This window comes from Choristoneura fumiferana, chromosome 5 (assembly GCF_025370935.1).
Source record: "Choristoneura fumiferana chromosome 5, NRCan_CFum_1, whole genome shotgun sequence".
NCBI classification, from domain to species: domain Eukaryota; kingdom Metazoa; phylum Arthropoda; class Insecta; order Lepidoptera; family Tortricidae; genus Choristoneura; species Choristoneura fumiferana.
Genome location: NC_133476.1, coordinates 14,055,479 through 14,199,657, shown reverse-complemented (window position 1 = coordinate 14,199,657; position 144,179 = coordinate 14,055,479). Strand labels below are relative to the sequence as shown.

The 144,179-nt window shown below is 37.0% G+C and overlaps 6 protein-coding genes across 11 annotated transcripts in view; 3 read left to right on the top strand and 3 right to left on the bottom strand.

The window, feature by feature from the left end:
* Positions 1-6,686, bottom strand: part of ERp44 (Endoplasmic reticulum protein 44) — a 19,971-nt gene extending 13,285 nt beyond the window's left edge. The window contains exons 1-5 of one of the 2 annotated variants that reach the window (XM_074088090.1): positions 6,483-6,686; positions 6,101-6,399; positions 2,814-2,889; positions 2,370-2,612; positions 967-1,209 (exon numbers count right to left, since the gene is read on the bottom strand). In XM_074088090.1, the coding sequence (XP_073944191.1) occupies positions 967-1,209; positions 2,370-2,612; positions 2,814-2,889; positions 6,101-6,399; positions 6,483-6,540 (919 nt within the window). In that variant the 5' untranslated portion in view covers positions 6,541-6,686. Of the gene's footprint in view, positions 1-966; positions 1,210-2,369; positions 2,613-2,813; positions 2,890-3,021; positions 3,210-6,100; positions 6,400-6,482 lie in introns of those variants that run through there. The other variant, XM_074088089.1, reaches the window with a different exon arrangement.
* Positions 6,687-8,123: 1,437 nt separating this feature from the next.
* Positions 8,124-13,804, top strand: LOC141428235 (pleckstrin homology domain-containing family A member 3-like). The gene is made up of 5 exons (XM_074088091.1): positions 8,124-8,282; positions 8,383-8,499; positions 9,719-9,868; positions 10,834-10,958; positions 12,018-13,804. The coding sequence occupies exons 1-5, from the start codon at positions 8,243-8,245 to the stop codon at positions 12,243-12,245; spliced, it is 660 nt and encodes a 219-aa protein (XP_073944192.1). The 5' UTR covers positions 8,124-8,242; the 3' UTR covers positions 12,246-13,804.
* An 18-nt stretch (positions 13,805-13,822) lies between these two features.
* Positions 13,823-17,444, bottom strand: PolD1 (DNA polymerase delta 1, catalytic subunit). Of its 2 annotated transcripts, none has more exons than XM_074088087.1 (2): positions 17,362-17,444; positions 13,823-17,191 (listed from the first exon to the last, which is right to left on the bottom strand). In XM_074088087.1, exon 2 carries the CDS (start codon positions 17,153-17,155, stop codon positions 13,898-13,900), a length of 3,258 nt encoding a protein of 1,085 aa, XP_073944188.1. In that variant the 5' UTR covers positions 17,156-17,191; positions 17,362-17,444; the 3' UTR covers positions 13,823-13,897. The 2 variants fall into 2 exon arrangements, with proteins under 2 accessions (XP_073944188.1, XP_073944189.1); XM_074088088.1 differs by having other exon boundaries at positions 17,370-17,441.
* A 21,979-nt stretch (positions 17,445-39,423) lies between these two features.
* On the top strand, positions 39,424-99,402 carry cv-2 (crosveinless 2-secreting protein). Of its 3 annotated transcripts, none has more exons than XM_074088083.1 (8): positions 39,424-39,564; positions 68,628-68,799; positions 75,249-75,337; positions 88,339-88,609; positions 94,595-94,804; positions 95,595-95,839; positions 96,843-97,990; positions 98,257-99,402. In XM_074088083.1, exons 1-7 carry the CDS (start codon positions 39,526-39,528, stop codon positions 97,935-97,937), a joined length of 2,121 nt encoding a protein of 706 aa, XP_073944184.1. In that variant the 5' UTR covers positions 39,424-39,525; the 3' UTR covers positions 97,938-97,990; positions 98,257-99,402. The 3 variants fall into 3 exon arrangements, with proteins under 3 accessions (XP_073944184.1, XP_073944185.1, XP_073944186.1); XM_074088084.1 differs by lacking the exon at positions 39,424-39,564 and adding an exon at positions 42,916-43,314; XM_074088085.1 differs by lacking the exon at positions 39,424-39,564 and adding an exon at positions 51,107-51,177.
* A 1,891-nt stretch (positions 99,403-101,293) lies between these two features.
* LOC141428231 (troponin C-like) lies at positions 101,294-113,830 on the bottom strand. Its single transcript, XM_074088086.1, has 6 exons — positions 113,725-113,830; positions 111,215-111,245; positions 102,767-102,910; positions 102,325-102,444; positions 101,687-101,818; positions 101,294-101,579 (listed from the first exon to the last, which is right to left on the bottom strand). Exons 1-6 carry the CDS (start codon positions 113,737-113,739, stop codon positions 101,551-101,553), a joined length of 471 nt encoding a protein of 156 aa, XP_073944187.1. The 5' UTR covers positions 113,740-113,830; the 3' UTR covers positions 101,294-101,550.
* A 9,107-nt stretch (positions 113,831-122,937) lies between these two features.
* Positions 122,938-130,823, top strand: fu (STKc_STK36 domain-containing protein fused). Of its 2 annotated transcripts, XM_074088081.1 has the most exons (11): positions 122,938-123,200; positions 123,282-123,541; positions 124,098-124,266; positions 124,950-125,105; positions 125,207-125,394; positions 126,209-127,053; positions 127,134-127,240; positions 127,801-127,941; positions 128,192-128,283; positions 128,372-128,505; positions 129,025-130,823. In XM_074088081.1, the coding sequence occupies exons 1-11, from the start codon at positions 123,090-123,092 to the stop codon at positions 129,372-129,374; spliced, it is 2,553 nt and encodes an 850-aa protein (XP_073944182.1). In that variant the 5' UTR covers positions 122,938-123,089; the 3' UTR covers positions 129,375-130,823. The 2 variants fall into 2 exon arrangements, with proteins under 2 accessions (XP_073944182.1, XP_073944183.1); XM_074088082.1 differs by lacking the exon at positions 127,801-127,941.
* The last annotated feature ends 13,356 nt before the right edge of the window (positions 130,824-144,179 follow it).

Below are 144,179 nucleotides of genomic sequence, written 5' to 3'. Positions count from 1 at the left end.
AACCAATGAAAGTGGTCCGCTCCCGCAGCGTGTCAAAGAAAATGGTCGCTACGTTTGTCTCGAAAAAGGCATATTGCTACAATTCCTTTACAGGAACGCAAAACGGTTACCGCTGAGTGGTATATCACGGTTTCTTTGCTAGAAATGATAGCCGAACTCCGAAAAAATAACCCGAAACGTCGCATCATCTTACATCACGATAATGCGAGCTCCCATACGGCTCGGAAGACAAATGATTTTTCGAAGCAGGAAAACGTTGAGCTGATGAGCCATCCTCCGTACACAGTCCTGAACTGAGCCCAAACAATTTCTTTACATTCCCTAGAATGAAAGATTTATTATGCGGTCAACGGTTTGAAGACCCCGAAGTAGGTGCATTAAGTTGAACGAAGAGTACTTTGAAAAACAATAAAATACAATTTAGGTATACCATGCATGTGGTTTTTCTTATTCCCGATCATTTCAGTGTGCCCCTCGTAGTTCTTGAATGCAATGCAATAATAAAAAAAGTGATTATATTATGACCTAGACATGGATAGAAATTCTTTAAGCCAAGGTTTCCAAGTTGAAACCTCAACATTATTATGTATTTATATATAAGAGACTTTCCACCAAACATATCTAACTAATAAGGAAAAAGTTATTTGACACTGGGAAACCACATAAGGATAATACACAAATTAGGTTTCTAAAAAATTAACTAGTTTAGGATGGCATAGTTTATAAAAGTCAAATAGACAGAAAAAAAAACAGATAAAAAAGCACTTATTTCTCCTATCAATGTTCAATGACAACAGAACAATGTTTAAATTACAACAGGACATAACTTTCTGTTATTCATCAACTTTTCATATATTTACATAGTTTGAATAATTAAGATGTTAGCAAAATGAGACAATTTCATGAATGAAAGAATCGTCTTGACAAAAGATATGACTGATTTTACCAGTAATATAAATTACAAACCTGGTGGATGCATTTGCTGTGAAGCATCTCCAAAACCAACATGGAACAGGCACTCATCTTTAAGGCTTGCAGCTACTCTTCGCAGCACCTCATACTCAGGCTGATCCCTTCGGTCCATATAACCGATGATGTGTCTTTTATCCTCACTAAGCTCATGAAGCTCTTTTAGAGAACCAAAGGTGAGCACTGGGTCCGTTAACTGCTTTTTGATAAAATCAGAGAAAGCTTCCACTGAGCGCTGACCTGTAAAGTAATACTTTTAATGTGTAGATTTTTTTTGTCTACTTACAAGACAAGACAGATATACCAAATTTCACTCAGCCTCATGGAAAGCCACAGAAAAAAACGTGAAGATAAAATTCTATTTTGTGAATGATGAGGAGTGATAAGTTTTTCCTGAATCAATATTATTTTTCACTTCTCATGCTTGTAAAGTTCGTTTTTATGCTGTATCTAGGCGACATAAAATTACTTTTTATGCTCTAGTGCATAAAATAAAACCTTTGTCTAAGATCAAGGTAATCAGGTGTGAACAGCCACAAACAAAAAAGTTTCTACATATTAATTTAATAATTTTAAATTTATATAAAACTAAAAATCAATCAAATCAATCAAAATAAATCAATAAAATAAAAATAAAAAAAAAACAATTTTATAATAATGCATAAAAAATAAAAGTACATAGAAAGTGAATAATTGTTTCCACTGTTGCTATTTCATTTCCTCGCAATCTAAGTGAAAAGCAGAGTGTAAAACTCGAGCACTAAACCCATTTTCCCCTCTACATGTCTATCCACCCTCGCCATACCCGCTCAGGTGGCTATATGAATGTCTTGGGTAAAATGGCTCACCTTTCGAACAAGGCTATTGTATTCCATTGTGCCCTCAACCGCATAATCCTCAGTTTAAAATGAACGGAAATATAGGCTAAAGTTTATTGAAATAATGACTATATTGTCTAGATCAGAAAGTGTATTTTAAAAATGTGAGTAGGCTTAGCTTTCATTGAATATGTATGTTATATATAACTTAACTTTGTTTTGGTATGTAAAGGTGCTTCAGCTTCATTTAGTAATCTATTTAGTTTTATGTAGTATAATTGGAAGGTTTCAATATTTCCTTTAGGAAACTGTAAGTCTAGTTTTCATAAAAATGTTATTGTAATATATAAAGCTATAAGAGACTGGTTGTTTCTGAATAAATAAAATAAAATAAAATAATAAATTCATTCAGTCAATTTAATACAAGGTGCTAACAAATTAGGTAAAAAAAGTGATCAAAACTAGTAACAAAAATTTACTAATAATGAGTAGTTAGTTACGTGCCATTGTGGCACTTGGGGCTTGCACCAGATTAAAATCTTATTAGAAACAGTAAAATACCTTTGTTTTGCCACCACATACCTCTGTATTCTTTTTTAGCTGGCAGTCCATTGCGGAACAGTTTGAGCGTGGGGTATTTAGTGATATGAAATCTAGTGGCGACAGCTCCTTCTTTATCACAGTCTACCTTGCCCATCACAACCTTGCCAGTGTCATATCCTGCTTTGGCCACTTCATCAGCCGCATCATCAAATATAGGCATCAATATGTTACTAAATCTGCACCATTCAGCGTAGAAGTTAATGAATACAACCTCATTGGACGCTAAAACAAATCCAGGAAGGATTGAAAATAAAATGTTCACAGCCAAAAACACATGACATACTTTTCTTATGTAAGTAAATTACAGTAGTTTAGATGAGTGTAAATAAATTATTTACAATAAAATTGTGTACAAACAAATTGACATTTAAGTGCCACGGATTACTACAACAACTATGGTAGGTAAAAAAGGAAACAACTTACCTAAAACCATGTCCAAGTTGCTCTGCGTGATTTGAACCGCACCGCTATCGGTAGGATTGTAAAAACAGTGGCAAATCTGTAACACAACAACTCATTAATGTTATACCAATTACTTACTTAATTAAAGCTTAAAATTAACAATCGAGCCGCAACCAGCCGATCGAAATGACAGAAATTATTTTTTTTTTCTTGACAAATTATCACTTACCAAAACTAATAAGCAGCCAAAAAATCTATAATTAAATAAATTCACATTATGACTCCTCATTTTGGAGCTTTTCTCTAGAGTATACGTTTAATTTCTAGAAGAAATTCCTACTGAAGATTCTCTCATCAGTCAGCTCTAGCTAGCGTTGGCGGTGTCAAAACCCCTCCGCCCTCCGGTTGGTTGGCAGGCCGTACAAAACGTCACAATTTCCTTTTCTCTATGGCTTGACGTGTTCCATTTAGTACCTTACACGGCTTACACGGTTATTAAATGGTAGCGGTATTGAAGCGGTTCGTTCGTGCGAGTTTATAAGCATATGCCAGTTAGTACTATTATATATTCTGTGGCCAGACGTCGCGATTTCATTTGATTTGAATATTTTGAATTACTTCTCGCCACAGACTAATAAGAGATACTACGTACTTCTCGCTTTAGAATAAATACAATAGTACAATAATAATGAAAGTCGTCAAACATTTTATAAAATACTAGCGGACCCGGCAGACGTTGTCCTGACCCAGAAATCCGTTCAGCCGTTTAGGAAGAATTAGGTGACAAACACTCGTACAGAACATTTACGAAGAAAGCGCGTAGGTTAGGTATATAGTTAAGATTAAAAGATTTTAATATAGGTGTGTATTAAAAAAGACGACGCATTTTTTATGAATTAAGGTAGAAAATGAGCGAACGAGTCACCTAGATGATAAGTAAGCACCAATCACTACCTGCAATAAAAATAATTACGTTGCCAGCCGCAGAGGCACGTATCGATGGTATTAGGTAGTTACTCTAGGTGGTAGGACCTTGTGCAAGGTCCGCCCGAATTGCTACCACCATCTTGCTTGCTAATCCTGCCGTGAAGCAGCAGTGCTTGCACTTGCACTGATGTTTTTCGGCGTGGAGAGTAAGACAGCCGGTGAAATTACTGGCACTTGAGGTATCCCATCTTAGGCCTCTAGGTTGGCAACGCATCTGCAATACCCCTGGTGTTGCAGATTTTTATGGGCGGTGGTGATCTCTTACCATCAGGAGACCCACTTGCTCGTTTGCCATCCAGTCGAATAAAAAAAATTTGGAATTTAGGTACAAGGTACATAGTTGTCGATGAATGTACATGTACCTGCTACCTACTGCTCCTTGACGGCAGCATACGCAAGTAAGATTGTAGTGGCGATCCTTATTAACCTTACCACTCCTTCCTACCTCCAATAAAAGCTTACATTTATTATTAGATTCATTCAAAATTCCGATGCGGCCGCCAGTCACAACACGTGCAAAACAGCTACGTCTTTGCAGCACACGTATTTTCAGCCAGAAACTCACTCCTCTCCTTCCACATAAATCAATATTATCTGTGTCACATAGATCCAAATATCACTAACACCACACAAACAACGCAAATTCATAATTTCATTTTGAGTTCAATTTGCTGTGTGTTTACTAGTGTGATAAACTTATTTAGAAAATCATAATATTAATGTAATTAAGTTAAAACTAAAACTACTTGCCCTTGTGATATAGCACCTACATATATTTTGATTTACTGTTTAATAGGGAACACCTGGAATAAAAACAAAAGGAATGTTGTATGCGTGTTATTAAATTTAATTTTATTCCCTCAAAACTAGAAAATAAAAATGTCTACATATTCGAGGAAGGTATTTATTCCGAGACTGAACTGGAATATTTTACTTAACATAGGTAAAATTCATATTTTTCGCAATATGCTTTATCTTCCATTTCTAAGAAAGTGGAAATCAAACTGTTTAATTTTTTTTTGTGATGCATGTCTTGTTAGCTATTATTGTTTTAATAGTTTTTATAGGTACAAACTCATATCTATTCATTTCTGAACAAATCATTATTTTGACATAATATAAGATTGTGTTATGGTATCAATTATACATATTTGTAAAAAACTAACATCACTGACATTTAAAAAAAAATGTTCCTCTTTTAAGCCTTCTCTCCTTAACTTACAAAAAACTATAAAAAATAACTAAAATAGTGTAAAAATGTAAATACATATTTTTATACTAATATCTAAACTTTCAAAATTTATAAATAAGGTCACTTCATGAACAGAGATTCATCATTTACAAATAATTGTCAATATTACTGAACACTATTATTATGTAGATTTTGCTATAATGTATTTTCCATGTATTTCCTTATAGTTATATTTTCCAGTCATGTTAAATTAAATTTAACTCAAACATTAAAATAAAGATTCCATATGTAAAGTAAATATTTCAATGGTATCTATAAACTTGGACCTATTTTTAATTACTTCATTTGTTTGGTGAATTACAAACTAACAAGTCAACTTATAAGAATAATGTAAAATAGTAATATACATATAAAAATATCAACATTAAATAGATAGCTGCACTTAAAAATTGTTTTGGAATGAAGTTGGACGGATAATTGGTTGGTCTTATAAACATTTCAAACTGTCTTTAGCTTGTAACTATTAGCTTTAACATTACAAGCGCTCCTACAAGCAGGGGGTAGATGGGCTTGATGTTTTCACTTCCACTCTGTAACAAATAGAATATTTAAAAAATAAGAGACAATCATTTACTTTTCACACTGCACTCCTTAGCCAAGAAGTGTGACATTATAATTTTTTATCCATATTAGTGGTAATGTCACTAATAAGGATAAAAAATTATAACACACAAGCTAATAAAAAGAATCTTAACATGTCCAGCAGGCTCAAATAAACAAGAGCCGCAAATATTCTGGTTAAACAAAGTACTATCATGACTTTGCGGCACTTGGTATTGAGACAATGCAACCATGGTCAGAAAACACCAAAAAATCATTAAAGGTCCTGGTCTCAGGCAACCCCAGGGCTCGCACTTATCTCTGTCACAAACTAGTAATAGTAGTTCAAACTGGTAATGCACCCAACATATTGAGGTAGATTCCCCTGGCAGAAAATGTCAAGACCACATTTATACTTCCAAGTTTTAGTTTTGTTTGTGTTCAATTTTTGTATTTGTGTTTCATAATATCTTTAATGTGAGAAGAATGAGATAACTGATATAAAGACACATTTTGCTCTCATACTTACTATGATATAATAATTGCATCTATCTCCTTGACAGCAATCAGAACACTCCCAATCCTGGTACCAGATGTGGGTGCAAGTGGGCATGTACCGCTGTCTTGTAGCTGCACATTCAGTTTTGCTCGAACAAGCCTTTGATATGTAATATTGCTTCTTAGCGCCTTGGGACCAATAAGGTGGACTGCCCCATTTAATCTTAGTCAAACAGACATCTTGATAATCCTTGCAAGTCATAATGGTTTTAACACATTTCTCGTTATTGTCTTCTTGGTTGTCACACACGTAACATTCCAGTCCAAATACTGTAAAAATAAGAATTCAATTTTTACCATCTATCAAACATTACACGAGTCAATGCAAAGCATTGTTCAATACACAATCTTACCAATTACTACTGAAATAATCAGTAATGCAATGACTGCAAGGACATTACTTTTATTCATATTGATAATTATTAAACCTTGTTACATTTAGTTAACAATATTTTATTTTAAAACTTCTGCCACACCCGAGGTGAAGTTATAATAACAATTCGCACAAGCGTCTGTCTATCCAGTGATGCCTTGGTCGGTTGTTGTTTGACTGTGGTTTGACTTGACGTGAGAACGTGAGAGAGAGAGAGAAGAATTTTATGTTGACGTTCAGTCCAGCAGGACTACTACGAAATTCTAAAATCGAAGTTCGTGTCATTCGATCCCTCTGACACTTACACTATTCAACACGAGAGCGAAAGAGACGGTACGATACGAACTTCGATTTTAGAATTTTGGAATAGGCCCTCTGAAAGGGTTGTGTGTGACAAAAAAAGTCGATTCAAATTTACATAAATTTGAATAAGATTTGAATAGATTTTTTGCCATTTTTAATTAAATATGCTAGGGGTGTGTAATCGATTGTTTTAGTGACGGTTTATATTTTTAACTACTTTTTGCCTGAAGCTTCGCCCGCGTAGCAAGTATTTTTGGCTGTCTATTGGGATCTCACAAACCATGCGGTCTTTTTTTGGCACTATATCAAAACTAATAACGGTAAAAAATTACCAAAAACCTTAATAATAAAATTTAATAAAAAAGTCACAATTCAAAAACATTGAACAATACTGAAGTCTGCGTTCAACGATTTGTCAAGATTGTGGAATCGATTGGGAAACAATAATGTAAAACTCGGAATGAACGGGCTATAATGTACGACGTGATAATCCGGGGTATAGTTATTGTACGACCTGGACAATGCCCGACCGATTTTGTACGACCTGATAATTCAATCACATGTCACTTGGAACACGGGTCGAGCTTTATCACCCTGTACCGATAATGTTCAAGGTGCTATTGGACAACCTGATTTTGTACGACCTAATAATCGGAGCACACTTTTGACAGAAAGCATTCGCACGATTGATCATGTTTTTCGTGTACACCGAATATTAATAAATTTAGTAGAAAATAAATTAATTTGGTCCTGGCGCTTCGCCGGCCGCTGCCGCGGCACGCTCGCTACGCTCGCTCGGCTCGCGCATTGTGGTCACAATTGGACCTAACACAACCTAACACAAATCTATGGTCATTCGATTCGATTGGATTCCGATTATAACGACGTACAATAACAGGTCGAGCATTAACAGGCCGAGCAAAAATTTGGATACCCTAATAATGCACGACCTAATATTGTACGACTTGATAATTATAATCCAAAATGAGTTCGTATTATCAGGTCGTACAGTGATGGCTGAGCAGTATAGGGTCGAGCATTACTGCCCCCCCATAATCCGAAGCATTATTGCTCCCCACGCCCATAGAAACTCTTGTCAGTTTGACACCAGCACCAGCAGGGCTACTATGAAACCCAAAACTCGAATTTCGTGTAATGCGCGACACGAAATTCGAGTTTCAAGTTTCGTAGTAGCCCTGCAGATTGTATGGGCGTTTGGGCGTGTACACCTCACGAAATATGGGGTCGGTAATCGGTATTTATATGTCGGTATTATCCGTGCCGGTAAATAGTGTCACCCAGTGAGTGAGAGGTGAGGGAAATATTTTGACGTTTGCTGTAATTTGACCAGCCAGATTTTCCAGTGTTTTTTAATTTTTAATACTATTTGTTATATTCCAAGAAAATTCTAAATTCTATAGTCTTTTAAACACTCTCATGGAAGGAATTTTGTGGAAGTGGACAAATTATTGGAATGGTAATTAGTTGATCAGTATAATTAATTATTACAATAAGATTTTTTTTGCAAGCATATGTGTACAAATTGTAATTAAATTTATTCCCATACTGTTATGCAGGCTGGCAGACCAGATGGTTCGTCTTGGATAATGGTATTTTGTCGTACTATAAATCGCAAGAAGAAGTGAGCCAAGGGTGCAAAGGCTCAGTGAAAGTATCTGTGTGCCAAATAAACGGTGAGTTGGATGGACTAATAAAGTTTTGTAATTTTTATGGTTGCAAGTTTACGTTGTATACCTATGGTTCTTAACATATACCTAACATAGCTCAAAGTATTATATTTTTTTTTCTGTTTTCATCAATAGAAGTAATTATACAAAAATACCTACTGTTGTATAATGATGGTATTTGGAACTAGAATAAATCAAGTGTTTTTTATAACGTCAAAAATATAAAATACTTTTACTTTTCTTAATATATATACTCAGCGGCACAAAATTTGGCCCACTCTCTATACAAAATTACATATTACTGCATACATTTGAGGGCCAGATTTTTTGTCGCTCAGTATATATATATTTTTCTTAAACACTGTTTATTTTATTTCTTTTAATTTTATTATTGTGAATTTTTGAAATATGTTAATTTAATTTTATTTCCCCAACCTTAATACATTATACATATTATATTAGAGATGCGTTGAATATTCGTTTGGTATTCGGTATTCGGCATATTCGGCATCTTTTTCACTATTTGTATTTGGCCGAATTATTTGGTGTGAGTATTTCTATTTTCTTGGCTACATGATATGGTATAGAACTAAAAGGCAAAACTTCTTATGAAAGATTTATGTTATATTATATTCAAGTCAAAGAAATCCTATGAAGAATATGTTGAAGCTAACAAAATAAGTCAATCAATTAAATCAACATTTATTTTGAAACCTCAAGTCAAGTCAGCCTAGTCATCTCATCATATATAGTCGGCATTTAGTTTAAACCTTATATCAACATTTATTTTTAAACTTAAAAATGAAAAAAATTTAAACCTCAATGAAATCCACCTTCCACATACTCGTAGCGTACATGTTAGAACCTGTTTACCCGGCAAAACAATGCAGTGGTAAACCAAATAATTCTGCCGAATATCTGGTTTGGTAAAGGTTAAACCAAATAGTACTTATTCTGTATTCGATTATTCAGTGAAACAACTTTTCGGCGCATCACCAATACATATATATTACATATTTTTTTTACATAAAACTGACTGTGATTGACCTCTACAAAAACGAATTATAATGGCTAACTTAAGATCTTCACAGCCACTTATCGCAATGCATTACGCGCCGTAACTGGCATTGGATGTGTCAAAATCTATGGTTTCTCTATGTGCTTTCTTCAATTTGTACGAGAATTTAGTTAAAAATGTTCACTATTTTATTATTTTTATTTTCAGTAAACCACATTGATTCAACACGAATGGACCTTGTAATACCTGGGCAACAGCACATGTATCTTAGAGCACCATCACCACAAGACCGACAGAAATGGCTGGTGGCTTTAGGCAGTGCTAAAGCCTGTGTGGACTCTAAGGGTGATTTAAAAAGTAATTTTATTATTATAATTCGCTCACTATTGGCATTATTTTAAACTAAAAAACAAAACAGTTACCTTATCAATGAACTAAAAGAATTTCCTTGCTCACCCGCGACCTTACTAATCATATGCAAAATATGCATCTAACAACTGGTAGCATGGTGTATAGTTCTATTACTCTGAAGATGAGCTCTGTTTGAGTTCGAAACGCGTCAGTGTGGTGTGGTGGTGGTGATAGATGGGTTATGTGATTTGTCTGTGTTCTTACAGTGTGGAGGTGGAGGAACTGCATGAACACGCATATTTTGCATAAGCTTAGCTATCGTAAGGTCGCGGGTGAGCAAGGAAATTCTTTTAGTTGATTGATATGGACCTCCGCAAAGTAACGCCTGATTCAATAAATCAGTTACCTTATAACATGTAGAAGTAAAGCATAATAAGGAATATGCCAAAAACAAAGAATGTATGTTTTATATTGCCAGATATAAAACATACATTGATTAGACTATATCAGACATGAACTCTGAGGCCACTTAACAGGACAGCCCTAGATAGCCTGTTCTAAATTTAGTTTTCTAGAAAGAGATGAAATACAAACTTCATTTGCTTGTATGTTCATTTTTTTCCGAAAGATATCGATGATTGATGGCCCTATGCTGCCAACTTTGAATAATTATTAGAACAGATTGAATCCAAGTTAATAAAATCAAAAATTTATAGAATTTGCTCTTATTCTTTGAGTGAAAACCTACACATAGTAATTTTCATTGAATTTAATAGAACCTTTTCCTAAATCTCTGAAGTATTACACTTTCCTTTAGTGTAAAACTGTAATGATGCTCTAATCATCATAATAATGTAATCATTTTAATCCATACTTCCACTAATATTATAATATTAGTATCAATGTAATTGTTTTATGGGCATTTTCACTTGCTAAAATTTTATACTAACTAAAGAATGTGTACTTTTTAGGATTTGAAGATCCCAACTCCCTGAATCATAAAAGATCTGAACTGCGGTTGTACTGTGACCTGTTGATGCAGCAAGTACATGCCGTGAAGAGTGCAGCTACATCCGAAGAGGGCCCTGAATTGCAGGTATCTTATAATATGATTTAAGTATCCGAATATCTGTGTGATAAACTGATAAATATTTCATGGAATAGTTTGATTTTAGTAATTTTATAACAAAAAATTTAACAGACTACAAAAAACCATGAAAATAAATTTCTACCAGTCTGAAGTCTGTGCCTCAGCAAGAGCTAGCAGGAGTGGTTGAAACCCAATATTCTATAGAATGTAGGTGAGGTAGCCGATTATAGTTCCGCTCCTGCTGGTTCGTGCTGAGGCACCTACTTCTGCCTGGTAGAAATTCATTTTCATGGTTTTTTGAAGTCTGTTCAATTTTTTGTGATAATTTTTTTTTCCACGCTTTTTAGTGTAAATGATCTAAGATACAATAGGTTAATGTTGACTGCTTGTCACCTTTTATGAAAAATTGCTTTTTCCGATGCAGAGGTTCATTAATGAAGATTCCTGGTGCTTCATCACCCGTTTCATTCACCATATGCATTACGATGAGCCTAAATTGCTTAGCAACTGTGTTAAATTAATTGGAATTCAGCACATGAAGTACTTGTTATTGAGTAGTCGCTCCGTTGGTCAAATGTGGTCTTCATCATCAGTTCCACTTCACCAAATGATGATTTTCAAGAGCAAACGCACAAGCTACTACTAAATGGAAATTACCATGGGTGTCCCTATATCTGAAGAGTTCCCTCGATTTCCTTAGTATCCAATCACCAGATCCTGATTTGGTGCTTATAGGACTTAATTGACACCATTCCTAGATGAACGAAAAATATTTTTTTTTTAAATCGGTTCATAAATGAAGGAGTTCTGAGGTAACAAACATAAAAAAACCGAATTGATAACCTCCTCCTTTTTTTGAAGTCGGTTAAAAAATTGTAGAATTCTCTGATTGTGTGGAAATTGATTGCTTAGTTTTTTTTAATATTGCCCTGCCACGGCTATGTGTCTTGATTTTCTTAATATTATTATGAAAATTGTTGTTTAATTATCCAGTTTTGTTTGTATTTGTAACATGAATTACCTGAATTAATTAATTACTTTATTCATATGTTATTACTGTTCCAGACACTTGAAGATGCTGCAAGTCTTTTATCATCAACCTGTGACACTTTTATCAGAACACTAGAAGATATAATGAAATCTACTAGTGCTGCTGCTTCACCCTTGGTAGCACCTTATGAGATGCCTATTCCTAACATCACAATGCCGAAAAACGGCCCTAGCAAATCACAACCATCTGTTAAGACCCCTAGACAAAGTCTAACTAGATCTGTGTCTCAAGAAAACAGATGAAATGGCCTTCATATTGCAATATATTTTTAAAATAAGGAAAAATAAGTAACTAAGAATTGATGTTAACATGTTTATCTATCCCTATTTGAAAATTCAAATAGGTCTGAAATTTGTAAGTGTGGTAAGTTAAAAGACATGTTTATTGTGCACATTATAACTATATAAAAAATGTATTTTTGTAAATTGTGATGCCTTGCTTTAAAATTAGGTGAATATTTTCATTTCAAGCATTCCTTGTATAAAAAACTTATTATATGATTATTTAAATTTAAGCTTATGTAGCTCTCACTTAAATAAGACATTTTGTATGTACTTAAGAAATTAATTAAATAGATTTCATTTTTTGCAATTGGACGTAGTTTAGCAAAAAGGCTCCAAAGAACTGTCATGTTATTCTTAAAATTCGCTTTTATTCCTACTAAAAGTAGATCCTAAATTAAAAAAATAATTGTTGAGGGTTGGATCCTTTTTGCTAAACTACGTCCAATTGTTGTAAGAGGAAATTATAGCGGCCAAATAAAAGTAGGGTACCTAGTATATTTCCTAGAAGAAACTAGTCCAAATTATATTTGAAACAATTTATTTCTCCAAACTTTACCAATAAGGACTGTACAGCATCAATAATTTGTTGATTAAAATGTAGTCTAACATAATTACTAGTCTTAGTGAGAAGTATGTTGTATCTTTATACAATCAATTTGTTCGACTCTTATTCTGATTCAACTATGACTCAGAATTGTACAGTTCGTAATGGATAGGCATCAGGGGTCACCGTGATTCAGCTGTCTCGTGTGGGCACTGACATTGGACAGAGACTTGCTTTTTGTGTGGATGATATTATCTCATACTAGATGCCCGTCCCTGCTTCGCACGGTTTCTACCGGAGACGGAAATGAGGCAATCTATCCTGCAAGCATCTTGCCTCACTCACTTTTTGTTTTTGTATAGAGATTTCCCTTGCATACAATTTATCAAACATTTTTTTTGCACCAACCTGACAATTACAAACGCAACAAAAATAATTAACCAAATACGTGCAGCCGCCGTTCTGAAGTATCGCGCGAATATTAATTTTAATTATGATTATGTATGGCATATAGTTTATTCATATATGGTAGTGCTGTTGAAAATTGTTTTGTATCGATTTATTTGAATTACCCAGTTTTAGAATGCAGCAAAAGCTCTGAATATTATTTCAATTCATTTAACTTATATATATCGTCATCTAGATGCTTAGTTAAAATATATCTCAAGTGACAATTGTAACCATGCATGATAAACTGGTTATTTTGTAAAATATTTATTAACCACATCTATTATGTCTATTTGTCATAATTGAGGCAATAGTTCCTGTTTCTACTAATTAATTATATTTTTTATTCAGTCTCTGAGACAAAGACACTGTATCAACTTTTGTTCTTTAAAGTTCGAATTTGATGCAGTTTATTAGTACCTTAATTTTTCAAGAAAAGTAAAGATAGTGTAATTTTATTTATATTTTCAGTTTTGGACCTTAAAATGGTTATATAAATTCGCTTAAGTTCTTATTGAATTGTTGTAAAATAAAACAAAATAAATTAATTAATTGTTTTATTCTTAGAAGCAAGATCTGACATTATTTGAATCACAACATATAACATAATGCTCCAAAATCACCAACTAGGCAAACCAAATCTCAAAACATTTTTTTCTTGAGCATCCAACTCCATTCCAACTTTCTTTCTCATATAGAAAATAGTACAGTCTCTATTAGTACAAAGCACCTCTTCATGTAGACTTCCTTGACATCTTTGACATTCAGTCCAAAGTTTTGAGAACTTTTCTTGTAGTTGCCTTAATTTAAATATTTCAGATATATAAAGCTGTCCTTCTTTGTCTGCGCAATGATTACACAGTGCAGATTTAGAATCATTGGGCATGACAGCTTTACACCCTATGCATTTCTCTCTTTTCTTCGTGAATGCAGCTAAAGCGCCTACTTTGGAGGTCACCATAGCTTTAGTTCTGGTGTGCTCTCCCTTAAGAAGCAATGATTCTGCTTTTTCTCCTAAAATTGGCTCAAAAATCCTTAATAAAGGCTTTGATAACTGATTTTCCATGTAGTAGTTGGCATCGATAGGAACACTGTTCTCTAAAACATAAATAGGATCTTCAGCTTTCATATAAGCAGGTGTGTTTTTTGCTGCACAACAAAGCACATAGGGCACTCTATCACCAAGCTTTGGAGCAGTGCCAGGGTCACGCTTTTTCATCTTGTTGGCTAATTCCACATGAGCCTGTTTAGCTGCATAATCATTCTTTGTTAACTCCTTAGTAATCACAAGTTGGGAGATATCTATGCGATTACATAGTAGATCGGCGATAATTTGTTTGGCATAGTTAACTGCCCCATCTGGGTCCCTATCAATAAGTAACTTTTGGAGACATGTGCTCATCATATTTGATACAAGTGGGCAATTATCCCTTCTGACAGTTTCAATACCTTTACAGTCCATCTTGTCATACTTATCTGGTCTTGTGAAATAAAGACCTGCATATCGCTTTTTGTTTATAAGCAAGTATGGATAATAAACTTTTTCAAATTCAAGCTTGATGGGTTTAACAAACTGTGCTGTGACAAATTCAGCTGCCTCACTGCCCAATTTCATGCTTTCTTCAAGTGTTTTGACACCAAACTTCACCATGACTGAATCAGTGTCTCCATAAATAACTACAGCATCTTCTGGGTAACCATTGGCTTTTGTGTACTTTTTCTCTACTTCTGACTTGGTAAATTCAATCATAGTCCGTCCATATGCTGTTACACTTCCCGAGATCTCGAGGCAAGGTAGCTTACCAACTTGTGCACCTGTAAAACCATATACAGAATTAGCACTTATCTTCAGAGCTAATTGTCTTCCATCCAGTACAGACCTCTTAAAAGGGTCTGTTTCATTCTTCAAATCTGCCTTTGCTTTCTTTCTGGCTGCTAATAGAGATTCTAAAATCTCTGGCAACAACCCCTTTCTGACATTTGCCTTAACAAACATATTTTTGGAGGGTGTAGTTGTAATATCATCAGTGTTCAAGTTTAGTTCTCTTTGTGCAGTTGGGGGTAACAATGTAGTGTAACATAAGTTGTGGGCCATCATTATACTAGGATATAGAGATGCAAAATCCAAAGTAGAAATAGGATCAGCATAATATCCCTTTTTTGGTTCAATTACGGTTGCTCCTTCAAATTGATCATCAGAGCCTTGACTATGGTAAGCAGGCATAAGATATCCAGCATCTTTGGCTTTGCGTAATAGCTGACTGACTACTTTTATTTGCTGACCTCTTGTGAGCAAACATAATAAAGGAACACCTGTCACTCTAGCCATCTCCATATGATTTATAATGCACATCAATTTGTTGAGAAGCTTCAGTGGTAAATATGCATCTTTTAGGCAATACATTGCCAATCTCCTCCTTGTTTGTTCACTTTCATTTTGTAGATCACTGATAATGCTGTGATGAACATCTTCTTTTTGTTCTTGTAGGAAATGGTAACTTACTGCATTTAAAGTGTATGACCTTAATTTATAATCTCTTACAAGCACAAGCAGTAGATCAAATGGCACCCTTCCTTCAAAATTAATGCTTTTATTTTCTCTACGTCCCATTTGCTTGGATTGCAAGATCGAATCTTTAATCACTGATCTGACATTTTTGATCCTGCCTAAGAAGTCGAAGTTCTCAACTTTTAAATGTTTAGCCCGATTTATTAGGTATGGCCAATCAAAATTGCTGATATTGTATCCAGTAATAATGTCTGGGTCTAACTCCCTGAAGAAGTCAGACCATTTTGCAAGCATTTCAGCCTCAGATTGATAACTGAGAACTTGGGATCCGACAATGGGGGCACATGTATTTAGTGTAAAAACATTTCTCAGATATGGTTCTAGTTCACCTTGACGAATGACCATAGATGCAATCTGTATCACCGGATCATGATTGGGCTCTGGAAAAACTCCCTTTCTGCCTGCACACTCAATATCAAAGCTTAATATTCTAAATGGAGCTACTTTGGACCACTCTCCTTCAGGTTGGTGAGCAATAAAGGCATTCCAGGCCACATCTACTTCAATTTGACATCTGGATTCAGGTTTAAGTGTGGTCTTCTGTCCTCTCAGGGACCATTTTGTAGCTGGTAGTTCAATCCAACTGCAGCCCACCACAGAAGTATCCACCATGAAGCGAATGTCAAAATCAATGTTAGTTTCATAAAAGGCAGGATCCATCAATCCAAATGATGGTGGCTGTCTATCTAGTAAGCGTTTTGCTGCAGCAATGAGCTTTGGTAAGGCTACAGAAACTCTGGCAAATGTTATATCATTGTCTCCTTTGTAATGCATGATTGAACGGGCTTTTATGAGGCGAATTTCTAATACAGGCTCTTTAATATTATCTTTGTTTGAGCGTAAATCTTCTAAGAGAGCTTTGCTAAGATTGGTTTTCATACTGTGACATGATGATTCAGTAAAGTTTAATGGCACAGTTACATAAAAGTATGGTGTAAACCCATGCAGATGGCAACACACAGAGTTGCCTTCCATAGTGATGCCATACATTCTCATGATAGGAACGGGACCTAATTGAGATCCTGGCATGCCAGAGATTGGCTGTCCATTATAATGATCTATATCAAGTTGTTGAAACACTAACTTATCCATTTTTGGATTCATAGCTGGCGGAGGAGGTCGGGACCATTTAATATTGGTTGATTGGTTATCTGGCCCTTCACCTATGACTTGTTGGGACTCAAAGTCATGGCTGTCCATACCTGCCAGTTGCTCTTCGAAGCTGCAAGGAGGTTCGTTATCGTCATCGTCGTCATTAGATTTAAATCTTTTTATTGGCGGCTTACTAAACTGCTTCTTTTTATCCATTTTGTTCAGTTATTATCGTGTGCAGGCAATAATATTCTGAAAAAATACGATAAAATGTTGTAGTAATCAAATTCACAGTATATTTCCCTATTTAGAATTGTCTTAATAAAGATCACAAGATTTAGGAAGGTTACATCTTTATCGCAATGTAGCAAAGCAAATTTAGGTCGCTATAATATGACTACGAAATAATTAAAATTATTTACTTTACTACCAATTTTATTCGAGCGGGAAAACGAAGCAAGTTTGGAAGCAAGCAGCAAGTTGTTAGTATCCGTTTGAGTTTGAGTGATGTCAAAGTTGTCAAACTCACCTCAATCATGTGTCAATGTCAAATTTGAGATTGACCTTAATTAACTTTGAATTACCACGCGAAGTAATGAATAAAAACATAAATAAATTAACACTGAAGAAATATCTGTTGGTAATAGAGATGGTATTTAGTAAAATTGTTGAATTTTTGGGACCTACGTCTGGTTTCTTCGCGAATGTAAAGCAATATTATTATTTAATTCTTAACTTTATGTATGTATAAGAATAAGTATAATAGATACTTTATGATACCGATAATCCTTTTGTAATGTTACCTTTCACTATTTATCCAATACCTATCGATATCGATGTTAAGTTTTCCCCCGTTTCCGGGTAAACGGAAATTTTAAAAAAATGGCAGCATTCAGAATACGTTCCGCAGGGCTACTACGAAACTCGAAACTCGAAGTTCGTGTTGTACGGTTCCTCTGACACTTTATACTATTAATACAAGCGCGAAAGGGACGGTACGATACGAACTTAGAGTTTCGTAGTAACCCTGCTGAATGACGTTATAATAGGTTCAAGCCATGTAATAAACAGCTCATAATAATAAAATCATATATACAAGTCAGTAGCGCCAAATAAAAAATAAATGGATTGGCAACAAGCAACAAAAAAAAGGGACATTTTCACGAGTTGGTTTCTTTACCGGCCCGGACAATACCGAAATTGTTTTTCGTGTACACCGAATATTAATAAATTTAGTAGAAAATAACTTAATTTCGTCCTGGCAATGAGGGCTATCGTTTTTTGTCTTTCGCGATGGCGCCACTGTTGCGTGAGGTTTTGGTGAGATTTTAAGTGTGGCTGTCAAAGTCTGTTATTACGGGCGTGAAAACAAAGACAGTAATTATTGGATACCGATTATTATGCCGGTATATTATCAGGTCGGGAATGTTGTAGCGGTATTTATTCATACCGGGTAGATATTGCGTGGCCGGAATTTACCACGCTGTTATTTCGCTCGCCCGGTACTCGCACGCTTGCTCGGCGGGTAAAGTCCCCAACGTCAGAGGGGCTACATTTAAATCGGTCAGTATGGGCAAATGTAAAACTATAAGACGTAGGTACAAATTATGTAACATACCAGTGAACATACCTAATAAATTAATATAGACCGCCTACTGCCTACTAGGTAGATTAGTTAGATTGACGACATCACGGGAGTTGCGGGACTTGCGGGCAGCTAAGCTGGTGAACTCAAGTGGCGAGTTGTCGACTGTCATTCATTAGATTTCCTTTTTGTTTTTATTAAATGTTTTTATTGGCGGCTTAGTAAACTGCTGGGCTACTACGAAACTCAAAACTCGAAGTTTGTGTCGTGCGGTCCCTCTGACACTTATACTATTTAATACGAGAGCGAGAGGGACGGTACGATACGAACTTCGAGTTTCGTAGTAGCCCAGCTGCTCCTAAGGGGGAGGTCTTTGTTCAACAGTGGACGTCTTTCGGCTGATGATGATGAACAATGTAAACATATTGACTATTACCGATTAATCTTTTCAAGTATTTGATCATACACAAAAGCAGAGAATAGATAATAGTACAAGACAAAGGAAAGGTATGCGCTCGATCAATTTCAAAAACCGGCCAAGAGCGTGTCGGACACACCTAAAATAGGGTTCCGTAGACATTACGAAAAAAATAAGTAATATTTTTCAAAGGATTTCTTATTTTATACGGAATCTTCCAAGTTTAGGTATATTTTATACCTTAGGCTGCTATTTATACTCTTAAACTACTAACTTAGCCGTTATAGTTCTTCTTGAAAGTTTCATATACTTTACTATCATTCTGAATTTTTTCAAATTTTTCCACCCAACGGTTTAGATTTTAAAAGGGGGGGGGGGACGCTCGATTTAAATGAAAATTTACACTTTAAAGTTGAATATTTTGCAAACAAATCACTGAATTGAAAAATCGTTTCAGCAACTCCCTATGATTTTAAAAGACCTATCCAACGATACCCCATACTACAAGGTTGGAAGAAAAAAAAACACCCACACTTTACGTCTAAAAATCATTTTTGAAATTTTTATTCTACCATTTTGTCGGCATAGTTTACATACTATTCGTGCAAAGTTACAGCTTTCTAGCATTGATAGTCCCTGAGCAAAGCCGCGGACGGACAGACAGACAGAAAGACAGACAAATAGACAGACATGGCGAAACTATAAGAGTTCCGTTTTGGCCATTTTGGCTCCGGAACCCTAAAAATGGCCTCCTGTGTAAAAAGTGCCTAAAATATTTACCGTAGCAATCTTTACAACGGAGACCAACTCCCAAAAAAAAATGTAAAGGGTCAATAGCCACCAATATAAACCCAAGTAGAAGTAAGTAGTAAGTATGCACAAACAAGTTATGGTCTTGTTAAGTCTACGGCTTCTGTTTATTCTGGAGCAGGATAATAAAAGATTTGTTTCTTAAGCTTATTTTTATTGCGTATGACAAGCACGATGACGGAGTGTGGCCGGAGACTGGCGCCGGCCCGGCTGAGCGTGATTCACCGACTCCCGAACTAACCGACTTTAATCCTAATTGAGCTGTTCAGTTTAAAATTAAACAGTATCTATCTCAAATAGAGCCGGATCGGAAACGGTTTGCGTTCTTTACGGACACCGCAGACAGGTCAAAGAACGCTGCTGGCGCTTTGATGTGTCATTGTTTGTTTTTCTAATTCGGTATTGGGCGGGGTTTAGGAAAATTAGTTTTTCATCACACTTGCTCGTAAACAGTGTAGTAACACGCAGGTTACCTTGGTTGCAAGCCCCCAAATAAAACCCTCGACCTTAATGTGATTGTCATGAAACCCGTGGTCGGTAAATGAGTCTTTGCGCGTACAAATTTTCTTGTCATGAAGCCCAAGGTCGGTAAATGAGTCAATACTGATACTGCTGTGCCGTGCGCGGGAGGGGAAGGGCGGCGCTACCAAGAGCGCAGCCTAGTAAAGTATCGCCAATATTTGGAAGAATTATATTTTTGCTTTTAGAAATATAAAATTTTACTCGCAAATGTGATGAAAAACATTGTATGTCGCACGTACTAGAATTACGAACATCGACTCATTAAAGCCCTCAGTCTTCGACTTCGGACTTCTAATAGGCTCTCATTTGTAATTCCTTATTTACCGCCCTTAAGACACAATGTACTATTGTTACTTATTCATTCATTAAGTTGTTAGGAAGTTAGGAACATTTCTACTACAACTCTATTAAAATTAAAGTGTTTTTGTGCTTGTTTTCATATTTTCTAACGATAATAATAATGCTCTTCTGATAATAATAAAAACAAGCACGAGTAAGTTAGACTCGTGCGTCGTGCATCGAAGGTCAAGGTTAGGTACGGATATAGTAGGTACCTACCAATATATTATTTAAAAGAATCATTTTGCTTTTCATCATTAATTTTTGCTGCTGGAAGACTATCTATTCTATATTACAATAGGACAGCAAGTATTGGGCAGAGAAAGGACGGAGTAATAAAAATATGCCATATTTCATTACTACTTATTATTTAAATTTTTCAAACCCCGGCTCGCACCTCTGAGTTTTTCGAAATTCATGTGTGGAATTACATTTGAAATTTACCACGAGCTTTACAGTGAAGGAAAACATCGTGAGGAAACCTGCACAAACCTGCGAAGCAATTCAATGGTGTGTGTGAAGTTCTCAATCCGCACTGGGCCCGCGTGGGAACTACTGCCCAAGCCCTCTCATTCTGAGGGGAGGCCTGTGCCCTGCAGTGGGACGTATATAGGCTGGGATGGGATGGGGGGATTTCAATTTTTATAATTAAATATCTATAAAAATCTGTAAACTGAATTATCTACAATGGTTAAATTCAATTCTAGCTTAATAATCTGGTTAAATTCAATTGTTTTGGTCGCACTTTAACCTAACACGCTCCTCCTCGCTGCGCTCATCGTCGCGTCGCACCTAACTTTCCGATTGATTGAATCATACCTAGTTGTACCTAATCAAATTGCCCAAAGATCATGTAGCAATATTATAAATACCGTACATAATAATATAATTATCACTTTGCCCGGTATAGCTTGTCATTATTTATAATGCCCGCGGGCATTATAAATAAATAATGCCCTTATTAATCACTTGGTCCATAACAGATACATATAGGTGATTTTCGGATTTTTCCCTACAACTCACACTCTATGTATTTTGAAATGGTTATACCTATATCTTTTATTTTATCGCTTGTAAACTTCATTTTTTTACAACCTCACGAAATCGTAGCCCTTATCGTTAGCCTTTTATTTCATATTAGCTTTTTCCGGGATAAAAAGTAGTTGCCTAACGTTTCTAACGCTCGCGATCGCAATTAAATGACAGATTTCGCATACAAAAACAGTCATTTGATTGCGATCGCGAGCGTTAGAAACATAAGGCAATACGGCCTCAGAGGCCTCTGGTTCCGCAGCAGTAGTTTCTCACTGCAACTCTAAAAAGTGTGCGTCAATGGCTTTCCAGGAACGTGCGATGCCCGCCTCAATGAGTTTCCATTAGGATGATGAGTCCGTCATCTATTAATACCCGACGTGACGAATGCACCCGTGCGCCACATTAATTCATTCATAAACTGAATTATATTAGTAATACAGTTATAAATAGGTAAGGTTGATGTACACGGAAAATATGCAGTACAAAATAGTTTGTTACTGATAAAGGGCATATGTATAATTCCATCGGAAAAAGTCGGACCTCAATCAGAATATTTATTTATTTATTTTATATGACCATGACGGCACCCTAAGTGTTAATCAATTATTATGAAACTTTATTATTCTGTACCTATCAAAATGCCCTACTTATTACGTGAAGTAGAAAGACTGTAAAATGTTTTCACTTTAGTTTTTAGTGCAAAAGTTTAGTTTTCCACGCTATTATGCAGTTATAGGAATGTCTTGAGGTAAGAGTACCTACTAGTGTTTTACGTTTAATATCTAGGCTCTTGCATAAAACCAATTTTACGATTCGTAATAAAAAGGCTGTAAAATCTGGTAAGTACTGGATTTCGTTTGTTATTACCGTATCTATAGTATTTAATCTATAGAAGTTAATCTTAAGACAAAATACGGAGGAAAGCAAAAATCGCACCTGAGTTTTTGACATTTTATATGCGAAATTACGGTGATACGGTTACGGCTATAGTGATGGAAAACATCGTGAGCAAACAGAGTAGAGAACATGCAACCATTTTTTTTTTATTTCTTCACATATATATTCTTATAGTATGGCAAACCGATCTATGGGAGAATTTTTAAAATATCTATATTGAAATCAAATATAAGGAAGCTTTAAATTATCAATTAGACAGATTCGTCATAGATTATGAATTACGCCATAGACGACCACAGAAAGTCCAAATTTAATTTTTCTAGAAATAAATAGATGGGAAGCAAACTTCATTCGCTCATTTTTGCTTATTTTTCAACAGAAATTGATGATTTTTATCTCATTCGTTATTTTCACGCTAAATTATATGAGCGATGATTTGTGTTCCATACACAAAAATGAGTATGCTCGCATTGACATAAAATGTCAGCGTAAGTATAAAATAAAAATAAAATGTTGCCATGTACCTACGATACAAAGTAGTTTCTATTAAAGCTGTTAGTTTTGGGTTTCAGAGTCGGTTTCACACGATCATTTCGCTACAACTCTGCACGGTGCGGTACACACGAACGCCGAGTTCGAAATACTGCGTAACAACGGCTTTGCGCACAAGTATTCTAAGTATTACTAGCAACCTGCCCCGGCTTTACTCGGGTACAATTTTCAAAAAAAGGTATCATCAAACTTCACATTTTTCAGATTCATTTTTTAAAACTTTACCCGCGCGAAGCCGGGAAGCGTCGCTAGTACCTATATTATATTTAAACACTCCGTGAACAATGGTCTAATTGATATTTAAATTCATCGTTTCGTTTAACGATCTAAGCGCACAAACGGCGGGAAGTGACTTTATTCAACAACCTATTGATATCAACGTTTTTCAGCGACCAAAGAATATATATTAGCGTAAAAATGAAGAATATAGTCAGCCGAAATAAAAGCTCGTATGTCCCCAACGATAAATAAGAATGAGCGTGACAGGGGCAATTGGTTGGCGACGAAACCTAGCCAATTAGTTAATTCGATACTAAGTTGCCAGTCGCTTCTTCGCACATCTGTTCTGAATTATAATTAGATATTTCTTTAAAGAAAAGTTTAACTTACTCGTAAATTGTTCAATTATTTTTTGGATTCAGCACTGTAGATAGGCACTAGCATAAAGTAAAATTAGTAAGTATATACGTACATGCATACACATTTGGTATTTATTAACACGACGTAAATCAACCAAGTTCACATCTGCGACATTGGCTTTTAGGTATCGATAATTGAATAAACTCATTCATTATTACGGAGCAATAAAACTGGGCGCACAAGAGCTTTGGTTGTGTTGTTTAACGAGTTCAACCAGCTGCATAACTTGGCTATCTTTATTAGACTTGCATGTGACCCTGGGGTTTCAGCAAAGTCACTCGAAGATACCTACGTACGACAGCGTCGGAGCTCTAGACGATGTAACGACCTTTTAGAATGGCAATACTCATATTAGACTGATAAAAAGACAAAGTCTTAGTCTTCGATAAGAATAATTGCATGAAGGCGACAATTGTGGCAGAATAATAATTTGCCGCTGACAGGATGCTGGGAGGTAGTCGTTAGGGGTACGAGTATTAGGTGAGTGTGCGGATCGCAATGCGCCGAAGGCGGCCTTTATCTTATCTTATCTGGGGAATGTACCATCCCTTGCAGCGCGCAGTGGGTTGCCACTTAGCGCTAATTTACAAAGGACGAACGAACTTTTGTTATACAATATTAATACCACTTATCTCTCACTTCGAGGACATAACGGGTACTATACGTCAAGTAATAAAAAATGCTTTTGCCACAAACTTTGCATCGTAAATTTTTAGTAGCGCTCGGAGTTGTCCCACAAATTAAAATAGTATTATGGAACGAAAGATGAATTTATAGCTTGTGTTCGAAACATAATTTTTTGAACTAGCTAGCCTTTTATGTAAAATGTAATAATTTTGTATCTGGCGCCATTGTTTTTCAGTCTTCTGTACGAGTGGGCAGTAGATGCAATTTTTTACACCATCTCAAAACTTATTTCAAATACGACAGCAGGGCTACTCCGAAACTCGAAACTCGAAGTTCGTGTCGTGTGGTCCCTTTCGCTCTCGTATTAAATAGTATAAGTGTCAGAGGGACTCGAATCGTGCATGAATTTCGAGTTTCGAGTTTCGGAGTAGCTCTGCTGGTCCCATTATGCCATTGATACCTTTGTAGAAAAACTTAGTCATAAAAAATCCGATTTTGTAGATAATCAGAACTAGATAGGCAAGTCTTGAAAGCGACTTCAGGATAGGTACCTAAGTGGTCAATAGTTGTAGGCGATGTAACGACTTTTTTATTATTGTCAAAGCGAGGGGACACGCTTGGGGCGGGTGCGAATTCGGAGCGCGGTAGGTAGGTACGCCTTTTGCTAACCGGCAATGCGAATGTCAGCATCGATAACAGCTTTTGCCTACACCGTACGTACTCGCAGCTTAGCAAATCTCTTTTCAACTTTTCATGCTCATAAAGTTGGTATTTATGCTGGATTTAGGCGACACAAATTCCTTTTTATGCTCTAGTGCATAAAGTAAAGTCTTCGTCTAAGACCAAGGTAATTAGTTGACACCAGCCACAAACAAAAAAGTTTCTACATATATATATTTTTGATATTTTTTATTCTATGTAAAACTAAAAATCAATCAAAATAAATCAATAAAACTAAAAATTTATAATTATAATAGCAATAGCCGTTCCGGCTCAGGTGGCTATTCCTAATTATGAGCGTCTTGGGTAAAATGTGGGTAAAATGGCTCGTTTTATGCGGTTGTTGTACAATTTACTATTTTTACTTCTAATGCAACACATTGAACAAGCCTATACCTCCTCCTCGAAACCATATACACCAATAGTACAGCCGCTATAAGACTGGATTCAACAGGACCGTCCTTCCCTATACAAAGAGGGGTCAAACAAGGAGACCCGCTATCGCCCAAACTTTTTACCAGCACACTTGAAGAGGTCTTTCGGAAGCTAGCGCCGCGCTGGGAGGACAAGGGGCTGGTCGTCGGTGATAGAAGATTAACTAATCTTCGATTCGCTGACGATATAGTCCTCTTCTCTTCAACAGCTACCGACCTCCAAGTTATGCTTAGTGATCTAAGCAAAGCAAGCCTCGAGGTTGGACTAAGGATGAACATGTCGAAGACCAAGTTAATGACAAATAGCACCCAACGTAGGATTGAGATAAACGGTGAACAAATCGCATATGTCCATGAGTATATTTACTTGGGCCAATTAGTCTCCTTCCAGGCGAGGCAAGAAAAAGAAGTCGAAAGACGGACAGAAAACGCCTGGAGGAGCTATTGGTCAATGAAACACCTTATGAAGGGTAACTTCCCAATTTCCTTAAAAAGGAAACTCATGGATATGTGCGTACTACCAACTCTCACCTACGGTGCGCAAACTTGGTCCTTGACAGAAGCTCTAAAGTTCAAAATCGGGGTTTGCCAGCGAGCCATGGAGCGCAGCATGCTAGGTTTAAAACTCGTCGACCGGATCCGGAACACCGCCCTGCGCTCCATGACCCAAATCACTGATGTAGGTCGATCGGCGTCTAAGCTGAAGTGGGACTGGGCTGGCCATGTTTGCCGCATGCCAGACGAGCTTTGGGCCAAGATAACCACCGAGTGGATGCCCACCAACTCGAAAAGGCGACCTGGCAGACCTAGGCGGCGATGGCGGGATGAACTGGACTTCTTCTTGAAGGACTGGCCCTTGTATGCAGGGGACAGAGAGCAGTGGAAGTATTGGGGGGAGGCCTTTGCTCAGCAGTGGGACAAAATAGGCTAACAATAATAATAAAATAAACTTCTAATGCTCGTAAAGTTCGTGTTTATGGTGGGTCTAGGCGACATAATTGTTATTTATGCAACTCTGTATCGTAATAGGGGTCCTTGCCTCGTTTCATAATAGGGTCACATGAGTGTATTAGGGCCTAATTACGTACAGTTGCATACAATCTACATCCATATATTAAATTCTCTATCATGTGTTCAAGAACCATTAAGAATGACCCGTACCCTTAGTGTAAGTTTTCTGTTACAAAATACGTCTCGATCGCGTTCGCGTTAAAATCTCAATTTGTATGGAAACACGAACATCACAAACGTTCCGCTAGAGGCGCTGTTCGTATTTGTATCCAAATTGGGATTTTAACGCGAACGCGATCGAGACGTATTTCGTAACCGAAAACTTACACTAAGGGCACTGCATTAACGAAAACTAGGTAGGTATGTCTGCCCCACGAGCGGCACCCGCTGCGCGCGCGACGACCTGCTGCTGCTCGTGCGCGCGTCGCGGTGCGCCCCGGTGCTGTAACGATGTATAAAATCTCATTACGATACAGATACCTGTACCATTACGATACAGCCGTGTTCGTAATATAACCCAATGTCGTAATGCTGGTCGTTATCTATGGTTTTGGAACGCATTACCCAGACCAGACGACCAGATGGCCTAGTGGTTAGAGAACCTGACTACGAAGCTTGAGGTCCCGGGTTCGATTCCCGTGTCGGGGCAGATATTTGTATGAAAAATACGAATGTTTGTTCTCGGGTCTTGGGTGTTTAATATGTATTTAAGTATGTATCTATATCTATATAATTATATTTATCCGTTGCTTAGTACCCATAACACAAGCTTTGCTAAGCTTACTTTGGGACTAGGTCAATTGGTGTGAATTGTCCCGTGATATTTATTTATTTATTATGGAGGATTAACTATATGGGTGTAGATAAAATTACTTTTTAGGTATGCTTTAGTGCATAAGTGACATCCTCATCTAAGACCAAGGTAAGCAGGTGTCAACAGCCACAAACATAAGTTTCTACATATTTTTTTAATCATTTTTAATTTATATAAAAATAAAAAGCAATTAAAATCAATTAAAATAAATCAATAAAACTAAAAAATAATAACAATAGTAATGCATGGAAAATAAAAGGTACATAAATTGTTTCCACTGTTGCTGTTTCATTTCCTCGGCAATATATGACTTTGTGCAGCCAGTATTAGAAAATTTAGATAAGCGAAGTCAAGTGTGTGCCGTATTTATGGATATGACTAAAGCATTCGATTATGTAGATCATTCCATCCTTTTACGAAAGTTAAATGCATTCGGTATTCATGGCAATATTTTAGAGTTGTTAAAGTCCTACCTGAGCAATAGAGATCAATACACTGAACTTTCTCAAATATGTATACATACTAAATATGTAAAGGCTTACCGATCTAAAAAGAGGCAAATTATGTATGGAGTGCCGCAGGGGAGTGTACTTGGACCTTTACTATTTTTACTCTATATCAACGACCTACCCCGGCACGTCAAACACCCTATGGTATTATTTGTTGATGACAGCACTGTTATTATTAAGTGTAATGATATTAATGATTATGAAATGGAAATTAATAATACTATAAAGGACGTAATTGAATGGCTAAATAGCGTTGTTTAAAAAAGCCAATTACACTAGCGAACTCTAAAGTTTAGGGGGGATTTATGCTCAGCTCTTGCAAAAACTGCTTTGATGCGTAAGAGTGTATGTTCTCTTGCGATAAGGATTTACAACAAATTACCAATAGAATTTAAACTACTACCAATACCACTTCTGAGACGTAAATTATTAACCCTGCTTACGAATAAATGCTATTATTCTGTTCTCGAATATTTAAATGATACGTAAATTGTTTGTAATTCTATCTAATTTAATGTTCAAAACATAAATATAATAGGTTAATATCTGGCTTAATAGCCAATGTTTTTGTACGACAACTGGCAAAACATAGTGCAACACGAAAAAATGTAACATCTCTGTATTTATGCAGCCATCAACTATGTTTCACAAATAAAACATTTTTGACTTTGACTTTGACTGACTCGCAATCGAAGTGAAAAGCAGAGTGTAAAACTCTAGTATTAAACCCATTTTCCCCTCGACGTGTCTATCCACCCTCGCCGTGCCGGCGTGCGACAGAATGACTCGTTTTATGCTTTTGTTGTACAATCTACTATATGTACCCACTTCTCGCAAGTAATAAAAATATCTACAAAATTTGTAAATTTTTTCCCGACGCTAGTAACATTATTTCTTCCATTTCAGGTACTTACCTACCTTCTAATCAGGTAGCACTCAGAGGTAACCTCTTAAACTCCCGCCTGGAGAAGCATCTGAAAATAATAATGTATCTACTAGTTACACTTGTTAGAAGAATTACCTTTCTAACATTTACCTTTTTTTTTTCTTGAAAGTTAAAACGCTTTGGTTAAGGCGTCTGTTCAATTAAAAAAATTGCGTACACATTTTTTTTATTTTTCACACTGCATTTTTTATAAGTACACAAAAACGGTCTTATCGTACTTAAAGCAAATAAAATTGGATTAGAATTGTAATCCCAAACGAAATAATTGTGCTTTTAGCACAGTAAGTTACGTTAACTTCTAATCATAATCCTCAATGCTAAAAGCATTCGTTTGAGACTACAAGAAATTTATAACGAAAAATTGAACCGACTACAAAAAACCATGAAAATAATTTTCTACCAGTCTGAAGTCGGTGCCTTAGTTGTACTATTACTTATTCTGTGGCCTTAGCACGAGCCAGCAGGAGTGGACCTATAGTCGTCTACATCACCTACGCACTATATTTGGGCTTCAATCACTCCTGCTGGCTCGTGCTGAGGCACCGACTTCAGACAGGTAGAAAATTATTTTCATGGTTTTTTGTAGTTGGTTAAATTTTTAGTTATAAATTTTTTTTTCACGCTTTTTAGTGTAAGTTATCTAAGATATAATAGTTTAATGTCAACTACTTGTCACCTTTTACGAAAGATTGCTTTTTCCGAAGCAGAGACGTTAATTATTGAGGAGTCCTGGTGCTTCACCACCCGTTCCATTTTACCATATGCATTACAGGAGCATAAATTGCTTAGCAACTGTGTTAAAGTAATTGAAATTCAACCCGTGAAATACTTGTTATTGAGTAGTACTCGTAACTTAGATGGTGAACTGTGGTCTTCATCATCAGTTCCACTTCACCAATAAATGATGATTTTCAAAAGCAAATGCACGAGTTACTACTAAATATATCTAATTAACCATAAGGTGTCCCTACAATATTTAAAGAGTTCCCTCGGTTTCCTTAAGATCCAATCATCAGATCCAAATTTTGTGCTTATGGGACCTAATTGAAAGCATTCCTAGACGAACGATTTTTACTTGGACCAACTAGAATAAAATATTAATAATAGGAAATTATGCAAATACCTACATTTTTGATCTTCATAATATTATTTTATCTTTAACTCAGGCTTAGTCAAAATATCAGGGCTTAGTTTTTAGCGCACGAAATACAATCTGCAACAATGTATGTAAACGCAATAAAATAATTTTATCAATATGACTTTATAGGTATGAAGAACGACGACTCGCGTCGAGGGCATTGCACCGTATGACAATAAATCGATTAATGTTTTCACTTGAGATGCTTCGTTTGTTCAAAAACAGCTACTTATCGAGTGTTAATACAACTGATGTTTATTCTATTGTAATGCCTCCTTGTTCATTCATTACTTCACAACTACTTTTTTCAATGACAGCGTGCACCGTATTGGTTTAATCGAATAATGGAATAAAAAATGGCTTCATCACGAATGGGTATGATGTATGACGGATGCCAGTAAAATGATCATTAATTATTAATCATGTAGAGTAATTATCAAATATCTTTCGGTGCATTATTGTGACGGTTCTTAGAAGCCAGACAATTGCATTGCATCCCATCTCATCGTGGGAGTGAGAATGCCGAGATAAAATATTTTAAAAGTTCTTACAGAATTTAAGACAATAGCTCTGCTTGTGTAAAATATGTACGTACTTTAACATTTTTCTTGAATTAGTCAGTTGCGGTTCTAAACAAAAAGAGCGATTAAAATTGTGGTCAATTCATCGAGGAAAAATTAAATAAATAGAATGAAGTCGTTGCTATGAACACTCCTCATATTATTACTCGAACTGACTTTATTTCTCTAAGTAACAAATAACATAATAACATTAGCCCTATTTTAGTGTGGTTGTTTTGAAGTATAGACCGAAGTCGTGGCAAAGGTCTCGATAAGGCATAATTATGTTGGTTTGATAGTCTTCGACGATTCGCCGGATGTAATAACGTGCTTCCATACGTTGTGTGTGAATTGCTCTAATTCGCATTATCGGTATCAGTTGCAAACATGACTTTGTAATAAAATATGTCATGTATAATCTAGTTTGATGATCTGTCAAGACAAGCAAAGAACGGGTCTAAAAGAAATGAGATATTAAATGGACATTGAATTATTTCTTACCAAGTTATTGAGAGTTAACAAAAAAGTCAAAATATCTGATATGTGAAGTTATGCAAACTAAACTTATCTTCAAGTAGTGTTAGACTCGTTTAAAATGTGTCAAAGGCTTAAAGGCTTAACTACTGCATTATCGGTGAACTTATCTAAAAATAAAACCTGCGTGACGTTACATGCGATTAGAGAGATGTTACTGTGAAGAGGGCGTGGGCGGGGATTGCTACGGCTGTATTTACCCGATCGTGCGTCAATTTGCTTTACTATTGTCGTCACAAGCTTTTATAAAGACACGTATAATTGCAACGTTGTTTCACCCTTCTGTTTATCTTTACTTCATGTACCGACATAATCGGTGTGAGTTGTGGTGTATAGTATACTTTAAACAGAATGTTCCTTTGCGTAATAGATACACGCTATACGTACGTCATTCGTGACGCTATACCCTTACCTATGCTTTATCCGTCCTATCTAAGCTGTTAATAAGTATACCTATTGCAAACTGACTTTGTATTATGGTAATAAAGTGCAATGATCGTTTATTTACAATTTTTAGTCTCAGAATCAGTGAATTTTAATGTAAGCCTAACTGTTTTTAGTTTTTACTCTAGTACAGCCGCTGATAAAATGATAATAGCATTATTACATTATGTATGACGTCGATTACAGGCCTATTCGTGTTTTTCTCATACTCGGTTGGATAATCAAAATCAACCGCCCACGTAATCTGTGGATGGAAACATAAATCACGACTTCATCCTCTGAAGGGAAGCAAAGAAGGGAAGCGAGAGGCGACCTAGCCCCACACCCACACGCCCTGCATTTTATCCAGTTTCTCCCTCGTATACAACGATATCTTACAAGAAACTCATCAAACTGGCCAGTCTTAAGTGCCTCCACTAGATTTTTTTGTGTTAGGAAAAAAGAGGAAACCACTGTGTCACGATGAATACTATCAATGTTGGTGCTTTCGGCGTTTTATGAAAATAAAGTTTAGAGTAGTTCGGTCTCAGCGTTTTAAAACCTACTGATCTTAGTAGTGCTTTCGTGACTTGGCGTTTTTGGTGTTTGCTGAACAATAACGATACAAATTAACGTTTTATGAGCGAATGTCGTCTAGACATAAGTCTGGAAGAGTAGACAATTGTAATGGGACCACCGAACGCGCATCTTTTGTTGTCGTCACGGCTCACCGAGCCCAACGAAGCATATCCATTTAAAACACTTTAATAGGAATGGATATAACCCCGTCACATTTAGATTTATCGTTAAATTAGCAAAGTATTCCAGTTTGTCGCTCAATGACCTTATGACGTTTGACGAGACAAGTAAAATGATCTCGGTCAATTTAAATTTATCAAGGCTTCTGTTCCATTACGGTCGGAGTGACATAGATCTTAAGGTTAATAAGCTGTACATGGTCCAATCAGCCCTTTTGTTGTAGCTTTGGTGAAGTGTGCGCTGGTTGACACATTTCAATTAATTAAATTGCTATCGATTGCCGTAATTTGTTTTTGTACTTTTATTTACGGTTGCATGTTGAATGTTATTATATTAAAATTTTTGACTTAAAAACAAAATTTTCATCACAAGCGACAAGCTTATTGAATTATCAACGGAGCTCTATAGATACAATTACCAAATTTCTTATCAACTGGTCACAATAGTTAAAAATAGTCTAAAGACGAGTGTTTAAGTCGAGTTGCAAGATTTGTTTACATTGTTTATTATAACAAGTTCGACAAGTAAAGCTAAAGTTAAGAAATACAGATTGGTTAAAGTTGCGTACTCGCACTTATCCATAACGACAGCAATAATGCTAAATAAGAAATGGTCTGAAACGTTGCATGCGCTGGCAGAATTTGCTGTGAATATTACTCTCTGGTCACTTTTATATGCAAATATGGGTATTATATTTCACGCACCATAAAACAATGACGCATGGAGGCTTACGTTTCCAAGGCAATTCGGGCATAGCGCCAGTTCCCCACTTTTTGGATTCGCTTGCTGCTAGTAATAAATTAACTCGCTACGCTACAAATATAGCAAGAACTAAACAAAGAAATGTATGGTAGTTCTACTGTGGAATGTTTTTACCGAGCGATTATGTCGGCTTCCATAATTGCAGCGGCGACAGTGCGCCACTTATAATTGATAGGACACATTGTTTATCTATATCAGTGAAGGCATTAACATTCTAGATAGGAACGCGTGGGTTGAATGAAAATTATTCTGAAAAAGTTTGAGTCGCTCGCCGCCTAGCTCGGCGCCGCCGCCCGCTTCAGCCCTAAAAGGCTCTTGGGCAAAAACGCGCCGCCGCGAAGCCTCCGTCATTCAACAACTCACGCACACAACGAATGAATGAATCAGAGGGTCACCCACGCGAGTCTCGCACAATAAGACAAAAGCTCTTAATATGGTGTCAGCACATTGCACTACTTTGCTAATGGCGTCGCGTCTGGGAGCTGGAAAAAATAAAATGTATAAAATATAAACTAAGACTGCTGTTTTATACCTAGGAGATTGCAATGTTATGATCACTATAGTACGGCGATTTCCTGGTAGGGCGTTTAAATAATGTGCGTGATGTTGGCAAATGGTATTTATTATTAACTAGCTGTGCCCGCGACTTCGTTCCCGTTGACTTAGAATCATCTCAGCCAGTTTAGTTTAGTTTATTTATTCATTCACTACATCCATTACATTATAATTTAAAATTTAATTAAAATCGTAAATAAATAAATATCACGGGACAATTCACACCAATTGACCTAGTCCCAAAGTAAGCTTAGCAAAGCTTGTGTTATGGGTACTAAGCAACGGATAAATATAATTATATAGATATAGATACATACTTAAATTATACATGCTTTATGTTTTTGAAATAATCATGTATGTTAGGAAGAACATATGTGATTTTCCCACTAACGTCGATAAGCCAAAGGCTACTAGAAACACAGGGAAGCTTAAAGTTCCATCTTACAGACTGGCTAAAACCAAAAAGTCTTTTCTGGGAAATTGCATATGTTTTTATAATAAAATTCCAAAAAATATTATAAATGAAACGGATACAAAATTCAGATCTATTGTCAAGAAGACATTAATATCAAAGGCGTATTATAAAGTTAATGATTATATCATGGACAGGGATATTTGGAAATAATTCCGATCCGCATTAGCGATCCCTTCAAATAGCGAACCTACTGTGTTAAAAATAAAGTTGTGTTAAATACTTGTGATGTATACATATCATTTAATATTATTGTAAATCAGTTTTAAAAAAATATATATACCTCGTTGAGTTTCTTGCCGGATTCTTCTCAGCAGAGGTTTTTCCGAACCGGTGGTAGATTTTTTTGTTGACATTCATAAGTGCTTGTTGTAGCCTAAATTGAATAAAAATATTTTGACTTTGACTTTGACTTTGACTTTGAATACATATTAAACACCCAAGACCCGAGAGCAAACATTCGTATTTTTCATACAAATATCTGCCCCGACACGGGAATCGAACCCGGGACCTCAAGCTTCGTAGTCAGGTTCTCTAACCACTAGGCCATCTGGTCGTCTGGACTGAATAATAATCGTGGAGTTGACAGCGTGACCCAGGCGGCGCTAGCAAGTCTGCATTTTCTCCACGGTGCGTGCTTAATTAATTTCCAAATTTCATGGTGGCCTGTCAACCAGGCTGAGCGAGCTGGTCCCTTCTGTCCTTGGCGGACCCCACTAAATAGAGTATTTTCTAATTCATGATCCGTCCACAGGAGGTGCTAAGACACGGGCTGAAATGTGGTTGTTGTGGCTTCGTGTAGAAATGTTTCAAGGAGGCCTGGCGGCTGTGGAGCTGGTTGGCTTGCCCAGCGTGGTTTACTGTCGGTGGCGCTGGAACGTCGGGCACGAGACGGCGTCCTAGAGTGGCCCACAGTGGCCTGCAGCCAGGTTTGGCAGCTTCGGAGCCAAGATATAGGAGTTGTTAGATCATTTAGATAGTTAAGTAATAACAGATCACTGGCCAATTGCATTCACGACCCTTAGTTTGTCATAAGGGAGTAGGATTTAATTTATACACAGTGTATTGTATGGTTGAAGGGAGCGGGATAGTTGGGAATATCCTTAAAATAATAAATAATAATCATCTGGTTGCACCTAAACTTTGGTTTGATTTCTCACCTGCAGCGACCGCTACCCCGTGTGGAAATTTCATTACGATTGTTATTATTTAAAACAAATATTTATTGTTTTGACTGCTTAGCAGTTTACAAAAGATACCTGCCAAAAAAATTTACTTAACACTTATAGCGTGATTGGTAAAAATGACCTCGCGACGTGCTGAAAACGCATCCCTCTAGATTAAGCCGTTTCTGAGATTAGCGTATGCAAATAATGCAAACGCATAGACAAACCGAAAAACAGACAATAATTCTAAAAATCATTGTGTTGGATTCTATTGCGCTAATAGATATCCCTAGTAACAGTTTTTCCCAAATACCTGTTTTCAATGTACAGACACCGACTTACAGATTTATTATAATATAATATGTAACATATAGATACGCTGGCGGATTAAGATCTTAGTAGGTATAGTATTATCAAACCAAGATTACGAGTGGAATACGATTGAGCACAAATAATGGTCGTTTTTGAATTAATTCATGAATTGGTAGAGTATGCAGATAAATGAAAATAGTTATTTCAGTACGAAGAAGCTCAAACGCTTGCGAAAAAATCATAAATTATATTTCCTAACTTTTACTAAATTATGTAACCTGCTTAAGAGAAGTCTCTTCGTTCCATTCTCCATACAAACGTAGTCCCGGTCTCACTTGAAAACTAGGCAACAGACATAGATGAAATTTTGTAAGTATGAGTTAGACGTAATTATCTAAAATTCAGGATCGTAGTAAGTATATCAAAGTTTCAAGGAAAACTATAACGGCTAAGTTTGCTTGAGAATTATTAGTAGTTTATGAGTAAATAGCAGCCTAAGGTATAAAATATATCTAAACTTGGAAGATTCCGTATAAAATACGAAATCCTTAGAAAAATATTACTTAATGTTTTCGTAATGGCTACGGAACCCTATTTTGGGCGTCTCCGACACGCTCTTGGCCGGTTTTAATTAAAGAGGACTGTTGTGCTAACGGTGCTTTTAAATTATATTCTAATCTCGGTTTGATAATATACATAAACGTCTTTGATAACCAATACAAACCTACTTACAAGGGTTAATCTAGACTAGATAAATAAAAAATAAATTAAAAAAACCCGACTGCCTTAAAACATACCAAAAAAAAAAAGAAAACAAGTCTAGTGGGCTAGAAATTTCTTAAGTAGCTTACTTAAAGTTCAACAGTTGGGACCCATAGGTAAGAATTTTTGAGCGTCACGATTTAAATAGGTCCCGACTGTTGAACTTTAAGTTAGCTACTTAGCAAAGTTCTAGCCCACTAGGCTTGTTTTCTTCGTTTTAGTGTTTTTTAAGGCAGTCGGGTTTTTTGATTTTTTAAATTTATTGTTTTATAACCCGTATATATTTTGAATGGGACAATTATTAGCTTTCATTTGATACCCCACTCGATTAGTTTGAATAAAAATCAGTTTTTGAAACTTACAATTTTTCGCCAAAAATCCGCCATTTTGTTTTTTTAAGAATTTCGTGTACCCAGTGTCACTTGCGTCATTAAGACCAATCCAATGACGTATCATTTATCAAAATCGGTTCAGCCGTAGAGTAGTTACGAGAATACATAGGAATAGACATACATAATAAAATAATAATAAAAATAATTTTTTTATTTGTACATAAGCATGTTACAGTTCACTATACAATAATTAGGTTTGTACATGAGAGTCTTTATAGAGTATTCAGCAATTCTGTCCCCTAAACTATACTATATCCGTGCAAAATTACAGCTTTCTAGCATTGATAGTCCCTGAGCAAAGTCGCGGACGGACGGACAGACAAACAGACATGGCGAAACTATAAGGGTTCCGTTTTTGCCATTTTGGCTCCGGAACCCTAAAAAACGATGGAAAAGTAAACAAAGAAGTACACCCGTGCGTAACCGAAGATGATCGTCAAACAAGTGCATAGGTATTTCAGATATCCAGCAAGCTTAAAAAACTCAGATCGTGTATAATTAATGACATATTTCATTATTGCGGCAATGCGGCTAGATCGGTGGATGTGATAAAATATGCTGGAGCAGTACAAAATAATACGAGTAAATTGGTGGCAGCGATGAGTAATTATGTGCAATTAGAGGATTGTTAAAGCTGGGTTGCATACTTGCAATCGCGGGCGCAGTGTCGCGAACTGACACGTCGCCGGCGTCCGGTGCGCTCGCGCACGTCTTCCGCACGCGAAATGAATATATATTGATGGAAATGAAGTAAAAACAAGCGAAATTTTATTACTCAGTTAATCGATTTGTCAGAAATGCTGCGGGACAATCGCGATCAAAGTTGGACTGCGAATAATACGAAGGGGTGAAGACCGGAAGGCATGTGCGGAGTAATGCTGTTGGCTTAATGATAATTTAACCAGATTTTTTAGTTACAGTGACGAATATACGTTGGTTACTTAAGTATTAATGTAAACGCATGCTTCAAAGTAGCGGAAAATTTTAGTTATTGTGATGTTGAACGCTTGGCACAGGTACAAACATGTTTAATCACCAATGGGAGAGCAATTTCATGAAAATGTAGAGTTGCATAACAGCATTTTATCTTTACAAACCGTTTCAGTATTATAAAATACCTAGACATTTTACACAAGCGCAAAGAAGAAATAAGCTTACACTGTCTCGTATGTAGATAGGTACACAATTAATCCTAATATGTATGCCATTCATCTTACTTGATGTTGTTTGATTAGGCGATCTGTATGTTGGACACGCACTGAATTGCTTCACCCAAAATTTCGCAGACATTCCATTCAGATTTAAATCTTTAGTACCTACTTATACTTATCCAGTGGTAGGTAAGTACTTACGCACTTGGTTTTTTATTATCCTGTCTGATAAGTATTTGGATTTGCTATTTTGTGAAGTTTAGAGTTTATCGGTTACCTACCTATTATTTATCAATTGCCATTATGATATTGATTTATACCTAAGTATATATATTTTTAGTACGACAATAAAATATATGGTATACAGTCGAGTTGTCATGTAACATATATCTTTTTTTTTGATATATTTGAGGAAAAATATGTGAACAAGACTATTTTTATCGGCGTAGAAGAGTGTTCGGATATTTTTGATGGAGTTTTTGTCAAAAGGTTAAGAACTACCACATACATGCTTTCATATTTTTAAGATCTTCATCACAACATTTAACGCAATAAAGAGTTTGAGTTTGAATTTGACCGCGACTGTACGATGTCAACGCAATTAAAAATGTGCAAGGAACCGGAACATGTTAAGATCTATAAACCTGTTAACATAATCTTAAGATCTTTCTAAATTTTAAACAAAACGCTTGCGTCAAGATATCAAAAAAGTGAAAAAAGTTTGACAAGCGCTTTCTTGGAAAATGTAGCATTATCTCCTAGGAAATTCTATTTCGCTCTCCGCCTAACATACCTACAGAACCTTGTCCTATTTCTTAGAAGCGATGAGTTACAATCTCGTCATATCACAGTGATCTAAAGCTATGGACGCTACGCGCAAAAATTGGCTCCTAGATCCTCACTGATTGATTGGTCTGATAACTGCAATTAGAATTCATTCAATAATTTATAAGCCGTTATGTATGCGAAAAATGTTCTATGAAGTCGGTTGTTAGTTACTCGTACCTACTGATGAATTAGCATTTACGTCCTTTACAAGAGCCGCCGGGACTGGCGCCGCGTCGCGCCGATCACATTAGAACACGGGAAATTACATGGCTTGTTGAGATAACTATGAATATTATTATACTCTTTACTAGATAATTATGTAGCTGCAAGGGAAAAATCACGCAGTTCGTCAGCGTCGCTCTGGCAATGTTTCACCACAATTTCATCGGGATATCGCGTCGGTCTCTCACGACCCATTTTCATTAACTGAAGTATGTAGGTAGATAGATATTCTAATTATGAGCTTAGTCATATCACGATGGATTCGGGCCATTATAACATAGAAGTAAGACCTGATTAATGTGATGCAATAAATTTATTTGCTCGATTAAATATGCGATTTAATTTATATCAGTCATTGTTATTCGATTTCCAGGATTAATGTAATTTATCCGTGTGAAATAATTAACTGTAGCAATCCTTACGCATTAATGTAATGTAGCTTAGATGACTAAATAAATACGGCGATAACGATATAGATTACACGTTAGGACATGTTACGTGTATTTACTGTGGATATATACCTACCTATGGTGGTATTTAATCTGGGCTTGCAATGGGTTGGACATAAACGGTTCCAGACCACAGCGGGAGCGGGATAGGGTACTCGATTGCTGCTATTGAATATATATGTCAGCTGTTTTTGTTCTATATCTATAGTGTTTGGTGATAATATGAACAACAATCTAAATTAAATGAAAGTGGGTAAAGGAGTTTCTACAATGAATAGTCAGGCAAGTGTGACACAGCAACACAGACACACACACACACACACACACACACACACACACACACACACACACACATCCTTAACAACGTACGCACAAAACATACAATACTAGGAAAAATTACATTTTATATTCTTTTCCATATCCTGTTTATGTTTTTAATTTTGCATGCACATTTTGGCGCTGTTATAATTGTATCATAATAGCAGGGGGCCTACCACGCTCTCTTAATACGATTCAGTTTAGGCTCTAAACTGAACTGCATCGCTCTTTCGTACCACGGCGTTACTTTTGCGATTCAGTTCAAGCACGGTTCAGCGACAGCGATACAGACATTTTCATTCACTCACTTCAAGCGGTTTTCTTACCATGACACTTAACTTGAGTGGGAATTGAATCGCTTCAGTGTCAAATTTAGCGATTCAGTATAAGTTACTCATTCTGTCAATTATTTTGGACTTCTGATTTGTATTGTTTGTAGGTCATCGTTCATCCACCATTACCTCTCATATTTCGTTTTCTAGAATTTTTTTACCGTACAACGGCAAAAACTACTAGACACTGGCAAAATTGTCCTCCGATGGACAGAGCCATATTTTTTTAAAGAAACAACAACAAGTATTTTACTTGGAATATTTTTTAAACTTCAACAACTTTTTAACTTTTATTACAGTTTATAACTTTTCATTGATAAAACTAATTTTTCAGTGAGAAAAGAGACTCACGGATAAGTGACAGCGTAAACATTTATTTTGTAATCAACACAACGGTTGCTAAGAACACGGAATGACATAGTATTATGGTTTTCCAAAATAAAGAGGTTTTAGTATACAATATTTGGTTTGCATGTAGCGGCATCCCTTTCGCGACTTAGCGTTTCAGTTTCGGACCAGAGACAATTTCGGTTTTTCATTCACTTGTAAACCATTGAGACTCAGCTCTGAGAAATAAACGTCGTGGTACCAATTTCGACGACTCAGTTTAGGTGCCTAAATTGAACTGCTCTGCGTTTGGATCGTTTATGAAAAGATCATGGTACGCCCCCAGATAGCGTCCAGCATCCAGCTGTTTTTAGTACAAGTAACTTTGTTTTTTACAATTCGCTCTCGCAGACACCCAATTTACAGGCTCAGCCTAGTTTAGGGTCTGATGAATAATTCGTTTGTAAAAACTTCTTATTTAAATAAACATTTTTTTTTTATATTTATATTTTTTGGAGTAAGTAATTGGTGAGTTTGAAATCAGTTGCTGATTGAAATTTAGATTGAGGCAAAAGTAAGTTAATGTGGGAATGTGTTATGGTTAAGCCAGTGATTATCAGTCTGTATTGTCTAAGCTGTATTAAGGTAAACACCGCACGCGCCGACGCAGCGGGCGCCGCGTAAACAAAGATAATACTTAATACTGCGCCGCGAATGATCTATCTCGTGTCTATCTTGCGGTGGCCAGTTATTACAGTGCCATTATCACTTTAGTATAGTTAATCACACCGGTCGATAATATCAGATAATGATCTGCGACTTACAAGGTATACAAGTGATTGCTTCACTGCAACTTGAGAATCTTAAATAAATAACAGCACGGGTTTGATCTAATTTTATGATATCCGCTTGTTATTGTAACAATGTAGTGGCTAATTGTCACCTGACATAGCGATCTTTTCAATGAAACTATTAAATTAAGTTTAGTTTTCCAAATGAGTTCCAGCCAATGATTGAACTTTTTTCAAACAGGTCTAGGGAAAATAGGTACCTATAGTTTTTATCAGACCTTAAAAAGTTTGAAATTTGAGTGCTGCTGCTGAAATTTTATGCTAGCTCGCGCTGAGGCACCGACTTTAAACTGGTAGCAAACTATTTTCATGGTTTATTGTAGTCCATTCAATTTGTTTATTTAATTTAATCTGGTGAGACCTACTTTATAAAAAGGGATATTTTTATTTTACAGCACTGCATTTAATATAAGTATCCATAGGTTAAATATAAAATATGACGAAAAACAAGTAAATACCAGTATTTCGTTTCTACATACTTTCAAGAGTGCCTAAAGTTTGCATATTACTTTGGAAATATTTTAGTGTACTATTAAACTTAAACTTGATGGAGTGGAGCTTAACAGATGTTTCCATAATTAAGGCAATTATTTTGCATTTCATTACAAATACGCCAATACTAATTTAGTATGCGATATGGGCCGTTCAAAGGTACTTTGCCCTTTAGCTAGTATTGATAAACTTATTGCCATTTATCATGGCACTAACTAGGTGTCTACTTGTATGTTTTACACGGCAGTTTATCGAAGTTATTCATATTGCTGTTATCGCTCAGTGTGTCGTCGGCGTTGACTAATCCTGCAGTGTGCACCACGCCTTGCCCTGTATGGACATACATCGGTTGGAGCTGAATCAGGTAGTCGAGTCAAGCAAACTTGTTAACTTCATCAGGAAAAAGGCAATATTATACTAAGCTGTCATTTTGATCCATGTAAACAAGACTTAATCATGCATACTTTTTTCTCCAGTCATTTGAATTTCACGACGTAGCCATTAACACAAATAGGTAGTACTACCTACTAAACTTCGCACTTTGTTAGTTCTTCATGATATCATCATTTGGGAATTGTAATAAATATAAGTACAAACTACTGCCCTCATACACAAATTGCATCCACCGGTTTCCCTCAACTCACGATGACGTCAGTCCACCTGGTGGGAGGCCTGCCAACGCTTCGTCTTCCGGTTCGTGGTCGCCACTCGAGGACTTTTCTCCCCCAACGGTTATTTGTTCTTCGAGCGATGTGGTCTGCCCATTGCCACTTCAATTTGCATATTTTTCCAGCTATGTCAGTGACTTTAGTTCTTCGACGAATTTCCGTATCAGTGAACACTGTACGTCGTCCTAAATACCAACGTTTTAGACTACAAAATCTATTTCATACTAGCTGTTGCCCGCGACATCGTCTGTGTGGAATTCGTTTAGGTATGTCGCGCGCCAGTGGGAACTAAGTATGGATACGATTTTCTGGGATAAAATAAAAACTGTCATAATTGTGTCCGCCTCAAACTATTTCCATCCTACTATATTGTATTATGATCGGTTAAGTACTTTAAACGTGAAAGCATAAAAAACAGATACTTATACTCACTTTCTTTGCATTTATAGTATTAGTAAGGGTACAGATGAATAGGGGACAAATATACGTAATAGTTAAAGGAAAACTTTCGAACTTTCCACTTTGCCAAAAGTTCAGTCGAAGTGTCATAAGGAGGCGATAGGCGCGTAGGGTCGATTCCTGTCATTCAACTCTCGCCAGCGATGCCCGGGTCGGTGTTACGGAGATAGTGGTCGCTGGTGATGGCGGCCGGTGGTGGCGCGGGAGGCTGTCGGAACAGGTCCGGCGCACGCGCGGGGCAGAGTCGCGCGGCGGCCGGCACTCGCGCCACCGGCCATGGTCTGCCAGTGCTCGGGCCGCCTCGCCGCCGTGAGCCTGCGTGCGCGAGGCCCTCTGTGCGACCCAACGGTACTCCCGCTCACCCCACGTATCCCTACGCCGCTTACCGCAAACGCCATAAACAAAACTTTGACAGTTAGCGATACGAAATTCGCGAGCCACCGTCCCACACGTGAGCCCCCGTCCTTTTGGCTGTTTACATTTTTGTGCTAATTTTTGGTATTACTTAACTGCTCCTTGAATAGTGTTTCGCGAGTGAAGTTAATAAACTGAACGGTACAGGAAAACCGCGACCTGAATTTAAAGGTAAATTATATTTTTGTTACCATTTCCAGTTAATTATTATTTGTGTTCATGCAGGTTATGCATGCACTTAGGGGGTTCTATTACTGAACTGACAAAAAGGTTAACGTTAAAACATTTGTTTTAATTAGTTGAAGGGTACGTATGTTAGATGTTTAGAAAGTTAGTTGAGTAACTACAGAACAAGTTGAATTTTCTCGTACTTGTGAGTAAGTAGTAACTACGCAAGGTTCTCGAGTACCTATTAATGTAACCGCTCGTGCTGGGTCAAGATAAAAAAATATTTGTCCAACCTAGGCTTTAACCTTATTTACGCCTCGCACGTGCTTGTATGTCTCGCAATGTTGTTTATTAGTTGTTTATTCATTTCTACCTATTATGAAACCAATCAATTTACAATCGTATACTTGGCGATGCCAAAATTACCAATTTTTCTTTATTTGACCAATGTGTTCTACCAATATACCTACAGTAGGTAGGTCCGCCATAAGAAAATATTTCACAATGAACGTAAATTTTTAGTTATTTTTCTGGCTAGTGCCAACTTGGCGTTAGCGCGCAAACGTACAACTTGCATCGACTTAACTGTTAAGTCGATGCAAAAGACGTAAAGATGTAAGTTAGATGTTTGTGAGGTGTGCGTCACTATACAAACAAAAAATGAAAACAACCGCGTTAAAAAAAGATGTAAATGTAGCGTTAGTCCTTCGAATGGACTTGCTTCCTATGACCCTAAACCCCAAGGTGAAAGGTAATACATTACATTACATTACACACACACACACACACACACATACATTATACATTATGTACCTATTAATCTGTGCCCCAAGCTTTCAATTTGCAGACCTGAGTGTAAGTATTAAACATAAGAATTTTCTCATCTCATAATATCTCTTGGATTATTGCTAAATTTTATTCCATCAATAAAAATTATTGGACGATGGTAAAAATCGGCCAAATGCTTGTCAGGCAACGCACAGCGTATGTAGATATGCGACAAATATTCAATACTAGCAATTGCCAGTGACTTCGTCTGCGTAGAATTCGTTTATCGTGCGCCGGCGGGAACTAAATATGTTATTTCATCCTAAGTCCTTCTCAGTCTCAAACTATCTCTATACTAAATTGCATCATGATTGAAGCGTAATAAACAAAAAGATAAACGAACAAACTTACTCAAATTTGCATTTATAATATAAGATAGGATTTAATAAGTTTGATAAACTCGGTAGGCATAAGGTACTAGTTAACTTATAACTTACATAGCTATGATAATTTTCCTTGTAAATTCATCATATACAAGGTGTTTTAAATTATTTCGGAGTATTTTAGTAGATGGTTGGCTTGAGTTTACATTGCAATTTTTGATCCAAAGTGTAGTCACGCCTTTGAAAGCGTACCTTTGAATATTGACCATGTATGGTTTTTTTTTAAACGCAATTACGAAAAAGTTTACAGTTAAACAACCCAATCACCTACTAAAATATCAATTTCGGATAAATTTTTAAACAGCGTCCACACCATTGCTGAGATTTTTGCAGTCGTCAAATTATAGCTTTTAACACTTAACTAGGTAGGTAAGAGTTTCTGAGTTAAGCCGCGAATAGACGGACATAAGCCGAAACTAAAAGGATTCTAAAATATTGTTAAAAATTAATAACGTAGTCTATGAAATCAAATGTACTTAAAATTGCTTTACTTGTAGATACATACTAAAAGTATTTAAAAGCGATTCGGAGTGCTTTAAATTAGATGCGGATATTTTTAAAGTACGCAAAGAGCTACTGTAACTATTTCCTGTTTCATTATTTTATTTTCCATTTCAATCACAATAATAAATAAGCATTCAGTTCGTGAATGAAAAGGCAGGTAATTTTAAATAGGTGTGTTATGTATTTCATTATTATAGTAGTTCATCAATCAAAACATAATGAATCGCTTTCATCGTCTCAAAATAATAGGTTTATTTGTTACTTTATCGTACTACTGGAAGTTATACGTAATACGTAGTGATGTAGTGAATCAAACATACTTATGCGTAAGAGCAATAAAAACAGAGGCTACACAGCGGTAGATTGATAGGAGCATGTATTTAATTTTATAGCTCGTGATCGAGTCAGTTGCATTCATGTTCTAGTTTCTATACGTTATAGGTACTGTAATACAAAAATGACGTGGTTTTTTTAAACGAATTATTATATATAATACAGCAAAGTTTGTTTGCAAACAAAATTGCTGGTAGTCGTAGCTACTTAATCGCGTAGTCGTAGCATTGTCGTAGCAGTGTCGTAGCATGCCTACCGCCGGTATATCTACCTACGTACATTGTTCAGTTGTAGTTTCAGGACAAAAGAAATCCCATCGTAAGTTCCGTCCTTTGTTAATTATTTACTGATTGGTAATACTATACTGCAATAAAAAGGTAAACTTTGTATATGTGTGTTTTTAACCCCCGACGCAAAAAGAGGGGCGTTATTAGTTTGACCGCTATGTGTGTCAGTCTCTCTGTCTATGGCACCGTACTTAAACGGGTAGACCGATTTGAATGCGTTTTTTTCATTTGAAAGCAGGTTTTTTTAGCGATGGTTCTTAGACATGTTTAATCAAAATCGGTTTACCAGTTCAGGTTATTGTATGTAGGTGTTAGTCTCTGAAACTACTGAATTACTTAATTAAAAAAATATATTTCCCAGCACTCTTTACAAAGCGAACGTGGTCGAAAATATGGATCCGTCCTATTCTAAACCGACCACGGCACGGACGGATAAAAAGCTACACTACTCCAAATTGTTCTACGTATTTTTATATTTTTACTTTCCCATTTTCTGGTTATGTTACGACGATTTTTTTTTCTTTTCTTGTTTCGCTATCCCGGAAAAATGCAAAGATACCGCAGGACAGAGAATACTGCTCTAGTCAACACTTAATTAATACACTTGCTTAATTGTGTTTTGTTTCTTTTCTTTTGTACAATAAAGAGTTTACATACATACATACATACTTAATTAAGAAAATTACAGAATTATTACACAAAATGTACCTAACAAAAATGTATGAGAAAAAGAGTCTTGGCGAGGCTGTAATGTTGCTTTTAGGTACTCAACCTGATCAAAACTATGTATGTAGTATTAGGTACTTACTAACTAATTACTACTGTTGCTTATTACCTATTATTGGTAGTAGTTGAGTCGACATGATAAAGCACGTATGGTTTTAACTTGTCTAGACAAGCCCCGTGACGTCAGCGAGTGTTTCACCCGTTTTCAGCGAACAAGCCATGAGTCAGCCCTTTTCAGCCGTATATTCATAAACATATCTACGATTTTATTACAAAGTGTTTTTTTACTGTCGGCCACGTCACGCCTCTATTATCACTATTTTAATATGCCGTACGGTAGGTACGTACTTTTTAGGGTTCTGTACCTGCCCAAAGGGTGCCTATGAGATGGTGTCCAACTCGTAGCACTGTAGTTATCCTTGAAAACAATATTAATAGACAAACATCATTTTCACGTCACTAGGTATGAACATTGTTTTTAATAATTCACGGTTAATTATTTACATTAGATTTATTTTCTAAAGTGTGTTGTTAGAGGTAGATTTGACGACCGGATGGCCAAGTGATTAGAGAACCTGACTACGAAGCTTGAGGTCCCGGGTTCGATTCCCGGTCGGGGCAGATATTTGTATGAATAATACGAATGTTCGTTCTCGGGTCTTGGATGTTTAATATGTATTTATCTAAGTACATACATATTTTTATCCGTTGCCTAGTATCCCGTACAAGCTTTGCTTAGTTTGGGATGTGGTTTAGGACTACGTCAATTGGTGTCAAGTGTCCCATGATATATAAAAAAAAAGAATCCATCTGCAGAGATTACCAGTGATTATAATAAGGCGCTAGTAAATAAATAAGTCAAAATATTGAGTGCTCATTAAAGGAAATCGCGGTCTAACTGTCGTAGAAAATTATGTATATAACAAAGTTACAACAGCTTACGTCGATCTTATCTCGATATTGATCTTAATAATATCAATACGACTAAATAAAAATAATCCATAATTCCAAAAATACAGTCAATAGGGTTTTGGCACCCGAAACTAAATAGACGGAACCTTAAAAATTACTTAAATAATTAAAAAGAACTAGTTTTTTCAGTTTATTGATTCCTTCTATATTTTGTCTCCTTACTTTGTTTCAATTAAAATACCTACCTTGATGCGACTGGAGTTGCTCAAGTTGATATTTTTAATTAATTCTTCGAACACATTGATAACCTTTAAAACTAAAGATAAACGAGTGAGAGAGCTATGCTTTGCAGAAAGCGAGGGCGATTCTCACGGGCTCGCAGCTCGGTGTTGCCATTGCCAAGTCAACAAAAGGAGAATTTGCTCAGTATTCTTAAAAAGTGGCCAGTGATTATCTGGTAAATCTTGCTAAGCATTGTGTTATTCAAGTAAACACATGTCTTTAATATTATAATCAAACTATTTTTGTACCTTAGTATTCTATGAATACTTCTACATTCCGAGGGAAAACTTAGGATTTAAAAAATACTTTTTATTCCGTGATATAAAAAATAATATTAAGTATAGCAGAATTGTGCTTGGTAAAACGTTACAACTTGATTAGAAATAATTAGATAAGGTCGTCAAAAAGACGACTCTATGTTTTTCCCAACACAAGTAAATTCAAGTGTCAATAGGTACCTACTTTATCCGTTCCATTTTAAATATTTGACGATATATTAAACGATTAAAATGAGTGATAAGTCTGAGTTTGGCTTTGAAAAGCGTCCAAAAAGTAGCCAAGTTCGGCCACAACGTGGCCAAGCCGGCAGCACTAACGAAGGCTAATTAAATGTAGTGTTCAGCCCGGCTGTTCCCCAGTTCCCGTCGTCGCAATGCAATTAGCATCCGAGGGAAGATCGTATTTATGAGCCTTTTGTTTTGAGATGGAACGGCAACAGCATTCAAACTTCCTTTGAACATTGGCTGCAAAATCAGTAGTTGTATTCATAAATTATGTCCAAAACCTTTTAGGAAAGAGTGAGAATGCTGACACAAAATCGTAAATCAAACATACGTCGTTCATAAGTGAGGTTACTTGGGGTAATAGAAATAGGAAACAATATGGCAATGAGTCCATTCTGAATAATAGTTTAGTTTATTAAATGTTAACGTAGCAACTATGGGCAGATATGATTCATCATCATCACGTGTCCTAGCTGACAGATGCCCTTAAAATAGCAAAAAACATAAATGAAAGCTAAATAAAAATCTATCATTCAATGTCGTATGTAAACGAAAGTAGTACTAACTAAATGACTAATGACTGAATTATCAAGGAACTAAACTAAATAAACTACTATTACCTACTAAAACCTTGTAATATTGTACAGTGGCCCATTTCACAAAGCTACAAGTTACAAGTGGTAGTCTCTTTTCATTGCATACTGTTAAACAAAGACTACCGCTTGTAAATTGTAACTTGTAGCTTCGTAAAATAGAGGCATATAACTTTCTTTTATCATAAAGGCGATTAAGAATGGTATTTTATTTTCGAATTTCTTAATGGATAAGGAGTTCGGCAGTTGAGGCAAAGCCGCTGACGCAGTCCTGTGTATAGATAAAATTAGATAAAAATAAATATTTATTTTCAGGCAACGGAGCCCATAATACTACTTACTTGAAATTAAAATTACATTTCACATTCCAAAACTAAAACAAAGTAAAGTCAGTTACCATACTACTACTACTACCATGAGTTTACAGTCACCGTACTCGATAGCGACGGCGTAACTTATTTGTATGGAGAATTGTACAGCGCCTCTACAAATAATTTACGCCGTCGCTACCGAGTACGGTCACTGTAAACTCTTGGTAGTGGTACTGGTGTCCTGAAGTTTGGTCGAACAAGTACGAGTACATTATACCTACCGACATTTTGCCGAAGTTAGAGACGAGTGGAAGGAAAATGGCCTTTATCCAGCAGTGGGACGCCGTATACGATTTAAAAGGAAGGGACAAAGTATAGGGTCTATCTTATTTATCATAGAGGTGCACTAAGAAGAAATTTTATGCTAGGTATTTTTTTCTTCCAAGGAGGTAGAGATGCGGGCACAAGCTACTAATTTATTACTACTACTGTGTTATCTGTTGTTGATTCAATAGAATTTGTCATTTAGAAGCTAAAGGCAACAAAGCATGGGAAAAGCCAATGATCACTGCGCTACTATTTCTGAGAATAGTTTTCTCGTCTATGACATGTTGATTTCAGTTTAATAATCTGAATTGACTGCGTCATTTCATGGAAATCAACTGTGTGATACACAATAGGATTGCCAACGGATGTTAAATTAAATCGTTGTTAAACAAATGAAAGATTAAAGCATAGTTTACGTTTTAATGTTGTATGGTTGCGCGCTTTATTTTTTTACATCATATAAATTAATGCACCTATTTACAAGGCTTAAATGTTTGTCTATCCGTAAATAACAACAACTGAAAAAGTTAACGTTACCTAAGTAACAACAACTTGAAAAATTAAAATTCATAATAACAACTCCAACTTAACAATGGCAGGGGTTGCTATTTCAAAGTTCAATGTCTCAAAAATGGCTGAACCGATTTTAATTGAACATAGCTAAGAACGACCACAAAAAACTCGCTTTATCGTAAAAAATGGCATAGACACTGGTCTATCCGTTTGAGAGCCACGATGCCACAAACAGATATTGGCGTCAAACTTATAACACCCCCTTTTTGCTTTGGGGCTAAAACGCTTCATGCGGAAAATCTTTCGAAAATTCGTGACTGTGAAAGATTACATAAATTTGGAATGAATGAATGTAATTGTGTGTATTTCTTTTACATTCCAATTTCACGGCTGATAATGATAATAAAATATTGATAACAATACTCAATTAAAGTGCCCAGTCGTATGAATTTGGACTGCTTCTATATAACGTAGAGAGTACGTAAGAACGTTTTACTTTCAGATGTAGCCAGTGAAACTATTATATTTTTTTTATCATTTAATTATTTTTTTGGTGACATCCGCCAACAAAATGGACTTACGAGAAGACGCGGGTTTACGGTGAATGCAGATCGCTTCCAACCGAAGCAAACTGAAGATCTATGGGGGAGGCCTATGTGCTACAGTGGAACTCCTACGGCCAATATGATGATCATGCCAATGATTTTAGTTTGGTTGGTTAGTACCAATCAAAGATTGATGATATTAGTTGTATGCTAGGATCGTAGCAAGTGGAAGGACGTAGTCTCTGCCTACACCATTGCAAAATAGGCGTGATTTTATATATATGTATTTATGTACTATGTGGTTACTACCAACCAATTCGTCAATTTTTTCTTTCCTAAAAACATGTTTGTTAAGTCTTCAAATCTCATCTAGCATCATTATCAAACAAAGCGATTTAATTTTAGTATTACGCAATTAAATATAAACCTTTCAGCACGCGCAGAAGCATAATATCTGGACAGTTTTTAAATGATTCACTGTACACAAAAGATTAGAAGCCGATAAATCCAATACAAAGGGATCATTGTGAAAGTATACAGAGCTATCGTGTGTGCTATCAGTGCGTCACCATCTTGAAGATGACGTATTATTAGATAATCTATGCAACTATTTGAAGAATTTCAGAATGTCCAAGTCTCACACCGATTACTTTTGATATCTTAATTGCCTGCCGATATCGTCGCATACCAAGATTACGGGGGTGACGTCGCCGCCCGGGTTTGTCTAGTGTTGAGGAAGGCGTTGTGCGATAACCACATCAATTAAGTGTCCAAACAAATGAAAACGAAATAATACGGAAGAATATACGCAGCACCTAGGTAAGTGCCTACAGGCACTACATCTAATTAAGTAACTAATTAATATTATTACAGCGTGAATTATTATAACAGTCACAGCGCTTTACATATTATTATAACCAATAATAATCAATTAGAACGGTATAAATTAATTATTTGTTGTTGTGAACTAACTATTGACCTGATTTGTAGGTGCGAAATAATTAGTGCGGCAAATTTTAAGTTTATTACAAGTAGTCAGTTTGGACGTAGGTAGTTTAAAATTGCGGGCATGTTGTTAGTACGAAGGAAACTTGAAGCAAATTCAAACACTTAAACTTAAAGTCAACAATTATTAACTAAGAGCATTGACACTGCAATTTTTTTATTTATATACCTATATAATTAATTTTTAGCGTATTTTTATTTGTAAAAGTATTTTAGAAAGCCGATCCTTTTATCGGCCGTCGCCTGCCAATCGCTGATGTCATCTTGTGTAATTTCTTTGTAAAATTACGCACCTCAAGTTTGACTTATCATATTATTATTGTAATTGACATCAGATATAAACCGGACAAGGTCCTCAAAAGTATCTCTACATATTCAGCTCTTTATTTTGGAGTATCTACCTGCGTCCGTTTCGTTATGATTCATGGATATTATGTACTTTAGATGCGTTAATACCGAAAATACAATGGCTTTTTATAAATAAATGGCTTTTTGTAAATATTTTTTATATAATTGAGATTTTTCACTTAAAAATCTTAAGGTAGCGACTTCAATCGGGACGAGGTTTTTACTGGCCAGTAGGTAAAACACATAATATTTCTTGTTGACTCAGAACGAGCTACATTTCCCATTAAATTTTATTTTGCTTCAATGTCTTCCTATTTCTCTTCATTTTGACCCAAAAACTTCTTGTCAAGTTTTGTCTCTAAATGTAGAGTTGTCCAATGTTGGGCGAGTCTAGTATGTCAAATAGTCGATCTATCTTGATATGTACCTAATTCATAACTATTTATACTAAGTAACTATGTACCGACTTAACATATAGCTAGAATAACAAGAACGATTAAGTTTTAAAACTAATGGAAACCGATTACGACTGGTACAACCGAGTTTTGATCATAAATCTTTCCGAATGTCCATAAACATCTGTATCAGCAGCAACTTTACTATCCTTCCACAATTCCGGATATGTGACCTCCGGGCCCTTATATTAGGTCTAAAGTGACTTTAAATCAGCTCTGATGGTTTCCGGTTTAATGTAACAACTACTGTTATATAGGAAGTCAACAACAGTTTGAAATTAATATGTAATTATACAACTTGCCCAATTATTTGACCTAGGCTTGACTGTTGTTACTATTTACTAGGTCACGTTATCATGTTTATTTTAACTATAATAAAATAACACCGGTAATAACTCCGAGTGAAACAATATTTCACACTGATTAGTTTAAGGTTAGGGGTTTTTAATTGACCTGATTTAAAAACAAAACTGAAGAAAAAAAACTAGTGCACAGCGGGTTCCTTATAAAAAGTTATTTGAAGATAAGGCATTTCTAATGCTAGTAGGGTTTCTTGTACCTAATCTAATATTTATTGTGATGAGTCAGAATAATCAATTGTCATACGTTTTTTTAAACAATTTTAAAAGTTTTGGTTTTAAAATTATAAAAATGTATGTATGTATATACCTATTTGAAACACTCACAACGAGCTATTTCGTTGCCATCATTATCATAGACGAGGCACTGTTTATAACACTAAAAAAAAACTTACCTAAAAGTGATAATTATTTTATTTAAAATTCATTATTACGTTACATGCCCGTCAAATTACAACTTTATCGTTACTCTCGTGTTGAAGCAAATTACCAATTACAATTGTACTAATTTACGACTGATTTTAACAATGACCCGCGGTTGCTTGAAATGGAAAATCCCAGTACAAGCGTCACAGTTCATTGTTAAAAAAATTATCAATAAACGGTTGGTTGTGTTAAATCAGTGCGATAACTAGCTCGTTGCTCGTGGCGACCGGCGACAATCAGACTGCGGGGGCCTATCGGGCGGCGAGGTCGCGCCGCTCACCCCGCTATCGCGAGGCCCACTCTACCACAACCTGTATCTTCATGATTTTCATATTATCCTAGTTAATAGTCTAGCTCATCTTATTTTGGGATTAACGAGCATGTTTTGTTCATTAAATACCAGGTGGGCCCTGTAACAGGAGCAAAAAATTTAAACGCAGGTTCCGCTAGGTCAGTGATTCCCAAAGTGGTCCAGGTGGACCCCCAGGGGTCCACGGGAGACTTGCTGGGGGTCTACGTAGGCGTGAACAAAAAATGGGGGTCCATAAGATGTTAATGGGGGTCCACGAAAATTTATCTGCTTTTGATAGTAAAGAGCCAAAATGTAAGCATAGTTTTTATAAGGGCCTACCTACATTGTTTTAAGTACCTAACTAAGCAGATAATATTTTAATAGGGCAAGCGACTGGACAGAACTCAGAAGCGACACAATTTTTATTTTTTGGCGACTTTAAGAATGTGGTAGAAATGTAGCAGCAGGGGTCCACCGAAACCAGTAAAATTTTGAAAGTGGTCCACGAGAAAAATAAGTTTGGGAACTACTGCGCTAGGTACTCAAAAGGAACTACTTTAGTTCTGCAACTTTCAAAGATTAAGTAATTTCATCATTATGATTATTCTAAACAAATTAAATGGTAATCAATGTAGCATTTAATAGCCTCAATGACATCGCCTGTCACGTTACAAAATGACGGATTTCGCAATATACGAGTATTGCTTGTCCAATTAAACTTTAAACTACATAAATAAAAATCACGATACAAATTATTTTCATAAGTTTTAGAACTAAATTAATTAGATCAAGATGAAGAGAGGAAGCTGTGGTTTAATTTTTTGCTCCTGTTACAGGGCCCACCTTGTCTACGTTTGAGCCACAGAATTAAAAATTTAAAAATTTGTTTAGATTAAATATAAATCGTTATCGCTCGGTAAAGTGGAAAGTTGCCACTCTACGAAATTACAGTTTCTTCGTAAAATAGCATGTCATCGTTTAGGTTGACCAAGGATTTCTGAATCACAATAATATTATAAATGCGAAACTTTGTAAATCTGTTTGTTTGTTTCTTCATCACGTCTACACCATTGAACCGATTTGGATGAAATTCGGTATACAGATAGTTTGAGTCACGGAGAAGGACATAGGATAGTTTTTGTCCTGGAAAATTGTATATATACTCTAGTTAGTAGTAGAAAAGTGCATATCACGAATTCTACGCGGACGGAGTAGTGGTACAATAAAATTATTATTTAAAAAATATCATGATTTATTTCATCTACACTAGGGCCGGTTTTTTTAAAAGTTCGTAATTCGTGACAAAATGTGTTGAATTTGACATTAGTTATATATAATAGTAGAAAAATACAGATTTAATTTTGTAAACTAATCGAAAAAGACTGATTTTTAACAATTACGGATGATTTGATTTCACGTCATTTAAAAAAAATAGACACTCCGACAAGTAACCATGTCATGTGCTCTTAAAAGTTATTCTCCTCGTTTATATTACCTATAACTTTCACAACTATAATATAATTAAAGACTGATGTGCGATCGGGCATTACGACCGCAGAAATACGAGCGAAACGTTGAGGTTACAAAAATACAATTTATTTACTGTTTTTTATATCGAAGGGTAGAAAGACATCACGTAAACATTAAAACAAAGCGATATTTTTTCAACAGGAAACAATGATAAAATTATACATATGTAGAAAACGATATTAGAAATAGTAAAGATTGCCACATTGTCCATAGAAAAGGGCAAGTCATTTTCATATCTAAGTTGGCTCTCCACCTGGCTATTCTTGCCATGTGCAAGCCTAAAGGGTGTCGACAGGTGAGTGGGCGTGTTAAGGTGTCAGGTAAGGCGTGCCACCCCACTCTGTTTACCCCGCCAAACAGCCTGCCACACCCATTGCCCTGCGTTCTTTATTTAATCATAAGCTTTCGTTGATGCCAGTACCCCTTGCAGAGCGGTCCGTCTGGCAGCTCGCCCTCTCTCCATTGCAGTAAGCTGTAAAAGCAATCTGAGGCTAACAGCAACAGTCTGTTCAAAAAATAAAAATAGATGCCAGTATCAAATATTATTACACAGAACTAAAAACTTGACCTAACCGTCATAATTAAAAAAAATCGCGGTCAGTAAGAATTTCTGTAACTAACTTTGTGAACAAAATATTAAGTAAACATAATACATATTTATAACTTTAAACAGGCGTTGAATTGTTATTTTAGCAAATTTTATTGACATTTTGTTTGTAAACAAGTTGTATGATTTCTTACTCACCTGAGACTTGATTTAAAAGTAGGTACTTGCAAATTTTTAGCAAGTTACCCTAATTTTACAAACCTTTATTATTAAATCACGACGGAACTTTAGTTTGGATACGGATTGGTTTCTTAATCTTCGTGTAGAACGAGACTATTAAAATGTATTACAAATGTCAATTTAGGTACACTAACTACACTTCTGGGCAAGGGGAAATAAACGAAAACGATACTATTTCAAAAATTGGAAACAACAAATCCTCTACAAAGGAGACATAAAATACATATGTACTGAAACCATTCTCAGAAAATACACTTTAATAAAATTATATATTTTATTCAGTTGGGGATACGAGTAGAATAGTAGAAAATATAGCTCTAATTAATTTTCACAAGTGGTCAAAAAAATGTCGTCGAGTGATAATTTTGTAGCAATACATAGATTTTTAAAAATACAAACTGAAGTATAGATGCACAGAAAAACCAGAAAAATAAGACCAGCACTGGGAATCGAACCCAAGCCCTCGGCATTCCTTCTCGGCTGCTGGTCCAGCAGTGGTGTAGCGGTATAGCACGTGGCACGGAATGCCGCGGGCAAAAGCTAGTAGATAATTATATCGATGCAGTTGCATGCATAATGATCACGATATATCGGAATGCATCGAAATATCGGGAGCTTATTAAAGGCGATCACGGTCTACATCCCGTAACAAAGTCAAGTGTAAATAACCGTGTATCACTAAAAACTATAGGTACTCGTATCAAGTGTTAGAAAAACTCAGCCTGTATGTATATGTACGATTTGATCATGTACGAGTATGTGTGCAAGCGCAGGCTGCGTCGGCGTGCGCGCCGGTGGTCCTGCGTTTGTCTGCAACGCTGCCTCCCGATTGTTTCAACAATAAAATATTCATGATGTCAGTTTACATTGCAGCCTGGGTTAAGCTAACAACACGCACAGATGGAATGACAAGCCTTTGTGCGGGGATTAAGTTTTTTGTAATTATAATTTCAGTCGGATTATTTTAATGTTAGCTTAGAATTTTATCACTCAGGCGCACTGTATTTCGTAGCATAATGTTTTCTTGGTTTCTAAATTTTTTTTAAGCGCTAATGCGCAAGGCCTGCGTTAGGTATAATATAATATAAAGTTTTTTTTTCTTTTCCCGCAATAATAACGCAATAATAATAATCCTATTTATGTTTCTACTGTCTTTTTGTTGTGATGTAGTGTGTTTATCTTGTCAATAAATGTTGTGAGTTTGAGGTAAGTACAAGGTAAGTACACATTCCTGTAGCCTGCACATTTTTGTAGAAGTATTTGCTAGATCAAATATGATACCAGCAAAGCATTGTAAGCCACTTTTACAAAAATGTACTAGCTACAGGTATATATAATACTAGCTTTTGCCCGCGGCTTCATTCGGTTATCGCGCGCTGTTCCCTCGGGAATTGTGTGTGTTTTCCGGGATAAAAAGTAACCTATGTCACACTCTCTAGCCCATAAACTATCTCTATGCCAAAAATCACGTCATCCGTCACTCCGTTTCGACGCTAAAGACGTACAAACATACAAACACACTTTCGCATTTATAATATTATTATGGATTCGCGGCTGAGGTAACATATAACACAATAAGTAACAAAATAGAATTTAAGTATTTAAGAAATTTTATGTTATTTTGCTTGTCCTACAGTTTTGTAGAGAGAGTAAAGAGAGAGGCCAATAAAAATCATCACGCACATTACAGGAGACCTGTAACATCCTGACGCGTCACGTCATAACACGTTAAACAAATACTTATAAATCCGACATGTTTTCTATCTATGGGATGTAGCCCCGATTGCATTAAATAAGCTCTACCCTTGCTCTACCTACTCGTGTTGATCTAGTACAGTAGTTGGGTCACATTACCGGGTGCTCGTTTGGTAATCGCGGTCTATATCGCGTAGAAAATGTTATGTTATTATTACCGTAAATTATTTACAGCTGCTAAGTATAAATCCGGTTACATTCGAAAATATTTCAAAGACAATAAGTTCGGCTTTGTAGTGTACTGCATTAGTGTTGTCAGTTGTGTTTCCTTCATTATTTTGTTGCAATAAAGGGTTTACTTTACATACATACATAATTACATTTTGTCACATTTTATGATTATTTTATCGTATCTATTTTTTCAATATAAATACATAGAGTAACTAGAACACATATAAAAAAAAACAGAAAATAAATGCAGGGTCCGGGGATCGAACTCGGCTCTTGGTTTTTTTTATTTATTTTTTTATTCGACTGGATGGCAAACGAGCAAGTGGGTCTCCTGATGGTAAGAGATCACCACCGCCCATAGACACCTGCAACACCAGGGGTATTGCAGATGCGTTGCCAACCTAGAGGCCTAAGATGGGATACCTCAAGTGCCAGTAATTTCACCGGCTGTCTTACTCTCCACGCCGAAACACAACAGTGCAAGCACTGCTGCTTCACGGCAGGATTAGCGAGCAAGATGGTGGTAGCAATCCGGGCGGACCTTGCGCAAGGTCCTACCACCTGCACCTGGTTAATCCCGGACCTGTGCTGAACACTTAAACTGACCCGATCTTAACTTAATATATTTCCATTATGTTCTCAAGGCATCTGCTGTTATTACTTAAATCTCAAATTACAAAAATCCCAAATAACATGCAATTGAACGCATATTGTAGGTATAAATATCGGTACGACGCGCGCGCAACTCTTGTTTGCAGAGAGTGACCGCTTAATGGACGCGCTGTGGGTTTGTTAATTCAATTAGCTGCGAACTGCACTCATTGTCTTCTACAGTGAGATCTTTAGTGTTTTCGTTCAGACGCTGGCTTTATGAGAGAATGATTTTTATATTTTGCTGGTCTTTGCGTGGGAGTTGATTTGCAGCATTTTTAATAATTTTGTTTTTTTTTCCAATAAATTAGGTTAGGTAGGTACTTATTCGTCAGCGATCAAAACTGTAGTCACTTAAACTGTCAGCAATGTGCGCACCATGGAGTGGCTTCGCAGGTTTGTGCAGGTTTCCTCACGATGTTTTCCTTCACCGCAAAGCTCGTGGTAAATTTCAAATATAATTCCGCACATGAATTTCGAAAAACTCAGAGGTGCGAGCCGGAGTTTGAACCCACGAGCCTGTGCTTGAGAGGCGATAGGTCAAACCACTAGGCCACCACGGCTTCAATACCAATATAGTAAAGAAAAAGAGGCTGGTACACTATGTGTTTCTTTCAACTTATAGTTCGCAGTAATCGTTAATTTTGCATGAATTTTCGATTATTATGTAGTACAAAGAAGGAATCAAGATACTGGTAGATTTATACACGAGATAGAGAATTCTGCAAAGAGAGCAAAGCCGCAACTGCTAGTTAGGTCGAGACATAAGTGAAACCACAGAATAAGTACCTAATGTGAAACTAAAATAACATTTATTTTCATCGACAGTTTTACCTCGTTTTATTTACCTAGATTACGTTGAATAACGCCCTGGAAAGGCCAGACCTAGGCAATAATACAGCGAAAGGTAAAACTCGAGAAACTCACTTGCTGTAATAAACCATTTTAGGTGATGTATTTTCAACACAAGATAGGCGACTTCGTGAGAAAGCTAATAAACGGCACATGACCATCTTAAACATTTTAACATCTTCAACAAGTACTAAACTCGTCGTAATCAGGGTTGCCATACTTTTATTAATCGCCATAGCCATCTTAAAATTCACTTCTGCCCCGGTTTGGAAAATTCGTAAATCCGGCCCTGTTCGAAAATGGTGAAAAATTTTAGTGAATTTGAAGTAGGTAAATAAAATGTGGGCGGGGCACATTGCTCGCAGGACTGATGGCCGATGGGGTCAGAAGGTTCTCGAATGGCGTCCGCGGACCGGGAACGAGCTGTCGGTAGGCCTCCAACAAGATGGAGCGACGACTTGGTTAAGATTGCGGGATCGCGGTGGATGCGGAAAGCACAAGACCGGTCTGAGTGGAGAACCTTGGGGGAGGCCTATGTCCAGCAGTGGACGTCTTTCGGCTGATATGATGAAATAAAATGACTGCTGACTATTCGAGCTGTAGTTTGTTAGATTTTCCCAAGTTTCGAGCAGTACTTTCGAGTGATATGATTTCGAAAATTGGTCCCCTGTACTGATGAGGACCTAAAGCTCTGTCATTAGCACAATGTCAATGTCACATTAACTTTTTCACATTTGGTAACCCTATTCGCACTTAGTTACGATACAAATAGATGATTGTCTACTTAAGATGTATAATCTTGGTAAACATCAAATGATTACGTATTCAAATCCATTGTTTGCCAAAGATAAGTGCGGAACAGTGGCAGACGGTAATCGTTACGTATTGTGAGATAAAATCTTCCGTTCTACATTTTCTTTCTGCCCTAAGCTCGCACTAGTATTGTACCTACCAGTATTATGTACCGAAAATATTAAATTTAATGAATGTGGGTACGTTTCTGAAAGCGATTAAGATTACAATATACATAGATTATTTTTATAGTTATAATAGATATAGAAGAGTCAAAATGTTATAAAAGTCTTGACGGTTACTTTTGAAATAAGTACTGACGTAACAGCTTGTTATTACAGTACAAAATCTATGGGGAATTGTATTTAAATAGTTCATAAAAGTATGTCAGTTGATTGTTAGTATCAAATAAATTGAGAGGGCCGCATGCATAGCATGGTGACGAGATAACCGTTACGACTACCCAGTAAAATTATTGTCGTCACTATTTAATTTTAATTTTTACAAAAACGCAACGATAATAATAATAACATTTCGTTATATGATCTGCGTGGTTCGATACGCACTTACCTAGTTGGTTATTTGTTTCTGTGAATGCCGGTTTTTTTCTTTTTGTATGTTTGTGTAAGTAGTTTACAATTAAAGTTTATCTCATTTTCGGTCATCGATGCTGCAACCACAGCCGTAAAGCCGATTGATCGCTATTCTACCCGGAACTGCAACCCCAAGTTCCCGCCCCCGCCGCACCGCATTTCCAATAAAAAACCAGTATCTTCTTTCGCTCCGCTGGTACAGTTAGACGCGCATTAAGTAATCGGACCCGAGAGCGACGATATAATGTTGCGCACGCGTGAAATATATATCCAAGCGTTTTAATTGCGGCCGCGTTCCGCTCCCGGACTGGTATGCGCGTGTGGCTGTTCCGAAGAAATTCGGTCGACGAGTGGTTTGCCTCACGGCGACCTTGCGCTTACGCAGCCTCCGCGAGCCGCTCCGCCGCCGCTTCTCCGCCTCCGTGAAAGTAGACGCGATCTAGGCGCGCGCAACCGTCATCGTGTCTACGTATACACCTGTGGGCCCTTTTACCAAAACATACTTTCTACATTGCGTACAAATTTTGCGACCAATACCTAAAAGACCGCTGAGTAGATGTTCAAAATTAGACTCGTTGCGTAGCTTTTTCTGAGCACTGAAACTTAACTAATTATCGAAATTAAAAAGTTCAGATTGAATTAAAAAAGGAATGGTAAAATCATGTATTAAACAATAAATTTCATTTGTAGGTACGAGTTTGCTCATTAGTGTTTCTGTCAGCGAACAGCGGTGGGTACCAATCACTTTGGCTGAAGCCCTAATTCAATATGAATCGTGCAAAAAAGGTTTTAATTAGTGGTTTGCATTCATTTAAAAGTCGATGTCATGAATTACAAATGTAATTAAGCGTCAAGTCTGTATTGAGTCCTGATTGATCTTGCCTCTCGTTTAATTATAATGAGCAGACATTATGAGAACTTTACAAACAATTGAATTCCCTGCGAAGCTCTTCATGACGGCTTTTGGCACAAACTTTTTTATAAAACGCATGTTATTTATTTACAGAACTCGATACTTCAATAAAAAAGTGAAATAAGGAATTTATAATTATCGTATATCATGTCTAATTAGGTGTCTGTAGCTAATTAACAAAGCGAAAATGCAAAGTCGGCAAAAAGTTGATGAAACTTATACCCAACATTTACTTACTCATCAACTTTTTGTGTCAGTATGATAATGTCTAAGAATATGTCATTATTAATTCCATAAAAGTCAATCGGAATTTGGGGTGGTACTTTTTCAACTAGAAACCTATAGATAGAGTCATTCACGATGACGCGTGCCTGTAAAATTTTGACAAAATCACGCGTCTTCATGGATGGCCGTAGGTATACATTGTCTCTATCATAACTATTTTAAGGTATGTTCAACTGTAGGTTTGTAGGTAGGTTTTTCTCTCGAGGTACTCAGGTTTCATATTTTCTAACTCTTGCAAAGCAATTGATATTGCAACATTTTTAGTGCGCTGGTTTCGGATTAAATTCTTTTAAAATACTTATCAATGGCTTACTCAACGTCTTTGGCGAATGCAAAGCTGAGTACACAATGGCAATTGCTTAGGCGAGTGTTCCAGGATTGCGCAGACCCACACAAGAGCTTCGTGGAACATATTCAATAGCGATGAGTCAAAATTATTAAACCAGTCGCCATTTCAGTGCCAGAACCAGTGCGATGTGCCAGAATCTTATTCAATTACCTTATTCCACTTACTTTCAAGTGAGTTTTCTTTTTTTATCTAAAAAGTAGTATTTACTTAGTGTGTAATTTATTAAATTCCCATGGATATTCCGAAAAAATATTTTGTAGGCTGCACTAACGTTGCTATAAAAATAAATGTGCCAAATTTCATGACTTTAAACCCAGCGGTATGGGATTTTAAGATTTTATCCCCATCCCATGGAAATATAGGGATAAAAGTAACCTATGTGTTATTACAGATGTCCAGCTATATCTATATACCAAATTTCATATTCTGTCCAGCCGTTTTAGCGTTAAGAAGTGACGAACATACACATACTCACAAACTTTCGCATTTATAATATTATATTAGTAGATAGACTAGGTGTTTGACTTGATTGTTTCTTAAATACCATAGGGTTATTTTGAAGGTCCGCAAAGTTTTTGCAACTTCTATTGGTCGATACATTCCCGATAAGTCTTGATGGACAGTCATATTAATTCGGATAAAAAATAAAACAATGGCAACTGTTGTCAAGAGCGGTAGTTAGAGAATGATCGACGATTGTCTACTTATAGGGTAGGGCAGCGGCTCCCCAAATATTGCGAATGTAATTATTTTGCAACGCCCTTGTAAAAGAAAATAGATTCGTGTAGCTCCAAATATGCGTGTAACCTGAGTTTACAGTCTCGTCTCTCGTATAACACCTGGGAAAGCGTCTCGATGCTCTGAGGCGTCTAGGCGCACAGTTTGGGAGCCCGTGGGCTGGAGTAGGTATGAATATTTAGAAGATCTCCTTCTCATGGATTTGTATTTATGCCATTATAAATTTAATGACAATAATTATTTGTTTTGTATTATTTCACGTAGTAAATTCAATCTATAACAACGCTCTTGTTATTTATTGTGTATCGCCTGTGGTATCGCATTGGTAACCCAATAATATAAAAACGTGATTATTTTTTGTAATTTATGAGCGAGTATGCCTCAAGATTCCGTTGCTATTGGCAAAAGTTATGTAACAGAGAATTTATTAACAAATTTGTTTTAAACTACTAACATTATTTGTTTAGCAACTAATTTATTATATTTCGTTTCAGCTCGTTAGCAAATGATCTTATTTATGTAAATCTGTCGCAAATGGTTTGTTGCTTTTCATCACCCACGCTCCAAGGGACAAGTTTCAATGTAGTTAGACCCAGGTACACCAATTGATTTATATTCCAATGATTGAAAATCAGGACTTAATTACTTAAACTAAAACACAACAGTATAATTAACTTAACGCTACACACCTGTGACATTTCGTAGCTTTACTTTGTATTATTCATAGCCTTTGTTCCGTTCTGTGTGGAATGTTTTTGGCCTAAAAAAAGTAAATGCTTAAGGAAAACTTTTACAGGTTTTTATCAACAAAATCATGGAAGGTTATATATTTTATATTACTTGATTTATTCAGTATATCTCTATCCCAATATATATTGTATGTACACAAAACACAGATAGTTCAGAAGTCATCTCCTGTATGTACTTCACTTTTCATATCTACGCTCGGCGGTTGCTCTAACTAAGGTTGTCAATTATGGCTTATGCTCCAAAAAACTATCGTGTTTTGTTTGTTGAATTGTTTGATTTATTGTTGAAAATGAAACGGGAAGAATCAAAATATAAATTTCAAACTAAAATATTTTAATTTTAATGTCACTGTTATATTATAAATTCGGCACAGAAAGTATCTTGTGACGATTTCGTTATTGGCGAAATTCACGATTTTTTAATTTAAACAACCGTCCACTGAACAGTTATAATAACTTTTTTTTGTTGCTCCATTATTGCACAAAAACGTTCACAGACGCGTGTCTCAAGATGGCACTCGCGCTCGTACTGGTCCCAGATATCGTGTCCGTGAGCAGTGCCTATATGTGTGCGCTTGCTCGAGCGCACTTGTATGGAGATTGTTTTCTGAACTATCTGTGTTTTGTGGTATGTATGTTGGTTTATTACGCTTTCACGCTTACGTATACGAGTATCTTGAGACTGCACAATAAGGATCGCGGGCGCACCATAAACAATTTTTTGCCAAACGAAGTCGCGAGCAACAGCTAACTTTAACATAACATAATGCCTGAATATTACAGACCTCCGCGCAGGCAAAATTATTTGTATCTTCCCGTTCAGATTTATCTTTGTACATAGATAATGTAAAAATGCATTAGTTTTAACGCAGTTGTACCTCTACTGTCTAGATTTGTACTACAATATTTGAGAATTTTATACAAAACAACAATACTGACTACCTACTAAATAATCAAAATTAATTATTTAATTAAACAAAATATTAATTTATTTCAAAAGCTATAACTTTGCGTGGACATTCTCTTTATGCATTTAAAGACTCATTTTGAAATTCCTATTAGCTAGATATGAAGTCCTCCTATTAAGAGACCCCATTATTAATATTATATTTTACAGTCTACCAGTAATTAGATATTATTAATCTACTCATACGCGCTTCGTGCTCTATACATATGAAACTGCTTCACTCCTCTACATTCCATTTCACGCCACAAATAGTATAAAGAGACTGTTCCAATTACGTTTTTATGTACAAATGTAAGTAATGCATTACCAAGGAGGATATAAAACCGGAACTAGCGTAATTGACAATATCGGAGGTGAGGTCCCGGCGCGCGATCGCTCCGTGTAAACGCACTTAATATGTACCACTTTTTGCTCCACTCTGATATTATTAATGAATAAAATGGTATATGTCCGAGAGTACTCGAGGTCAACGATCGCGAGGAATGTTGTAAAAAATGCGCTAAGGACGTCAGTTTGCTATCAGCCGTAAGAACGTACACGGGGTCATTAATTTTGTGATTAACTTTGAATAATTAATTCTCGAGTGTATTTTTATGATACCTATATACTATTGAGTGTGTAGTAATGATAATGAGCCAACGGTTTCGGTTAGCTCCATGGTAAGTATTTAAACGTCTAAGTGTCACGCATCAACGTATTGTTTATCTAAGTCAAAGTCAACAATTAAAAAATACCGTTTGTACAGTTAAGCTACCTAGAAAGATTTTTGGGTACTTCTTAAAGCCATCTAGCAATTTATCCTGGAAGTATCTATAGCTGACTTTGTATAATGTGTACGTAATTCAGAACACATTATTATTATTTGAGTTGAATATTATGGAACAACAAAGTATTTCGTAAAAATATGTAAGTATTTATTGGAACCCCTCAAAAATTTTACGGCTTTATTACGTCGGAATAAGAGTCTGTGGTACATATTTTTGAAGCGTTGCATAAGTTCATATTTTTACACACGATTGTTTACCTATCTAAAGTACGTAATAATATTTAAGAATAAATTATTAGGTACTTGCACAGATATGAACCATTGGCCTCATGTCGTGTGCGAATGGATCTTATTAATCTTGGTTATATCATAGTGTTGTAAATTCCGGTGTTCACGTAATAAGTACGTGTGCGGTGCGATAAGCTGAAATTTAAATGCTGGGTTCAAAGAATCTGACGTTGTGTGACTTGTGTAGAACGGTGTATTAAAGACTCTAACTGTGGCTGTGTTAGTCCGTTTTCGCGTGTGCATTTAACATTGCATTTGAGTTGATGTCACTGCAAATGGCGCTAGTACCGTTGTTGCAAATATGCGTCATCGGGGCCGAGCGTGATCCTCGGAGACGGACCCTCGGCATCCTGGTCTATCAATCACCAACTATTATATCTGGGTCGGCATGGCAAAAAAACCCAATAAATAAATTACTTATCACTCACTTGAGATAATTTGGAGTTCATTGACTGGCCCGCGTCACATTCGACATGCCATGTTCAATAATTTTTTGTCGGCATTTAAATAAAAGTATAAGCATGTACATATTATATATTTATATCTCTTAAGAGAAATATTAGGTTATTTACAGTTTTAAGTCTGCTTAGGCATGATATGTAATTGTTAGCGCAGCTGTTAAGCTAAAATAAATTTGATTTACCCAAAAAGGCTTCGAGAAGAAGAATTGCTATTTTAGACGGTTCTTTAGCGTTTGCTAGAATACCTAAGTTATATTTTCAATATAACATTTTGAATTACATTTGCATTTGCAATATAGGTAAGGTGCTTTGGGGTAATTCCACGTGGATTTTTGATGAGTTGACATGACGTTTGTAATTTCGTTAATTACTCCGAGTTGGTACATTATATTTAAAGTCTTAGGATATTTCTGTCGTTTCCACTAATCGATCTTATATACTATATAAAAAAGTTTCTAAAATATGATCGATTTATGGAAATATTGGTATTCAAAAACTAGTTACTTATTTTTTTTGCACAGGGGCTATTTCGGAATATAGCGGGGTTATTCTGCGTGTTATTGAAAGGTGGACTTTATTATAATTTGGCTCAAGGTTCATATTTCTTTTTAGGCTGAAATTACCCCATTCATTTTTATTTTTTATTTCGTTAGTAATATCCATAGTTACAGATTTTTTCAATCTCTGTATTCCGAAATAACCCCACAAACGCAATGTGGTTCTCAAAATTTGCCGCAAAGGAATATTAAATCTACATACATTATAGAACAAAGCTGGATTAGTTACACCATTTATAACTCGAGAACAGCTGGATAGATTATTATGATCTTGTGTGTGGATTGTAGAGTTTGTCTCCGCCCCGAATAGCAGAATAGGGGGAGAGGAGCGAAGCCGCGGGAATATACTAGTAAGTATATAAAACAATTAGAAATGCCATGTCACTTTTATATTTTGAACTAGCTTTTACCCGCGGCTACGCTCGCGTGAACCATAAACATTTCAATGAAGCAAGCAATCAAGCAAGCATGTAAGCAAGCATGCTAGCAAGCATTCAAGCAATCATTTAAGCTAGCTTGCAAGCAAGTATGCAAGCAAGCAAGCAAGCATGCAAGCAAACATTTAAGCAAGCTTGCAAGTGAGCATGCTTCGCTCGCGTGAACCATAATCATTTCAAAGAAGCAAGTATGCATGCAACTAAATAAACTTCATGCTACATCGTTTTGATAGCCGAAGTATCAGGTACGCTACCCTGTTCGACACACTGGAGATCTCTTTAATGTTGTTAGAGAGGGACCTATTAACAAGGAACCCTACGCCACCCTGTGATGTTTGATCATCCTCGCGGAAGTACAGAAGGTGGCCCGAGTCTAAGGTGATGGTGCCCTCTCCCTCTATGTACTTCACTTAACTCCTGAATATGCCACCTTATGTTCTCCAGCTCCACTTCCAACTGCGCTAGAAGAGTCCTAAAAGTCCGTCCGCTCTACGTAGCCAGGGTCAGTTTACTTAGGTAGCCTTGGATCGCCTGGGATTCTTAGCATCCTCTGCCCCGCCGTTACCATGAACGCTACTATGGCAAGGAATAGCGGGGCGACCGGGAACTGGGGACCATCGCTTTGCCGTGCGCTTCATTCTGGTAGGGGTTTGCCCATAATCCCCACACTGGGCATGCGAGTTGGCGATCGTAGGGCACAGTTTATTGCACCGCCGATGCTGCAGCCCATCCGGGGCCCGGGGACTTAACTGTGCCGATTTTGGCTGCGCTATGCCGCAATCAGCCAGCTGCCAGAGCCCAGTCTGTTAGACGGCAGGGTGCACCACGGGCAGGTAAGGTTGGCTTGGGGTCCATAGATGGAGGTTGGCCCCCTTACACCACAAATAAAAAAATCTAAATCTTGAAAAATTGAAAGTTTGAATACCTCAGACAATTACCATACTAAAGTAAGCTGGGGTTATTTCGGGAATCACTTCACTGGAATAACCCCTAAAGGGGTAATTCGGGAAAAAAAATTAAACTATAGCTAGGCCTTTTAGACTGACACAGTCATTCGCAAAAAACGATTATTTGTCATAACATTAATAGTTCAATCTTGTAACTTATCAGGTTTTAGAGATAGCGGTGTTGGGGTTATTTCGTATTTAATTTTTTGGCACGAAAATGCACTAGACCCAAAAAAAAATATATTGCACGTCCAACCGATGTCAGCGCCTCGCATCATCTGGAGAGACGCGAGGAGCGGTAAATAGGGCGTCCATTTAAGTGCTGCCAGTGGTTAAACATCAACACGTTTAGGAGAAATTTTAAATAAATGGAATAACCCCGTTTACAGAATTACCCCAAAGCACCTTATGGAAAATAAATGGATATGATTTTAAACATGCTGTTTTTACAGGCTATTATTTTAAAGGTGCCTCGTATCATGATTGTTTGTTTGTTTCGAATCAAGATTGACTGAGACTGAGACTTCCAGTGGTCGGATTGCCTGAACTTTGGAATAAGTAGTTTGGAGGATAGTGCAAACACATTAAAAAAACTGTACAGCCAGCAAGAAAATAACAATATGTTTCAAACTTTCGTGATTTTTACTTAAATGTACTTACTTATATTTATTAAAACAAACGAGAATTATTACGCTAAACAACGATTAATTACAGTGGCCGTGGTTATGAGTGGACCTCAAAAAAAAAATGCATCTATTAAAAATTATTTTTTTAACAAAAACTTATTCTTCATCAGGTGGTGCGCACGAGTGGCGTGGTGCGAGAGTGTGATGCGAGGGAGGCGGCGCGGTGGGCGCCGGCGCCGCGAGTAGCTCCGACCATGCGAGGCCCGCGCGCTCGCGCCGCTGTCTGTCTGCTTGTGCTCGCCGCGATCGCCGAAACCGTCTACGCTTCTACTGCCGTCATCAGTCAGTATCTTACTAAAATAATCACGCATAATTACGCTTTTCCCTATAGAGATATCCAGTCTTAAAGCCTTCTTTCCTTAATCTTAATCTTTGATTCTGACATAGATGTTTTCGACGACTCATTCATTATGATCTTCATGCACAACATACTCGTTGCCCCTTTTTTATTAAAATAATAGTCCTTTACCTGTCTAGAGTCGCATGTCATCAAACATTTATTTCTTCACACCAATCTCGGAGAGAAGACTTCAAATATTTTTTAAGCACATTTGTTTTCTTACTCGTCAAATTCAACGTTTAACTCACTAAGGTACCAAAATAGATACCCAGTAAAATAAGTATACTCCCCGTGTAGTTCATCAGAAAGATGATATATAATAGTTGACCCCAGCCTCGACGTTGATTGTAAAAGGGCTGCACTCTACTACTCCACCATGTTTAAGGACGCTCGCGCTCATAAACAATAAATGCTGTAACAGTTAGCAGTATACTTAATACTTTCATTGCGGTTGTGTTGAAGTTTCACAAGGTACAATCTTACAATAAACGGGTTGCTCTCGACGGTTACCGGTTGCACAAGGTGTGCTCGACGACAATTCGGTTGCGAAACGGCCGCCGGTCCCACATAGATCACAGCCTCTCAGGCGCAGGCACAGTGAATGCATTAACTCTATTAGATGCAACACGCGTTCGCTTCATATTCATGGTTTGTTTTGTTATTGAGAGTCAATCGACTGGACGTATCCGCTTGGAGAGTTGCAGTTGCATGCGCTATGCGTTTAACAATTTGAGTTCTTATGAGTTGAGTATTGTGTAGAGGTATTGTGTGTTTTATAGCAACGGCAATAATGGTGATTTTCCACCGGCGAGGCGAGACGAGACGAGGCGAGACGAGAATTGAAATATGTATGCATTCTCGCGCGCCCGCCGCGAGCCGCCGCTGGCGCCGCCATACAAATTTCAATTCTCGTCTCGCCTCGTCTCGTCTCGCCTCGCCGGTGGAAAATCACCATAACGGTTCCCACCCCTGCAAGTTATTGATATGTCTGCAGTCAATTTCAAAGCTTTCGTTTCTTTTTTTAATTTCATCCCTTATTTGTCCGTTAATTATTAAATATTAATTAATATATATTTGAATAATCCAAATTGATCGGTATACGTATTACGTATAGAGCGCGCAGAATTATCATGAATTGTATGAAAAGGCTAGTTTTTAGTTTTGTTTTAAAGTACTCTGAACTTTTTAAAGATGAGAGATTTTTATTTTGTCGGCAGCAAAAACCTGACTGGATATTATTACTACTTACCACTTCTATGCCTTTGCGGTCCACTGTCACATGAAGCTATGACTATAATGCCCCGTTTCAATTAAGAAGGACCTTTTCAGAGTTCCTGTCTTTCGTCCATTTAATTATACGAGAACTTATTTATAGTATACTATAAAAGCCACACAAAACACACACATACACACACACACACACACACACACGCTTTTTTGTAATCTTTTGTATTTCCTTTTTGTAAAATAAAGAGTATAAACAAACAAACAAACAAAGCTTTTACGTATATAGTACTTTTGAATTGCTAATAGTTGCTAATAGAAATAGTTTTTTAGTGCGTATTTGGTATTCATTAGTTATATATTTTTTGTAAATTTATTTAATTTTAAAAGATAAAAATATAATAAAAATATAAAGGTACGAAATGACCGCGAATCCATAGGCTAGGAATGGGGTCGTTTTACAGGAGCAACTTTCTAAAAGTTAATCTCATCTACAAGTCATTAACGAAAATTACTAATAATCGTTCAGGTCAGGTTATTAGATATTGTTTTATGGATATATTCCACGAGCCTTTCAGACCTAAACCACGCAATTATATTCTATTCGTCTATATAAAATACTCTTAACACAAATTTTTCATCAAAATTGTTACTCGTATAACCGTTTAACATTGTGGTAGGTATGTTGTTATATATACTCAGCGGCACAAAATTTGGCCCACCCTTCATACAAAATTACCGATTCTGCATACATTTGAGGGCCGGTAATTCTAGATTTTTTTGTAAGAATAAGAAAATTTCACACGTGGACACAAACAGCGACGGACGGTACGTACAAAAATCTATTAGTAAATTTTTAACTTAACGGTAGCTATAAATATTATAGGAAGATAATAGTTAAGTGACGGTTGAATTAAAAATGTAAGCCGTGTGATAAAATATCAAAATATTAAACCGTACATGACCTTCAAGCCATCAAATTAAGCATCTGTGATTTCAAAGCACGTAACACGTTGTTGCCTACACATTATTATAGTAACAGGCAAGTTCAATGTCGATTGTGTATTGACATTGATGCGCGATTAAAATTCGTTTATCTATTAATGTCAGGCCTTATTTACGACACTCTTTCATCGCGATCATAAAGGACAGGTGTGCGATATGTTACGGCCTTCCATTAGAGAAACACCTTCAGTAACCACTTCTATAACCAACCACTTCTTCTTCTATTCTTCTTCTTCTTCTTTCGCCTATGTCGCATAATTTTCATATATTCATTTGTCTAACCGTCGCGCGCGACACAAAGTCAATTCGCCATTTCGTAACACACCGTATAATCTTTAACAATACGAATTACTTGATTCTTAAATATTTAATATACTGTTTGGTGATTTATTTCTAAAATCGTTTACCTTGAAAACTGCTCGTTGCTATGGGATTAAAGGCTTATTATGAATTGTTAATACAAGCGAAACCAGAAATCGAAGAAGATGCCAATCGGATCGTAATGTATGTATGCGCACTTTATTAAGGTTGTTAGGTATAACTGATATTAGGTATTACACCACAATTATAAGCAAATTAGACTTTACATCGTAGACGTCATTTAATCGCTTCAACAAGGATTGGATTGTCAATACCTAATTAAAACACATACGTAAATCTAATACTGAAATGCAATAATTTCTCTCCAGCACGGAAGCAATTAAATTGTAAATCTTGCATTCCAATAAAATAAAGTCGTAAGTATATGTATAATTCTTGAGTTGAGACGAGCTTAGGTATTTACTATTGATCAACAGGTATACGTATTTCGCTTTAAGATACGTGTGAGCACTTTGACCAGAGTTGAGGCGAGCACACATTAATTACCAAAATATTTACGCAGGACAGTGAGACTGGTGGAGCCAGCGTCGACTACGTAATAAGAATGCGGATCCGTAGCTCTAAATCAAGGTGAATGTATGTATACGCGACTCTGACCGCAGCACGATACTCGCGCTTCGACGTAACACCGATGTCATCTTTACGAATCTAGTATACTACTACTATTAAAGTCGAGCCACTACGGCTCCATGAGCCACTATCCGCGCGCGGCATGATAATATCGCCTCAATAATTATGCATATCAACATTTGATTTCTTTATGGGTACGCGGAAATTGTTGTGAATTAAAAATTTCGCCTGTTTACACAACATGGTTCTAGGAAAAGCCGTTTCGATGTTCTTTAACACCTTTGGCTTGATAAGTACCTATCATAAAACTTGGCAGAAATATTGCATTGTCTTTTATGACACAAAAGCGATTATAATAATCTCATACCAATCTTCAGCTAGTTTAATTGTTTTTATTATTCCCCCCTTTTTAGGGTTCCGGAGCCAAAATGGCAAAAACGGAACCCTTATAGTTTCGCCATGTCTGTCTGTCTGTCCGTCCGTCCGCGGCTTTGCTCAGGGACTATCAATGCTAAAAAGCTGTAATTTTGCAAGGATATAAATGTAAACTATGCCGACAAAACGGTACAATAAAATACTAAAATAAATTTTTTTTTAGGGTACCTCCCATAGACGTAAAGTGTGTGTTTGTTTGTGAAATATTCAACTTTGAAGTGCAAATTTTCATTTAAATCGAGCGCCTCCCCTCATCTAAACTCGTGGGTGGAAAAATTTGTAAAAATTCAGGATGGTATTAAGTATATCAAACTTTCAAGGAAAACTATAACGGTTTCAGTTTGCTTGAGAATTATAAGTAGTTTAAGAGTAAATAGCAACCTAAGGTATAAAATATACCTAAACTATGGAAGATTCCGTATAAAATACGAAATTCTTAGAAAAATATTACTTAATTTTTTCGTAACGGCTACGGGACCCTATTTTGGGCGTGTCACATGCTCTTGGCCGGTTTTTTTTTCAATAGCTAAAGACGTCTTAAAAGCGACACAATGCTGCAACTTTGCTGATGGATGTATGTACAACTTTATTTGAATCGATGAAAATGCCTTATAAAGCTGCATTCATATTTATCTGTCGTGTTGTGTTGTGATGCTCTCTGTCTCTTTCTCTCTCTATATATGTGATGCGACACAACACAAGCCGTCACAGCACACTGCATCGGATAAATGTGAACGCAACCATATATAATGTATGAAACCGATACCGTTCTGATGCGTCACGACACAACACGACAGATAAATGTTAATGCGGCTTTATTGACTTGAATTTTCTTATAGACTATGAAATATATTTTAAAAAATCTTATAAAACTTATCCTACGTCCTGCCCAGGGTTTCAAACTATTTTTCATATCAAATTTCATCTAAAATGGGTCAGCTGTTTAACCGTGAAGAGGTAACAGACAGACAAATAGACCGACAGACAGAGTTACCTTTGCATTTATAATAGGTATAAATTTGGATTTAGGCGACTTCTGCAACGAGAACAAAGCCGTAAGCTTTTAGCTACTCGTATTATAAAGCCATCAATTAACCTTTATTTTGTAACTTATCATATCACCCATGAATTGTACTTTAATGGACACCCTTTCAGTACGACCGACTGATATTAAAGGTCTGTTCCATTTATAAATTACCTCCTGATGTCGCGTATCTTGGTATTTGCGTTGGCAAGTGCAGTTGCTGGTGCAACGCTTGCATTCGACTGCCATTATAGGACATTCGCTTCCCACGCGTATCGCGACCGCAGCCTCCTCCACATCGCTCGCTCGTTCGCCAGTACCACTACCATGAGTTTACAGTGACCGTACTCGATAGCGACGGCGTAAGTTATTTGTAGAGGCGCTGTACAATTCTCCATACAAAAAATTACGCCATCGCTATCGAGTACGGTCACTGTAACCTCATGGTAGTGGTACAGATCTGATACCAATTTAACTATTGACCTAAACATTCTTGTCAGCACAGCACACCTCAAACGTACGTCAATAATAAGGACATGGCCGCTTTTTCGCAATGAGTCGTCTCTTAACATCTGTCAGAGAAGTTAATATTAAATTTGCTGTGAAAAAGTAGAAACACAAATAGAAGTGGTTAAGTGAACTGAATTTTCAGTTTTGCCATGTTATAAGAATTAGAGCGAACGTGAACTCGTTAGACAAAATTAACTAACTGACATGTTAATTGAGAATTCCCGATGCCGTTTTTCTGTAATGCTGAATAACGCTAAAAATCGATTTGCACATTTACCTAATTATGTAAAAGTACAAACACGTGGTTATACAAAAAACGGAAACAATTATTTTACTCAAGACTGTATCAACGTAACGTATGGTATGCCATAACTACGCCAACGGCGCATTCTTTCATGCTTCGGACACAGAGTGCTCAGATGCAATGAGTCTGGAAACACTGACTGTTGTTGGGAATATCGAAGGCAGAACATCGCGTGGAAAGTAACCAACGGCATTTGCTGTTGAAACGCTTGGTCCGTGGGGTCCCGAAGCAAAAAAACTATTTACATTTTTAAAAAAGAAGCTTGCCCATTCTACTGGTGACCATAGGGCTGGCTCTTTCCTCGATCAACGTATTGGCATTGACATACAACGAGGAAACGTAGCCAGCCTTATTTTTAGGATTAGAGTAAGTTAGTTTTAGTTATTTTTTATTATTTCTGTTAATTATTGTATACATTATTTGTTTGTTTATAAATAAATTCCTATTCCAAAAAACCAACGAGATTGACTGATTAAGTGAAAGATTCGTCGTATTCCAATTTCAGCATGGTCATAAAAGATGTACTAGAAGGGAGGAAACCGGTGGAGGCAGATTATCCGCTCCATATGCAACCTTGATACTGACCACGACCCTCGGATATAAGGGAACGGCTTAAGAGAGGCTAACACTGAGCATAAAAAATTTAAGAGTCTCTTATTGCTCAGTTTTTTCTTTTCAAATTGGTGGACTTTTATTAAATTTGCCGTAGCTATTAGTATCAGTTAAAATCTTGGAGGTTGTATTAACTAACTTCCAGTGGTCAGCCGGTGACGACAAAAACTTATTAGATTTATTTTGGAGTTGGGGGACGTCTAACTACATGTTCGTTCGTAGTTTGTGGTCCAATCTTTTGTGTGGTACTGTGGTTGATGAGTCCCTTTAAAAGGCTACTCTGCTCGATGCCAAAATAGGGATGTCATAATGTATTTTTTTTTCAGAGGGTAGGCGCGCGCCGTGTTCCAACGAAGGCGAGCCGGTGCGTCTCCAGGACGAGAACTGGAGCAGCTGCTTTCACTGCCACTGCAAGGTAACCAACAAACTCGTTAATTGAATCCTTCCTCTTTCAAAAACTACCTACTATCTTTTATAAAGAGAAAGGAAATGATAGTGTTTTTGTTTGTTTTTTTGAAAAAACTTTACGTTTAAAACTTTGAACCGATTTAAAATAGTCTTCCACCCAAAGAAAAATATCAGTATTTTATCCCGAGTGTGTAAAGCTAATTTTATAGTTGTAGTTATAATACTGAGTTTTCAAGCATCTTAACATTTTTCACATACAGATGTGATAATTTAAAATATTTTTGTATCAATCCCCATAATTAACATAGACATAATCATCTTGTTGTCACGCTGCCTCCAATTAGCGGCAAAGTGAGATAAATCGCGTCACGCCCGATCAATATCAATATAACTTCCAATACCAATAAATAAGAAAGCTTACATCAAACCAGTCGTAGTCACAATGGAACTGAAGAGTTAGTATGATATAATTGTCGTTTCAACATTGAACCGACCATGGTTCATGGTATACTTAGGGCGATGCCATCTAATCAATTTATCACGCCCCGTGTTTAGAACAATGTGTCTAAACAATACTTGCGACATGTTCACACCTAGACAATAATAAATACGTAATTTGACCATCGAATGTCTGTTCTGGAAAATTCTGTGAAAAATTTGCGCAACCCAATTTGGGGGTTCGTACCTATTGGTTGAAAATAACGGTTTTCGTCGCAGACAGAAATGTTTCGTTTACTTCTCGTTTGTATGACGTAATCTTGTTTAACATTGTCTACATAAGTATTAAGATGGAAATGAAGGTCCACAAAGATTTTTTTCTACGGTTTTACTTGATTTTATAATAACATAAGAAACGAAAGGTAAATCGAAATCCATTTTCATAAGATTAATTGTCTCAAAACTATCTTTCTCTTTTGACAAAATAGCGTTTTGTGTCAGTCTAATGAAATGTACCCTAGCAATCGTGCGCCAGTGAACCGGCAAGGTGCCGGACCGGCGCGCCGGCGCTGCGGCGCGTGCCACGGCCGGCGCGCCGCTGCGCCCGCGCGCAAAAACTCGCTATGCGGAACCGCAATGAACCGCATACACTAGCAATCCGACGCAGCTGCGCCGAGCATTCCATTGGCAACGTGGATTAAGCTTTTAATATCCTGCAATTTTTTTATGCTTTTAACTTTAGATCTGTTTAGTAAAGCAGAAAACGTTGCCGGAGTTGATAAACAGCCATATCTCCGTTCTAGAGCAATCATCCAATCTAATTTAAATTCGGCAATTGGCTCCAAGATAATTAACCGATTTATAATCTCTCAAAGTTATACGCATGAGTTGAATACCCTTTGATAAAATCTATAGTGCTATAAATCCTTCTGATTTATTCGATTTGCAAAATACATTGTCACATATTAATTCGTTATCACTGCATAGTTGTCAGCGACACGACATAAGTATGTATGAGCAAGGCTGCGCGCGCAAGTACCTACATGCGAGTGGTATTTCCCAGTCGATCTCACCTCGTCGGATGACTTGCGCGGAATTCGAAAGCCCATCGCGAGATTTATCGCTTATTCTGTATTAAAATATACATTTGCTTAATGGGCTTTTTTGTCGCGTGCCACATAACGACGATAGGACACCGTCCCGCTGGCGGTGGAATTTTTTGATTTATCAAATCAGTTACGATGGACGATGCAACGGGAGAGGCTAGCGCTCGCAAGACTTGTAGACGCGGTTGAAGTATTTTCACTTAATTTGCGTAAGATCGGTGCGGAGCGGCTAGCGAGGCGTCCATAGGCAGGTCAAGTTGACCCGGGGGTGCCATTAGCCTTTTTATACACGGTTAGTAGCCGGTTGATAGCATCTCGCAGCTCCCGCGCACCGCTTACTTTAATGAGCCATGTTATTTATCGAGGTGCAGTTTTACTTTACGCCGTATTAAATTCACTAAAGTTAACGCCTCGCTCTCCATTTTGAGAACCACAAACGGGCCCGCGTATTTGTTCAAGTGATATTCCTGTCACAAAAAAAAATGCTCAGGAGGAAAATAATATGTGGGTTTGTAAAACAGCTATAATTTTAGCAATACATACAAATCACAGCGATTTATTTGATTTTAAATGCAGTTGGCAAATTGTATTGCTAAATAATTTTACTCTAAGTTGCAAATACGAATTTAAGCGACCACAACAGCTATTATGTGCAAATTTATTTTATGCAACAAAAAGCGTGTTCATAAACCAACAGTAAAATGCTGCCGCCGTAATAATACATCTCTGAACCTTCGTGACAATTTAATTGAATCCAGTAAGCCAGCAATTCTAACGTCCGAAGTGGTCGCCGGCAATAGGCAATAATTAAGTAAATAATGTTCCGCCTGTAACTATTTTTGTCGTAGCTTGTAGTCTATTAATATCTCATAAATTGTACTTTATAGTTACAAGTAAATTGCTAAGTCAAGTACCTGTAATAATCGTACTCGTGCTACGCGCGCAGACTGCGCCCGCGCCGCTGCTGGTAACTTTAAGAATATTGTAATAAATAACGAGATAATATTTTAAGATGCTTCTATCTCGCAATTCAAATGTATTCAATTATTAATGTGCTTAAGCAAACAAATCGCAGCTGTCAGATTAAGACAAATTGCACTTTTTACATATTGTACTTGGTTTAGATATTGGTATCAGCATAACATAATATGGTTAGGTACTAACTTCTATATTTCATTAAAAAAAAAACCACATGAAAAAGAGTTCCTTTATAAAGGTTTTAACTGTTTTATAAAATACACAGGAATTCAATTAGGTGCATGTTTAATTGAAGTCTCCCAACCTTATTTGGCTGCGTCGATGTCTTTATCGACGTTGGCACAGTTCGGTCATGATACCTACCTAATTGTTGATGGTTGCCACGCGTTGCATGTACTGCATCGCGGTTTGGGAGTAAAGTAGATCTTAAAGTCGGTTTGATAAGGTGCATAAGGATTTAAGTGTGGATCGTGTGTGGATGTCGGGTCCAAATGTGAAAGTGGGTGAGTGTCTAGAGCGGGTGCGCGCGCGCAGGTGCTGCCGCCGGGCGGCGCCGAGGCCTTGCCGCAAGCGCGCGCTCGGTATGCGGTCGCACCGGTTCTTCTAGCAAAGCGTATTTTTTTACACACCACACATCATAGACATTGTTGTTATGTTTTGCTATGATGCAAAAAAGTCAGTGCAAAATCTTCACAGATTATACTTGTAATGTTTACTTTGATAAAAGCTTTGGTTAATCATGACAGGTACACGTTGCACGTGTCAAGTCAGTCCTTACATGAAACAAAATTGCATAAACAATTATCAAAACATGAACTGACAAAAAAAATAAAAAAATTACTAGACCATATTCTCATGAATCTCTATTTCATTTCTCAATTTCTATGCCTCAATTTCATGGCCTGTTGGGAATAAGCAAACTTTCAATAAGTATTTTTATAAGCCATTTTTATACACGCTTCTTTGCTGACTGTACTTTTTGTTAACTGCACCTTCGTTATCATCCTATTGCAAGTATCAAGTCAATCGATTACTAAAAATGGAGAAATTCGACTTGCAATATTTGAAGACAACTTTTGAACAACATAAACGTTAAATAAAATCTTGTAAAAAGAGAGCCTAACTATTAAATAAATTGTCCAATAAATTGTTCCCGCTCGGGGCATTTACAAACATATTATACAGTTAGACCCGAGCGAAACGTTACTAGAATATTTTTTGTGAACGATAGAAATGCAACTGACTTCGAATGCACAAAGATTCATTTGCTTAGTTACTCACGATAAGTCGAAGAACACAATCGTTATCAATCACTACCCGTTTACTTTATGGATGCAGGTTAGTGGAAAAAGGTGGGATTCCAGGAAATATTCTTATACCATGATGCTGCGTTCTTAAAATAGAGCAGTTTACAATATTATGAGTCAGTATCTCATAACCACTTTTCAAATGATAAAATGAAGATTTCGTAGCTGTAATTTTGGCAAGGTCCGGGTTTAACGGATATACAATCACTTTCCACTGCTGTAATTTTGGTAAGAGCGCGGGTTCAACTATATACCAATCGTTTCTCTGCAGAAAAACCCTTGCCTTTTATTTAGAAAAACGCTTCTGTAATCATTTTCACGGATACTTAGTTGCAAACCTTTAAACTAATTTACACTGTATATAAGTAAGTATGCCATTTGACTTTTTCTTGGCAACGAAGCGTTTAGCGCCGAAGGTTTATTATATCGACGTAATTGCGGCAAAATTAGTTCCTTAAAATTCTGCGTGATTACACTTACTGATTTCGCAATGGTGTTAAGAAATGTTAATTACTTCGTATGATGTATAATAAACCATCGATCGCGTGGTTTGTGCAAAAAGTATAGCAGAATGGTAAGAACCGAGGCGCCGGCGTGGCAGGCGCGAGCCGCCCACTGCCGGCCTTGCTTGTCGCCACCTAGGATCATTTACTCGCCTAGATACAATTACGTCTACTTATTTTACCCTTTTAAACGTATACAATTAACAATCCCTTTAAAACGATGCGCGTAGAAAAAGCTAATGTGTGCTAGCGTTGTTAATAAAACATTAAAAATACATGAATATTAATCTGGGTGTAGCTGTGATTTTTTTCGGTTACCTAGGTGTTTATATAAGCGGTAATTTTTTAAAGACGTTGCTATAAACATTTCAAACGTTTTTATTAAAGATTACTACGAGTAGCTGCAATGTGTCCGCCAATTTCATCCTCATGGTCTTAGATTTATCTCAGTCAGTTTTATAATAAAATTAAATTAAATAAGCTCTAGCTCATTAAGTAGATACTGTATTTTTGCTAAAACACGTTGGAAAATAAAGGATCATTCCTTATTTCTCAACTGTCCATTGGTCTATGAACTCAAAATTTTGTGATAAAATATTATTATTATTAGATTAAAATATTATTATTAAATAATGCGTATATTTTACTAACAAGTAATAATCGGTTCTGTATTTTTCACTTTTGCATTTATATAAACTTTTAATTATCATAACTTTACAGATAGCAAAATCATATAATTAACCAAAGTTATAATCAGTAAAACCGCGTTTACGCTTTTATTTAATATAAGCCGTTTCCGAGGTTAGCGCGCACAAACAGAAAAAAAACATTGTTTTGGGTTGTACTCGTATTGCATAAAGAAGTTTTTTATAATAAGCACAGTCAAGTGTAAAAAGATGAATTTATTCAAAGTTTCAAAAATAAGTACCACAGACTCTTATTCCGACGCAATAAGGCTGTAGTAACATATTTTTGAGTGGTTCGAATAGATACTTATTTTTGCACTTGACAGTACCTATTTATATAGATAGACTATAGAAATTATCTAGTTGTATTTAATAGATTTACATAGTTCTATCGAAACGCAAACAAGTACCTCAGCTAAAACAAGTTTAGTATCTCGGGCCCTAAATTTTAGCATTTTTTTCCAATTTTAAGATAAAGCTGAAATGCGAGATAATAATGTGGAGGTGTCTCTTCCAACAAGCTACTACCTGATCTCAGCACAAAACAATCGAATCTGTTCCGTATAGTAATTTACTTTGACAAGTACGAAATGATGTATTCTGAACGATTGCTTTACAGCGTTTCATATTGATATGTGAGCATTTTTACACTTTTATTACGTAACTGAGTGTAGATAGACATTTAATCAAATCTTGAAAATCGATTCTAACAAAGTTCCGGTGGTCGGATTATCTTGAAAAGTCTATGAAGACCCGATGACTAAGTGAAGTATGAAATTTCGTGTAAAATATGTTGCATAAAGTTAAAACAACTTCCTGTCAAATTTCTAGTACCTACTACGTAAAAATAACTTTTATTATTTAGGTAAATGTCGAGTTACTTGAAATACTTGAAAGATTTTATCACATTGGGCTATAAAAGTACTTTAGACAACACAACACCATGTAAGTATAATAAATGTGTGTACTTATTTGTTACCAAAGTGGTATCACAATGATAGCGTGCAGGTAGGTACATAAATTTGTATGTAAGCATTTACAACGAACGGGTAGGTATCTACCTACCTACCTGTCTACAAGCACTCAACAGTCCCCGAGCAGTCTGTGTGATACCACTGTCGCCAACACTAACTGATTATTCGTGCACCTTGTCACGTTGTTATAAAGTCCACGGATGGTCAGTTAAGAATGTTGACGACTGTACCTCGTGAATTTCATTATGTATGCAAATTGAGAGATAAACATTTAAAATGAATCTTAACCCGCATGTTTAATACAACATCGGAATTTCAAGTGACTCGTATAGCTACGAGAAGTACCGTAGATACCGAAATCATAAAATGTGTTTTATTAAAAATAGTTGTTTGAATTGTTTTGATTTAAAAATACTTAGAGATTAAAAGTACCTACTAGGAAGAATATACAAGTTGAAGTGTCAATGCACGGACTACATCGCTCGAAGAACGGATAACGGTTGGAGAAGAAAGGTCCTGGAGTGGCCATCACGAACCGGAAGACGAAGCGTTGGCAGGCATCCCACAAGGCGGGCTAACGACATCGCGAGGTTGGATGCAAGTTGCAAATGGTCGTTTGTTGTGGCGTTTCAAGGGCAGGGAGAAGCCTTTGTTCAACAGTGGATGTCTTCGGGCTGATTGATGATGATGATGATGATTTTTAAAAATCAATTTATATACTTGAACGAGATGTTTTAGGCCATTTGTATATTTAATTGTTTCAGAAAAACAAGCGCACAAGCAAGAACTTAAATATGTTTATCGTTTAATAGACGCCTGCGACGGCGACTAGAAAATATTAAAATTTGATACGATGACCGATGGATTAGATATTATTTTTTTGAATATAACTTGGTCATGTCTGGTTTTAATTACCAATTAAAAGTGATAAGTGGTTAATTAAGCTGAAAAAGAATCAAATCCATATAAGTTGGCACGTGGCTATTGCGCAAACTATCAGGAAGCGTTGAGGATACAGATATCAGTGCAACGGGAAGTGCCGTGGCGGTCACCAAAAAGTAGAGATACCGCAACCGCAGACCGGCGTAGTTTTATACGTTTAATAAATAGGCCAAGATGGGCGATTTAATTTAGTATGAAATATTTCCAATAAACGAAACTCATAATTTTTGTCGCTGAGTTAGTTTGGCTAAAAGCGTATAAAGCGCATGTCTGTATTTGAATTCTACAACATGTACGTGTATATCATAAATCTTATTACCTACATGTCTGTCTGACTGGCTGACTCATTGCCACCCAGTTCAAACCCTCGGACCTAGAAAGCTGAAAATTTGCATAGAAGTTCCCTTGATGTAGGCAAGGAAAAGGGTAGATTTCGCCAAAATTTGAGGGGCGTATCGTGGTATGTTGGTATACTACGCCGAACAGCCATGAAGATTACCACGAAGAAAGTCTCACTCAGTTTTACGGAAATCATGATTAGTAGGTATGGGATAACAGAGAAACAAGAAATCCTGCTTACATTTACAAATCAGTTTAATTGTGTGTTCCCAAACCACTGAGCTAGCGGGCAGTATTTTGTTGATTTATACAGGAAAACTTTATGACATAAAATCTGTTCCATGTCCTATCTAAAAGGGAAGTTGAAAATACTCGTACTTATTAAGGAATATTTTGTTATTATATCTGGAGTTCAGGCGAAGAAGGAAAATAGTTTAGGAGTTAATAACCCAACGCGATAACTCGGCCACGGCGCGCCGCCTCGTTACAGCTGTCAACGTGTCATATTAATTAGTCATAAATTTATCCGTTATTTTGCTTCCAATGAATGACAGTTTAATCAATTTAAAATCATGTCCATTATTAAAAGTGTGTGTCCTTTATGTAAATGATTAACTCTATGTTATATTGCTAATTCGTCGGTACGGTCGGTGCGGTGTGAATACTAAGTGCAATGTTTCGCACCGTGTTTATGATCAAGTTAATCGGTCAGGCATCGCGAACTCCTGGACTGAATATGTAACGACAAGTCACGTCAAATAGCCTAGCAAATTTATCTTTCTCGCATTTTAAAGACGAACAAAGTGCTCACTGCACATTAACAGTTATTTATTATGTAAATTACTGAAAACTTATTGCGTTTACGTTCTTCTTATAGGTGTAGTAATTAAACTGCGGGCCTTGTTGATAATACTGCTGCCTTTTCCTAGATAAATGTGTCTACACCGAGTAGGTATTACTATAAAAACGGCGCTGAGTCACGGCCAAGCCCCCGCCGCCGGTGGTGCGCTCGCGCAGTAACACCAGTAGCACCAATTTCTCGGTTACACGCCATCAAACTTTAACTACACACTTTAAGCTTTAACGTGAATAGTAGATTGCATCTATGTATAATCTGTTCTATTTTATTTGCGGTACACATTATAGCAAGTAATGGCCAGTCGACAGACTTACAGTTATTTTTATCAGACGTGTAACGTAAATATTTCGCTATGTGAGGGCTAGTTCAAAGAGCCGCTCATGAAATTCGGCCAAAGTATCGAAAAACAATAAACAACGGAGAATGGGTGACCTCGCGTAAAGCATATATTAAAACTAAATAGAGGAAAGGTACATCTCTAGTTTATAGGAAACCGAATGGGGAGCAGGTTTCTGGTCCGGTATCGTTTCGTAGAATCGGTTTTTGATAGAATGCTATTAGTTCCATGAAGACTTGAAACAAGAACGTGTGGGTTCACCTGAATTACTTTATTTGTCGAAGTCTTGGTAGCTCAGATACAGAAGAGGCGATGTATAGGCATAGAGCACATAGTATGTGATATAATTATACAAAGTCGTGCCAAATGTCGCAGCCGTGCCCGTACCTGTGCCGCGGAGGCCATGGCCACATACAAATTAGGACGCTATACTGTTGGGTGTTAAAACGTACGAGAAGTGTACTTACAGATTTGTGCAAATATTGATAAGTAGTTAATATTTACTATGTCTGGCCATTGCAAATATTCAAAGTCTCGACAGTTAAATGTTAAATTTATAATTGCCTGTTAAACCATTTTTTGTTTGTGGTTGAATCAAAAATTAGAAGATAATATTAATAAATTACTAATTACTAGCCTCCCATCCCGGATTTGCATGGGTGCAACTAAGAAAACAAAGAAGTGAAAAAATTAAGTATGTATAGAATCAAAAGTACCTACCTATACTTCACCATTTTTCACCTGCCTTTCCACAAAACTACACCAGTGTAAAGCCGGGGTGCAAGGGAGCTATACGTATTAATTAAGTATATACATTAAACCTTTCTTGAAAAATTATCTAACTGATACATCCACATTAAAATCCGCTGTGAAGTATGAAAGATCTAAGCCTACTTACATAAAAGCATAACACGTGGCTACCTATGTTGTAAATATACGATAGTTTCAACAATCAAGTCAATAGAGCAGCAACATCATCACCATGTTCTTGGGATACAGATGCTTGCTGGCTACAAAAGAACTTCTGAAAGTATTTGAAAAAAATACACCTATTTTACATAGAGTAGGTTACACTTATCGCAAGTTTAAGGAGCTTAATTTGCCCCTTATTATTTTAAAAGCATTGTCAGCGATCCTAATTGTTGTATTATTTACCCATATTTAAGTAGGTAATAATTTAGAAAAGCGATTATCATATCTAGAGTTAATCACGTTAGCTGCGCGCCCGCCGCCCTGCACGTGCCCATGCAAATGCGCCAGAACAAAGAGCCGTTAAAAACGCATTAACTATGGGCATCGATGGCTTGATCTTACTGTGGATGGGAACAGTTCATGTACCACTTGCCATTTTATCACCGCTAGTAATCGATAGACTATCATTTCGCACTTCCATTGGTTAATTTCAATAGTTATCAAGCATGAGTATATGATTCGATAGCATGCATTGTTAGTTCGTAGTTTATAGCTATACCTAACGTTTTATTTAATCTTTAAATTCTTTAGCGACGTGATTCACAGGCACCTTGCTATTGCCTACTCAATGGAACAATGCGGTCACAAAAATGTCAGTGTCGCGAGTTTTTATCTTCTCTGTGCTTACGAACACGTGCGGTATCTAGACGCAGTAAGTTTGTATAAGTTGCAGTAGGTAGGTACCCAGTAAATAGAACGGTTTGAGATATTCTATCCGTTAGTGACAATGACACAACATGAAAATTCCGACTTGGAGCCACTTTGATAATAGCATAATTTTGTTAGAATTTAAATTCTTTGGATAACAATAACATATTATTTTTCACCTCACTACCTCGAAAAAGCTTTCTTTATCCTTCGAAATCTGCGTGGAAAGTCGCTTTTATCCTCTTGGCTGGAAAGTTTTTGAAATTCGAACGTTATCGTGAACGGGTGCCCCCTTGAAAATACATATCCCCCGCTTACTTTCACAACCTCGCCTGTACTTGGCATTTGGGCACGTGATAAGAGATAAATAGATATTTATTCGCGCGTTTATTTTTAAATCTTCCCGTGAGGGGGTGTAATAGGGGATGAAAGTTTATATGAAATATCGTCATTGTCGAAGATAAATCGATGGTTCTTTATGAAAGTTGGCATTTGGGCACGTGATAAGTGATAAATATATATTTGTTCGCGCGTTTTTTAAAATTCTTCCTGTGAGGGGGTGAAATAGGGGATGAAACTTTACATGAAAGATTGTCGTTGTCGAAGATAAATCGATGGTTCTTTATTAAGCTTGGCATTTGATCACGTGATAAGAGATAAATAGATATTTATTCGCGCGTTTTTTATAATTCTTCCTGTGAGGGGGTGAAATAGGGGATGAAACTTTATATGGAAGATCGTCATTGTCGTAGATAAATCAATGGTTCTTTATGAAACTTGGCATTTGGGCACTTATAAGAAATAAATAGATATTTGTTCAAGCGTTTTTGAAAATTTTACCTGCGAGGTGATGTTAGCAGAGGGGATAATACAGTGTTAGCAGAGCCTTCTAAGCTCAAGCAAAAAGTAAGCATGCGGGTTCATTTTAGATGGCTTATTGACATAGACAGTCAGACTTGAAAAATTATAATTTTCAGATTTTTCTTATTTATTGAGCTGTAAGAGCTACCTTTATGCAAAATTCCAAGTTTCCAGGACAGCCGGAAGTACCCTATTACTTTTTCTGTTAAGGTGATTTACATGGAAACACCTTTTTAATGACTGTAGCTTTTGATTGCCTTGACTTAGAAGTTTGATTTTTTTACAGCTTTCGGGCCTATTGACCTGAGTTTAGGGTTTCAATTTCAACTCGATACCGATACTCCGCTTTACGGGATAAAGGGTCCTGACAGACAGAAGGACCGACGGACAGCAAAGTGATCCTATAAGGGTTCCATTTTTTCCTCTTGAGCTACGGAACCCTAAAAAACATTTGTTCCAGCGCTTTTCAAATTTCAACCTATTTACTTGAAAATAATGGGGATGTAAGTTCTTATGGAATTCCAAACAAATTACTATAAGTATATTTATCGTAAATATGTGTAGCTATGCTTAGTAAAAATGCCGTCTTAATTATTATCCTACCCTCCTAACTTACTATAAAGGACGTTAGGTGTCAAGAGTTCACTATGAAGAATTAAGTAGTCCTTTTATGTTGGCATGGTAGAATACACGTCGTATTGCTAAAATGTGGCTTCCGCAAAATATTTATTTTTTACCAAAGAACATGGATGGATGGATGGAAGAACAAAAAAAATAGTTTATATATATACCAATGTTTTAAAATAGATTATTTTCAGTAAACCGTAGAAGTTTCTATGTGCTATTATTGGCAAAATAGGTAGGTATCCTAAATAAATTAAATACTTCCCAAAGTTATTATTCCACGCTCACGAAGTCGCGGGCAAAAGCTAGTAGGTATATATAAATGAATCCCTATTTCCCTTGGTCACGGCATCACACGTGAACGGCTGGACCGATTTCGTTAATTCTTTTTTTGTTGTGTTTCTATTGTCAGGAGAAGGTTCTTATAAAAGAAGATTTAGAAAATTAAAAAAAAAGCTACACCGGGGGCGAAGCCGCGTTCACCAGCTAGTCGCATATAAATATGAAATCGCACCCTTTGTTTAAATTATTATCTCCTAACGTGTTCGTGTACTTGTGATTAAACTTAACTTTTTGATCTTTAATGTCGTGGGACAGAAGGCGTGGAACAAAATGGGAATAACCCGGTACGTCGCGGCAGCCACAATGTTGCTTTACAAATGGGAGTAATTAATAGTCGACGTCTGGTGTGTCAGGAGGCTGGCGCTGTATTAATTGTGCCTACGGATTATGCGAATGCCACGCTCCCGCACATCTGCTGCATACTAAAAATGAATAAAACAAAAGGGCACTAGGAAACCAACATATAAAAACAGTTCCGTATCGCCACTCCAACCACAATCGCGGCTGTTACAACGAGTAGGCGTAATTGACACATTAAAGTTTATTGTCAGTAATGAAACATTGTTTGTTTGTACAAAAAATAATTTAATTGTCTTCGACATCATGTTCATTCTATTGAACTTTAACCATTGTTTTTGTGGTGCAAAATCGACATAGTAAAGCAGGTCGGAGCTGATGATTAGATTCACTAGATACTTTGATTTATAGAAGGGCTCTATAGCGATGGAAAGTCTTGATTTAGATAGACATTGCTATTTATTCACGATGTCGTTAGTCCACCAGGTGGAAGGCCAGCCAACGTTTCGTCTTCCGGTTCGCAGTCGGCATTCGAAGACTTTTTCTCTCCCGTGGCCCGCCCATTGCCACTTCAACTTGCATATATTTCCAGCATACTCGTATGCCCGTGACTTTAGTTCTTTGACGAATTTCCGTATTCTGGATTCTATCGCGCAAAAAAAACTCGAAGCATAGCTAGCTCAAGTAGCGAGTTGTCATTCATTGTGGCGTTCTACGGGGAAGGCCTTTATTCAGCAGTGGACGTCTTTCGGCTGATAATGATTGTTATTTATTGGGTGCAAAATTGTTTTACAGAACGGATTCGTGGAGTGTCGGAGCGGTGCGGAGGAGTGTGGAGGGATGGAGGACTGTGCGGTGGTGATGCCTCGCGAGGGTTGCTGTGCACGCTGCAAGGGTTGTTTGTACAACGGCACCGAGCACGCCTCGCACACCGAGTGGGGCGAAGCGGGCCGCGTGCTGCGCTGTGAGGCTGGCGTCGTCACCATCTCGCGGCCAGAGTGCTACGCGCCGTGCGACAAGCCCAAGCACCAGCGGCATACGCACTACAACTGTCCTGTATGCGATGGTAAGCATGTCTAACGATAATGTAGCCCGTACAAAAATATACTATAGACTTCATGTTTAGAGAGGAGTAATCTGGGTAGGTATAGGTACAAGAATTTTATTATGCCAGGGGTGTAAACGTCTATTTTTTATTTTAAAGGGCACGGTTTACACGTTGATAAGGTTGTATGTGGCACTTGGAGGAACCCTGTCACAGGGAGCTTCTTTGTCCTTATCAATATTTTTTGATAAGTGCTGTAAATGGATTACCTACTAATGTATGGGCAAAATACTTTTCTCAAAGTATATCACATCCCAAAATATTTTACTCAAATTATCATTTGGCAAAAAATCATTTTCTAAAACAACTTATCGCAATTTTACAGTTAGTAATGTTTTTTTGGCAAATTATTGTTACAATAATAATTATTTACTTAGTCGTGTTTCATATTACCAAGTATTATTGAGTCAAATGTATCATTTGGTATAAAGCACTTCCTAAAATATTGCATGGCATAACCTACTTTTCTGGTAGCAGTTCGTTTCTGTGTTGGACGCAGTTCTAACCTAACCTAACCTACTTTTCTGATAGCAGTTTGTTTCTGTGGGGGACGCAGTTCTAACCTAGCCTAATCTACTTTTCTGGTAGCAGGTGGTTTCTGTGGTTGGTTCGGTGGAATATAATATAAGCCAAAAGAAAACATTTGCTTATTAACGTTTGTCATATAAAACTTGACAATGTAAAATTATGCCAAATGATAATTGAACCAAATGAATAAAATGCGAAATGTTTATATGCTAAAGATTCGTTTGGGAAATGAAAATACTGCTATAAGTTTTTTGGGAAGTGAAATTTGGCGAAAAATATTTTGTCAAAACGGCAGTACACACCGCTGCAAATGCTTATTGCGACAGTACAAGCTTGTCAAGGTATATTAATTCAATGGTTTAAAAAAAACCGGCCAAGAGCGTGTCATACACGCCCTAGATAGGGTTCCGTAGCCATTACGAAAAAAATGAAGTAATATTATATGCGTTATAAGACAATTAAAACACTTACTACAGTCATAAAATCTATTACCAGAAAAAGAGCGTATCTTCACGGTACTTACTTCATTTTGTTGAGAACCGCAGTGTTTCGGCAATTGCTCAAAGACGATATATCCGATCATGTTGAAACCAATTTTCGTTGAAAGTATTTATTTTATTACCTTTCCATATTTTTTGCAAATTTTTTGAACAAACGGTTTACAAGATAGAGCGGGGAGGACACAATTTTTGCTACTTTGGGAGCGATTATTTCCGGAAATCTTCACTTAATCAAAAAAGTTTTTGGGAAACCTTACTATCTTTACAAAAGAGCTGTCGAACTATGTGCCACACGTTGATGCCAGTTAATTTTTTTTTTCAATTTCTGTTACGTGTGTGGAGTGCCCCCCTCCCCCCCTATAAATATTTATTTTTGTAATTTAACTACAAAACTAAATAGCGGCTTTGACAAGACATCTGTACTCCAAATTTCATTGATATACATCTTGTAGTTTTCGAGTAAAACGCCTGTGACATACGGATGGATGGACAGACAGACAGACAGACGGACTTGACGAAACTATAAGGGTTTCGTTTTTGCCATTTTGCCCTAAAAAGGATTCATATACTAAATTGCAACTCAGTTAAGAAAGAACTCTCTCAAAACAATAATGATAAAGGAATTTCCTGATCGTTTCACGCTGACGCCTTTTCCCATGGCATGCACAGAGTTATATTGAATGTTTATAATTGCCGTGCAGCGTGCACCGCCGGCGCAGCCGTGTCTCGCGCCCACCCAGACGCATGCGCGGCAAAAAACAACCTCCATGTAGAAGCGCAATCCCGAACAAAAACAAACACAAGCCGACAACAGATCTAATAAAACCAAAACGGACTAACAATTTACCTCCGCTTCCAAACCATAACAAGTTTATTAATTCCATAACAAATAATAGTAATTTACAAGATGACGACTCAAAATGGCTTTTGAAAATCACCGACACATTCCAAACTATAGTTTTATTGGCTATGTTTGTGTTGTATTAATTGTATACACGTTAGTTGCTAAGTTGGGAGTTAGTGAACGAGGAATATCTTACAATACAATACAATAACTCTTTATTGTACACCAGAAATAGTAAGCGATACAGAAAACAGGTACTCAGAAAGAAAACTACAAGGCAAGCAATAGGCCGCCTTATCGCTTAAGAGCGATCTCTTCCAGGCAACCTTTTATCTTTTGTTGATTTAGGTCGAGAGCTAGTTCGTAAAAGATCAGGCTGTGGATCATACTGAGGCTTATGTAAGAGTTGTATTATTTATGCTTCAGCGTGGTTACTGGCGCCCACACACGCCGTGGACAATGAGCAGAAGACGTGTTGCGTAGTAGTCTGCTGAACAGACAGACAATAGCTCAGTTGCCATTATAGCTCGTTGGTAGCGATGGCTGCTGTCAGACAATGCAAAGATTTATTTTTGTCCAATGTTAAAAAACAAAAAAATACAACACAAAAAACGTGTTGGATGTACATAAGTACGCTTTTCAGACACCGCAAATCCAACGAATTTTCCAATCGAATCCAATTATAAATCAAATAACGGTATAAATAATAGTGAAGTAAGGGAAGCCATTAAAATGTTGTTATTACGCCCGCAATAGCCTTAATGGTTGTAAAGTTTGATTAACCAAGTTGCGCTGTAAAAGAGCCTTTTGCAAATCGAAAAGATTATTTTCTTATTTGTTTAGTAATGGAAGGCTGCAAGATTATCGCTTGTGCAGGCGGACCACCCAGGGTCGACGAGCGTTCCAGAGCGAAGCCTCCGCAGGTTACAATACCAGCAACCTAAAGTTTAGGAATGGAGGCTCTCAATCCAACAAGACCTTATTATATGATCACAGGGGTTCATTAAAATTATATTTTTGTGGTGGTCGAAAGTCTCCCACGGCGTTGCGGCTCTATTATTGACCATAAATCAAAAAGTTAACAACCTACTTAAAAGGTAAAGATGGGAGGGTTTTTGTGCGCGGGTCAAAGCGGCCGACGTCGCCGCGGCTGCGCGGGCGCGCCGGTGAACCCCGTGTTTGTTTGTTTTACGATCCCCACGGTGCATTAACTTTTTTGCTTCTTCTACTTACTTTTTATTTCTTCAATGTCCAGATAATCGTGATCCCTTATCAACATGGCTTTTTAGCCTTTCATCATTTGTCTTAACATTCTGTATCTTTGGGTTCATTGAATGATTGTCTTGGCCCCGGTAACCAACTCATCTAAATTCTTAAAGTGTTTCGAGACCCGGCTTTAATATTAGGTATGCTTGCGACGACGATCTGAGAAATTGAAATAATTAGCGTGTGATGGACGCGCAGTGCGCGTTGTGAATTACCGATGGATGCTCTACCACGCCTCGTTCATCACGTTTGAAGTTGTTTCGATGAACTTTATCTTGGGGAACTAGGTACTAAGAATAGGACCGCCTATTGCTTACTTTGAATTTTTTTCTCTATAACTATTGCCTTCATCGGCTGTCTTACTCTCCACGCCGAAACATACTCTCATACGGGGTGTTAAAAAAACAACCCAATAGTTATAGAGTATGAGAGTATGTTTCGGCGTGGAGAGTAAGACAGCCGGTGAAATTACTATGGCACTTGAGGTATCCCATATTAGGCCTCTGGTTGCAGCTGTTTATGGGCGGTGTTGGTCTCTTACCATCAGAAGACTCACTTGCTCGTTTGCCATCCAGTCGAATAAAAAATAATAATTGAAAAATGGGAAATTTTATTGGCTCAGGTCGTAGAATTATGCATGCCTATTAATTTGTATTGTATTGTAAAACTCGTTATGTATATCAATCTATATCTATACTAATATTATAAAGAGGAAAGCTTTGGATTTTGGATTTTTGTTACGAATTAACTCAAAAACTGCTGGACCGATTTTAAAAATTCTTTCACTATTAGAATGCTAAATTATTTCAAAGTGCCAAAGGCTACTAATACTACAATGATGTACTTAACTCAAAGTGTGTCCGACACGCTCTTGGCCGGTTTTAAAAAAATCCCTTAAAGGGGTATAAAGAGGAGTGAAAGTTTGTATGGAAAAACGTTAGGTATATTTGAAGATATAATTCTAAAACTTCGTGAAAACATTAAACACTCCGTTCGTTCGTCTTCGTTAAACATTTTAAGTTAAAAAAAAAATCAGCCCAAAGGGGGCTATAAGTTTGGTGGAAATTCGTATAAGAAAAACGTAAGTTAGGATTGTGAAACTTAGGGAAAATATTAAATAATGAAATATGAATAAATTCAAAATAATTATTTACTGCTGATTGAAGTATCGTAAAGAGCATTCACATCACTAGAGCCAACGTCAGTCAGTCAGTCAGCCAGTCGTCAGTCAAGTGTCAATGTCAGTCGCCACATTTGTTTACCAGATTGCTTGATTCAATTGAATTCGAATATACTTATAGTCATATTTCGTCGATTTAAGTCTTAATCAATCGTTGAGTTTACTGTCTTCTTGTCTTAAATTAACGTTAGTGGACTAACGATGAATAGTTAATTGTAGTCTACAAAAGGACAGCCTACTTTGTGTAGCCATCTCTAGTTTTACGACAGACACTTGAGGGCCTTCGTCCATTGTTAGATTGTCACATATGCGTTAGCGCAGCGGGCCGGCTCAAGCACGCTCTTAGAATTGAGTGTGCGTCAGTATTGAAGCGCATTCATCTACTGACATATCCAAACACTTCACGACAGTAGACTTAAAGCGAGCCTAATGAATGCCAAGCGAGGACAAGGCAATTTATTATGCATTCACATTCGTAATTATCTTAAAGAAGGGAAGTGTTACAAATTAACGTGTGTAGAAAGGTATTGCTGGAGCACTGAAGTGTTCAGGGGCAGGTCAGAGCACGGCGGACGCGCCGTGTGCGGCCGGCTCCGTCATTAGACCCTGATTGATTCATCGTCCAGTCGTAGTAATTTATGGACATTACGTTTTGTCGCAACCACCACGCTGCGGTGATCCTTTCCATTCTTATTTGCTAAAGAATGGCTCAAGATTTTGTTTCTGTTTTATTTTACTCCTTATAAAAAGCCAGACAATGATACGCCAAAGCTCTTTTATTTAACTGAAAAATATAAGATAGAAAGAAGCAGATTAAGAGACCATTAGAATTAAATAATGTAATTTTAATTGGATTTCATTCTGTAGGTTAAGTAGGTAGCTATTTATTTCGTAAATACCTTTTATACTATATAGGGGACGCCACAATAGAGAGATCTCTGTTAAAGCTTCGTTATTTTTTTTTATTAGGATACCTACATACTGCATCTTACCAACCTATTACACCAGGGCAATAGGGTGCAATGGAACAAGAATAAATGAAAATGTTAGTACCTAAAAGATGCCTTGCAAATAAGCATAAAGCAATACAGCATACATATACTGGTCATAGTAACTTTTACCATGTGGCTGATCAATTTATCGCAAGTGGCCACACATTTGTCTGAACTGTATTCCATAGAATGCGTGGTACAACCTAGTTCCTTGACCCCTCAATCAGAGGCATTCAGAGGGTGGAGGCAGCAGAGCGTGGATTCAAACCCAGGCGAAACCTCTGTGTTTCTGGGATTCATGTGCGAAAAATACATTTGGAATTTATCACGAGCCTTACTGTGAAGAAAAATATCGTGAGAAAACTGGCTTACACTTGCGAAGCAATTCATGAAGGTTATTCGCACTGGGCCCGCGTGGGAACGCCAGTCAAAGTCCTTTCATTCTGAGTGGTCTGTACCCTGCAGTAGGACGTATGCAGGCTGGACATTATTAAGACATGAGCCATGAAGGAATTGCTTTAAAACTGTCACAACCCCAGTTTCAGTGGATTTGTAGGTACCCCATTAAATCACGACTTTACCACGGCAACAAGCTATACTAAAAAGTTGATTGACCCAGGTATTTCATCTTTACAGAATGCGTGATTAACGGTCAAAGAGTAGGAGAAGGGCGAGACGTGCGGGTTCCTGAAGAACCGTGTCTATCATGCCGCTGCGTGCACGGTTCGCTGTCGTGCGCGAAACACGCGTGCCCCGTACTGCCGTGCGCGCGAATGCGGCAATACACGCCGGCTGGCGAGTGTTGCCCGCGCTGTGTCAATCCCACCGTTGATAAAATTCTGCCCAGTAAGTACCTAGCTTAAGTAATTTATTGAATCAATCATACTTTGCAGAGGTCCATATCAATGAACTATACTATAAACAATTACTTTGTTCACCCGCGATCTTACGATAGCTACGGCTATGCAACAAATGTGAGCTTATAAGGTCGCGAGTGGGCAAGGTAATTCATTCATTCAGAGATCATTAAGTAGTCTAAGGTTACGAGTGCTCGTGACTATATCCTTATAGTTGCCATCTTTAATTTTATGTCGTTAACAATAGAGGTGTCAGTAATGTCTCCACATCGACATTGGCAAAATACACCTTACTAAAACAGCAAGGGTGAAGCCATAAAAAAATAGAGGTGTCAGCAGGGTGTCTTTTATTGAGCATTAGCGTGTCGAATGCCCAGACGTTTACCCCATAAGTAAAGTCACAAGGAAAATGAAGCGTGTATCAGGTTGAAACCTTCTCACAATCAATATTAAGTTTTTTTTGTATGTTTCGGCGTAGAGAGTAGGACAGCCAGTGAAATTATTTGTACCTACATGACGATATGAGAAATCTTGTCTTAGCCCTTTAGATTGCCAACGCATTCGCTATCCACTGGTGTCGTGCTCATTTACCATCAGGTGAATCACTTGCGCGTTTGCCACTTATTTAGTAAATATATATATATATATTTAGACTGATGTACGGAATATCACTATGGCATTTGCTCTTTGAGATTTTTTAAGCGATTTGCAAAATAAGTACTTAATCTTAGTTATCTTAATGAAAATGTTCAACAACTCTTAAAAAATTACTGTTCCAGGTCATAGTGCTACGAAGCCATGTATAATCGGTACGGAGTACCACGCCCACTTGAGTCGGTTCCGAGTGGACCCGTGCACTGACTGCACGTGCATGAACGGTACGGCCGTGTGCAACCGTCACACGTGCCCGGTGCTGACGTGTGGTGCGCGCGCGCTGCCGCCGGGACCCGGCAAGTGCTGCTCCGAGTGTCCGCACATCGCTGAGGCGAAGGCGGCTTGCGTCATCGGTGGAAAGACTTATCAGGTGTGTAATAGTCGTAAGATACTCGAAGAACTAATAGCCACTGGGACCAATGTGTGATTGAATGGCGGCCACGTGGCAGAAGATGCCGTGCAGGTAAGTAGTCCCCTCTCGAAATGAATTGGTGACCGGGTAAATGTCACAGGATTTTGATGAATGTGGATGGTACAGAAAGAAATTTATCTCCAGCAGTAGACACGTCTTTCTATTGACAATCATGATGATTCTCCTCCAAAATTGTAGGTCTCCGAATAGAACAACACGGCAGTTTGTATTTAGGGTATATATTTGGTACTACACTACACTATTTGGTCGTACATGTGCACTATCTATTGATTTTCATTTCAGATTTTCAACGATTTTGAGAGTTAAATCTTGAACAATGGCTTTATATGTGACCTTAACTATAAACAATAAACTTTTTCATTTTAATTTTTCACCTTTGAGATCGGGCATTTATTAATTTTCGTTAGTACCTTTCGTTAGGCCAAGGTGGTCAAAAATATCAGCACATGTTCTCTATTATGAAGGCATTAGAGTTTATGTTTCGATATTTTTGATTACCTTGGCTGCTCCGATATATATGATGGCGACTGTACCTGTAGGCAAGGTACAGATAGGTATTTTAAAACCTCTTATCCATATTGTAATAAAGGATTAACTTTAAATTTAAATTCCCGTGAATTAGCAGGTGGTAGGACATTGTGCAAGCCCGCCCGGATTGCTACCACCATCTTACTCGCTAATCCTGCCGTGAAGCAGCAGTGCTTGCACTGTTGTGTTTCGGCGTGGAGAGTAAGACAGCTGGTGAAATTACTGGCACTTGAGGTATTCCATCTTAGGCCTCTAGGTTGGCAACGCATCTGCAATAGCCCTGGTGTTACAGATGTTTATGGGCAGTGGTGATGTCTTACCATCAGGAGACCCACTTGCTCGTTTGCCATCCAGTCGATTTTTTTATTATTATTTGCTAAATAAAAAAACAAAAACTTTTCTCTCATTTCAGGATGGTGAAACGTGGCAATTGGACGCATGCAAGTCATGCGAATGCCATGGCGGCGAGCCCCGATGTGCTATGGAGCGTTGCCCCGTGCTAACATGTCCCCCCGATCAAACACTTCGACGAATGCCAGGCCAGTGTTGTGCGAAGTGTATTGACATCGATGGGATCTGCACCGTGTTTGGAGATCCACACTATAAGACTTTCGATGGAAAGTTTTATAGTTTCCAAGGATCATGTAAATACCAACTAGTATCTGATTGTGCGAATGGCACGTTTTCCATTAGGATTTCGAACGATGCCCGAAATACCTCACATTCTTCTTGGACTCGAACGGCTACCCTTCGAATAGGACCGGCAAAAATTAACATGGGCAGAAAAATGCGCATCAAAGTAAACGGTCATAGAATAAGTATGCCCCACAGGGAGGATGGAGTAGCGGAAATTATCCGCACTAATGGATCTGTTCTTTTAAAGGCCGATATCGGTGTACAGATGTTGTGGGATGGCGATGGATTTTTAGAAGTTACAGTGTCTAGTGTGTATAAAGGGAAACTGTGTGGTTTATGTGGTAATTTCAACTCTGTAGCTAAAGACGATATGCGATCACGTGATGGAAGGATGTTGAACGATGCTTGGAGGTTTGGGACGTCGTGGCGGGTGGGCGGTCGTCGCGCCTGTACGCGCCATCAAGAACAGCGCCCAAGTGGATTCCGGAAAGGCCCGGCGTGGAAACAGGTCAAGGCTCGTAAATTGTGCCGAGGTTTCGACCATTATGAAGCTTTCAGCGTATGCGGAGCAAAAGTAAATCCGCATAATTACAAGGAAGCGTGCGTGTTGGACGCGATTAATTGTTCGGGGGTGCGATGTCACTGTGCGGCGTACCGAGCTTATGCACGGGAGTGTACGAGGCTCGGCGCAGAGCCGTCGGAGTGGGGGCGCGCGGCGTATTGCGAGGGCGAGCCGCCGCGGTGGATGACGCGGCCGCGTAAAGGCCCGGGCCGCCCCCCTAAAGACAAGAGCACGGGGCTGATGGTCCCTAATTTAATCCCTAAGCCGAACCCTGGCCGCACCCGTCCGCCCCCGCCGATACTGCACTAACGCTGTTAGCGGCGCTACTCTACTAGTCAAATCTGCCAGTGTGGTGAAGTGAGGTAAATAATTATGTAACAGCAAACTTGTTTCTAAATTTTCACTACCTACCATTACCATTAGGTGACCTAATCTTCAATTTGAACATTCTAGACTTTTTATCTTCTGAATGTCAAGCAAAGGATATTAATTAGTAGTACTAATTTAAATTATTATGTTAAATATTTTCTTGAATTTAAAGCAATAACTTAAATAAAACTCCTTTGTCATCTAATTGTAACAACACATTGTCTACACAACTAAATATATAATAATGTATTGTTCACAGTATTATGAAGACGCAGTTGATAAATGTCGCGGAACCGGAATTGCATCTCAAAGGCGCAGCCAGCCATCTATGGAACGAAGATCTTTCTACTTAAACAGTATTCTTTATAACTATAAAATAAGGTGTACATAATATAAAACGTCATAGATTAAATTGTTGACCACCTAAACAGCTCACTATTGCCTCGCGAATAACAACCAGCACCAATTTGAGTTGGATTATTGCTTAACTCTACGTATCAGTGCATGGCGTCGCAGCAACTCGATGTCCACCAGGTTACCTAAATTTTTTCCATAACGTTTGTGATGACAAGTATGGTAAAGCTTGTGTGTACTAATGAGGACTATCGCGTATGAATTCGCCACTAGAGGCGCTAGTGTAGCGTGAGGTCTCCGAAATGTCAAATCTCAAGTTTTTGGGTGAGCTACGCGGGTGTATTTAAAATAAGAATAATTTTGTGAATATTTTGCAATATCTGAAATTAATTATGGCAAATATGCGTTCCGGGGCAATGAATGTCTGTATTTTGAGACAGTTTTGTCTTTCGGAAACCATTGTCCTCCCTTTTTTCCGAACAAAACGGGGACTATGCAACACTGTGGCATGCTCGTTATTTTTATGGTACGGTTTTAAGGTGTATTAAATATGATTTTAATCTAAACTTTGTTTTCACACGCGTTATAACAGACTTTGAAAGCCATACTTAAAAACCTCACGCAACAGTGCGCCATCTAGTGAGACAAAAAACGATAGCCCTCATTCCGAGGAGTTGTAATCGAAACATAGCTGGTTCACCCTGTATCGCTCTTCAGATTGCGCAGCGATAACGTTAATACCACGCCACTGCTATGTGTAAAGAACAGATAATTAATTCATCTTTGAAAGCTGGTTGTTATTTAATAAGCTGTCGTCGCTTTAAATAGTAGAATGTATTACATGCTAATGCTTAGCGTATCTAAAATGTGATAATTGTATTTGAATACGGCTTCATGTAAAAGAAGTGCGTTGGATTAAAGTTCAAATTGAGATCTCATCAGTACCTAGTTGTTTACAAAAACTTAGTTAAACATACTTTCCGAAGCCAAGAAGCTATGAGATTGAAAGATACATGTAATACCCTGAACGTAGTAACAGAATCGTTTTAGTTATTATTATTTTAATACAAGACTCGTTTTAGAGCTTAGTTGTTAAATACGTTACCAATGAATTTTACTCTTGACTTTTGAATACCAGTGTGTCTGTTTGCCTATACCGGTGCGTGTGTATGTCTAAAACACTACATTGCGCGTGCGATCTAAGTGCAGACAGGGTATGAGTTGTGTTGTGACGCATCTGACATCTCACTTACACACGCTTCACTCACTGCAGTGAGGTGTTGAATCAGCACTGAACTTCAGTCGTGCACCTCACCCTTTAATATGAGGGTAGGAGAGGTGTGAGTCACAATTCATACTCCTGCTACACCCAGATCACGCGCGAACTGTACATGCTTACATTACCTAGTGAAGTAAGTTTTAATTTTATAAGCTGATGACTGTATCTCTGCTGTATATTCATTGCGGTTTTGTAAGCGTTGTAGATATGTAGGTACTTCTTGTTTAGCTGCGAACAAATTAATGCCTCAAGGCTAAGGATACATGCCAACATGAGCGGCTAAATTATAATTTGTGATACGAACAATTAAAAAAAATCTAGTGAAGAAGCAGCCAGGGTCTACGTGTCATATTTTTGACTTATTTCTAATTCTACGTGTAAATGTTTCATTATTATTTTTATTTATTACTCGAAATTATTTTTAATGCCTAATAGAAGATTTGCAAAATTATGTAGGTACCTATAATTATATTGATTTCTGTTTTGGCCGCTTTTTCTTAGAAAGCTGCTGAAATAGTGAATTATAATTTCAGTGTTTAAACTAAATGTGTTTCGAAGGTCTACGTTTTATGTAGGCTGATAAGTTATTTGAGAATTTAATTAAGTAAACTTTTATTCATTGACATTTTATTACAAATTTAATTTTCCAAGTTGATAATAAAATAATTGTTCTCTTCTTAAGACATCCAGTGCATAGCGTTCTAATCTTTGGATAGTGTAGGAACCCCAAAGGGAAATCTTTCCTACATGCCATAATATGTAATTATTTATTGTTATTAGAATGGGTTCTTGTGTATCATTTTAAAAATTGAGTAAAGTTGGATAAAGGAAAGGTGTAATGAAATGAGTCTAAAACTCCAACATTCTCTTTCTATTCTATGTGTACACATATTTTGGTCCAAGTAAGCGTGAGTGATTGTTCACAAACATCTCTAAGTAGGAATTAAAATTGTGAGCCCAGAAATGAGGTTTCAATGAACAAAGATTTCGTAATAAACATTAAAATTTTGTTGAAAAAGACTTTTATTTTAATATTTTTAGTGGTTGAATTTTATTTCTTACTTAAAACAAGATTCATGGTCTTGTATATCTATCAAATATCGAATAGGAAAGAAGGAGACAACATTTTTCATGAAGGCGATAGATGTGACAGGATCAAGTTTTGTTTTAAAGCCCCTAGTAGTTTAATTTTATAAGAGCCGTAACTAATTCCCATTACCTATATACATCGCTGCTAATCTTAAAGGCTCGTCATAAAATGCCTGCTGTTTTCTTATTAAATTCCACTATAATTTATATGATCTATATTTTTTTAACAAAATACAACTGACAGATGTTTTGAAGAAAACATTAATTTAACTATTAATTTCAATAACTCAGCCTCAGTTTAGCAAGAAAGTGAAAGTTATAAAGCATCTCAAATAGATTCATTACTTTTCACTGGCCTGGAGCCAAATTTCCTCAATTTGATGTCATCAAAATTATCTAGGACAATTTGGCGGCCGCTTTAAAAACACGGGATTCATTATTTTTATCTCAAGCAGAAATCTTCACAGAATATAATAAATATTGCTCAACTCGCCTGTTATTTTAAGCGTATTTTGAAACATCAACGACAAGTTGCATGAGTCAAATAACTAAATTGAGGGAAATGAAAAATGTATAATAGAATAAAATATTTATTAATAAGTAGGTATAAACATTACGCAGTCACACACATCAAATATTACAAGTTTATTTTGTACAATACATACATAATACTTTCGTGTTAACGAATGAAGATAGGTGTTTACTTTCATTTGTTCCTGTTAGAGTCCTCTTAACCAATGTTCCCAAGATTCAAAAGATTGTAGGACGAAATGTAGATGTAGAGAGATGCCTTAAATTAATCCAAAAGCTTCAACAAAAGAGAGCAGCTTTCTATTCTCCGGTCATCATTTCCATGAATTCTAAAACAAGATTATTCGAATGCAGTAGGTTTCGGAAATTTTGCACACCGCGGCGCATTTTCATATCTTTATAATGGTGTGATATTAAATCTGTCATGGACACTTACCGTCGAAGTCTACGGTGCCGCTGCCGTCGGTATCAATTTCCTGGATGAGCCCATCGAGTTCTTCCTCGGACAAACCCTCGTCTAGCTCACGGAGAATCTCCTTCAGGGCCGATGTAGGAATGTAACCGTTGCCTGCAAATAAAAGTAGGTATAATTGTCAAAAAAGTTTGTAACCCTTATTTTCAGTATGAAATTAAGTATTTGGCAGTTGGGGGGTGCAAAATTATTTATACACGACTCTGAAATCCCACATACTATCAAGACAGGAAGAGGTTGCGGGATAACCGCTTATCCATTTCTCCTACAACTGTAGGTACTAAAGCTAATCACAGCTAATTTTCTATTTGCACTGTTTGAGTAAATTATTATCGATGGACTATATACTCCATACCATACCATATAGTAATCGCAATTATTGCAACAATATTTATAATATAATAAAAATATAATAATATGCAATATGCGTAAAAAATTCAAGAGGTTTAATTAGATAAAATTGTGTAGGTAGATGTTATTTTAACTCATAAATTTGTAAACTTGTATAGCCGAATTGGCTAGATACTAAAGCTTCGGGTACCAGTAATGTATTCGCAAAGCAACATATTCATATATCATAAATAAAAAAATGGGATGCTCACCTTCCTTGTCGTATAATCTGAAGGCTTCCCTAAGTTCCTTCTGCATCGCTTCAGCATCTTCTTCAACGATGAACTTGGCGGCTAGGGTTACGAATTCACCAAACTCAAGACGACCCGACTCTGAAATGATAGATTTTTTTTATAATCATTTGTATCCGTCTTAGAATTTGATACAGGAACTTAAGTTGTACCGAATAAGTAGTTTTTGAGAGTCAGAACAAGACGTCTGGTCTATTTCTGTCGCACTTTCATTAAACGAAATGCCAGCAGGTGATAGAAATCTGCTTAAAATAACTTCTTGGAGATTTTATTTCGATAAACTAAGCCAATTGACTGATGAAATAAAACTATCATAAGAAAGGGTTCGCAATATTCGAAATAATAATGATGAAGCACGATTTTCTGGTTGTGGAGATAGTAAAATTGACAGGGTAATACTTACTGTCGGCGTCGACTTCCTCAATAAGTTCTTCAAGGATCTTCTTATTGAAAGGTTGTCCCATCATCCTGAGGATGTCGGCGACGAAGTCGCAGGGAATGCTGCCCGAGCGGTTGTGGTCGAAGCCATCGAAGGCCTTGCGGAGGACTGGAATGAACGACACAAATTTTAAAACCAATCCAATTACGTAACAGTCATTAAATGGTACTCCAAAACACTGTGTAGTACGGCTGATACCTTCAATGTTTAAATTATGATGCGCCATTCTATAAGTTACCTACTGAAACACCCTAGGTGATTTCAGATTTAATAACTTTTCAAATGAATCCTATGCTACACAAATGCAATTATGAGAGACGCAATTGTCGATGTTGCACTGGCAATAAAAACCGCCAAACTGATCGTTCTGCGGGGTTCGGTGGGATTAGGACAGCAGTTCAATGCTCCGAGATGCACATAGTGCAAATAAGTTGTGCAACGCAGCTATTTCGGTGCAGCAACGTGGTGCATCGCCGCGAGGGCCCGCCTCGACCGCGCGCTCATATCTAGGCCGACAATAAATAATAAACAAACCGATCTACCACACTAACTTTTTTTCGTGATAAATAAGAAATTTAGTCCTTTTTAACGTCGAAACATCACACGTTTAAATTCTTAATGTCCCAATCATCCGATATTACGATGACGATTAGGCGTCCGGTAGATGATTTTATGGAGTAATAAAATTTTCTTGAGAGTTTTCTGGAATTTGTTATATTTTTAAGCGTGCGTCATTATTTTATAAAAACATCAAGTCATGGCACCAAAATAAACTTACTGAGTTTTAATGATGAGCTTGATAGATAAACGGACTAGAGTCATTAGTCTCCGAGATGTCTACAAATAAATTAAAGTTACATATTGGCAATAGGTACAGGTACATGTATTTTAATATTTTAATGAGCAATGAGTGAACATGTTCTTCGCTATGAACATGCTTGACCCTTTATATGTACCTATTAAATATTTCACAAGCATTTTTAGGGTTCCGGAGCCAAAATGGCAAAAACGGAACCCTTATAGTTTCGCCATGTCTGTCTGTCTGTCTGTCTGTCTGTCCGTCCGCGGCTTTGCTCAGGGACTATCAATGCTAGAATGCTGTAATTTTGCACGGATATATAAGTAAACTATGCCGACAAAATGGTACAATTAAAAATTCAAAAATATTTTTTTTAGGGTACCTCCCATAGACGTAAAGTGAGAGTGATTTTTTTTCTCTCATCCAACCCTACAGTATGGGGTATCGTTGGATAGGTTTTTTAAAACCATTAGGGGGTTGCTGAGACGATTTTTCAATTCAGTGATTTGTTTGTGAAATATTCAACTTTAAAGTGAAAATTTTCATAAAAATCGAGCGTCCCCCCCTCTAAAATCTAAACCGGTGAGAGGAAAAATTTGAAAAAAATCAGGATGGTAGTAAATATATCAAACTTTCAAGGAAAACTATAACGGCTAAGTTTGCTTGATAATTATTAGTAGTTTATGAGTAAATAGCAGCCTAAGGTATAAAATATACCTAAACTTGGAAGATTCCGTATATAATACGAAATCCTTAGAAAATATTACTTAAATTTTTCGTAATGGCTACGGAACCCTATTTTGGGCGTGTCCGACATGCTCTTGGCCGGTTTTCATTTAGAGCTTACTAGAGCATCGAGACTAAAATTGTTTAAATGCGACAGTTCATATAAATTTGCTTCCATTTATATTTGCCAGATATTTCATCAATAACCTCACGTATTTATTTATGCCTCATATGAAAACGAAATTGCTGAAATAAACATTGATGGAGTTTACGTCATGGACATCTGTTTCGATGTAACACAAAACCTCACCCGGGTAGGTGGGATGGCACTTTTAGCCGTATCCGCCTTCTCTGCACCTAATTACTGACGCAAGTTCGTCTTCAATTTGTCGACAGGCGTAATCGGAGTCAAGGCTGCGAAGCGCTCAGAACCATCTGATAAGCATCTTGAAATACTTTTTATTTCTCAGCAGTTAAACCGGAGCGCGAAACAAATGTCGCCCCTTCGGTACTGCGCAGCTGTCCCACTATATTTTGGCAACAAAAAAGTTTTGAAAACAACTTTTATTTCTGCCAGCATGTTAATTTTAATCGTCAAGACGTCTTGGCAGTTGTCTCAAAGACCAACAGTTTTATTGCTATTTTTCCTAGATTTTAGCTGTTTATTAATTACCCACGCACGGGACACGCACGGAACGCGAAAGCTCGGTTTCGAAATTAGCACAAGCTTCCACACCATTGTGTCTGTCTCTAATTAATTTGTTTTACAGAATACTTCCTATTTTATTTATATTCCTCTTATCTTTTATTGGGAAATTTGAATACATGAACTGTTTTATTTTATGGTTATAAATTAAAAAAAGGATGTACTTAAGTAACATAAGTGAAATAAAAACCTAATAAAATACTCTTACGGAAGACTAGCCATTTTTGTACTATTTATTGACTTAACACTTCAAGGTTTACTTTCATAAATACACATAGCAGCACATTTACTAATTAATAAACAAAATGTATTTAAATATCCCTTAAATTAATTGAAATCAGACATCAAACAGCTATTAAATCAAAATATTATACTCGTTCGTTTAATCTTGCTCATAGTGCTCTTTCTGGTTATTTGTTTACAAGAACCAATATATTTGGAGGTGACTCATGTAAAGTGCTGCTTGGATTATAATTGAACAGTAATTTGTGTGTTTGGCTTATATTCATATTTCATATTCAGCTCCCAACCCATTTTATTTGTGCCACTTTTCAAATATCCATTTACTGAGTGGAGATACTCTGTTATTGTATTAAACTGACAAAACACGAACATGTTATTTCATCTCCCATATTTATAAGCTAATCGAGGTCATTCAACTTTCATAAAATTGAAAACAAAATATAAGTAAGTATAGCAAAATATAAGGAAGCCGTGGTGGTCTAGTGGTTTGACCTATCGCCTCTCAAGCAGAGGGTCGTGGGTTCAAACCCCGGCTTTCACCTCTGAGTTTTTCGAAATTCATGTGCGAAATTACATTTGAAATTTACCTCGAGCTTTGCGGTGAAGGAAAACATCGTGAGGAAACCTGCACAAACCTGCGAAGCAATTCAATGGTGCGTGTGAAGTTCCCAATCCGCAATGGGCCCGCGTGGGAACTATGGCTCAAGCCCTCTTGTTCTGAGAGGAGACCTGTGCCCAGCAGTGGGACGTATATATAGGCTGGGATGATTATTTTATTTAAGTTTCTACCTAGCCGTTGCCCACGACTTCGTCTACGTAAAATTCCTTTAAATATTTAGGAATAAAAATTACCCTATATACTTTCCAGGTTCTCAAATTATCTCCATGTCAAATTTCATCACAATCGGTTGCGAACTTTAAATGTGAAAGCATAATAAACATTACGCACTTTTACATTTTATAATATTGTAAGGATTAATATATAACAATTTATCCATGCATATAACATTTTCATTATTATTGATATTGTTTGTTGATCTAATATCAATTGGATCAATGTGTGACTGTTCTCAATCGCAATAACAGACGTTTATAATCGTTTGCGATTAGTATCAGAAATAGCGCCATTGCAAACGTGAATCAACGATAGGTACCTACATAAATTAATTCTTTGCGCAAGTAGGTAGTTGTATACACAGACATCTGAATCAATTTACATAGAACTTTAATAATTTAAAGTCTTATCAAACAAAGTATAAGAAGGGTAAATTGACGGAGTAGGTAGACAATAAAATTGTAGAGTCCCTGCTATAGTTCTTGGATTTAATGTATGCATGTTCCTACTTTTTAACCGACTTAAAAAAGGAGGAGGTTATCAATTCGGTTATATTTTGTTTGTTTGTTAGGTACCTCAGCGTGGAGACTAAGACAGCCGGTGAAATTACTGGCACCTGAGGTATCCCATCTTGGGCCTCTAAGTTGGCAACGCATCTGCAGTACCCTGGTGATGCAGATGCATGAGCGGTGGTGAGATCTTACCATCAGGAGACCCACTGGCTCGTTTGCCATCCAGTCGAATAAAAGAAAAAGCGTGAAAAATTTTTTTTTTCAAAAAATTTAACTGATTACAAAATATAAATAATTTTCTACCAATCTGAATTCAGCGCCTCAGCACGAGCCAGCAGGAGTGATTGAAGCCCAATATAGTTATACTAAGTATGTAGGTGAGGTAGACGACTATAGGTCCACTACTGCTGGCTCGTGCTGAGGCAGCTAGCTACATATTAGTAATCTGTGGCTGAGGCACCGACCGACTTCAGACTGGTTCAATTTTGTGTTATTATTTTTTTTTTTTTTATGAAGTAAACAGATGTCTCTGACTATGGGTCTTTAAATCCAGGGTTCGATTTTACTTGCATAACTAAGCTACTTTTATTCTGCTACTTTTCAAAAATATACTTACCACTTTTTTTTTTTCATGCAAATTAAATGTAATTTTCAATGTATGCGATACAATCCTAAATTAACGGCACATTGATAAATGTTTATCTTAGAGATGTCAAATAAATGTCAAAAATTGTTTCAAGGCTTCCGTACCAAGAGTCAGCGATAACACCGCCATGTCCGATACACTGATTTAACAATTAAACTTTGAGGACTAATAAATAATCTAAATATTTGGAAAATGTTACAAAACAAAAGAGCTTAGTTTTGTGAGTAGAATCGAATCTTGAATTTAAAGCCCCAGGGTCAGAGACTCCTTGTATGTACCTATATTAGTGTATTTAATTCCATACAGACATCTGAAGAACCTTATGATTAAATTAAAGCTATTTCCTCGTAATCCTATTAAAGCTACTTATGTTGTAGTAGGTGCATAAACAGTTGTTACCCGAGGTATTTTTTAAAATATAATATAATTTTAGGCGTCGTTAAAGTTCATTACCTAGTCATGTTCATGTATAAGCAATGTTTAGAGAAGGTGTTCGCCTCGAAGTAATCTTATTCTTGATTTTGTCTCATATTGCAACAATTTATAGCTGTGCGTATATGTGCACTTTGTCTTGTGTAAATAAATTTGGATCATAAAACGGTAATTTTGTGTGTCAAAGAGCATCGTTTGTCAAAATTATTATTACATCTAAAGTTACGTTCAGCGGGTAATCAAATTTCAAGATTTATTTTTATGCATTACGATCAGTAGGTAGGTAGTAACTCTTGCAAGATTTACTTTGGTATTTATTAGAATTTACCACTAATAAAAATAAATCTTGTAATTTAGTGGGGTGGTGTCCTGCTAATTTAGATATCTTCCACATATGTTGAAAAGGGAGAACAGGCATCATTATTATAAAACAAGGCAGGTACCCGAGACACTCGCGTATTAATTTTATTGTTAGTCGAGGCATACCCGATATATGTTTCGTCCCAATGAGTATCTTTTTCATTGTGTCTCTTATCTTTAGGTCCGATGTAGTGCTTGCTTACGTGTTATTGAAACTAAAGTTTAGAATATTTTGGGTTTTTAGCTCGCTAAAGTTAATAGAAGACATTTATTTTCGAATCAAATGAAGTACGTATACCTAGTTTGATTAGGTTACATGGATTTAAATTGGGGGGGTTACTTCTAATAACTAATGCTTGTACCATTGTTGTGTTAACATTTAACTATTGGTAAATACAGTTACAAGCACCAATATCTGACACGACAAAGCGTACGTGCATAAATATCTGATACGACTCAATTTCTACGGCCGCTGGAACATGTCGGATATTTTTGCACGCTCCGCTGTGCAGATTCAGGTGACATAAATACCGTCGAATCATTTGAATCTTGATGGTTTTTGACATTTATTGTGAGAATGTGTTACGTTGGGTCTCGATTCAAATGATGGACTCTATAGGCATAGACTTTGTATTCTCTCTGCATGAAAAACTACATGAACTTTTTTGATTTAAAAAAGTACGAAACATTTTTTTTTCGTTCAACACGATTCAACTTTTTTGCAAAAAATGCTATTGACTTGGGATCACAGCAAAACGGACGTAGTTATGCGGAAATGTTCCAAACCTCAACAATTTATTTGTTTGATTTTGGAACTTGTGTCAGTAATATTAAAAGCGAAATTACAGAATAACATGACAATGCTTTGCAGCATTTTTGCATAACTACGTCCAATTTTACTGGAGAGGAAGTAACGTGTACGTGTAATCCCGTAAACCTACGTTAGATGCCAGTGTGTACCACTTGCTAAATTTTGGTGGTACCTATTAAAATAATCTTTTAGTAGGAAACTACTTCAACTGTAAGGCTAAACAATGGTGTTATTGTTGGTACTGTAATTATCTGCCTCACGCCGAATTGGCCGCCTTCCAAGCGTGTTACTACGCCACTCGCCCAAACATAGAGCTACATTATGGTTTACCTTATAAACATTTTCTGGCAATATTTTTTAAAAGAACGTAAAGATATTCTTGTGGTTAAGATTGCTAGAGTTTGCTGTACTTGGGTCGTTATTTGAGCGTTTATTTCGAATCACTTTCGTAGACATATTTTTGTACAAGGCAGAAGATTCTGTAACAGTTGCCATTTTTCTGGTTAAAGTAAAAGACCTCTAATAAATAACCGAAAAAGTGACCATGAAAGTGGGGCGGTTGAAGCGCTCGAACTCATTGTCAGTAAGCATAACTTAGCTTATTTCAGTGGCAACGATATTTAAAAAACCAAGATGTTCATTTTATTGTTGCTATCTAATTTCACTGCAAAAGATGACTTTATTGCTTGATATAATAGCTTCTTTTGTTCTGCAACTTTTTGGATATTTGATATAAGAGACAACGATAACACCGCCATGTCCGACACACCGGTTTAACAATTAAACTTTGATATAAATAAATAATAATAATAAATATCATGGGACACTTGACACCAATTGACTAGTCTCAAACTAAGCAAAGCTTGTACTATGGATACTAGTCAACGGATAAACATACTCTTATAGATAAATGCATACTTAAATACATATTAAACATCCAAGACCCGAGAACAAACATTCGTATTATTCATACAAATATCTGCCCCGGCCCCGGCCGGGAATCGAACCCGGGACCTCAAGCTTCGTACTCAGGTTCTCTAACCACTTGGCCATCCGGACGTCTCGAAAATAATCCAAATTATTTTTTTGAAAATGTTACAAAACAAAAGTAGTTTAGTTTTGTGAGTAGAATCGAATCTTGAATTTAAAGCTCTATGGTGAGAGACACCCTGTATATCAATATCATAATATTTATACTTGATGTATGAGTCTTAACCTATCGTCTGTCGATGTTTTCGCTCGTATATATCTAAAAATACTCCTAAATATATTTTCGGGTCACGCCCTACAAGGTGAATGTGCAGCTATTTCGAGACGGTTCATTAAGCTTCAGAGTTTCAGATGGACCAATTCATACCGAATATTCGGTTTTAATTTATGAGACTGTATAAAAACTGGCTGTAATCCAGTGTTTGCGATTTTCCTCTGTGAAGGAAAACTTGTAGAAATTAAGACAATGTTTATTGCTTAACTAATTTATCTATAGCGCCGGGATTTTAGCCTGATACTGTTTCATGTCACCTTGGCCTGCAGTGCCGGGCCATCTCGAGCCTCACGCACATATCATCCCACTGCTTGGAATAGGCCTCTTTTTAGGATCAAAAAGTTTGTCATCTAGCAAGCAGACTTAGTGCGTGCCCTGCGTAGCCTACTGTAATTAATGATTTGGATCACGAAACTGAATAATCTTATATCTTTAAACGAGAAATTCTTATATCTGGGACCTCGAAAACTACTAACGATTTTAACGAAATTTGCTTTGTGAGGGCTTTTGGGGCGAACAGTTGATCTAGCTTAGTCTTATCTACGAAAACGTGTTTTGCGAGTTTTACCCCGAGCGAAGCTCGGTAGCCCAAGTACCTACTCTGCTACTAAAGTTAATGCAAATTTTCAATTATTATTACATTATATATTATTTTATTAGAAGTAATTGATTGTGTAAAATTATCATTTAACATAAATAAGTTGAACTAAAATAATTTCCTTGCTCACCCGCGACCTTACGATAGCTTATTAATTATTTTAGTTCATTGATATGGACCTCCGCAAAGTAACGCCTGATTCAATAAATTATAAATAAGTTGGTTTTCTTCTAGGTTCACAATTCGTCTATTTTTAGGACATATACACAAGTATCGTTTTTTTATACTATTGCTATTTTATTTTTTTGCTATGAAATGACGTATTGATGCTTCTTATACTGCAAATAAATTATTCATAATCTAAGAGACAATAGATAATCTAAACAGTAGTAATAAATACTGTTCGGTTTCCTTAACACATAGATTATAAACTAAAATATTTATGACTTAGATGTTTGTGTTTGGACTCTTGATACTTACTGGCAATTTGCTCAGCGGGGAGCTCGTCAGCCTGTAAAAGAGAAGACAAAAATATTAGCGTTCATGTTCTCATAATACTACTCGTATATGAGAATGAGTGCATAATTATGGCATGAACGTAATCTGCATTCTAAAGTTTTAGAATCTTAATAGTGATAGAAAATAACCTACAGAACTGTAGTAGGTACTTAATGAAAAAAAAAATAAGAAAACATTACGAATATTCGTTCAGAATCAGAATATTTATTCCTAGAGAAAACATTTATTTTGAAATGCTATAATCATCAAAACAATGCCTGTTTTTTATCTGCAAATACAAGCAATGGTTTTCGACCTTCATTGCCATTAAGCTGGCAAGAGTGGGTACATATACCATACCTACTTAATTCTGAGCATCTGCTCTACACTTGGTACATGTATACTGTCACTTATAATGAAATAAGCGAATTCTAGAGACATTTGTTGACATGACGCCAGCAAGCTTAGCAAATGTTACAAGGGCTGGTAGACATTTCAGATTAGGAATTTGAACGTGTAGGTACAATCCTTGCTTTATAATATCTACGAACAAAAACACATTGCTGTTTGTAGAGTAGTGAAGCTTAACTGATCCTCCACGTTTAATGCTACACTCGTTTAAAGGTATTATAGACCACCTGGTGGTGAGTTAGTTTTTCTTAGTACATTTTTTTAATTACAAATATTATAAAATGTTAAAATGTCACACCTGGCAAAGTTATAGATCCTACTAAGTTATCTGGCTTTTATATATTTTTTTTATTTCATGGACATTTCATAGAAATTTAAAAATATTCAAAATTCAACTTTCATATGTTGTTAATTATTAAAGGACCAGTTAAGTCCCAGCTAGGTGTGTGTTTTGTGTTCATATATCATATGTGATTTGTGTTTAGATATCATAAAGGTAGTAGTGTACAAGTTTTTACGCTCCTCAGATACCTGTGTACTCGTAAAATGTATACCAGTTATCTGACCAAAACATTATGTACACAATGCTTTTCTAGATTTTTTGCTATCATAGATAACTGCACTAATTGTAACAGTAGTAACAATGTAGTAACATTGGTTAGTGCATAGTCTGCTCTAACGGTGTGCTTATCACCGTTCAACGAGTTCCACACAAAAACTCTTTACGAAACACGTAAGTACTTGCGGATTCTATTTTGCACGCAGCACGTAGTAACTATGGTGAAATATGCTATGTACTTAGATGACATATGTAAAGCAAAGCCGCTGCATTTCTCCGCCAAAAACAAAACATCAAGAGTCAGAAAATATTGAAGTAGGTAGGTACTCGATGTATATTTAAACTATGGCTATGGTTTCGGAATGAAAAGGGCTATAAAAATATTTTATATGCTATCGGAGCGCGTTTCGTGAGGATTGGTTCCATAATTAGAATTCTGTTTATTTTTGTTAGAGTGGGATTTGATGCATGAAACATGTTATTCCTAGTCGAAAGTTTTGCATTTTTTTCTAGATTATCTATCATATTGAGTTATTATCACAGAAAAGTGCCAGTGAGGATAATTGCAAGTACCTACACATAGAACTACTTAATAGGTTTTGAGTAAAATAAGGCATGAGGCATGAGTAATACGTAATAACTAAAATCTTTTTTAGGGCACTCGAGTAAAAAGTATCTAGTAGTACTGAGCTGTGTTTCAAGAGTACTAAGTACCCGGTCTTCTAGTGGTAAATGTGAAAAAGAAAAACTAATTTATCCAATATAAATTAAGGAAATTGACGAAAATTCAATTCAAAGTTACAGTTGTTTGATTTCTGGCATCTACTATTTATACATTATCAAAACATAACGTTTATATTTGTATTTTATAGGGTTAGTGATAAAGCAGATACATTAATAATGTTTAAAAAGTTCAATAATGAAAACTTTTCAAAGTCGTTAATGGGTAACTAATTGTATTTCTATAGGTACCTACCTACCTAAAAAGTTTAATTTAAAAAGTATACATTTGAGTACCTCGTTTATGTTTAGTTTTCGGCTAATGTTTCAATTCACCGTTGCTTTCATCCGCATACGTTACGCTTTCAGGGCGAGTGATAGCTCCTGTTAGCATCCACTCGAGCGCATCTTTATCAGATTTGAAGACTTTCATACTTTCCAAATCTATTTTAATCCTATACGTTTTATCCACTTAAAGATGAGTGCTTAAATTTGAACGGTTAGACTAGAACGAAAAAGGGAAAACAACTTAGAGTGTCACCAGTTACATTCAAATTTAGAATGAACCAGTCGAAAGTTTGTATTTTGTATCACAAACAAAATTCTGAAGTTTCCGGTTATTACTGGGACATCTATGATGCCCAGCAGTGGGATTCATGAAAAACTAAATAATTTCTATGAGTTTATTGAAAATAAAAACTTCCTATCCCCGCTACCAATGAGACTGAAAGTTAATGTTCTAGATTAAAAAAAAAACTTCGAAGTATTTTTTGCTAGATATAAAAACTGCAAAAACACCTACCCAGTCTTCTTCCATTTTTACGGTCACTTCTTAACACTGTGAGACGCACAACACGACTGGCCGCGAGTTTGCAGCTTCCAGCGTTCAGGGTTATTTTCTGCTGCTCCGCAAGTTTAACTGGTTTTTCACGCTGGGGGGGCGGGGGGTCCGGCCCCTCCTGCGTCAAATCCTCTCCGGCTTCCTGCGGCCGCGCCGACCAATCGCGAGCGTCCCAAACGGCAGGATGCTGACGTATTTTTAGTCAGTACAGTAACGTGGAAGGCAAACGTAAACAACCGTAGCGTGCTGTTCGGGAAAAGGTATATAATTTTCCGCAGCGTCGCGACCCCGGCTCCCGCTGGCCCATTAAGCGTGCAACTAACTGTAATCATGAAGTCACTTTTGTGCTGGTCGTAATGAGGGGTCGTAGTATGTAATGTTTAGTTGAAAGCTACTATAATTTGTCATAACATAAAATATGAACATGCACCTACTTTGACTTAGTAATGAGGTTACCTTGTAGCAGAATAATGTTGCTGGTTTGCCGAGAAGAGTTGTGGGTTTGATTTCCACGTAGATTGGCAGTGGAAAGAAAATATAAAGAGATAAATGTTATCACACAAGGTATTATTCTTGGACATACGTACGTAATAGTAGTAATGGTAAACCAAATTATCCCGGCATGTATTTCGACACACGAGAACGAGCAAGAGCTTTATGAGTTAGATACTACTAAGTAGTTAGGTATGAAATTCGAATTCGAATTTTTCGTTCCGCTCACACTCCTGTTAAATATTATTAGCATGAGCAGAATGGCACTGTATGACGTTAGATTAGAATTTCTTAAACTTCGCAGTGAAGCCGTGGTGGCCTAGTGGTTTGACCTATCGCCTCTCAAGCAGAGGGTCGTGGGTTCAAACCCCGGCTCGCACCTCTGAGTTTTTCGAAGTTCATGTGCGGAATTACATTTGAAATTTACCACGAGCTTTGCGGTGAAGGAAAACATTGTGAGGAAACCTGCGCAAACCTGCGAAGCAATTCAATGGTCCATGTGAAGTTCCCAATCCGCACTGGGCCCGCGTGGGAACATATGGCCCAAGCCCTCTTGTTCTGAGAGGAGGCCTCTGCCCTGCAGTGGGACGTATATAGGCTGGAATGATGATGATGATGAAATTTCGCAGTTAGGCCTGGTCAGCATGAGCGCGATTCTCTCTATCGGCGTCGAATAAGTATACCTTATCTATGACACCCTGGGGAACGATTTATGAAATCGCATCACTCCAACAATAATACCATTGAAAACTGGTAAAGGTGTGTGTATTGCTAGAAATCTGCAGCGCAAATAAAATTTTCAACTACTTGACAAGATTATAAAATTAGGAGCGAGTCTTGGCAGTAGCAATGAAAGCTAACCTTATTCTGGCAATTCTTAAAAGTAATACAAATGTTAAGGTAGGTTATTCACGTTCGCAAGAATTATCAAAAAAGCATACAGAGAAAATGTGAAAATATCAAAAGAGGAACTAGAACCATGATTGATGAGGGTATATTGTAGTTATATCTTATATCTTTAGTTACCAAAGTTTAATGTCAACCATCACCTTTTACAAAAGATTGCTTTTTCTGACGCATAGAGACGTTATTGTTAAGTTCTCCTGGTGCTTCACTAGTTCTACTTTACCACATGCATTGTGACAAGTATAAATTGCTTAGCAATTGTGTTAGAGTAACCAAATCTCAATCCGTTAAATACTTGTTATTGACTACCTAGTTCCAGTGGTTAACTGTGTAGTCTTCCTCTACAGTTCTACTTCACTAAATGATGATTTCCGAGAGCAGTGCACGAGTTACTACTAAATATAACTAAATCACCATAACTGCCCCTACAAAATTTGAACAGTTATCTCGACTTCCCTAAGATCCACTCCTCAGATCCTAATTTGGTGATAATGGCACCTAATTGACAGGTACTGTACTTTATGAACTGGCAATCAGTAGTTAGATTTTTAAAATATACTCAGCGGCACCAAATTCGGCCCATTCTACATACAAAATTATCTATTACTGCATATAGATTATTTTTGGCCTTGACTTTTGGGAACCCTCGGTGCGCGAGTCCGACTCGCACTTGCCGGATTCGCACTTTGGTACGTCAACTTGTCTTTACTACTTGTAGCTACTCCACGAATGAAAACATACAAAATTTATATGTAAATAGTTTTTGATTAGGTAACCTATTTTTCATTAGGACTAAATTAAACTGACGCCCGTGAAAATCACCACGAGGGTAATAATTTCTACGACCATAAACAAATGCTAAAAGTCCCTTTGTTTGAAAATTGTCACCAAAATCATTACCGGCCTGAAATACTCCGACTCATTAAACATCAATCTGTCATCGTGTCATGCGCAAGCGCACCGGGAATTGGCACGAAATTAGAGGCAATATCCAATAACCTTACCTTACCTTAGTTCCGAGGTTAATGGCATCTTCATTCTTTTGTTTAGGTACTAGATATAAATAAATATTTTGTTTGTAAACAATTTTTTGTTCCAGGAATGCATGCATATACCTAGAGGTATATAGGTATAACTGTATTATGCTCTCTGTGCTGTGTAAGTTTACGTGTTTGTTTTTCGTTGAGTAGTGCCACTAGCAGAAAATCTATTCTAAATAATGTCATAGATTATTTTTTGTATTTTTGATTTTTGTAAATTACGTAGAGTTAGGTTCTTAAAATTAAACTGCACACGGGTTCAGTTTAAAGAAGCCCGGTCGCGTGGAAATTGAACTTACACACGAGAGATCTCTTAATCCCTGCAGAAATCTTAAATTGACTTAGTTTAATTTTGTTATGTTTTTACTAGCTTCGACCAGCAACTTCATTTAGATAAGTGTCCGGGTTACAGTCTTAGTAGTCCTTCTCGTATTTAATATTATATCATTATGAATAGAGATGACAGCGGGATACATAAAACTGAAGGGCTACTACGAAACTCCAAGTTCGTATCGTACCGTCCCCCTCGCTCTCGTATTAAATAGTGTAAGTGTCAGAGGGACCGCACGACACGAACTTCGAGTTTCGAGTTTCGTAGTAGCCCTGCTAACCCGTAACATGCAGTACATGTAACATGAGCATGAATTAATAATGTATGCGATCAATGGAGCATTTATCTTACGTCCCGCACCAGCACGAGATAAAAAGTAGCAAATATGATCTGAAATAAATTTCTATCAGTAAATTATTATTTAAATCAGTTGGTAGGTAGTTAGCAGCGCCGCAATAACTGACACAACAGCGTGCATAAATATCTGATACGACTCTACTTATAGGGTCGGTAAGACGTGTCAGATGTTTTTGCACGCTTCGCTGTGGCAGATATTAATGCAGGTGAGTGTACTTACCACGCAAAGGTTGACTGGTCCCTCCCTTAAGGAGATTAGTTCGCCATATGTAACTCATCATCATCATCATCATGTCAGCCGAAAGACGTCCACTGCTGGACATAGGCCTCCCCCAAGGCTCTCCACTCAGACCGGTCTTGTGCTTTTCGCCTCCTCCGCGATCCCGCGATCTTAACCAGGTCGTCGCTCCATCTTGTTGGAGGCCTACCGACAGCTCGTCTCCCGGTCCGCGGACGCCATTCGAGAACCTTTTGACCCCATCGGCCATCAGTCCTGCGAGCAATGTGCCCCGCCCATTGCCACTTCAGTTTCGCAATTCTTCGGGCTATGTCGGTAACCTTAGTTCTACTGCGTACCTATATCATCATTTCTGATTCTATCCCGCAGAGAAACCCCGAGCATAGCCCTCTTCATAGCCCTTTGAGTGACTTTGAGCTTCCTCATGAGGCCCATCGTTAGCGCCCACGTCTCAGATCCGTATGTCATCACTGGCAACACATACTGGTCAAAGACTTTTGACTTCAAACACTGCGGTAATTTGGATGAAAAGACACTGCGAAGCCTCCCGAACGCTGCCCAGCCGAGTCGGATTCGACGAGTGATCTCTTTCTCGAAGTTGGACCTACCTAACTGGACCGTTTGTCCTAGGTATACATACTCGTCAACAACTTCGAGCGCAGAGCCTCCGACTATTACGGAAGTTGGCACAACATGGACATTAGACATGACTTTTGTCTTGCCCATGTTCATTCTCGGGCCAACTCGGTCGGAAACTTTGCTGAGGTTAGCGAGCATAGCACTGAGGTCCTCCATGATCTCAGCCATGACTACAATATCGTCGGCGAATCGAAGGTGAGTGAAGTACTCGCCATTAATGTTGATGCCTCGTCCTTTCCAGTCCAAAACCTTAAAAGCATCCTCCAATGCAGCGGTGAACAGTTTCGGAGAGATCACATCTCCTTGTCTGACTCCCCGCTGCAGAGGAATAGGCTTCGTGCTCTGGTCCTGTAGTCGGACGGACATAGTGGCGCTTTCGTACAGACACTTCAACACTTCGATATACCGGTAGTCAACTTGGCACCGCTGGAGAGCCTGCAGCACAGCCCAAGTCTCGATCGAATCGAAGGCTTTCTCGTAGTCCACAAATGCAAGGCAAAGGGGGAGGTTATACTCTTCGGTCTTCTGTATAACCTGCCGCAACGCATGTATGTGGTCTACGGTACTATAGCCTTTTCGGAAGCCGGCTTGTTCTGGAGCCTGAAAGTCGTCAAGCCTGCGTGCGAGACGATTTGTGATGACCCTGGAAAACAGCTTGTAAACATGGCTCAGAAGTGAGATGGGTCTATAGTTCTTCAGCAAGGTGTTATCACCTTTTTTTAAGAAGAGCACCACCACACTTCTGTTCCATGCTTTCGGCGTTCTCCCTCGGTGGAGGACGGAACTAAACAGCGTCTGAAGGCCCTTAAGAACTGGTTTACCACCCGCCTTCAGGAGTTCGGCTGTAATTCCGTCGTCACCCGGCGCTTTGCCATTCTTAAGCTGTTTGAGGGCCATACTAATCTCGTACAGGCTGACGTTATATGTAACTACGTGTAAGTATCTCAAAGTCGTCAGTTTGTAAGTACCTATTTTTGTGTCTTTCCTTTTGTACAATAAAGAGTTTACATACATACATACAAGCAAACACCGACAAACAAAGTTTACTTCTTTATTAAATTATGCGGTGCGGTGAATCAATATTAATTAGCAATAGATACATATGTATTACACATATGTATACATATGTATTAGTACAGATCAGTATTTCTTATAGCGGCCATAGTAATACCGCACTGCGAAAAAGATGGGTAGGTTACAGCAAAGTTCAACATGGTTTACAATATTCAACCCTATATGTCAGTCTGTAAGGTTTTTATTGTATCGATCAAGTTGTCTGAAAAAAATAATAATTGAAAAATTGAAATTGAGAATAGGTAGTAAGTAGGTAGGTAGATGCCACCAACCAATCAATCTTATTTTTGTGAACACTGGAACTCCCAACTCTCAGGCTATTTTCAGATTCAGTTATGAACTCAGCAGTTCGTAAAGCCGTTTAAATTCAGGACGGCTATAAAGTGATTCGTTTTTGAATCAAGAATTCCTCAATACACAGCCAATAAAAGGTTTTGTTACGTAGTAGTCAAATACCTACGTAGCAGATTTTCCATTTATTATCATGTATCTATATAACTAACTAAAAAAATCGAAACCGCATAACCTGAAAGATTTAGGTGGTTTAGTTAATTGCCAGCATACCTAGTAAGATATCATGGCGTTATACTATAATGTGTTAGAACGAATGTTATTGTTCAAGTGAAATAAATCTACTGACTAATTTGATATCTACCTAGGTACTTATTCGTTGGTTTGTTGGAATTTGTCAGGGTTCCGTACCTATTGATATTATAGGATTTATTTATAAATTACTCCGGGATCACCATTTAATTGTATCTATACATCATTATACAAGAAAATGAAATAGTGTACCTATCAGGAGGACTAGCACACGACCAGTAGGAAAGGCATAATCTGAGCTACATTTAGCGGTTTGTAGTCAGACAAGATTTAAATTTTTCATTTTTAACAAAGGCCTTTATACTGATTGAACTTTATCCAAAATATGTATCCGTACCAAATTTCAAGTCCAATCCGTTCTCTAGAAGTGGGTGAAATTCGATTTGCAAGATATGACGTGATTATGACCTTAAAAAACATTATAGGTAAGAAAACATAGTGAGTTATAATAAAAGGTTGAAAATATAAAGGTATTCAAGTTAGACTCTTATAAGCAAAATCTCATTATGCGTACCTCTATGTAAGGCTCACGTAAGGTCGCACAAAAGAAAGACAGAATTTCACTTTATTGTATATATCAAAGTGCCATGTCTACAGTTCAAGAAAATCAAATAATAATATTATCCAGTTCAGTCCAGTCGTTCCCTCATGACTGAGGATCGTGGTCATCAACGGGCGATCTACATTTGGAACTGATTATTCGTTTCCATCGGCTTCTGTCCATGGCAGCCCTGACGACGGAGCCAAACCTCGGGGACCTGAACTGGAGTCCCTTATTTGACCGGTCCATTGGTAGGAGATCTGTCCCGGGTTCGTTTACCATTCGTATTCCAAACTACGATAATTTTTTCCATTATGTGGCCAAAATATGAGAGAATTCGTGGACAGACTTTTATTTTTATTTTGAGCTGCAAGAGGATCGACATATTTGTTTGATTAGCCGTCCAAGGTCGAGTCGCAAAGGGCTAACAATTTCAACACATTTAGACTCCAAGTGCCTCCAAGCAGATGTTCCTGCGCTCCGACTTCTGGTCGGAGGGTGTGGTGTTCCGTCGTTTTAGGGTAACAACGAAGACGACGTTCAAAAATCCCTAATTAGTTTTTTTGCATGTTTTTCTTATGTATTTTTTGTGTATAATTTGAATTTTACAGTGCATTGGTTTTCAGTGTAATGCTGTAATTTTTTATTGCTAAATAAATAAATAATAATAAGTAATAATATTAGAGCGTCATCCATTCCCCACTTTTAAACATTATTATTTAGAAATAAGTTTAACTAACCAAGGAATTACTAAACTGTATTCATTTCCTAAACAAATGACGCCAACTATCCAAAACTGATCAAAGGAACTAATTCAAACATGGTTGTTCAGAATTGGCCATTAGTTCTGCGTGCCATAAGAACGATCAAAGCGAGTGTGCAATTTCATAACGAAAAGTTTTTTACGAATCGAATTGAGGAGCGAAACTTCAGCCAGTCCAGTCGTTTTCTCATACGGCTGCGTACCACTAATATCCGAGTTACTAAATCCCTAATGTACACACACGCCCACGCTCTGTCTCGTTTGTTTATAGAATTGTGCACGGCTGTGGAATAATATGTTTTAACGTGAATATAATGCTCCTACATCTGAAGCTATAGGCCAGTTGGTGTTTTATTGTGTGTAAGCGATTCCGAGCTTTATCGCGTATAGCTGGTTGCCGGATAATCGAGTATAAATAGCGGACGCCCGCTGTCGATGTCTTGCGGCCGGACTTGCTTATTTTACGAGCATTCTATACCATTGTTCTATTTTATGCTTCTATCATGTTGTTTAGATTACTCCGCCGAGATCGCAGATTTGATTGGATAGCGCGAGCTTACATCGTCAATTTACAAATGAAATAAAAAGTTTGTTTCGGGAGTCTTTTTCAGCTGATTGCAGAGCGGGTTTTAATTAAAAACTATCAAGTGCCTCGATGATAATGTGCCGGCGCGTATATTTTTAATTGAATTCCGCTGTTTGTCTTGTAACATTTCAGTTCAGTTTTGATTTCGTTGACTAATTACTCGCTTTTGTTAAATCTTTATCTGGAACTTTGATTATAATAAATGAATAAGTTGATACCAAGAGGCCTTACCTACAAAAATGTGGGCAACATAAATGTGCAAAGACGCCAGCCAAGAGTTACGCGACATTGTCCTCCGAAATCATACCGCTGGAACCCTTGCCACAGACCGCTAGACCTGCACACGGATTCTCATACAAATAGCACAAACCTGTCTGCTAATTTAAAAATCCGTTTACACTTCTAGCATTGTGGGCCAATGGTTCCGAATTAGTACCTACTGTTTGGAAAACACCCACATACAAGAGTAGGGAGATAAGACCCCAAACTCTACAAAACGCATCCCTCCTACTTCGAGCCCTTATAAAGTCACGTATGTAATCCTCAACGACACAGAAACCACCGTTTTCATTAAATGCTCAGATTTATTAAAAACAACGTGGCCAGACTAAAGCCTATACGCGCGCACACCAGTTTTTCTCTAAAATACCCCTGTTCAAAATATTCTATTACTTACAAACTTTTCATTATAAAGTTAATCCAGTTGCTTATACCTATTTAGCAGCAAATAATTCTGGGTTTCTATTGTAAAGCGATTCGGATTTTTTTGTCACAAAGGCATTTTGAACTCTTGTTGTTGTTTCGTTAGGTTTCGCTTCACAATGACGAGGTAAGTTTTTAGAATAAAATATTTTTTTAAAGGTAGCAGTGGCGTGATGCCCATCCGGTTGCTTGAGTTTTTGACATGATGTCAGTGATGACAAGTTTGGTAAAGCTTTGTTGGTATGATCTAGTTTTGTAATTGTATGCTGTGCCCGGTTTTATAATGCCCGTGCCGTGCCCCGATTTAGAATAGGACGGACAATATTTTCCCGTGCCGTGGATCGTAAAAGGCGACTAAGATGCCTGAGTGGGATTGGGCAGCAGTGCTCGGCTCACTATTACCAGGCAAAGGGAAAAAGGGAAAACACCATAATGTCTTCCCAAGAAAGTTATCGTGAAGATTCTCTACTGGTCGTCAACATGACCAAGACCACTCTGTCAAGAGTTTAGCGACTTAGGAGAATTATGATTCAAAGAGAGAAAAAAACCATGGTGAAGCAAACTTAACTCTCACTGCATGTCAGTTAGTCCACAATGCGAGTCAGAAAGTGCCTAAATTTTTCTTCATAGCAAATATACATACGTATGAACATCATAATTCTTCCACAAATCCACAAAGCATATTACATGGTGTATCATGAGTCGTAACAAATAATGAAAAAAAAATACCCAATGAGATGACGTGAAAATAAAATATACCTTAAATATAAAATTAATATTATTTATGTATGACTGTAAACTGATGATGAAGCCATATAGTTTCGGACCTTAGCCTGGTCACAGGAAAAAAAAAGTCATTCTTGTCAATGTAAATGTCAGTGTCAGTTTGTTTATAACTTGACGGTCGGTCGGAGTAACCATAATATTTTTGGAATGTAGTTTATTTACTTTTCGGTTTTTCTATAAACATTTGAGATAAAAAATTTGGAAATAACATTCATTATTTAATATGTTAAGATTTTGAGGCTTTTAATTTTTCACACTTTCTTTGACCATGGATAACTATGATGTTATATCGTTTGTGGGAGAAGGCTCGTTCGGTCGAGTTTTTAAGGCAAAACACAAAGAAACGGACGTAGTTGTTGCTTTAAAAGTTATACGAAAGGTCTGTTACATCTATTAGCTCTATGTAGATTACATATGTAAGACTATTACGCAGTTAGCGTTTATAACACATGTATTTCAGAAAGGTCGTTCGTCGAAAGACTTGAAGAATCTAAGGCAAGAATGCGACATACAAAGGCAGCTTAATCATCCGAACATTATAAGAATGATTGATAGTTTTGATACGGAATCAGAATTGGTAGTAGTTACTGAGTATGCTGAAAAAGAACTCCATAGCATACTGGCTAAGGAAGGCTGCTTAAATGAGGAACAAGTGAAGAAGATAACTTGGGATTTGGTTTCTGCTCTTTATTATTTACACTCTCACAGAGTTTTACACAGGTTTGTTATTTTTTTAAAATATATTATTACATTTTATTTGTTCTGCCAGTATCCAAGAATTTGCTAAGTACTTATGTTAAAACAGCAACAGTACATATACAGCCCATATTTTTGTGTTAAACACTTTGATCCCCATAATACTTCTGCTTCCATTTGATGGTGATACTACTCAAAATTCTAGGGTATTACATTTTAAAATATGTCACTATTCAATCCAAGTTCAAAATAGGTATTCTCTTTTATTTTGGATTGTTTCACTATCAAAATGAAAGCAGCATATACATTATTATGGGCTAGCACTATTCTTCTCTATCTTTATTAGTTTAGTACACCTTTTGTGGCATGTTTTGAAGTAGGTATGTACATAATGAGATTTAATTGGGCAAATGTGAGTCTGTCTCTCATCAAAAGTTCCATACCTAACATTACCCAAGTTCTTGAACTATAAAACTGAAACTAACAAAATAGTCTGAAAATTTATTGATATATTAGTGGCTGGTTCTTAAACTGCAAATGTAATTTGGTTTAACATGTAATCATATGTTTTAATTTCCAGGGATTTGAAGCCTCAGAATGTGCTGCTAGATAATAATGGTTCTGCTAAATTGTGTGACTTTGGCCTGGCAAGGATAATGACCAATTCCACTCATATTCTGACCTCCATAAAAGGGACACCATTGTACATGGCTCCAGAATTAATTGACGAAAAGCCTTATGATCATCAGGTACAGTAAAATATATTTCAACCAATTTCTTAATGTTGTTTTTTTCCATTAAAAATTGATGTAATCAGTGAAAATCAGATCACTTTGAGGTAGGTTAAATAAATATTCAACAAGTTAACATAAATTTAGAAGGTTCATCAAGCCTGAAGTATCAACTTCAACTTTTTGCTTAATGGCAACTGGTCGCTTTAGGTTAGCAACCATTACTGCCAATGACAAGCCTGAAGTATGTGTTAAGGTAAGCGTCCACTGATCCGTATCGCACGCTTCGGACGTATCGAATTTGTTGCATTGTATAGAAATGTGCGATCCGTACAGTGCGGATCAGTGGACACACTTGTATGACTCTTTACACAAAGAATACTACAATCCGTTTGATGCGATACGTCCGAAGCGTATGATGCGGATCAGTGGACGCTTACCTTTAAGGTAAACGTCCACTTGTCGGTATCGTACGCATCGGACGCATCGCACGCAACGGATCGTAGTATTCTTTGTGTAAAGAGTCATACAAGTGTGTCCACTGATCCGCACTGTACGGATCGCACATTTCTATACAAAGCAACAAATCCGATACGTCCGAAGCGTACGATGCGGATAAGTGGACGCCTACCTTTACTGTAAAGTAAATGTGCATGCACCAGTGAAATTTCTCAATATTAATTGAGTCTGTGTTATTTTAGGCAGATTTGTGGTCTCTTGGCTGTATCGTGTATGAGTTGATGGCGGGGCAACCTCCATTCTGCACTATGTCCATTCTACAATTGGTCCGAATGATCCGCCATAAGCCAGTGCAGTGGCCCAGTTTTATAAGCATAGAGGCCCGCTCTTTCCTGCAGGTACATAATTAAAATTACCTATTTGCACAGATTCAGATATTTAATAAGGTTATTTCATTGCACAGTCTGTTGTGCCCAATGTTCTTATTGTAATGTTGCAGGGTTTACTCCACAAAGATCCAATTAAGAGAATGACCTGGCCAGATATCCTGGAACATCCGTTTGTGGCTGGCCATATTCACATTCTTCCGGAAGATGTGCAAAGCGAATCTCCATTTACTCAGCCTCTCACTCATAGTCAGCAGGAAGCAAAGCAGCTACAGAGGGATAAAATAAGCAGCAATGCAAGGTATTTTGAAAATATTTTTAAGAAAGATTGTCAATAAATGCCCTGCAGCTTTTCTTGCGTGATCCATTGATCAAAGCAAAGGGTAGGGCAGACCGAATGCGGTCTGGCAGTTTAATTTTAAATCTTGGGGTTTTAGTAAATTGCCATGGGTATCCCCAAAAATTATGTTACGGTCTTCATTAACTTTGCATGTATTACCTTACCAAAATTTCATGCCTTTTGACTTATCGGGATTTTATCTGTGGACATCCTGATCCTGAATGAATTTCGAATAAAAAGTTGACTTTATTCAGCTATTTGCTTACCAAATTTCAACCAAATTAAACAATTATATTATACACTCACAAATTTTCACATTTATAAATTATAATATATTAGTTCTAATAACTTTAGCAGTATCATTTCCAAATTGTGTGATTCTAAGGTGTTCAATCTATCAGTCTTGAGCATGAATGTAGAAACGAAACTCTTAAAATAGGAGCAAGGTTGTACTTGTACAGGGTTGGGTTTTCTTTGCGCTTTTTTTCGCTCATACGTTCTAGTAGATTTAGTTTCGACCAAAAAAAGTATTCCATCTGCCAGACCTATTATTTTATACTACACTAGCCCGCGACTTCGCCCCCGTTTCTTTTTTTATTTTGTTTCACACAAACTTTGTCCTGAGGAACACAAAAAAAAGAGAATTATCGAATTTGGTGCCGTTGTTCAGAAGTTATGCGCTTACAAACATTTCGGTGATAATTTTTTATTATATATTATATAAAATTATCACCGAGAATTATGAGAAGTTTTTTCACGGTTTCACACTCCACAGGGCTATGAAGCTAGACAACGAACCGATAAAAACTAACAGAAGAGAGCATGATCTACGTCATATTCGAGGTGTTGTGAATGCCATGGAATGTATCCCCATGTCTGATGACGACAGTGTCCGAGCCACCAGCGCCTTCAGCGTTCGAGACAGCCTCAAGACTGACGACGAAGATCAGTCCCAACCCATCACTGTTGCTAATGCTAAGTTCCTACGACACGAGTACAATGTCATGAACAATTCCAACCTAGTTGTCTGCAACCTCGAAAACAATATGGCACAACTAATGGCTACAAACAGGAAACAAATTGACCAAACTGTCAAAAAGATGGACAAAATTGTGGAAGAAAAACAAAACGTTGAAAAGACTGTAAACACAGAGAAAAAATCAACTCCGAGTTTGAATAAAAATGAAATCACTGATGTGAAACAGAAATCAAAAAACGTTGACACTGCATCACATAGTTTAGAAAATCCGAAAAGCTCAACCAAATGTAGCAGTGATATTAGTTCGGGACTGAGTAAAAGTGTACCGCCATCTTATAAGCAAAAACTTCTGCAATTTTCGAGAGATAAGCTGAGATTCGGAAGTGGAGGCAACAGGTTGACAAGGAGCATTAAGAGATCATTTCACTTTAGTAGGAGTTGGGATAAGAATAAATCTGACACCCAAAGGCGCACTAGTGAACCAGCTATTGATATACCGAATATAGTTGATGCGGGGCAAGAGAAATGCTCTAAAGAGGAAAAGGATGAAGACATCGAAAAGATAGAATCGATTGAAGAGGTTTCCGATAAAGATATAGCAAATAATGATGACATTGTAAAGACTGAAGAAATACATGAGAGTACGTGTCAGTCTTCTGATATATTTTCTATTTATTTCGTGTTTTTCGCGTGAAATTTAAATGGTTTTCTTTGCTTTCAGTGAAAGAACCATCTGCTATTGAGTTGGAAGAATGGGAAGCATTTCTAAATTCTAATATAAGTGAAGTAATGGATGGTGATGTTGAATCACTGACACAGTTAAATATGGTTTGTATTTTTTCATATCCTCTTATGCGCCTACTTAAAATATTGCAGACCAACTAAAAGAATCAAACATACAATACAACAATATATAGTACTGATACTTTCACGCTTTTTACGTTAAAAATAAGGTGACAGTGACTAAGAAAAATTAATGAAAGTTGCTGTGACGGGCTAGTTGGCTCTAGTATCGAGAGGTCCGTGTGGCAACTTTGACATTTGTGTCACGTTTGTGGTTGGATAATTAAGTAAATGAGCCAATCGCAATGAAAGGTTTAGACGAAGTCAGTAACGCTGACGTCAGTTCCCAGAAATGTCACTGGCTTGAAAAATAGGCCGGCGCTGTATATTAATGCTTGAAGCCAACGTTGGTTTGTCTTGAAAAACTGTTACGAGACCAACAACAAGCCAGCGCTGCCTTCCAGTGAAACTGGCAGCTAACACTGGCTTCGTCTAAACCTAGCTTAACGTCAAACTCAGCTCACGATACTAACGCCATCTAGCGTTATTTCGCCTGTCAAAAAAATAGGGTGGCCGGTCTAAGGGGTGGTACTTTTGTGTTGCAGGTGAGTATGGTGGTAGGGGTGGTGGGGAGTGCGGGGCGCGGCGCGCGCGGCGGCCGCGTGTGCGGCGCCGTCGCAGCCCTGCTGGCCGTGCCAGCGGTCTCGCAAGCGCTGCCGAGGCACACGCTGCTCAATATACAGGATGTAAGGCTTTCCATGAAACACTACCGTTTACCCGTGTCGACTAAGTTCGTGTGAACAATGCAATACAATAACTCTTTATTGAACACCACAATTTGACACCACCTTTTTGAGCTGTTAAAACACAATTCTCCCATAGATTTTGTATGATAATACGGAACTATGCCGTAACTAATTAATAGCCATTGATTTCAAAGTAACAAGAAATGAACCGTTAATGCCAATTACTCCACAAATATATTTTTCTTTTTAGGTGTATCTTGAAGCGAAGGTGGTTTATAATTTTATAGCTGCCATTACTACTTTAATGAGGGCCAGCAAGGATGACGAGGATGCGGAAGACCGGTAAGTAAATAATAAAAAAAAAACATTCAATAATCTTTAATAGTGTTTTAACAATTGATAACAACGCCATCTATCTCGTTTCTCGCAGACTGCTAGGCGTGGGGCGCATGCTCGAAGTGTGCGCTTGGCTGTGCGTGCGCTCGTGCCGCGGAGTGCGGCAACTCGCCACCGCCTTCTCAGCACACAACGCCTATCCTGTCTTCACTGACCTGCTGAAATTATGTAAGGACTGTTTCCAATACTAGACGTCTTCACTATGGTAGAAAGAGAAAATAATGTCTGTTGCTTAGGTACTGTCACTTCTCACAGAAAGAAAATACCTATCAGTCTAAAGGCCTGAGCCAACACACTCTGTCAAGTTCGTGAATTATTAATTATGAAACAGATTATTACCAGGAACGGGTATTAAAAGGATACGCCCTTAAAAACATAATTTTTCTGTCAGCCAGAAATCGCCTTTATTGTGTCAAACTGACAGATGACACCTATAGACTACAAAATTGTGCTCTTTGGGTTCTGTTGTCAGATTGTTACGATCGTGCGGTAACATCTGTTAATGTTCAAATTGGGAAAGACGGGAGATTTTTATGTAGACCTATAAAAAATATTTACATCAAATATTAAAGATTGTGTTGTATCTGCACTGCCACGGCTACGGCTTTTCATAGACAGTATTTTTTTTTCTTACCACTCGCCCTATTTTTACACTATTATTATTATTATTATTTTGCTTGTCCACAGATTCCAAAACACCTCGCGTTGTGCTCAACATAGTGGGGTTACTCATTACGATCCTCCAAGACTTACCGGAAAATGCAGAAGTGGTCGAGAAGATCTTATTCGACGACAAGAGTTTCAACTTCATGTGCCTCCTTGAGCAACCCAGCGACGCTCTCAAAATGAGAGTCTGTATACTCATAAGTTTATTGTGCACGTTTTCTTGCACCGCTTTTTCGGTAGCTATGGAATCCAAGTGGAGTAAAACGGAGAGCGAATGTCTGGAAGCATTGCATACCCACTGTAATGTCACTTTGAATAGGGCAGCTAGATTGGCTACTAAAGAACTCAATAATATGCCGTTTTATAGTTAATTTGAGATAATCTTATTTGAACATGAAACTACCGTGGACTCACTCATATTAAATTATTGTAATGGATAACTCACGTCTTACTCGTGTTTAGCTCTACATGTTTCGAGAATGACGAATGGCGAAGAAGGGCTACGAATTAGCTCGAAACATGTCGAGCTAAACTCTATTTAAGACATGAGTTATCCGTTACAATATAATTTAATATATCTTATTAAGAAACAGGTAGGGCATTAATTAAAAATAAGTATTATTTCTCAATAAACATTAGGTTTATTTTATGAATCTAGTTTCAAGAGAGCCTAAGTGTTTGGAAGGTATTTAGGTCTCAAATGGAAACTACAAATTTCACGAATGTATAGGTTTTGGATTTCAAATTTCACTTCAGAACGACGAATCTCTTGTTAATTATAAGACTGAATTGTAATATCGCTCACCCAATAGAAAAATGGCTTATTTACAAAAGCACAAGATATACTTTGAATATACTCTACTATAGACTTTCAATTTACGGTTCGATATCTTCAAATTACTTTCTCGTATAATTGTTAAAAAGAAATTGTGCCAATATTCTGTTGGATAAACGATAATACCTATGATTAATTACATTTGACCAGTGCTTAATAGTGTAATGCATTAGGCCCGATTAAGCGTTGAATACTGTGGTTCACAGAAAGGAATATCTAATGACCTTTTAAAAATACTTTGTATTAAAATACAAAGCTCTGTATAATATAAACTGCGGTACTCGCGATCTGGTCTTCAATTGGAATACTTTAGGTGCGTATCTCTACGTAAAGTTTGAAAATAATTACGTACAAGAACAGTTACGTGATGGTGCAAGAGGAATATGGTGGCCTGAAAGGGTTATAAATAGATAGGTACTATATGAATGCGATTTTTTTATTGACTTTAACTACTACGTAAGTGTTGTGATGTGATAAGAATATAAGAGTGCCAATAAAAACGGAAGTTCTAATTTCCTTAAATATTTGAGCTATCACTTATGCGGTCCAAAATCATAAAATGAAAGCATTTTATTACGTGTTTTTATAATAGTCATGCATATTGCATAGTTACACTAAGGAAAAACCCATAAGCGTGTATCTTCAGTTTAGTACTTACATAATCTAAACGTAGACGCGAAAGTTTACGTAATATTGTTATACATTTTTAACTTAATTACTCGTATAATGCTTATTTTTATATTCTAAAACAAATAAATGTTCTGTAAATCGATTTTATCGATAGAATCTTTTAATGCGTGTTTCAATATTTGTTTTAAAATGGAACCTTGTCACCTTTAATCGCACATTGATTTCTTTGAGTGACGACAGTCCTTCAGTCCTGTGACATTTAATTTACCCATTATTTAATTATCTACTATTGCAAAGCTTTACTTAAAACCTTTGCCCACGAGAGCTAATGTACAACTTTTAATAAACAATATTTTTATACAAAATATTACTATTTGTGATCCCAAAAACGGTCGTAACGATTTTCAAATAGGCTGTTTGGTACCACCAATCAATTGACATAGGTGCTTTTTATGAAAAAGAGTTATACTATTTACTGTCTTGCTCTTTCAGCGTTTATCCAGGCAAAATAATTACTGTTATTCCATAAAATTGCATTCAGATTCAGCCGGACATAATTTCGTTATAACATCCGTTAAATTACCTATTTTAAATGAAGTATTTATCACCTTGTTGAGAAGCTATTTAACAAAGCACTTCGCTTCATTACTCGGCAGTCAGAATTAATGCTAGCTATTATTCTTCAAGTAGGCACTTGGCATATCTAAACACTATCATTTTCCTTGTCGATCTAATACTCGATAGTTAAACTCGATTGGCGATTTGAACCGAAGTGACCGCGAGGCCGGCCGCTCACCCTTTACGTAACCCAAACATTGCCATAAATCCAGCAGGCCACTCAAACATAATTAACACGGCACGGGTCTTTGATCTTGGTGCGAACACACTGTTGATAGTGATCGGGGATAAATATTTGTTTTGCATTCGCACGAGAAACTGCGCCGCCTGCAATTGCATGTGAACTTACGTGACGTGGTTAACTGGGTAGGTATATTACCAGTGGCCATAGGCGTGGAGTGGGTCAATTCCAGGGTAGGCAGCTGCTAATTTGCGCCTGCGGGAGTGCGCCACCCCCACAGTAAAATAGTGTAAAGTTTCACGGTTTTTATTTTTTTAAAGCCCGTAACTACGAGGGCTGTTTGATAAGTAGGTACCGTTTTCTAAATTTATCAACCCTCTACCGTATACAAAGCCAGATCTGGCTCTTAGGTTTCTAGATTTTTCATGTTTAAATTTTATCGAAAATATAAATAAAACGTATGTCATAGGGTAATTATGTAAGACAGCCGGTGAAATTACTGGCACTTGAGGTATTCCATCTTCCCTCCCTCTAGGCCTCTAGGTTGGCAACGCATCTGCAATCCCCCTGGTGTTGTAGGTGTCTATGGGCGGTGGTGATCTCTTATCATCAGGAGAACCCACTTGCTCGTTTTCCATCCAGTCAAATAAAAAAAAAATTAAGATACTCAAAAATGGGAGAAATTTAAAAAAAGCGATCAAATACACAGATATTAAACAAAACTTGTTACAAGTGACGAGTGCGCTGAGCGTTAGTGTTATTAAAATATTTAGGGAGTGAATCGATAAAAAAAAAATGGTGGAAAAAGTAAGTAAACAAACATTAATAAATAGTTACGTGTATATACCGGGTGTGGCCTGTAATACGAGCAAATAATTAAAACATAGAACGTACTCGTCAAACTGAACAACATTAGTTCAGCGCCTTTTTAAAATAATTAGTTTTTTAATATTTATTACACTTTTATTTAACTTTATTCGAAGAAGCAATTTAAAGCAAAATGCTTGATGTTTGTAGCGTGAGAGGCGACGTCAGTTGCGTGCTAGGATGGCGTACATTGGATAGCAGTATTTAATTTGTATGAAAAAGGGAAAATTCAAAGAGTCTGTTATTTTTAAATGTCGCTGATATAATGTTGTTTAGTTTGACGAGGCCGATCTGTTTTAATTTATTGCTCGTATTACAGGCCACACCCGGTATGCATTTGAAAATTATGATATTAAAAAAATTCATATCACTGACCGAAAATATGTATACCACCGTTTGAAGCCATTTTCCAGAGGTGGATATAATAAAAAACAGCTTTCTTTTGTTTTTTTCTCATTTGACAGCGATTCAGTGAAAGCGAGAACTTCAAATTGTTAAAATGGAGAACACAGACAGTATCGGTATGTAATTCGTTCCTGTTTTTGGAAGGAAAACGTGTGATGTAATAAAAGTAAGAATGCATGCGGTTTACCGTGACTCTGGACCTTCTAATCACAACCATCAGGATATTGGTTTAACGAATTTCAATCGAGCGAATGCAAAACATATTGGAAGAAAATTGGGTATGAAAAAAGTATCGCGAGATGGGTGCCGCGTTTACTCACGGAGGAACAAAAACAGAACCGACTAAATGGTCAGTAAATGCTTTAAAGACACACTAGTCAATGTCTGCGAGGAATATCCGTATTTGAATTTAATAAATTAGATTTTATTTGAAATATGTGATTGATATTTGAAAATCCATTATGTCAGTCCCACTCCACAGTCCACTATGGCATTGAGCTCGATCATGATAAATGTCTAGTCTTTTCTCTACACGACTTAAGTATTTGTAATCGTTTACGAAATTTTTGTCCGTAGGTACCTACTTACAAAATTTGGGGAAGTCCCTCGGCTAGCGACATGTATATGTAACTTCCTCTAGAGGTGGGCCCAGTTGCACAATTCTTACTTAAGGCCAGCTATTTAAACGAGCTTTAATGTGCGGCCTTGCAATCTATGGGTTTACTTAAGTTCAATAACAGCACACGTTACTATCGCCCAATATCTACCAAGGCACATTACATAATGTAAATAAGTATCTAAGTAGGTACCAGATATTTCAGAGCGGCCAAGGTGGTCAAAAATAACAGCACATGCACTCTATTTATTAAGGTATTAGAGATCATGTATCGATATATTTGATCACCTTGGCTGCTCTGAAATATATGATGGCGACTGTACAAAGTTAATTACACGCATTTTGTAGCGATATATTAACTTTTACGCTCAAAAATATCTTTACACACAGTAGTTTCTAAAATCCTAAACCGATGTTCGAATTGTGAACATTCTTAAAAGCATAATTTTGTGATGGAGAAACAGCGTCTGCGCTCATTTTGCCATTTCTTCATCCAGTTGAATCGCGAGTCAAATCCAAATCAAATCAGGCTAAAATGTTTTCATTACTCAAAATGATAGATAAGAAATGAAAATGTTCTATCAATCGCATTACAAAAAATATCCTCGGTTACGCGATCGATTTTCCGTAAATATACAAATGTAGTGTAACAACGTTTCTGCAACGCAATTTCTAATACTAAGCCTACGATTCATACACTGCTTGTGTCCTTAGACAGCTTAAGTGCTTAAGGATATCCATAAAAAAAATGCACCACCATGCTGCTGAAAAAATACGTGGTGTCGGTAATAAAAGCAGCCGGATTAAACTAGAGAGCACAGTACACTACCATGAGTTTACATTACAGCATAGTATTACAGTGACCGTACTCGATAGCGACGGCGTAAATTATTTGCATACAATTCTCCATACAAATATTTACGCCGGCGCTATCGAGTACGGTCACTGTAAACTCGACACTACTTTGAAAAAATATCGTATCTAAAATCAATATGTCAACAAAATTGAACCTTGACAAAATGTGCATAAAGTTCACTTGGAAAAATTATCTATTTTGAGTTACGAACTCATGGTAGTGGTACTGGACACTCGCACTGGATCGATCGTTCCAATGGAAAATTACATGTAGGTATACAGACCTTACTGAGCTACTATTGACATATGAAAAGAACGAGAAATGATCAAGATTTGGGACATCTGTGCACTACAAATTTTCATACCTGAATAGAACAAAACCATCAATTGTACATTTTGCTTGTGTTTGTAAAATATAATGCGCAAATTACTATAATTGGGTAGTTCTACAACTATTGTGTTGTTTTAACCGCTCTCCGTTTCCTCTTGCATATATTCAAGAAATGAGAGACCATAAGCAAGAAATTTTAATGAATTGTAAATATGGATATCATATCGTGTTATGAAATCCTTCCATTCTACCTGACTCATTTCGTCAGTATAAGCGACAGGAAACTGGTAGCGTTTGAAACGCTCGTAGAACTACTCAATTATTAAGGGATTAGGTAGTTACCTACATCTTATGCTGTTTTTAGGGTTCCGGAGCCAAAATGGCAAAAACGGAACCCTTATAGTTTCGCCATGTCTGTCTGTCTGTCCGTCCGTCCGCAGCTTTGCTCAGGAACTATCAATGCTAGAAAGCTTTAATTTTGTACAGATGTATATGTAAACTATGCCGACAAAATAGTAGAATTGAAATACCATAACGGGACTTATCACGCTATTTTTACACGAGTAATATTTACCTCGACGTTTCGGCAACGTTACAGTTGCCCTGGTCACGAGTAGACTCTACTGACATGAGTGAGAATCACGAAAGTTTGAAACGTTATAATTATTAGTAGTTTAAGAGTAAAATACGAAATCCTTAGAAAAATATTACTTATTTTTTTCGTAATGGCTACGGAACCCTCTTTCGGGCATGCCCGACACGCTCTTGGCCGGTTTTTTGTTATATAATAATTTGATATATAATACCTACTCGTAGAAATCTATTATGGAAATGTCTAGTTCGGTCGTCAGTTATGTGTGATTGTTTCGACCTTCATCTTTTAGTAATTCATATTTTTATTATCAAGTTATACATAGTATGTATGTATGTAAACTCTTTATTGTACAAAATAAGTAAACAAACACAGATGACAAACAATGAAATATATGTACAAAGGCGAACTTGTCCCTTGTAGTTATATTAAATTTATTGTAAGTATGTTTCAAACACAATCCTTGTATTGTTTCTGAATAAATAAATAAATAGTATATTTGAACAAACAGGAGTTGGCCGTTTAAGTTATTGACCGGCGGCATTTTAAAGGTAAGGGTTTGATGAACCAGTGAACTTGAATTATGTCCGGCCACTCATTATAATAATCTAACACTGTTTTTGCCACATTGAATTCGTAAAATGTTAAAGTGCGATGGCCGCCCATGTACCTACGCGTGGTGCTTGCCTATGCGGAATGCGGATCCGGTCGTATTAAGAGCACAGACCTTTGATCTTTCATATTTATTTATTTCACATCATCATTATTATTGTTATGCAATTGTTCTTTTATTGACGAATGTCTATATCATTGACTTACTTTGCTATTATAAGATTTTTAAACGCTTTCCTTTATTAATTTCTGTAGCAATCCTTAAAAGTTAAAATGCATGATAGTGTGCATGGAAAAATCTAAAATACATTTGATTTGGTAAAATCAGAATAGTACATTGTGCATTAAGGCGCGTAAGAAGGGGATTAGAAAGAAAGAAAGAAAGAAAGAAAATACATTTATTCAGAACACAAGACAACAATATTATTAGGTACAAAAAAACAACACAAAGGTATGTGTCATTGTGGTTGTGAATCGGACACTGGCTCAGCATAATGCTGAAGCGTTAAAAACACCCCAGCGCTGATTTTCAGCCACCACCGTCGGCAACCCTCGGACCGTTATAAAGACGTACTACACACCATTAACTACATAAGACTACATAAATAAATAGATAATTTGTAAACTATAAAACTAATTTATTGTGTGACTTTAAAAACATAAAAATAAATGTATTAGGTACGTAGATATAATTAATTTTACAACTATTATTATTATGCACTTACTTGCCAAGTATACACCCTAACGCGGGCTAAAAAGAAAAATTAAATTAAAGAAACAAAACGAAACAAAAAAGCAGTTTTGTGAAATATTATTAGGATTACTAACGAGAGTCTATTAGAAGCGCGACGCCGGAGGCGGAGGGCTTTTAATGACCTGAGTTTGTAATCCCCTTACGGCCCGTGATACTTACACACAATGATTTTCATCACATTGCGAGGAAAAAATGCAAAAAAGCAAATTATTAGCAAGACACTAAGAAAACAACTGAATAAAATATGGCTACCCGCGTACCCGCCAATACAGCGGGCTACTACAAAATTCGAAAATCGAAGTTCGTATCGTACCGTTCCTCTCACTCTCGTATTAAATAATAATTATTAGCGTCAGGAAAACGATAATGAACTTCGATTTTCGAATTTCGTGGTAAAAAAAGGATTCGAATGGTCTTACGGCCAGATTATTCCAACAAGCTAAAAAAATATTTATTAAAATTATTGCAAAACAATTTAACATAAATTTAAAATATAAAAATAACGAAATTTCATGAAGCGTGGCAAATTTTTATGGTGTAAATTTTTTTTTTTTTATTCGACTGGATGGAAAACGAGCAAGTGGGTCTCCTGATGGTAAGAGATCACCACCGCCCATAAACATCTGCAACACCAGGGGTATTTCAGATGCGTTGCCATGCCAACCTAGAGGCCTAAGATGGGATACCTCAAGTGCCAGTAATTTCACCGGCTGTCTTACTCTCCACACTGAAACACAACAGTGCAAGCACTGCTGCTTCACGGCAGGATTAGCGAGCAAGATGGTGGTAGCAACCCGGGCGGACCTTGCACAAGGTCCTACCACCTGCAAAAATTAGTTATATTAATTATTAATTAGGTTATATCTAAGTTTTAAAGATGTAAATAAAGTCTGAAATGACGTACCTACTAACTTTTTAAAACTAAAGTTATAACTTCCTTGGGGAGGAAAACTATACGTAAATACGTAAATCCATAATTCCCGCGGGAACAATGAGGGCTATCGTTTTTTGTCTCACTAGATGGCGCACTGTTGCGTGAGGTTTTTAAGTATGGCTTTCAAAGTCTGTTATTACGGGCGTGAAAACAAAGTTTAGATTAAAATCATATTTAATACACCTTAAAACCGTACCATAAAAATATCGAGCCTGCCACAGTGTTGCATAGTCCCCGTTTTGTTCGGAAAAAAGGGAGGACAAAGGTTTCCGAAAGACAAAAATGTCTCAAAACACAGACATTCATTGCCCCGGAACGCATATTTGCCATAATTAATTTCAGATATTGCAAAATATTCACAAAATTATTCTAATTATAAATAAACCCGCGAAGCTCACCCAAAAACTATGAGATTTGACATTTCGGAGACCTCACGCTACACTAGCGCCTCTAGTGGCGAATTCGTACGCGATAGCCATTCTCATGTCTTTTTAGGGTTCCGTAGTCAACTAATAGGAACCCTTATAGTTTCGCCATGTCTGTCCGTCTGTCTGTCTGTCCCCGGCTAAGCTCAGAGACTGTTAGTACTAGACAGCTGTAATTTAGCATGAATGTACATATCAGTCACGCCAACAAAGTGATAGAATAAAAAAAACTAAAAAAATTTTTTTAGGGGACGTAAAGTGGGGATTTTTTTTTCTTGACTAATCCTATATGGGGTATCGTTGGATAGGTCTTTTAAAACCATTGGGGGGTTGCTCAGATATTTTTTCTATTCAGTGATCTGTTTGCGAATTTGCAAATTTTCATCAAAATCGAGCGTCCCCCCCCCTCTAAAATCTAAACAGGTAGGTGGAAAAATTCAGGATGATTCAGGATGATAGTAAGTATATCAAACTTACGAGGAAAACTATAACGGTTAAATTTGCTTGAAAATTATTAGTAGTTTAAGGGGCTGTTTCACCATCCATTGATTAGTGTTAACTGACGGTTAAATGTGATGCCGTCTCTATTTGTTTTGTTCGAATAGACGGAGACGGCATCAAATTTAACCGTCAGTTAACACTAATCAATTGAAACAGCCCCTAAAAGTAAATAGCAGCCTAAGGTAGGTATCAAATTAACCTAAACATGGAAGATTCCGTATAAAATACGAAACCATTAGAAAAATATTACTTAATTTTTTCGCAATGGCTACGGAATCCTATTTTGAGCGTGTCCGACACGCTCTTGACCGGTTTTTTTAGTCTCGGCCGAGACCGAGATCGAGACACAAAAAATAAGTCAATTTGTTCGCTGTAGGGCGTAATGTTTTATATGGCGAGGAATGCCAATACTCAAAATATTAGCGTTTCGCTTGTTACTCTTGTTAGCGGTTGTCGAAGTTGCAAGTACCAGTCGCACGAGCCCGGGCGAGGCGACTAATTAAAATCCTAAGGAAAGCTCGTGTCACCGCGGTAACTCGCGCGCCAATATTAAAATTGAGTGCCTCCGCGGAGTCTCGGTCGCGGCCGAGAAACTCGGCTGTTTTGGGCCGAGACTGAGACCGAGACCGACATCTCGGTCGGACCTTATTGCCAGTACACCCACGACACTTAATGGCACCCGCGTCCGCATAGAGCAAAAGTCAAGCTGTTGGTTTTTTGAAAATCTACTTTAAATTATTATTTATTGATAATTTAGTTTAGAATTAAAAAGGAACCGGAAAATCATTTTTTTTAGTTTTGCATGCATCTGGCAGGTTTATGCAGTGGTTTTGAAAGTAGCTAAAATTAATATTTTCGTACAATTACCTATAGGTTCTTATCTAGGTTTGTTATTTATCGCCACTGCCCAGTTGTTGAGTAGCAGATGTTAATTCTCTTGTGGTTACGTAGTCAAGTACTATTGAACCAACTGAATCGTGTCTCACTGTGGAAACTTTAGCAAAACTATTGAGTATCGCATTGAGGGAACAAGGAAAATCATTATACTTAATACTTAGGTAGGTATACGTGCTGAGTGGCTCAGCTCCTAAGGTACCAATCACAGTTTGTTTAAAAAAAAATTAAGACTAACACAGATTTAGGAGCTATAACTAATAAATTGCAACGCTATAGTTGTACCCTCGCTACCGTTGCAGGATTCCATATCCCGTCGGAATTTCGTGAAGTGCGAATTTGTTGCTCGCATAATATCTAATAATATTAAACTCTTATTCCCTACTATTTTACTATTTTATTAATAAATGCACCTTTAAGGTAATGCTAACCATCTTGCTCGCTAAACTTGCCGTGAAGACAGCCGGTGAAATTACTGGCACTTGAGTTATCCCATCTTAGGCCTCTAGGTTTGGCAACGCATCTGCAATCCCCCTGGTGTTGCAGATGTCTATGGGCGGTGGTGATCTCTTACCATCAGGAGACTCACTTGCTCGTTTGCCATCCAGTCGAATAATAAAAATGACTACACTTTATAGTTAATCGGCTTAGAAGGAGAAGCAGATGGAGTAGACGTGACGAAACTTTAAAAAATCTTAAAATTATATTATGGCCAACTTCATCTTGTGTGTGATTTCACAAAATATATATTGTAGATTATATAGTACCTATTTTGGTACTTTCAGTACCTGAAAGTACCTAGTTACTATTAATCTACAATATACTAACTTAAATAAATATCATGGGACGCTTGACTCAATCGACCTAGGTTCCTAAGTCCCTAACTAAGCAAATCTTGTACTATGGATACTAGGCAACGGATAAACATATTTATATAGATAAATACCTATATACTTAAATACATATTAAACATCCAAGACCCGATAACAAACATTCGTATTATTCATACAAATATCTGCCCCGGCGGGGAATCGAACCCGGGACCTCAAGCTTTGTAGTCGGTTCTCTAACTACTTGTCCATCTGGTTGTCAAACTTATCGTTTAAATGCTTTGAAGTACCTGCTTATGTAAATACCTAGTAGACTTTGACATGCAGAACAACAGTATACCTAGGTACTACTTTTAGGTAATCAACTGAAAAGCATGATAAACTAAGAATCTGCTTGACAATTTAAAGGTAAGCGTCAGAACCCCTGGACCAATGAAGATATTTGATGTTTAGAAAATACCAAAATTTACTACCTTTTTGCTACTATTTGATACCTAACTTAAAATAATTAGTACCTCGATAGACAATAAAAAAACGAGCAATGAAGTGGTCCAGTCATTCTGATTTTATTGTCTATCGAGGTACTAATTATTTGAAGTTAGGTATCAAATAGGTAGTAAATTTTGATATTTTCTAAACATCAAATATCTCCATAGGTCCAGGGGTTCTCACGCTTACATTTAAAGAACTGCTAAGCCGACACGTGCGTCTTTTAAGAGTGTGTAAAATTGCTATACTGACGCGAGTACCTCTTGACTACGCTCATCTAGTAGAATAATGACAACAAGTTTCAGATTTCAAATTTACGGTTTGATATCGTTAGATCACTTTTTTATGTAATCGTCATAAAGCAATGAGAACTATCGCGTATGAATTCGCCGTTAGAGGCGCTAGTGTAGCGTGAGGTCTCCGAAATGTCAAATCTCATAGTTTTTGGGTGAGCTACGTGCGGGTTTATTTATAATTCATTCATCCCAGCCTATATACGTCCCACTGCTGGCACAGGCCTCCTCTCAGAACAAGAGGGCTTGGGCCATAGTGCCCACACGGGCCCAGTGCGGATTGGGAACTTCGCACGCACCATATTTATAATTACCTAGATTAGAATAATTTTATGAATATTTTGCATTACCTGAAATTAATTATGGCAATAATGCGATAAGGGGCAATGAATGTCTGTGTTTTGAGACAGGTTTGTCTTTCGAAAACTTTTGTCGTCCCTTTTTTTCCGAACAAAACGGGACTACGCAACACTGTGGTTGCTCGATATTTTTATGGTACGGTTTTAAGATGTATTAAATATGATTTTAATCTAAACTTTGTTTTCACGAACGTAATAACAGACTGAAAGCCACACTTAAAAACCTTACGCAACAGTGGCGCCATCCAGTAAGATGTTCTGTTGGATGAGCGACTTGGTTATTTCGGCTGCCCAGTTAAAAATCGTGGGTTAGTTAAGTGCTAGCTTGCCATCGCTGGGGGCGGAAGTACGCCTTTACATTTCACTTTCGTCGACAACGGTCCGGTGTCATTGCCCCCGCGTACTCGCGACCGCGTGCCGATTAGATAATTTTCGCGCTGCGTTGTCAAATTACTCATGACCCAGTGGTACAGTGAGCACAGGGTCGACGAACCCGAGCTATCGCGCTAACGCTCGCGATCGGCAACAAGTACGGTTTGACGCATTCAATCCAAGAATATGTAGGTACTTATCGGTCAAAATTACTTAACTTGTCCTTAAAATGCTTATTCTGTGATCAGATAATTTGTCACGTATTATGGATAAAATTGTATGCCCAGAAAAATATAGAAGTCACGAGAAATGTGCCTGAAATGTTCTGATTTATATGTGTAAGAGCTGTCATGTTATGTCAATTAAAATACGCATTTCATGTTCAACAACTTTAATTTAATGAATACTTATCAGAACAGAATTACATAAGTTCTTCGTTCCGTGCTTTCTCTTATTAATTACCCAATAGTCTACTTTCGTTAAGGGGATCCCATGCCCCAATGACCTTCGATCTGAATTCCTTAGTTTTCTAATGATTTTTGTAGCTTATTATATTAACAACAACGGCTTTTAAGCAATATAGTATCCCATATTTACTTCAAAGTTTGTTGTTTTCGAGATATTTGGCATCAAAGTTGAACAATTTTAGGCCAAAAAACTGGTTTTCTGGCCATAACTTTTGTGTTAATTAGTTTCAAATGAAAACCCTCGACAAGTTTTCAGAGACGTCAAAGATAAACCCAAATAAGTAGATTTCGTATATATTAGATCTTTCACGTCAATAAAGATACGAAATAAGTGTTTTTTCCGACAATGTTTAAAAAAATCATACAAAATAAAGTATTCATTTTTTTCAAAATCTGGTAGACAAAAATGGAGATAAAAAATTGGAGAACCGATAGCCGTTTGACTTATAATTCTATCTGTAGTTCAAAAGTAGGAGATACGATTAAAAACTTGTCAAAAATCGATGAAAACCTCGGGTAGCCCCTTAAAGGGAATGTCTTCTCTCAATCTGATTAATTAAATATAAATGATTTGGGACTCTCGTTCGTAGTCCAATGCAATATGCCTGTTCACATTTACTTCTAAATCTCAGTGGCTGTTTGGAAGAGATCATCGTCAAGTAATAAGTCTACCTGTCATCTACTCTGCCTTTTATAACTTTTTATTTAAATTCCAACATTTAGAAGGCATATCTACATAGTTATTTGTGGTGTTCAATGAAGAATAATTTGTACCTACTTATATTATAATGTAACGTTGTATTGTAATGTAACGTAGCGCCCGAATCTAGCACCCCAGAATAATAAATAAACTTAATTAAAGTGAGTGCATATTTGCCTACTAACTTACCATTTTCTTTGGAAATATTTTTGAACGTCGCTGCTTACGTCGAGCGTGCAGAAACATCTGACAGGTGCTGTGCAGAGAGAATAGCACTTTCAGCTATTCAGCGCTATTCTACGCGTGACACAGAAAAAACTGTGGATTGAGGCCAGCTTTTCAAGACGTCCTCTAAGAGAGAAAGAGATCTTATACAGTTTAATTTCGAGACTTTCATTTTGCGATATGAATTTAAAAATTTTATGTATTACAGCGATTTTGGTACATTTTATACATTTATTTGTTTCGGGGATATCGGAATTGTAATGAGATTTTCTATAAGGGTTTTTTGGAAGCAAACAATCAATCTTCCTTGGAATCAATCAATTCATTATCTGACATAACTTACTCGTAGAAACTCTACAAATAATTATTCGTAGTAGGAACTACTACCACATAATAACTATTAACTACTAACAAAAAAAAACTATTACTACTAACTAATAACTACTACTATCAGGTAATAATAGATACACAGCCTGACCGAAAAAAAACTTTATTTTTAAACAGGGGTGAAGTAATATTTAATAGCATGACGTTGAAATTCGTAGCATGGACTGGAAAGGACCAAGCAATAAGCATGTGAATTTGGATATTCAATGGACCAACCAACTTCAATGTAGGAGAGCGACCTACTGCGGGACCATTTGTGAAAGCTTTGAAAATAGGTATGTATATGAAACTGAATTTTCAGAAAAAATATATAAAGTCAGTCAAAGTCAAAATATCTTTATTCAATTTAGGCTATAACAAGCACTTATGAATGTCAAAAAAAAACTACCACCGGTTCGGAAAAACCTCTGTTGAGATGAATCCGGCAAGAAACTCAACGAGGTATATTTTTTTAAACAGATTTACAATATTATTAAATGATATCTATACATCACAAGTATATATTATATAATTATTACGGCTCCTATTGATTACTTTGATTTGACTGCATATTACGAGGAGTACTTGTTAGTGGGTATAATTGCTGTCTAGTTAACGAGATGTAAGATCTTGGTTACTTTTAATGAGCTCCCGATATTTCGATGCTAGTTCCATGCATCACGATCAAGGGTAAATTGAAGAATTGTCGGGTATTTACTCCCGTAACAAATGATGTTGTTATATAATGAGGGCTAAAGACAGGCTAAATATCGCTAGATGGCGTTAGTATCGTGAGGTGTTTTTGACGTTACGGTCTTGCTTGAACATTATAATTATAATAAGTCGGGCTTATACTTTCTTAAAAGGCTGGCATGGCAACGGGCCAATTACTCTCCTTGAGTAGTTGTACTCATGGGCAGTGCTGATCATTTCACATCTGATGACCCGCTTGCTCGTTTGTCTCCCTCTCATAATAAAAAAATACTTAATTTAATTACATAAGGCGATTTGAACAGGATGTAGTG

Excerpts from the sequence above, each read along its gene's own strand:
- PolD1 (XM_074088087.1), bottom strand. The coding sequence starts at position 17,155 with ATGGATAAAAAGAAGCAGTTTAGTAAGCCGCCAATAAAAAGATTTAAA.
- LOC141428231 (XM_074088086.1), bottom strand. Across the intron at positions 102,445-102,766 it reads TGAGGAAGTCGACGCCGACA|AGTCGGGTCGTCTTGAGTTT; the intron begins GTAAGTATTACC and ends CTATCATTTCAG. Across the intron at positions 101,580-101,686 it reads CGGCACCGTAGACTTCGACG|AATTCATGGAAATGATGACC; the intron begins GTAAGTGTCCAT and ends ATCTTGTTTTAG.
- cv-2 (XM_074088083.1), top strand. The coding sequence starts at position 39,526 with ATGAAAGTGGGTAAAGGAGTTTCTACAATGAATAGTCAG. Across the intron at positions 39,565-68,627 it reads TTTCTACAATGAATAGTCAG|GTGGTGCGCACGAGTGGCGT; the intron begins GCAAGTGTGACA and ends ATTCTTCATCAG. Across the intron at positions 88,610-94,594 it reads CAACTGTCCTGTATGCGATG|AATGCGTGATTAACGGTCAA; the intron begins GTAAGCATGTCT and ends TCATCTTTACAG.
- LOC141428235 (XM_074088091.1), top strand. The coding sequence starts at position 8,243 with ATGGAAGGAATTTTGTGGAAGTGGACAAATTATTGGAATG. Across the intron at positions 8,500-9,718 it reads ATCTGTGTGCCAAATAAACG|TAAACCACATTGATTCAACA; the intron begins GTGAGTTGGATG and ends TTTTATTTTCAG. Across the intron at positions 9,869-10,833 it reads CTCTAAGGGTGATTTAAAAA|GATTTGAAGATCCCAACTCC; the intron begins GTAATTTTATTA and ends TGTACTTTTTAG.
- fu (XM_074088081.1), top strand. The coding sequence starts at position 123,090 with ATGGATAACTATGATGTTATATCGTTTGTGGGAGAAGGCTCGTTCGGT. Across the intron at positions 123,542-124,097 it reads TCTCACAGAGTTTTACACAG|GGATTTGAAGCCTCAGAATG; the intron begins GTTTGTTATTTT and ends TTTAATTTCCAG. Across the intron at positions 127,054-127,133 it reads GACTGAAGAAATACATGAGA|TGAAAGAACCATCTGCTATT; the intron begins GTACGTGTCAGT and ends CTTTGCTTTCAG.